At 38.1% G+C, this 127,974-nt stretch overlaps 6 protein-coding genes and 3 non-coding genes across 24 annotated transcripts; 7 read left to right on the top strand and 2 right to left on the bottom strand.

Moving 5' to 3' along the window:
- Positions 1-4,260: 4,260 nt before the first annotated feature.
- PHYE (phytochrome E) lies at positions 4,261-23,806 on the top strand. 3 transcript variants are annotated; one of them, XM_088211873.1, is made up of 4 exons: positions 4,261-7,216; positions 20,355-21,159; positions 21,639-21,935; positions 23,135-23,276. In XM_088211873.1, exons 1-4 carry the CDS (start codon positions 5,185-5,187, stop codon positions 23,235-23,237), a joined length of 3,237 nt encoding a protein of 1,078 aa, XP_088067999.1. In that variant the 5' UTR covers positions 4,261-5,184; the 3' UTR covers positions 23,238-23,276. The 3 variants fall into 3 exon arrangements, with proteins under 3 accessions (XP_088067999.1, XP_088067998.1, XP_021904830.2); XM_088211872.1 differs by lacking the exon at positions 23,135-23,276 and adding an exon at positions 23,307-23,806 and having other exon boundaries at positions 4,263-7,216; XM_022049138.2 differs by lacking the exon at positions 23,135-23,276 and adding an exon at positions 23,307-23,806 and having other exon boundaries at positions 4,263-7,216; positions 21,642-21,935.
- A 452-nt stretch (positions 23,807-24,258) lies between these two features.
- On the top strand, positions 24,259-30,898 carry LOC110819825 (protein MEI2-like 5). 12 transcript variants are annotated; one of them, XM_022049142.2, is made up of 14 exons: positions 24,275-24,396; positions 24,626-24,652; positions 24,903-24,988; positions 25,088-25,234; positions 25,330-25,793; positions 27,015-27,173; positions 27,266-27,382; positions 27,489-27,640; positions 28,224-28,315; positions 28,406-29,354; positions 29,442-29,526; positions 29,609-29,677; positions 29,843-30,022; positions 30,263-30,898. In XM_022049142.2, exons 3-14 carry the CDS (start codon positions 24,958-24,960, stop codon positions 30,377-30,379), a joined length of 2,562 nt encoding a protein of 853 aa, XP_021904834.1. In that variant the 5' UTR covers positions 24,275-24,396; positions 24,626-24,652; positions 24,903-24,957; the 3' UTR covers positions 30,380-30,898. The 12 variants fall into 12 exon arrangements, with proteins under 12 accessions (XP_021904831.1, XP_021904841.1, XP_021904834.1 ...); XM_088211877.1 differs by having other exon boundaries at positions 25,091-25,234; XM_022049146.2 differs by having other exon boundaries at positions 24,293-24,497; positions 25,091-25,234.
- A 454-nt stretch (positions 30,899-31,352) lies between these two features.
- On the bottom strand, positions 31,353-42,184 carry LOC110819823 (16S rRNA processing protein RimM family). 3 transcript variants are annotated; one of them, XM_088211881.1, is made up of 11 exons: positions 41,900-42,184; positions 40,574-40,710; positions 40,335-40,469; positions 38,617-38,727; positions 37,892-38,176; positions 37,507-37,706; positions 36,517-36,775; positions 36,194-36,304; positions 34,793-34,984; positions 33,911-33,990; positions 31,743-31,882 (listed from the first exon to the last, which is right to left on the bottom strand). In XM_088211881.1, exons 1-10 carry the CDS (start codon positions 42,096-42,098, stop codon positions 33,946-33,948), a joined length of 1,674 nt encoding a protein of 557 aa, XP_088068007.1. In that variant the 5' UTR covers positions 42,099-42,184; the 3' UTR covers positions 31,743-31,882; positions 33,911-33,945. The 3 variants fall into 3 exon arrangements, with proteins under 3 accessions (XP_021904828.1, XP_088068007.1, XP_088068006.1); XM_088211880.1 differs by having other exon boundaries at positions 33,911-33,993; XM_022049136.2 differs by lacking the exon at positions 33,911-33,990 and having other exon boundaries at positions 31,353-31,882.
- A 393-nt stretch (positions 42,185-42,577) lies between these two features.
- On the top strand, positions 42,578-45,648 carry LOC110819743 (Ribosomal protein L32e). Its single transcript, XM_022049052.2, has 4 exons — positions 42,578-42,718; positions 42,825-42,935; positions 44,971-45,152; positions 45,255-45,648. Exons 2-4 carry the CDS (start codon positions 42,846-42,848, stop codon positions 45,382-45,384), a joined length of 402 nt encoding a protein of 133 aa, XP_021904744.1. The 5' UTR covers positions 42,578-42,718; positions 42,825-42,845; the 3' UTR covers positions 45,385-45,648.
- On the top strand, positions 43,062-43,143 carry LOC148240276 (small nucleolar RNA U31b). Its single transcript, XR_015816639.1, has one exon. It is a non-coding gene; the product is annotated as a small nucleolar RNA U31b (small nucleolar RNA).
- LOC148240277 (small nucleolar RNA U31b) lies at positions 43,951-44,034 on the top strand. The gene has a single exon (XR_015816640.1). It is a non-coding gene; the product is annotated as a small nucleolar RNA U31b (small nucleolar RNA).
- LOC148240278 (small nucleolar RNA Z195/SNORD33/SNORD32 family) lies at positions 44,282-44,358 on the top strand. Its single transcript, XR_015816637.1, has one exon. It is a non-coding gene; the product is annotated as a small nucleolar RNA Z195/SNORD33/SNORD32 family (small nucleolar RNA).
- A 16,985-nt stretch (positions 45,649-62,633) lies between the features above and the next one.
- On the top strand, positions 62,634-66,500 carry EIF4E (eukaryotic translation initiation factor 4E). Its single transcript, XM_088211231.1, has 5 exons — positions 62,634-63,118; positions 64,726-64,891; positions 64,983-65,108; positions 66,055-66,120; positions 66,216-66,500. The coding sequence occupies exons 1-5, from the start codon at positions 62,817-62,819 to the stop codon at positions 66,264-66,266; spliced, it is 711 nt and encodes a 236-aa protein (XP_088067357.1). The 5' UTR covers positions 62,634-62,816; the 3' UTR covers positions 66,267-66,500.
- Positions 66,501-73,515: 7,015 nt separating this feature from the next.
- On the bottom strand, positions 73,516-77,331 carry LOC110819774 (protein SRG1-like). The gene is made up of 4 exons (XM_088211287.1): positions 77,039-77,331; positions 76,059-76,300; positions 74,901-75,225; positions 73,516-73,977 (listed from the first exon to the last, which is right to left on the bottom strand). The coding sequence occupies exons 1-4, from the start codon at positions 77,282-77,284 to the stop codon at positions 73,696-73,698; spliced, it is 1,095 nt and encodes a 364-aa protein (XP_088067413.1). The 5' UTR covers positions 77,285-77,331; the 3' UTR covers positions 73,516-73,695.
- Between the last annotated feature and the right edge of the window lie 50,643 nt (positions 77,332-127,974).

The following is a 127,974-nucleotide window of genomic DNA, read 5'->3' on the forward strand; positions in this document are numbered from 1 at the left end:
ATAGTTTAAATTATAGGATGACAACAATTCATTCGAGTACATGAGAAGTAAGTTCAAAATGAATTCACTTTCACATTTTTTTTCAAGCCAACTTTTGATTTCATTCATAATATCATTCCACTTGCACAAATTTTGCAAATACATAAATATTCATATCAGTCTAACATAATAAGTTCCAACCTACAATGTACGCAATTGCTAATATTATCTTCACTAACAATATCACAAGTACTATAATAATGACTCATGGTAGGAGTAACAATCCGAATATATTTACATTTTAAATGCTACGTCCAATTGATATAGTTGATTCTATTTTGGAGTAGTCCCTCATGTTGTGACATTCTCTATACCATTAGCTTCATTTAAATGTTGTTCTAATCGAATTTTTAGTCCAATTTCTAAAATTGTGATTCTTCTAAGAAGGTTAGATATGATATTAATGGATTTAGGAGTCATGTTATATAAAATATCAACGTTTACCTTTATAAGTGAATTTACGATACAAAAATTTTTGTCATGATTGTAATGAACGAATGAGATTGTAACCCCTAAATTTAATTTTAATGTAATTTAAAATTAATTTATAAATATAATTTTTTATTTTTTTAATTTTAATTTAGTGTAAAAATGAAGAAAATTTGATGGGGGATGAAATTGAAAATAATTTTGGCAAAAATGGGTGAAAATTTGGGTTTTAGAAGTATTTTTGAAAAAAAAAATAGAAAACTGGGGATCAAAATACAATTTAGAAAACTTATGCAATGTAGGATGCCTGGTCAGCAGTCCCGATAAACCAAAACGCGCTGCGTGGCAATGGATGCTGACGCGGTGCCACGCAGGCGATCCGCGTGCTCGTGATCAAACGGCCAAGATCCGTTCCCGCGTGTACGGACAGCCTGGATGCGCTCCCTCCCCAAACACGATCGGACGGCCAAATTTAAACGCGATCAACGGTTCAGATCTGTTTCTTATTTAAATGCGATCGGATGGTCCAGATTAGATCACAATGGACAGCCTATATTCACTTCTTACTTAATCACGATCAGACAGTTTATATCAAATGCGATAGACGGTCCAGATCAAAAGGGAATGAGTATAAATAACTCCCTTCACATCAAATCCTAACCCTAGTCGTCAGACCTCCCTCGCTGGATAAGAAGATCCAACCGCCGGAAAGGAGGCCGCCGCCACCGACTGCCACGTCGGAGCTCTTTCCGACCGCCAAAAGAGGTAAAAAAAATTCTCTTTGCTCAGAATTCAATTTTAAACACCTTCATGGCCAAATCGGAGCAAAAAGACCAGCGAATTGGCCGAAAACCGCGAGTAAAGCCCAGTGGCGTTGCCACATAGAATTTCACAAAGCCTCCGATGAGCCCCTTTCCGATTCTTGTTCTGCGTAATTATTCTACCATTGTGATCACCGTTTCCTTCTTTATAGGTTGACTGAAGTAAAACACCCAACCGCAACGTGAGCTGGAGGAGCCGTTTCACCGGAGAGCCTCGTCACCGGTGAGCTTCGATTTTTGTATTTTTTCAATCATTCGAGGCCCCTTAATGTATTTTCTTGCAGGGATTGATGTAAAATTGACCGAAAACAGCCTACCCGAGGCGGACTGCCGTTGCGGGTGGCGGCACCGTCGCCGGAGCACGGCATAGCAGCTTGCAGAAATTCTGAAATTAGCAAAAAATGGGTCCTAAGATTGATTTTGGGTTTTTGGAACATTTGTAGTTACTTATAACGCGTTTTAATCTCTGAAAAAAAATTCAGGGAACCCGGAGATGGCCAGTAGGCGTAGTAAGTAACTTAGCTTTTCAAGCATCAAATTAAGTAAGAATCTCTCACCCTATTATCTGTTATATAATTGAAGTCAAATTAATAATAATACAGTGTTTTGTACAGTTTAGGAAATATTTATAATTAATTACGGGTTACTAATGGAGGTAGAACTGAAAATTATTCTTTGTTGATTTCTGTCGATTTATTTTACAGTTTGAATGCATAATAATATTTGATTTATCAATTTTTATGATTTTGAATGCATGTATTGATGCCTTATGTGACTACTATTAAATTAATAAATTCGAGATATGATTGCATTCCCTTATAAATATTTGTTTGTTTATGTGATTACGGTTGAATTGAGGAACTGGAGATTAAAAGTAAATGGGAATTGTGTGATTAAGTGAATGCATGAAACAACAACTTTACTGAATATCTTGGGAGATGATGGAGAGACCGAGTACAATAGGGAGCTCTACCGTGAACGTTGTCTTATATCGGATAGGGTATTGAGACTTGGCAATTTGGCGCTCATATCGGACGAGGTATGGAGACAGCTTGTTTCACCTTTATACCAGACGGGATATTGAAGTTTAGTAATTTGACGCTCATATCGGATAATGTATAAGGATGACTCGTTAATTGAGAATGTTAAAGAAAATAGTTCACACGTAACGGAGACATCTCTATGAACTTCCATGAATACTAGTAGGTTGATGGAAAAGGAGTAGTTGTTGTTTGATTTATGGAATATGGATTTATAATTTGTGCATGTAACCGATTGCATATGAAATCATGATAAGTGCTATGTTGTTGTCTCTATAGAATGTTTTTATAAATCTCTCTGTGGTAAGTGGACGGTAAATAGTTTTATTACCAATAAATGTATTTGTTTGATTAAGTACTCAATTAGTTGTTTCGATTTTCTACCAATCTTCATTTCTGTATCGGTGTATAACGTGATATTTTTACTAGGTTAGTGTAGCTCATTTCTTATTTAACTATTTCAGATCAAGAGGACCAGGATCCAAATCCTGATCCACAAGAGAGTTGCGAGTAGAAAGCTAATTTTATTTATTTTTTGCTTATTTTCTTATTTTTTGTATTTTTTTTAAAATGATAATTCTCATAAAACTATTCGGTACTTTAAATTATTGTGTAAGAAATGTAAACCTTAACAATTTATTTCGCTTCCGCACTTAATCTATAATTTATTTCTTTTGTACATTCTATGATCGTTACAGAGGTCCTTAGTCAAGCTCGAAGTTTACAAAAATAAATATGATTTCCTTCTATTTTATACTATAGGAAAAAAAACAACTCAACAACGTAGTTTTAATAAAATATATAAAACTTTAAGAACTCATGTGTAACATTAACAAACGCTAAGGACTTCATTGTATCATTTATCTATAGTTCAAGACTAAATTAATATAATTTTTACTTCATCATCAGAATAAATATAAGAACTAAACTTGATTTTGCAGACACCTTAAAATCTTATAAACCAATCATAAAGTCAATCCCCCCTTAATATAAACTTACGCAAAACATAATATAATATTAAAAATCACAAAATTTTGACTAAGAAAAGGATGTTTCGGCTCTTCACAATCCCAAGTTCTCTTATTGATCTCTTTCTATTCCTACTTTTGTAAATTAAAAAAAAAAAAAAAAAGAAATTGCAAATTGCATTTGTAGACTTCCTAATTTTCTTTTAATTTTTTTTTTGGTTTTAGTTTTCTTCTTTGTTTCAATTTTTTTTTTCCATATATGAAACCATTATCTACCATGGAAAGTCCTAGTTTCTAAAAACTTTATTTATTTATTTATTTTTTCAATTTTCAGAAATTCTTCTTTGAATTTCTTTTTTTTTCCCCTCTTTTTAATTGCTTTAAAATTTAAAATTAGTGTAACTTAGTCAATCCTCCCTTTTGAATTATTTTTAAAGATGTATAAACATAGTCTTATATTTTTTAATTTTTTATTACTATTTAGATATAATTATATATTTAAAATATATAAATAATATCATAAACTAACTTATAAAAAAATTTAATTAAAACAGATAACAAATATAATAGATTAATTTAATAAAAAAAATAATAAATTACTAAATTAATTTTTAGAATTTAACATTTGATCGAACTTGATAATAAGTATTCTTTTTTTTTTTACAATTTATTCTACGATATTTTATATTTATTTTAAATTTTTAATTTCTTTTTAAGTCGTATTTAAATATTTAAAAAGTAATTTTAATAAATTAATAATATTATTAGATTTATTTCTATTGTTATCAATTATTTAATAAATTATTATTATTATTATTTTAAAAAATATATAATATAATTATTTAAATTTTATCTATTTAAAATATTAAATATTAAAAATTAAATTATAATAATAATTACTAATTTATTATTTTGTTCTTTAAAAAAATATTACTACTAATGCGGCACAAACTGTATTTTTGTTTCTGCCATCACTGACTTCCAAAACAAGGACCGTGCTCTCTTGTCTTGTCTTGTCTGGTCTGGTCTGGTCTTGTCTTGTCTTGTCTTGTCTCGGCCTCCGTCTCGGTGCTTTCTTGCTTTGCCGTCTGTAAATCTCTCGTGTCTGTATCTGTTTCTTTTTCGTTACAGATCACGCTTCATTTATGCGTAATGCGTCTGCAGATTTCTCACTCCTCGTGTCTACAAACCAGAACCTTGATTTATGTATGCAAATCTTTTTAGTGTTTATGGAGTCGAATGAAGCTCTGAACTAAAACCCTAAATCTCATTCTTCTGATTTTTCCTCACTCTAAAAAGAGCTTCTTCTCTGTTCAGGTGAGAGAAATTGTTTTTTTCTGTCGTCTTAAATCTTGTTTTCCTCTTCAATTACGCCAGGTTTGCCTTCTTTGTCTTCCTCAACTCGAGATGTTTCAACTCAATTTCTTCTGGTGAGTGAAATCTGCATTTAGTGATTTTTTTTTTTGTTTTTAATTATAGTGGTTCATTAGTAAAGAAGAATCAGGAGAGAATAGATGAGAAAGAGTATAATTCCTTGTCCGTGAATCGAAGGTCGTAATTAATTTTGGCATCACAGTGGTGACTTAATAAAATAAAAGTAGATGGTAAACAATGAGGGCAAAAGAAAGTTGTAATTCGTTTTTTTGCTTAAAGGAAATAGAGAATAAAAGATGAGGGAAAGGAGAAATGAGAGAGACTTGTGGTGGGGCTAGCAGTGAAAACATAAGGATAAATGGAAATCCCACATACTCACTGCAGATGAAAGCGACGGCAGAAACATGAACAAGAAAATTTGATGAACCACCAAGCAACAGTCTAGGCTACAAATACAACCATGATAAACAGCCTGCTGATTTTTCTTCTTCAATATCAATATCCTTCAACAAAATGGATCTTAACAGTAGAGGGCAACAGGCCTTACCACCACCTAACACTACATTCTCTTCCTCGGCTGCAAGTAACATGAGATCCATGGACAAAGGCAAAACCATTGCTCAGTACAATGCTGATGCTGGACTTTTGGCCGAGTTTGAGCAATCTACTGCTTCTGGTAAGTTGTTCAACTATTCAAGATCAGTTGTTTTTCCTCCTCAGAATATCCCTGATGAACAAATCAGTGCTTATCTTTCGAAAATCCAGAGGGGTGGTTTTGTTCAGCCTTTTGGTTGCTTGCTGGCTGTTCAGGAACCCACTTTTAGAATCATTGCGTATAGCGAGAATTGCTTTGAATTCCTGGGTTTGACTGTTACCAGTGGGTTTGATGGGAAAGGTTTGCTTGGAATTGATGCCAGAACCTTTTTTATGCCTTCCTCCAGTGGGTCCTTAGCAAAGGCTGCTGCTTCTAGGGAGATCTCATTGTTGAACCCAGTTTGGGTGTATTCTAGAACAACCGAGAAGCCGTTTTATGCTATACTGCACAGAATTGATGTGGGAATCGTGATCGATTTGGAGCCTGCTAGGTCAATTGATCCTGCTTTGTCACTTGCTGGAGCAGTGCAGTCACAGAAGCTAGCTGTCCGCGCCATTACTAGATTGCAGTCACTCCCTCGAGGTGATATTGGTGCATTGTGCGACACGGTTGTGGAGGATGTTCAAAAACTTACTGGGTATGACCGGGTTATGGTATATGAGTTCCAAGATGATGACCATGGTAAAGTTGTCTCTGAAATTAGGAGGTCTGATTTGGAACCATATTTGGGATTACATTATCCGGCAACTGATATTCCTCAAGCAGCTCGTTTCTTGTTCAAACAGAATCGTGTTCGAATGATTTGTGACTGTGATGCTAAGCCAGTTAGGGTCATTCAAAGTGAAGAACTTAAGCAGCCTCTTTGTTTGGTCAATTCAACATTAAGAGCACCCCACAGCTGCCACACACAGTACATGGCAAATATGGGCTCTATTTCCTCACTGGCAATGGCAGTCATCATTAAGGACAAGAATTCAACCAAGCTCTGGGGGCTGGTAGTGTGCCATCATACATCTTCACGCTATGTGCCTTTTCCCCTTCGCTATGCTTGTGAATTCCTCATGCAAGCATTTGGCCTGCAGCTATTCATGGAACTTCAATTGGCTGCACAGATGGTCGAGAAGAAGGTTCTTCGGACTCAAACCTTACTTTGTGACATGCTGCTCCGTGATGCTCCATTTGGCATTGTGACTCAATCTCCGGGCATTAAAGATCTCCTGAAGTGTGATGGAGCTGCATTATATTATGGTGGGAAATGTTGGTTACTAGGTGTGACTCCAACTGAATCACAGATAAAAGATATTGCAGAATGGCTGCTTGACAATTATGGTGATTCTACAGGGTTGAGCACTGATAGTTTGGCAGATGCCAGTTACCCTGGTGCTGCTGCACTAGGAGACGCAGTTTGTGGCATGGCTGCTGCCAGAATTACTTCAAAAGATTTCCTATTCTGGTTTAGGTCTCATACTGCAAATGAAGTCAAATGGGGAGGAGCTAAGCACCACCCGAAGGATAGAGATGATGATGGAAGAATGCATCCTAGATCATCATTTAAAGCTTTCCTTGAAGTGGCCAAGAGTAGAAGTGTGCCGTGGGATATGTCAGAAATTAATGCTATTCACTCTTTGCAGCTTATAATGAGAGATTATTTTCAGGATACAGAAGTTAGCAGTTCTAAGGCACAGGCTTCTGACCAGCAGAATGATCTCAAGATGCAGGATATGAATGAACTCAGTTCAGTGGCATGTGAAATGGTTAGATTGCTCGAGACAGCAACGGCACCGATTTTTGGAGTTGATTCAGCTGGTTTTATCAATGGTTGGAATGCAAAAATTGCTGAATTGACAGGATTACAAGGTAGTGAAGCCATGGGGAAATCTTTGGTTAATGAAGTTGCTCACGAGGATTCATGTAAAGCTCTTGAAAATCTTATATGCAGAGCTTTGCAAGGTAATACTTCTCTGATAAATATGACCTTGTCGTTTAATTCACCTGTGCCAATTTATAACTCAGCTCTATTTTTTTTGGATATAAAAGGAATTACTAGTAAGATAAAGGAAATTACAACAGTGGAGGTTAATGTAGCCTCCTGAGTTCCTAATGAAGGAGTGTCCCAAAACAAAAAACTTTTACATAATCAAGTGGGAATTTATATATCTACTCCTTAACATTCATCCAATTAGGATTTTGCTAACACGTGTATAAAATTGATTAAGAATATCTTTTAGTGTTTAAATCACAAGTTAGTTTTCATAGTTTGTAGAATCGTTAGCTACTAATTATTTTCAAATCTCATTGAATAAATACATTTTGATTCTAACATAAAATAACTAAATATTTCTCTGGGTTGGATGTTTTATTGGTATGAGTTGTTGTGCTTAACAAGTGGTTACAATGATGTTTGAGGCTGGGTTTGTGTTTGATAGTGGTACAATGTTAGGTTCCAATGATTCTCTTTGTGGGTAAGGAGGATAACTCTTAAATTGTATCTTGTCTCCTCTTTGCAAATGTTTCTTTTCTCTTATGTAAACCGAATAAAAGGGTTTTCCTCTTTGTTAGATGTTTGCTTTGTGTTTCCAAGTAATATCTTGGCTCAAAATCAACATAGAGGAATTTGAGTTGGTTCCTATTGGTGATAATGTGAGAGGAAACGATTATGCAAGAATTTTTAGGATGTTGTGTGGTTTCCTTCCCCATCATTTATTTGGGTCTCCCTTTGGGGGCCAAAAGCAAAGACAAGGGTATCTAGGACTCAACTATTGGGAGGAAGGTTAATGAGTTTGAATTTTAGATAACTATCTAAATGTGGGAGAATCATGTTGATCAACTCTAATCTCTCTAATTTTTGTAATTTGCCTATCTACTATATCCTTGTTTCCATGTCTAGCAACATAGTTATGAGATTGGAGCAAATTCAATCTCATAGCTTGTTGTCTTGATAGTTTCCCTAGGAAGCCTACTTGGAAATGCTACTATTCCCCCAATGTGACATTTTTTTTCAAGGAAAGTTGCCTTTAGATTATATCTGATATCTGTCTAGGGTAAGATAAGTTTCCTATGTTAATATTCTTATTTGGGATGACTGGATCAAAAATTAATACTATGGTAAAAAAAGACGATAGTATCATTTTCTTAGTTCATTAATGGTGGCCATTGTAGTGGTGGCGACAACGGTAACTATAGTGATAGTGGCATTGGTAGTGACAAAAACGGTGGTAGTGACAGCAGTAGTAGATGCAACAATGATGATGTAGTAGCAGGAATAACGGTAGCAATAGTCATAATGTTGATTGTGGTGGTAGTAGCAGTGGGTTAAAATGATGGTTGCAATGCCTAGTAATGATAGTGGCAGCGACCTAGTTACGGTACTGGCAACAATGACAAGGTGGTGGTGGTAGCGATAGTGATGGGGTTGGTGGTCATGATAGTTGGTAGCGATAATGGCACTAGTGGCTATGGTAAGGTGAAAATTGGGCTGTAATGGTGGTTGTTGGCAGCAAAAGTGCCAATGGCATTTTTGACAATGCTAGAGATAGCGATGACAAGAGTAAGGTGGTGGTAATAAGGTGATAGTGGTGGTGAGGCAACGACAGATAGGTGATGGTGTTGGTGGTAGTGCTGGTAGCATGCAATGACAGCAACGTCAAGAGTGAGAGTGATAGTGGGGGCGATGACACGGGAGCAGTGCTAGTATCAACGATGGTGAGAATTCTTTTCGAGGGTAGATGTGAAAAAAATATATATAAGGTCATCTTAATTTTGTTAAAGCACTATAACCTCGCATGGAGAATTCTTTTTAGAAGACTGAGTCATGTTTGATGTCCGAAGGTTTCTGGCCATCGAGAATAAGTCGTATGAGTTGGTTTGTATTGGGAGAAATATGGGTGATATGAGAATTAGTGAAAATGGTGCGGGGTTTAGGAGGTCGATTTTCCTGAATAAGGAGGAGTTCGAGTGGTTATTGGAATTATTAGAGGACTTTTGCTGGAATCGGCGAGGTGGAAAGTGGGCTAGGCATTTGGTGCACAACAGCTACGACTTATGGATATTCTACATAAGCAACAAAACATGGGTGTATGTTGTTTTGTCTGTGCAATGGAAGGAAAAGGTGAAAAGAATATTTTTTCTTCAGGGAGATCAAGGAAAAGGGTGGTGGAAACTGATGGTTGCAGCCTTTGAACTCGCTAATAGAAGGGTGCATGCACCAATGGCTTAGGCGAATGGTGGGGTGGAGGTGGTCGACACAGATTCTCATCACATCACTCCATGGAATGCGAGTGTTAAATGCCCCCATTGTGCTGGACCTATTCATTTCACCGGGACGTTTGGTGTTGCACAAACTTACACAGCGGCGGTGCAAAGGAAGATTGCAAAAGGGAATCGGGTAGGGCAGAAGAGTGCAGCAGGTATGGGGACCTGGTTTGGTAAAAAATGATCTGAAAAAACAAGGGCCCAATTTGCAAATTTCAGTCAGCATAATGACCCAAGGAAAGAGAAGGAAGAGTTTCCTTTGGGCCGAGCGTCAAATACAAAAGGTGGGCCATATGAGAAGAAAAGGTTCACATGGATGGAAAAAGAAAAATGGCTAGCTGGGCCAGGGTTGATGATTTAAACGGGTTGGATGGCTGGTCAAAAGGTAGAATTAATTTTAACCCGACTTGGGGCAAGTCTTCGGGATTAAAAGTTAAGGGACCCAGTTTGTCGAAAACAGAAGCGAAGAAAAATGTGTTTTCAAAGACTGAAACCCTAGATTCTCTATTGGTGGTAGATACGAAGGATGAGAAGGTGCTAACATCATAGCAATGCGATGCGAAATCGAGTGAAGATGAAGAAGAGAAGTTTGACGACGTGCTATCCCATGTAGAGGAGCCTGAAAGAGAAGAGGAGGTCGAAGGTCAAGGTTAGATGATGGTTTTGTATGAAAACAAAGAGCAAATCACAGAGTTTGACCCGTTGGTGGATCCTGAAGTTGAAGAAATTCGTGCTTTAAGCTTAGATGGAATTGAAATCGAGAACGAGATTGCAACGAGGTGTTCGCAGTGGGTATCTCAAAATATTCAGAAGTTCAGTAAAGCTATGGGGATCTCTATGGAAGGTATGGAAGCTCAAGCTTTTCTATTTTTTTCTGAGATAAAAAAGATGAGAAATGAAAAAAAGAAAATATACTGTCGAAAGGAAAGAAAAAATATGTTGAGGGTGCTCTAAGAGAATTAAAAAGACTTGAATCAACAGTAAACTATGAAGGGAAGAGGAAGGGGGCAAAGAGTCTGGGAGGGAAAAAAACCTATTGATTTTATTATTGGTAAAACAATTTCTTGGAATGTGAGGGGTGTTAATAATCGAGGCAAGAGGCTGATCGTTAGAGCTTGTTTGGCAAAATGGAAGTTGGATATTGTTTGCCTGCAGGAGTCAAAACTAGAACGGTGTTTGGATCAGACTATTCACAGCATGTGGAGGGTGAAAGAGGTTGGTTGGTGCTGTATCCTGGCAGTTGGTATGGCTGGGGGTTTTATCCTCATGTGGAATGAAGAAAATGTGAATTGTTTAGAGGTGATTAAAGGGGAAACTACTATATCATGTTTATTCAAGAATAATAATTCTAAGTGTGAGTGGACTTTCACTGGTGTGTACTGCCGGGGCAACATTGAGGAGAGGAAGAAGTTGAGGAAGGAACTTGAAGCTAATAGGAGGAAATGTGGTAACTTTTGGATTGTTGGGGGGGATTTCAACATGACACTAAGTGGAGAGGACAGAAACAGCAGTAACATGAGGATGGCTGATGCTGTCCAGTTTAGGGAGTTGGTGGATAAACTGGAATTAGTTGATCTCCCCCTTTTTGGTGGAAAATGGACATGGACAAATTTGAGAGTCCAACTTGTATGTTCCAGAATCGATAGATTCCTGGTTACCCCCGCTTTTTTGTCACAATTACCAGTAGTTATTCAGAAGACACTTCAAAGGCCCACGTCTGATCATTGTCTTATCTGCCTTCATATGGATGGGATCCAATGGGGGTCTATTCCTTTCTGTTTTGACAATAGATGGTTATCAGACATGAAATTTGTTTCGTTGATTGAAGAAGTTTGGAAGAAAACTGTTATTCATGGCAATGCAAGTTTTATATTGGTTAGAAAATTGAAGGAGGTTATGAATGTGATCAATGTGTGGACCAAGGAAGAAAAATTAAAGGAGGGGGAGTCATTCAATAGTATCATGCAGGAAATCAATTAGATTGATCTGATGGAGGGAGAAGGTGTGCTGGATGAGATTATGACTAGGAAGAGAAATAATCTGAAGTTAGACCTAGCAAACCTATGCAAAGCCAAGGAGATTTCTTGGAAACAAAAGTCTAGAGAGAGGTGGGTTAAAGAAGGAGACCGTAACACGAAGTACTTTCATATAATGGCCGGCAACAGGTGAAGAAGCAATTATATACCTGAAATCTGGGTTGATGGCAGCAGAATCACTGGAAATACAGAAATTAGAAAGGTTGCCAAAGATTATTTTGCCAAGCTGTATGAAGAAGAACATTTGAGAAGGCCTACTATGGATGGTATTAATTTTAAGAGATTATCTGAGACCAATTAAACAACGCTGGAAATGGAATTTTCTGAGGAGGAGATTAAGGAGAGCTTGAATTTGTGTTATGGGGATAAAACTCTGGGTCCAGATGGTTTTAATATGAAATTTATGCAGAAATTCTGGTATGTGATCGAGGATTATGTTATTGAGATGTTTAGGGAGCTGCACAAACTGGAAAATTTGTAAGGGTTCTTAATTCTACCTTTATTGCTCTTATTCCCAAAAAGAAGGAGGTTAAGGAGTTTGGTGATTTCAGGTCCATAAGTTTGGTAGGCTGTGTATAAAAAATTATTGTCAAAGTTTTGGCTAGAAGACTTTGTAAGGTGCTTGGGGAAATTATTAGTGACAACCAAAATGTGTTTGTGGAGGGAAGGCATATCCTTGATGATGTAATGGCTGTTAATAAGAGTTTTGATGATATTGCGATTAATAGAAAAGAAGAAATCATTTGTAAGCTTGATATGGAGAAGATATATGACTATGTTAAGTTGGATTTTTGTTGATTACATGCTTGAAAGGTTTGGTTTTGGGCCAAAATGGAGACTTTGGATGCGTACTTGCATGACAACAACGTCCTTTGCTGTTCTTATTGATGGGGGTCCATCAGAATTCTTGACGGCTTCTAGAGGTTTAAGGCAAGGGGATCCACTCTCTCTTTTGCTTTTTATCCTGGTTATGGAAGTGTTGGACAGGCTGTTGAATAAGGCTCGGGAACAGCAACTGTTTAAAGGTGTCTGTGTTGGGTGTGGCAGCAGCACCCTTGATGTGTCCGATCTCTTATTCGCTGATGACACTTTAATCTTTTGTCATCCTGATTTGAGAAACATCCTTCATTTGAGGTGTATTTTACTATGCTTTCAAGGGGTGTTGGGTTTGAAGATCAATCTTCAGAAGTTTGAATTGATTAAATTGTGTAATGAAGGGGATGGGAGAGTATTTGCGGCTGTTTTGGAGTGTAGAGAAGTCACGTTACCTATTAAATATCTTGGCTTGCTGTTGGGAGCCAAGCATAAAAGCAATGCTTCATGGGACCTTGTTTTGGAATTGTGTGAGAATAGGTTGGCTGGTTGGAAGAGAAAATTTCTTTCCAAAGGGGGGAGACTTATGTTAATAAAAAGCACCATGGCTAACTTACCAATCTATTATTTGTCTACAATTTCGGTCCCGGTGCATATTGCTAAAAAGCTGAAAAATATACAATGCAGATTTCTTTGGGGTGATGACGGTGAGAATCATAAATTTCATCTGGTTAAATGAGAGGAAATAAAAAAACTGATTAAGTGTGGAGGTTTGAGAATCAGGTCTATTGTTGATTTAAATGTGGCTTTGTAAGGGAAATGGTTGTGGCATTATTTATTTGAGGAAGACAGATTATGGAGACATATTATTTGGATCCGTTGGGGTGACCTTGTGTGGGACAACAGTAGGTTCACAAGGCTTAGAAGAGCCAATGGAACGAGTTTATGGAGGAAAGCCTTGATGCAGTGGCCTATTTTTTTGGAAAATCTGCTGTGGAAGGCTAGCAGGGGCAATAAAATTAGATTTTTGAATGATATTTGGGTAGATAATATTGTGTTTAATGAGGAGGTTTCCCAGAATTTTTTCCATTTCTCAGACAAAAAATATGCTGATTCAGGATGCTAACAAGATTAATAATGGTTTTGTTGAATGGCTGATCAATGTCTCGAGAAATTTGCAGGATTGGGAACTCAATGAGTTTGAAAATTTTTTACTTTTATTGGCTGCTCAACAGATGTCTGCTGGGGAGGACAAGGTGTTGTGGAAGTTGGATAAAAGTGGTGTTTTTTCAGTCAAATCTTATTATAAGCATTTAACAGACAAAAACAATGTGATAAGTTTTGATTTTCTCTCTAGGCAGATCTGGAAGGCAAAAGTTCCCCCTAGAGTTGCTTTTTTCGCATGGGAAATAAGTAGAGAATGCATCTTTACAATTGATAAACTTAAAACTAGGGGGTTGGCCATTCCAAACCAGTGCTATTTGTGTATGGCTAATGAGGAAAGCTATGTGCATGTTCTACTGCAGTGTCCTGTGGCTTTTGGGTTGTGGAATGCTATTTTTAGTATGATTGGTGTTAATTGAGTGATAGCTGGATCTATTAGGGAGGAATTGTGGGCTTGGGAAGGGATGCATATAGAGAGGAAGTTGAAAATTCTAATTCCTTTGTCTTTGTTTTGAATTCTATTGAAGGAGAGAAATTTTAGAGCTTTTGAGGGTAAAGCTAATGATTTGTATAGTTTGAGAAGTAGGTGGTTGCATTATTTTAGGTTTTTATTGTTAAGTCGTGACATGATTAGTGATGTAGATTTTGGGCATACCATTGATTCGCTAACAACATTATAAAGCTTTTGTATAGAGGCAGTACTCCCGATTGTTTGGTACCATATTAATAGAATTCCACACTTTTTATTTAAAAAAAAAAAACGTCGCATGGAGCGAATAATATTGCCCATCCTATGGTAGATACTATCCTGCCTTACTCATGAAAAAATTTATTGTAGAAAATTTATCCACCCCTTAGCTTACCTTATGTAATGTACCAATATAGCCTTAATATAGATGACTTGAGAAAAAGAGGTCTGTTCATCAAGTAATTGGTATCCAATCTTCCTTGAAGACAATGAATCGCCTTGCCGTCTTTTATGGTGTAAAAAAGGAAGAAGTTTTGCAGTTCAACAATCAATTTGTTCGGTATTATGTGCTTAGTGGCTCTATCTCCATTGAACTGAAAGCTTAAAGATGGAGGATTTTAGAAAACCATTATCAAACTCATTCTGCATTCCATTTTTTTGGACAATTTCGAGAGCAAAAATGGAAGACTTTTTGATGATTTCGTTCTTAATTCAAGGCTCCAGAGCCTAATGATTTCAACAAGGGTTTCCTAAAGAAGTTTCAAATTATGGTTAATGGTGATATAATTGACCTTAGAGATTTTCGTTTATCAGGTTCTTTTGTTGAGAGTTTGAACTCTACTTTTTTGGTACTCATTCAAAGGATTGAGGGAACTACTAATATAGAAGACCTCAGGCCAATAGTCTGGTGGGATGTGTTTATAAACTTATTGCATAAAATTCTAAAGAGAAGAATGACTAAGGTGGCAAGAAGGGTGGTTCGTGAATGTCAGTATGCGTTTGTTGGGGAAGACAAATTATGAATGCAGTTTTACTTGCCAACTTGGTGATGGATGATCTAGTATATAAAAGGAGAGATGAGGTTCTATGCAAACTTAACATGGAGAAGGCATATGATCATATAAATTGGGGTTTTCTGAGTTACATGTTGGATAGAATGGACTTTAGGGTTAAACAGTGCAAGTGAGTTTTGTCTTGTATTTCATTGACATCGTTTGTGGTTATAATAAATGGTGGCCTATGCTCTTTTTTCAAAGCCTCGAGAGGCCTCAGGCAAGAATACCTCTTATCTTTGTTGCTCTTATTGTTATGAAGGCTTTGAATAAGTATTAAAGAGGGCCACGGATCTTGAGTTGTTTAGGGGTTGGAAAGTGGGAGATTGTGAGCAAGCAAAAGATGTGAGACACCTTTTTGTAAATGACACACTATTATTTTGTGAACCAGATGTCAGGATTATTCTTAACATCAGGTGTGTTATTATGAGCTTTCAAGCAGTTTCTGGACTTAATATTAATCTAGCTGAGTCTAAATTAGTGAATATCAGATATGTTAGTGAGAATATAATTTTGGCTAGAATTTTGGAATTCAAGTTCAGTTCCCACTAAATAATTGGGGATGCCCATGGGGGCAAAGGACAGGGATGTTTCAACATAGGACCTTGCTTTTACAAAGTTTGGGTCTTGCTTATCTGGGGGCAAGAGAAATCTTTTATTGAAGGGGGAAAGACTTACTCTCATAAAAAAGACGGTGGTCAATATCCCAATTTGTTATATATCTTTGCTGCAAATACCTGTTATTGTTGCCAAGAAGGTACAGTTAATCCAATGCAGGTCCTTATGGGGTGATTATGAGGAGGACAGGGAATACCATCTCGTGGAATGAGATCTGGTTAAAAAACCGATTGAACTTGGTGGTTTGGTTTTGTAAACTTTGGTTGAGGTTAATGAGGCACTTCTAAGGAAATGGTTGTGGAGGTTTACACTTGTGCATGATAGTTTGTGAGGAGAATAATAAGTGCTGAATTTTGGCATAGAGGACATGGATTGGTATACAAGTATCGCTTCTAGGCCGTGTGATTTTGGTTTGTGGAGGAAGATATGCATGGGGCTAGAGGAGTTTCTGAAATGCATTTAATGGAGGTTATCAGTTAGTACTGAAATTTGGGCTTGGGATGGTGTATATGTAAAGGGCAATATCGCTAACTTAATTCTTTTGACTGTTTCCTGAACTATTTGGAAAGAAAGGAATTCTAGAGCTTTTGAAGGTGTTGGGAATAGTATGTACAAAATAAGGGATACGTGAATTCATCTTTTTGGGACTATTTTGTTAGATCATGACATTATTAGTGATGAAAATTTTGGGGACGTAATAGATACGCTAACACTTATGTAAATTGTCCATGGGTGATACCCCCTATTGTTTCTCACCAAATGTACTCCTAATGTACAAGGACCATCCTATACGGAGGTTTAACTCCACAGGGCTCTTTATTATTAAGACTTTTTACATGCATCTGGTGAGCAATAATGGAACTAGTATGGAGCTGCCTACAAAGCTGATCTGGAAGGTAAAGGCGTCTCCGCTAGTGAGTGTATGCTAACTTTTAGGAGAGGAAAAATTTTAGTTAATGGCTGCCACCTGTGCAAGAGTAGTACTGAATCGTGTAACTGTATCCTACTGTTGTGTCCATTTGTTTATGGTTTGTGGACGTTAGTATATGGTCTGTTGTGTATTAATTGAGTGATAGTTGGTGGAAAGAGGTTAAGTCTTATTCCCTTGAATACATACTGAGCCATCTAGAAGGAAAGAAATACGAAAGCTTTTGAGGGTACTTAATTGAAATTTGATAAATTCAGAGACATTTGGCTGTAGACCTTAGGTTTTTTAATTGAGGGTCATCCTCTTTAATCTTGTGAGGGGTCTTAGGGACCTTGTAGATATTTTTAACATGTAAATTTTGTCTATAGGTTGCACTTCTTTGATGTTTGTGAATAGATGATATTTTGAAAAAAAAACGAGAGAGATGGTACTGTTCCTAACTTCCCTACCATTAGACAACTTTTGGTCCAGGCCTTGTATTTTTTATTTAAAGATCTTCCTCTTTGCTGTAATTGATTTAGGGACCTTATTTATCTACTAATTGATTCTACCTCATAGTTGTTTCTTTTGTACATGCCCCGCACCCCTAGGTGCCTCTATTTATATTATTTCCTTTCTCCTCAAAAAAATAATTTTTACATTTTTCTTTTTTAAGAAATAAAAATATTAACGAAAAGAAAGTACTATATATTGAACCCATTGTCGAATTTCTTTTCCGTGTTTTTTGTTTTTCCACCTTGTGTATTGACTCCACTGATAAAATGATCTAAATTGGACCCTGCCAAAGACTACAAAGTAATCTCTGGGCTGCCTGACAATTTAAGAACAAATGGTTATTTCTCTTTGAACTCTGATAATATGTTCTACAATATCAGGAGAGGGAGCTCAATACAGTCAGTTGCATCTGCAGTAAATATTCACATTCTGTAAGTATCAGGAGAGGAAGCTCAATATGATCTGCATCTGCAATGATCATTAGTATTAGTCCTATCAATTACTGCAACTGAAGCAAAACATTAACCCCTGGGAAGACCTTAACCTCCTAAGAGTTATTAAAACCCACTGAGCTTGAAGTATTACTTACAAAAATTTAACAAATGCGAATTGAGTAACCAGAATTATCCGAAATCCAATGGTGATTATCAGTTCTAGATACTGGATGAAAGTTTTAAGCAATGGTAAGTAAAGCCGTAAATCTGTGGTCTCTCTATCATTATGGTTGCTAAAGAAATGAAAGTTCCAAAAGAATTGAGAATCTTGGTACATCATAAAGAAGATACATATTTTTTGAAATAAAAGAATAGAGAAGTATTTTTCACAAAGATAACAAGGAGATACTGCACGTATCCAAAAGTATTTACAAATCAATTAGGTGATCTATAATATTCCCAAAATCATCCAGTTTATTAATGTCATGATCCAAGAGCATAGAACTAACAACATAGAACCATTTATCTCTGATATTTTCCATTTCTTTCTCAACACCCTCAAGCTCTAGCATTTCTCTCATTCCAAACAACCCAAAAGATAGATAAAGGAATTAAAAGTAAATAAGATTTTTTTTACATAAGACCTTTCAACCACAAAACTCATCCCTGATCGATCCTGCTATAACTTAATTGATACCTAAAAGGTTATACACCATTGACCAAATATTATAAACCATAGGACACCAAAGAAGAATTTGGTTCCAAGATTCAGCCGGTATTTTACATAAGAAGCACCTGTTTGCCATGACTATACCCCTCTGCATCAGCTTATCAATTGTCAAGATATAATTCTTACACGCTTCCCAAGCAAAAAAAAAAAAAGACTCTAGGAGGGGTCTTTGTCTTCCAAATCTGTTTTGCCAGAAAATGACCTTCCTCATTTCCTTCCCCTCTTGTTAAGTGCCTATAGAAAGTTTTCATTGAGAAAATTCCTTTATTACTCAATTTCCACATCAATTGATTGTTGCAATTTTGTAAATGGATCTTTGATGTAGCAAATTTTTGTATTCATCAACCCCTTAATCATTCAAATTTCTAATGACATTCACAAATCACTCCCTCCTACCACTCACGCCCGGATAAGCCTCCTCCACCACCATGTTTCTTGAATTAGCAGTGGCAAATATGTTCAGGAATTGATCTTTTAACCTACCAACACCAACCCATTGATCCTTCCAAAACCGAATGCTATCACCCCTCCCAACTTCCATTTTGTGCACTCAAAGAATTTTTGGCTCACCACACTGATTTTTTTTCATAGGCTCATACCATGTGGTCTATTCACACTTCTGAATTCCCCCTCCACTTCCCCCTTACCCCACCTAGCCTTCACCACCTTTCCCACAATCTCCCCTCCTCTCTAGTAATTCTCCACAACCATTTTCCTTGAAGAGCTATGTTCATCTCAGCAATTGATCCCCCTCCTGCAATGATCAAAAGATAATCTATAAAGGCTAACAACACAGTATCGTAGCGGTTAAAACTCTTATGTTCTACTTGAAGGTCATGACCTCGTACCTCATTAAGAATATAGAATTTGCTATTTTATGGGTGTATTATAGGTTGGTAATAGTCCATCTATAATGTTTGATTTAATGATATCAATAACTTAGCTTATTAGTGTATTGATGTTGCTGCAATGACCAAGTTGTTTAATCTTAATGAATCTTTTATGTTTTTGGATGAAAAGAACATTTCAAGACGATCAGGTTTCCTTAACTAAGTAGCCACAACATATTCAAAACCTCATTGAACCTTTTTTTGAGTTAAAGATAGTGTATAAAGATGCAGGAACAAGGTAAATTATAGTGAGATTCCACCAACCAAGGATCCTTATGAATAGGAAAACATGATCCATCCCCCATCTTGTAAGAAGATAAGGACGAAAAGTGAATAAACCTGCAAGGAGAACTTCCACTATCTTTTTGTGAATCATGTTTAGGTCCATATTTGATAGCCAGTTCCTTTTAATGCTGGCTATACTTGCTCTTTACTACCCTATAAGTCAAAGGTTCCAAGAAAAAAAAATGCCTTTAGACCATCTGGCCACTAAAACAATATTTTTATATAGACCAGATTTCCGAGACCCAAACCCTCTTCCTTTATGTCTTATAGCACGTGTACCGTCTAACTGGATGATCTTTATCATCTCACCTAGCACCAGCCTAAAGAAAATACCTCATCATTTTCTTAATCTGTTTGCCACCTCTATCGGGATTCTTAACAAGGAAAAAAAAAATTAAGAATGTACTCAATAGATGAAAGAGCCTTCCTGATTTCCCTTCACTCCTTGCTTCACCCCACCCCAACCAAAAGAAACATATTTTTATGAGCATCCTATTTTCTTGTTTACCTCATGCATATACATATATAGATGTATATAAGTGATAGGTGCTGACCTTATTATAAGATATCATTAGAATCATGTGTTATTTTGGACCTTTGTCAAAATGAACCTTTTTTTTTAACTCTTTTCGGTTATGGAGATGTGGGACCAGAGCTAAAAGGTGGTTGTTAAGACTTAAAAGAATGCACAAGACAAATTTCATGTTATGGTAGTTAATTGTTATAGTGTAATAAGGCTAAAAATTTCAGGGCCAACTTAGAGTGCTCACATGTATTTTTGTTTATTCTGTTTCTCTGAATTTTGCTAATTTCTATCTCCATATTCAATGGGTATTCTAATTGTCATCTAACTAAAAAACATTCTCAAAGTTGACTTTTATCTCTTATCTCAAAAAAACAAAGTTGACTGTTATCTCATCCAGGTCAGGAAGATAGAGATGTTGAGCTAAAGCTGAGAAATTTTCAGCTTCACCAGTCAACCTCTGTCATCTACATTGTAGTCAATGCCTGCACAAGTAGGGATTACATGAAAAACATTGTTGGCGTGTGCTTTGTTGGCCAAGACATCACAAGCGAAAAACTCATGATGGATAAATTCGTCCGTCTGCAGGGAGATTACAAGGCTATAATTCAAAGTATTAACCCATTGATTCCTCCAATATTTGCATCAGATGAGAATGCATGTTGTTCAGAATGGAATGCGGCTATGGAGAAGCTGACTGGCTGGACAAGATATGAGGTTATTGGTAAAATGCTTCCTGGGGAAATTTTTGGAGATTTTTGTCGGTTGAAAGGTCAAGATATGCTGACTAAATTTATGATCCTGTTATATCGAGGAATTGCTGGTCAAGGAACAGAAAATTCCCCCTTTGGATTTTTTGATAGAAAGGGAAACTATGTGGAGGTGTTGTTAACAGCAAACAGGAAAACCAATGGCGATGGCAATATAACTGGATGTTTCTGCTTTTTGCAGACTGTTATGCTTGACATGCATAATGTCTCAGACGAAAGCAGTCAGGGCAGATTGTGTGTGTCAAAACTTAAGGAACTTTCTTACATACAACAAGAGATGAAAAATCCTCTCAATGGCATTCGGTTTACCCACAAACTTCTAGAAACTACAGTGACTTTGGAAAATCAGAAGCAGTTTCTTGAGACCAGTGATGCTTGTGAAAGACAAATCATGACGATAATTGACATTATGGACTTAGGAAGTCTTGAAGAAGGGTATGTCTTCTTGGTAGTTTTGCAATGTGCATCTTTTACACTTTTAGTACATTTTTGCAGTCCACAAGTTAGAGAATTTCAGTATTAATGAATTTTCCCAAATGAAGGAATCTGTTCTATTTTCGAAGGGACGCATGGCAATAATTTAATGCTCTAGTCCAGCTATCCATAAAGGACAGATATATTTTGTATAGTAATAACAAAGAAATGACTTATGGCTCCTTTTACTTTCTTCGATTTTTAATTGTGATGGGTAAGGACTTCCAGTTTACTCTTAACCTTGCAAATAATTTCTGGATAAAAAGGGTGGTGAAAGGAGATGCCAACAGATGAATTAACCATATCCATTCTTCACTCTTTTTTCTGAATAAGTATTACACTCATATAGGGTGCTTTCCTTATTAAATGTTAGTTATTTTATTTAACTTCTCTTCCATGTAGCAATATTTCAAATATCTAACGTGGTTTCCTGGTTGTAGCAGTGCCATGAAGCTGAACAATGCAGAATTTCTTATGGGAAATGTTTTGGATGCTGTTGTTAGCCAAGTCATGATCTTGTTGAGGGAAAAGAATCTACAACTTCTGCATGAGATTCCGGATGAAATCAAAACATTGTCACTATATGGTGATCAAAGCAGGCTTCAACTTGTCTTGTCTGATTTTTTGCTTAATGTGGTGCATCATGCTCCTTCTGAAGATGGCTGGGTAGAAATCAAGATTTCACCAGCTCTGCAGCTAATACAGGGCAGCAACGAATTCATCCATTTGCAGTTAAGGTACTGTAAGTAGAATGTCATTCGCTGGTTAAACATGGCTCATATTATTCAATAAAACTATTTCAAAACAAAATATTATTGAATAAAGCAAGATCTTATTCAGTGCAGTTGAAGTTAAGTTTGTATATACTTGTGTATCTTATTACCTGCCTGTGGTGTGCTTTTACGTGAATTTGGCATGTGTTTGGTTGAAGCGAACTATCGCAAGTATTTTGGGGTCTAATTTTGACAAAGAAAAGTTTCTATTGTCTGATAATGTTGAAACCCAATCATTATTATTTCCCTGAAAATATTGTTGAGTAGGCATCTTGAGAACCACTTCCTATTTATTTGTAGTTATCTCAGGTTTTTAGGTCCTCTGAGTATGGATGTTCAATGACATGGCAGGAACAGAAACAATCAGGCCCCATAAATCCATTAAATATTTGGGAAAATTTTAAATCTGTTGAGGCCATTTTGTGAGTTCTTAAGCTTTTTTCTAAAGATGCCTTTGAAGTGGAAGTGGCCACTCATGTATTCCCTTATCATGGGCTTGGAGGCAACTCCATTTAGCAATCTCCTTAGGAAAACCACAATCTCACGTCAGAGAAAATTGCCAGACTGTCTTATAGATGTCTCAGTAGCAGAAACTAATAAATCTGACTCCAGTATAACATTTGTTTAAGCTTTGTTCTTAACTTACAAATCCTTCTATTTGAGAACATATGTTGCTCACTGAGAAAACCACTGGTGAGGCTGGAGTCTCTTGTGCAACAATCAATCCACAATTCTTAAGAAACAAGTCTTGTAACTTCTTGTCCAGACTTGTATCCTGACCGGATCTATGTTAACCATTTATAAATGATGAATGACACTTTATAACTAAACATACTTGGAAAGTGAAACTGAATGATGTTTCAGTGCACTTTTTTTTTTTCTTGATCATAGGTGGCTAATGACACTGGTTAGAGTTAGTGTTCTTCCCTTGGATTGTTTCTGTTTTGTGCTTCAACCTTGTTACTAATGTCTACCTTGGTTGATGACCATGAACTACCTTGCTTTTTATGGTGAGAATACGTCACTTGCTTTAGCCTTCTTTATAATAATGTCTCTGCATTGTCAGCATGTTTTTCTGTGTACCGACTGTCTTACTGATTTCGCCATTCGCCAATCATGACAAGCTCCTTCTCTGACTCATGAGATTTGATTTTTTTCGACAGGCTAATGCTCTATTATCGAGATTATCTTGTCTTGGTTTTCAATATTTTGGCAATTTCTGGGTCAATGATGAGTGACATTCCTGAAATCATATTTCTGCAGTAACAATGCATGTCTTGTACCTTCAAATAGACTAGTTTTTCATCTAGTTCTTTTTTCCCGATGCGAATGCAGAATGACTCACCCCGGCAAAGGTCTTCCTTCTAGCCTTCTTCAAGATATGTTGGAAGGAGAAAACAAATGCACTACTCAAGAAGGCTTAGGGCTAAACCTTTCGCGGAAGCTGCTGAATCGAATGAATGGTGATGTCCATTATGTTCGAGAGCACAACAAATGCTATTTCCTTATTGACCTTGAACTTCGGACGAAAAAGGAAGATTGAACTGTGGCGAACTGGTAGAAGCAGATAGATCTAAATTCTTTTTGCATTACATATATACGGTCGGATGCGACTGTGCAAAGTGAAAGTCATTATGACTTTTGAGTTGTGTTTCTTGGTCTATGTATGTATTCTTAAAAGTCCATCCATTTCTGAGCGGGTTCTGCTATTTGAGTTTCTTGTATATTTTCTGTATTGATGTAAAGTTAATGTGCAGCATGTATATATATCTTGTAAAGGCATGGAATGAGTGGAGGAAGACATTCACAAACGCAGTTGTTTTGGTGTCTTGCAATTCACGTCCCTCATTAGCTTCTATAATATATATATATATATATAAGATTAGTAATAAACATTTATATAAAAAGATTTTTTAAAATAGAATATAATATTATATTAAATTTGATGGATAGTTATTGGAACAAAGCACAACGAAAAGTTAAATCATTACAAGTATATAAAAAGCATTAAACAAATATTTTAAAAATATTTCTAACAGATTATATCTATTTTAATTTAATTTATCAGCACGGTTATTATTACCGAATTTTAAAATAAAAATATTTAGATTATTTATAATAAATGTATAATTATTTGTCCGCACTGAAACAGGAAAGTAACGTGGCTCACCATTTTTAGCTGATCTCAGCTGACGTGGCTCGTCGTTATCCATCCACCTAATATTTTCGTCCACTTTTTTTTTTGTTTATTATATTTTTAGGAAACTAAATTATATTTATTTACTAACCGACAAAATAAGAAAGTATTTTCAGAATTCGATCTAAATTTCTCTCAATCATTTGCTACCTTTTCAATTCGCTGTCCAACCATCAATACTTTCTCCCCCTTCGGAAAGAGAAATTGGAGCAAGACGACACTGTAGCAGTAATCAACTCTCTCTCTCTCTCTCTCTCTCGCTCTCTCTCTCTCTCTCTCTCTCTCTCTCTCTCTCGCTTGCTGATTCAATCAACCGCTTGCTGAACTTGGTAATTGGTGTTGAAAGCTGTAAAGATTTGTGCATTATTGTTATTATTGTAATTATTTAACTAGATCATGAGAATGAGGGCATACCTGTGAAATTTAAAAGTCATGTTTCTTTTTTTTCTTTTTGCAGAAAGTATTAGAGGATTTTATATTGGCGGTAATTGTCTTTTGCTCTCTTCATTATGAAAAGAACTTCTGATTCTCTTTTCTATTATTTCATGTTGTCCTTTTGTTTCTTTAAGCTTCCTACTATCTCGTCGTGGTCCTGGGTTTTAAGAGTTTGTATTACATGGGTAGATGTTCTATGTTTTGTTTGTTTCCATTGATATTAGCACTTTTATCATCATTTGTCCTATTTCTTTTGATAATTACTGTTTCCTTCCATTCAAACTCGTCTCTGTGTGCAGTAGGTCAATATTGGTGCAAATTAGGATCTCTTATTTTGAGCAGATAGGTGATGTCATGACACAGTCTCCAAAAAATTCAAATTCAGGTATCTCTATATCTTTTTGTGTTTGCTAAAAAGGTCTTGTCGGGTTGATAGGAAAACAAAGAGCTTTTTGTTTGACATTTTGTCGTGAATCATGTGTAGTAGGGCTGACAGATATTTTGCCCGTAAATATACTGAAAGAAACTGGAAATGATGCTTGTGGGATTTCTTCTGGACTTGGCACTTACCATGCTTCAAATGATGCTACCTTTTTTTCTAGTTCGCTCCCTATTCTTCCACATGAAAAATGTATGTGGTAGCTCATAGTTTAAAAGCTTTTTTTCTTTTTCTGTTTTTTTTTTTAAAAAAATAATGGGAAATTACCTGCTTATTCCTACATGCAGCAAATGTTAATGTCGTAGGATCTCTATTTGGTGATGAGATAGTGTCTAGCTTAAGCGAACTCGATCAAGGTTTGGAGGGTATTGATTCACTTGAAGGGATCGAGAGAAATGCTGTTGGAAGTTTGCTTCCTGATGATGAAGATGAGCTTTTGGCTGGCATAATGGATGATTTTGACTTTAGTGGGTTGCCTAGTTCACTGGAGGATCTGGATGAGTATGATCTTTTTGGAAGTGGAGGAGGTTTGGAATTGGAGAGTAATCCACAGGATAAACTAAGTATGGATATGCCGAAGGTTAACTTATCTGATGCTATCTATGGGAATGGGGTGCCTCATTATGGTATTTCAAATAGTGCGGGAATGTTTGCTGGTGAACATCCTTATGGGGAGCATCCTTCAAGAACGTTATTTGTTCGGAACATCAACAGCAATATCGAGGACTCAGAATTACAAGCCCTCTTTGAGGTAATCCAGTTTTTGTATTAGGCAAAGCCCCTCACAGTAATTTCGTGGTAGTATACTGCTGTGAAAATCACTCACTTTGGCGGGATTAGTTTTTTGTTTTAAAGCAGTGACGTAAACATATTTTTTTAATTTATAAATGGAAAAGAACTATTAGGGACTAAACTAGATCCCAGCACATTGTCTTTGAGCATTGAATTAAAAATTCCAACTTTTTTGTTTGTTTTTATTTTTTTTTCCCCTTCAAATTTACTAGTTTACATATGTGTGTATAAGTTTCTTATGGTTAGGCTTAGATGACCATTCATGAAATGTATGAATCAAATCCTATTCAAAAATACCTAATAAAGTGAGACTATTTCTCATTAGCTTAAGCTGTTAAAGTAATTATTTGTGGCTAAATTACTTCACCTGTCAAATGAGGTAGAAGTTCATAAAACTTATGTTTTTACATATAAAAAAGCATTTTTATTTAAAAAAAATTAGTCAATACATTCTTAATTAAGTTTATATCATCTTTGCACTTGCATGCTTTCTAAAATAACAAAGTTATTTTACTTCTTGTATTGGTTTTTGCTTGATTGTATATATCGAACGAAATATTTGTTTGAAGGTGCTGCAAACATGTGGCAACATCAAACCCCATATGATATATCTCGATAAGGAAAAAAGGCAGGATATCATAACCATATGCCCTGCTTTCAGATTATTATAGTAACCAAAAAACTCTGCTGGAAGCAAAGGAAAATATCATTGGAAAATTTAGGCTCAGTTTGGCACTTGAAATTTTTTTTCTTATTTCATACATACATGTTTGCACATGAAAAATTAGTGTTACTGCGTCTATGTATGGTAGTTGAATATATAAAGAAACATATTTATAGAAAACGTTAAATGCAACTCTTTGTTATTTTCAAATTCATGCCATGTTTTTGCTTTTCTTTCTAAATATTTTACCTTTTTCTACTATCAGACTTGTAATAGACATAAAATGAGTAAACAAATTGAAAACTAGAAGCATTTTCATGTATTAAATATTGCCTTAGTAATTTGATTTCCGTACATTTTAAGACGAGACTGGTTTTCTATTTAACCTTAGCTTATCATTGTTTTTTTGTATAATGTAAGATACATGTTATTCATTATTTAGCTTTATGTTTATTGCAAATTTTCTTTCTCACTATTTATCTGTTTACACATTTACTGGATGTTACATTATGGCAGCAATTTGGTGATATTAGAACTCTGTACACTGCTTGTAAGCATAGGGGCTTTGTGATGATATCTTATTATGATATTCGTGCTGCACGAACAGCGATGCGTGCATTGCAGAACAAGCCTTTACACTGGAGGAAACTTGACATTCACTTCTCAATTCCTAAGGTTTAAATGCTCCCCTAGAGTTTCTTTCTTTGATCATCAATATCACTTTAATTCTCTGCTATGGTTATAATTTTTTTCCATGTTACAATCAGGATAATCCATCAGACAAGGATATCAATCAAGGAACTTTAGTAGTTTTTAATTTGGATCCATCAGTGTCAAACGAAGATCTCCGTCAAATATTTGGGGCTTATGGCGAGGTGAAAGAGGTGATATATTTCTCCATTTTATCTGTATTTTTCTGTCTTCTTGTGGTAGCGATCTGTTATTATATGCTTAATATCTGGCAATGCATCGCTTTCTGTGCAAAAGCAGATAAGGGAAACTCCTTACAAGAGGCACCACAAGTTCATTGAATTTTATGATGTCAGAGCTGCAGAAGCCGCTCTTAAGTCATTAAATAAGAGGGAAATTGCGGGTAAACGCATAAAGCTTGAACCTAGTCGCCCTGGTGGAGCTCGTCGAAAGTGCGTATATCTATATTGCTCATTCTTATGTTATACATTTTGTTATAATTTATCAAAATTAATGAAACTTAAATAATTTTTTCATGTTTTCTTCAAGGATTTTTATTGAATTTGGTTTCTTTTTGGCAAACTTACCTCCAATTGGAAAACATGTACCATCTCTTTGAATCCAAGTTGGCAGCATTGGCCTTTCAACTATATTATGCATGCTGAGACGGAAAAGCTCATCTAGAATTCTCTTTTTTTTTTTCTTTTTCTGATATTTCTTGACAATTTTTCCTTTAAAAGCATTGGACCTCTTTTTCTTTTTTGGTAGAAGTAAATAAATTGAGATGGAAGATTAAAAGATGTTGAGGACTAATTCAGCTGTTGAGAATAGAATTTTTGCACTTGTACTTCACTCCCTCCAGCAAACTATCATTTCCGTTTCCCTCTATAGAAATACCTGTCTTCAATGGTTACCTTTGACATTTTTAATTATGTTAATATCTAGAACGTTAATTTTTTTTCAATCAGTTTTTTGCTTTGTTATGTCTATTAAAAAGATCGTGATTCTGAACTAATCATCACTTCAACCTTTTAGCTTGATGTTGCAGTTGAATCAAGAACTTGAACAAGATGAATCGCGCATTTTCTGTCATCAAGTTAGTTCATCCGTTACAAACTCCCCACCAGGTAGGGACTCTTTGAGGTCGTTTGAGTTATTTACAAGCTTGTTTGTTTGATTTCTTTTACAAGTTAAGGTCAAATAAATATTTAAGGCAGGTAACTGGGTGCAGTTCAATAGCTTTATTGAACATAGTCCTCTGGAAAATATTAGTAGATCCCCTGCTTTAAGGACGGTAAGCCCAACAAACAGCAATAAGTTGCCTGGACTGGCTTCATTGTCGAATTCTGAAGGACTAAACCATGCAAAAGTTGCACCAATTTGTAATGACCAGAGAAGGCTTGGTCCCGTGGAGCATCATTTTCCCAATAGCAACTTAGGCCATGGAGTTGCCTTTCAACAATCCCATTCATTTCCGGAGATGAAGTTGGGTCAACAAAATAGAGCTGTTTCCACTTTCAGCCCTTCAAACTCCAACGGATCTAGCATTGAAACATTATCAGGGCCAGAGTTTCTGTGGGGAAGCCCAAGAACATATTTAAAACATACTAGTTCTTCAGCCTGGCCAATGTCATCTGTGGCACATTCGTTCTCATCAAATGGTAATGGTCATGCCTTCGGGTACTCAGATAAGCGAAGCTCCTTTCTTGGATCATCTGAGCACCATCATGTTGGATCTGCTCCATCTTGTGTTCCTACTGAAAGGCACTCTGGCTTTGTTCTAGAATGTCCAGAAACTTCTTTATTGCATCCTGTTGCTTTTGGAGCAAAAGAAATTGGTCAGGATGATGGAAATTTTATGGTCAATATGGCTGTTCATGGTGCTAAGAGTTCTGGTGTTAACCTTCCCAGAAATTTTTCTGGAAATTTTTCTTCAGGCTTCAGAATGTCCACACCAAGGTTCGGTCATGTGCTCTCAGGCAATGGTCCTCATCCGGGAGTAGTAACTAAAAACATGGAGGGCTTGACTGAGCGTGGGAGGAACAGGCGAGTTGAGAATATTGGGAACCAGGTAGACAGCAATAAACGGTTCCAGCTTGACTTGGATAAGATCCTTAGTGGAGAAGATACTCGGACGACATTGATGATAAAAAATATTCCAAATAAGTAAGAACGACCTATATGATTCATGTGACAGAAATATGAAATATTTGCAGCCCACTCTTAATGATTAGTAATTTCTTGTTGTCATAGATACACCTCCAAGATGTTGCTAGCTACTATTGATGAAAATCACCGGGGAACCTATGATTTTCTCTATTTGCCTATTGATTTTAAGGTAAATACAGTGAGCTTCAGAGTTTTGGGAGTCTTTCTCCTGTCAATTACAAGCACTGATTCTTCTTCTATTCTTGTTGCAGAATAAATGCAACGTGGGCTATGCATTTATTAACATGGTGTCTCCTTCACATGTTATTACATTTTATGAGGTTTTTTTGCTGCAGCTTCTTTTATTTATTTTTTACGCTGAGTTATTTTCAGTGTCATGCTTATATTGGACAGTGAAAGCATCTTGACATTTTCTAAACATGAAAAATAGAGTGCAAGGAGAATCTATCCTGTGAATGCAACCCTGATGAGTAATTTTGGTACAGGCATTTGATGGAAAGAAGTGGGAGAAGTTCAACAGTGAGAAAGTTGCTTCACTGGCCTATGCTCGGATTCAAGGGAAGACAGCTCTTGTGGCTCATTTCCAGAACTCAAGCTTGATGAATGAAGATAAGCGCTGCCGTCCAATTCTTTTTCATTCAGAAGATGCAGAGGCAGGTTGTCAGGTAATTAATTAACTATGCACTAGAAGATACTCTTACTGTAATCCACTTGGTAACCACATTTGGCAAGGAAATTATCGCAAGAAAATTTTTGATGCACTGGTCTCTCTGTTCTATGGTCCTATCAGTAATAGTAGACCCTCCGGAGTTAAGTTGTTTGACTATTAACTTGTGGCTAAAGAATACGGTATAGCCATTGCTCATATGATGCTCTTTATATATATATATATATATATCATCCAGGAACATCTTAACAGCAGTTTGCATGTCAAGATCCATCAGCTGAATTTGTCACAATCAGGGGATTCTCTGGGAATCCTTACGAAAGATGGTTCTGTTGAGAACCAAGAGAAGAGCTAACAGTTCAAAGGTAAATGCTGCAGCTCTAAAAATGGGGTTTGTGAATGCTGCTACTGGCGAACTTAATGGTAGATATCCTTAACATTACAAAAGGAGATAAACAACAGAAGTAGAACTCGGGGTTGTATTGTATTTTGTAATAGAACATCCAAAGCTGCAGCAAAAACATTTTGGTTTAAGTCGGTAACCTAGTTTGAAATTCGAGGCTGGGACACAATGACATCCAGGTGTGGCCAATTTTTATTCTATAGCATGCTAGTGGTAGGATGCCATAGTCACCTATCCAATTTTTCTTTGGAGTTCCTGTTCTCCTCAATTGGGTTCTTTTGGGGCCTTTTTGGTGTTAGGTTGGGATGATTCCGGTATATATATATATAATGTTATACGGATGCATTGTAAGGGTATAGATTTTTTGAGTTTGTCATCCTTACAAAATTGTATTGTAGATCAGATTGGAAACTCATGATTGTTCTCCTGAAATTTAGATGTGCAGAAAATGTAGTTTACATTTCGACCCTACGCTTCGTTCATCACTAGTTCTGCATGCTGTTTGGAGAATGGAGTAATACAGTATAATTGGTTTTGATCACTCGATACTTGGTATTTCTATCGTATCTCTTGTCTTGTGGTTCCTTACAAATTTTCTTCAGTTTTTCTTTCTTAATCCTCTTTCTCCTCTTATGTTTAAATTTTCTTACTTTCTTCATCTTTGCCTTTCAAATTTTCTCCTTTCTTTTAATTACCTTTGTTATGTACTGTTCCTTATTATTCTTTTTTCTTTTAAATTTTACTTATTTATATGCATGTTAAAGTTAATTGTAAAAGAACGACTATACTTCTTGGACTTCTTTCAAAAGCTAAGCAATATTTTTGTGTTAAAATAAAAACGAAACTTTTAAAATTTCTTCAAATAAGTTCTTACAAGAAATAACTGTTGAGTTTCTATTATAAATTATACTCCCTTATTTGATAATTAAGACCTAAAATGCTTCTATTATAAATTATAAAACTTACATGTTTTTGTATGTAAAAAACTGTATAAATGTGGCAAATAAAAATACAAAATATTTTCCTGAATGATTCAAAAGTAAGATTTACAAACACCAAAAAGAAAATGACACAATGAACTTAACGCCACACTCGGAGTAGCATATATTATTGCGTGATTTCCATTAAGCAAATCTTATCAGAAGGCCAGGAATTTAAGCAACTGTAAATGGAAGATCGAAGCTCATATGAGTTTGGAAAAGAAGGGACTACACTGATCCAATCCTTACCAGCTTTCTCAACATATGAATTCAACTTCGGGACGGGATAGAATCTAAGTTTATCGAGCTGCTTCGTCAGCTTCTTTAGTGTGTTCATGTGGAAAATCATGTTATAACTTTCCTCCATATCTTCTGCATCTTTGTAAATTTGGATGCCAATTTCCACCTCTTGCGAGTCAACAAACCCAAGCAGCACTGAATTGTTACCGACATATCTTGTGTTTGCGTTGAATATCTGCAAGGTTGTGATGAATCACGACAAATTATCAACAAAAATTCACATAATTGATGAGCATTGGTAACTTTTAACTATGGAAGACCACAAATTTTTGGCATGTGTAGAGGCATGAGAGAAAGAAGTAGATTTTCATTTAAGGCACTCTAAACCTATTCATCCTATTTCCAACGAAGAACAATGAAAGATAAGAAAGTAGACATCATGAGCACCACCAAATTGTCAACCAAAATGTTAAATGTCCTAGAGCAAGCAGGCTAAGCTTTCAAATTTAACTCGGTGCTGCTGTTCTGTTCCGTTTCTGTTTTATTTTTTAAGAGAAAAAATAATATCATAAATAATAAACCAAGAGACTGCCGTTCTTACACAAGGACTTTAAAGAATATGGAAAGAGAGTGCCACTCATGGTACAAGGTGGTCTAGATCATCTTCAAAGTTATGAGGTCCAAAATAAATGATCTATGGTCTAGTATCAATGTTCATCTCTTGGAGGTAAATCAACTCCTCCCCATCTTTAATCACTCTTCCCTTACTCCGGTCACTGAGGGCCCTCATAAGATGTGGTTTGAAAATAGCAAATGGTGCAGTATCTCATTCCTCTAGGCGACCTAATCTTCCATGGCTCGCTTGTCATAATTGAGAGAATACTCTCTCTTTGGCTATTACTTACCCTGCTAAAGTGATTATCAAGAGGGCAACTAAAGGATATTCTAATTCTCAACTTTTTTCTAGCTTCAACTGCTCTGAACAATTCAGAGGCTTTATCTTCAAACCCTTCAAAATCAACCCCAATTTATTTGTGGAATTTCATGATTTTTCCCTTACCCAATCAGAAGAATACCCATGATACATGTTAGCTCCTCTTCATCAAACAAAACATCAAGCGTCAGATAACCCCAGATAACTTATTCTCCCATCTTAATCACCAACAGAAGGTCACAAGCTCTGGCTCTTGACCTCCCACCACCCCTGACCTAGGAAGAAGAAGGACAAAGTTAGGAGAAAAAGCATAAAACTCACTCAGTTTGAAGGTAAGTTCTGAAATTGTATTCTTCACAAACCTCATCTCTATGTCATGCACCCAACTAGACTCCATAGTGTGGGCACAACAGGAGCACGTTTAGATGGGGTCCTACCTCTTCATCCAAACAACAATGATCTTCAAGCACATTTGCTTTCACTTCTAATAGCCTCAAGTTACACATTGAGCTCACTTAGAAAATTCTGCACCAGCCATTTACTTCAGTACCTTCTGGAATGCACAACCTTTATGATTCCCCTTCATTTTCTCCCTAAGCTCCAAGAGATGACCCCTGCTGTTTCCACCAGTCTGATGGAGATAGAGTAATCTGCACTCTTTTAAACTCTATACCAAGTTCTATGACCTCTTCTCCAAAAGAATTCACATAATAATTTAAACTAATCTAGTTTCTTAGTTGAAGAAAGAAAAAGAAAACCTTTGCTTAACCCCATTTTCAATGATTTTGAGAGTATCCTGAATCTCAGTTTCTAAAACCATATCAAAGATTTATTTTCAAACACCAAGAATTTCCTGGGAGAGAGAAAATGCATTGTAAAAAGATATGATCACCAACCATTATAATGGCCCAAAGCTCGAGGTATAGAGGATTTTTATCACCCAACTATTTCAAGTTATTCCACCAAAACGAGCTGTTCTATTACGTAATTAAAGTAAGTTATGATTTTTCACTTGCTACCTGCCGATCATTACAAATTAGATTGCATGACTTCATATAAACGAGATTGGAACAACATTTTTAAGTTGAAAACTAATATTGCTAGGAACTTAAGGCAAAAGCAATATCTGACAGTGGGAAAGTGCCAAAGTTTCCTAGACGATATGAGCCAACAGAGCATGCAGATAAGAAACTAAGCAAACCAATGAATCATGATGTAGTTCTACAAGTTTTTAAAAATAGAATCTTCACGCCATCTTTACATGCCCATCATAATACAAAATGGCAATGTGCTCCCTAAAATAATCATATTGGTTAAAACTAGGTATACCTTCTTGGGCATGTGTGCGTGAACACAATCCATCATCACCTTTTCTCCATGCTCATCATAATAAGAAATGACAGTCTACTCTGCTAAAGTAATCATATTGGTTAAGGTTAGGTATACCTGTGTTCATGGATGCTTGTATGTTTAATTTTAGCCAATCAGACCCCATTACTCCATGGGAGTTGAGTTTCAGAATCATTGAGAAAGACTAATATAAGAACTGATTCAGAAGCTGAATGCTACAGAAAACCCATTTCTTTCTTAACATGACAAAAAAAAACAATTCATGCCTTCTCTCTGATCTAATGCTTTTTTTTAGATTTAATCAACTGGGACTCATTAGTCCATGGAAGTTGAGTAGAATTACAAAACCCATATTTCTTTTTTCCCACAAAAAATTAGCAATTAAGCTCCAGTTAACCCGAGTTCGACAGGCTGACTACAATGGAACAAAATGTATCAAAGGAAGTTCAACATTGGAAACGAGTACAAGGAAGTTTTGGTAGCCTTTACTATCAAGAATGGTTAAGTATGTATTTTATTGAATATCACAAACCTATATATACAGATTTTTTAGAAAAAAACAAAGATACACAATTAATTACATAGGGCGTATTTCACCTTAATGTTCTTTAACCTAATTTACAAATAATACACTCTCTTTAACATTTACCAAATGTAGACACAAGCAAAAGGAACTCACCTTAAATCTTTAAGGTTTTATTTCTCTCTTTTTTTTGGACAGAACTTTAAGCTAAAAACTTTTAAGAGAACTTAGTTAAAAATGTTTGCCATATTTGTTTAAAGAAAAAGTTAAAATCGGAAAATAATAAATAAATAAGTAAATAAATATAATCACAAAACCATATAGGTGGTATGTCTAACCTGGATATACTCTACTCCCATTACAGCAAGATCCTCCAGAATGCCCTGTGATGAAAGCGAGCTAATTACCCCACCAGACCCAACAGGGGATTGCAGTATTTGCCAGCGTGATTCGAGTAAAATCTTGTGCTTTTTCTGCTCTTCAAGTGAATTACTAACAATGGGAAGTTTCTCTTCCTCCAAGAACCAGACCTGGCAGCTAAAAGGTTAGAAACAAAAAGATCATGTATTCCAAGATAAATGAGAAACAATTCTATAACCTAGTTAATTCTTTAGTCCTGTGCATTTATGCATTCACATATGACACACAATCATGAGTTAATGACTCCATCTCATGTATGCATTCACATTATTAAGCTGGACCATGCATGCTGTTGTCAGAAATTTGAAGGTCTAGATTTCAAAGTCTTGGAACAAATAAACTATCTTCATGAAATTTATATAGAGATTCATATTTTAACTTGACTCCAAAATGATAAAAACTAACATCCTAGAAAATCTTAAGTGGAACTGAGTTATTGTTTTAATTCCACACGAAATTCTCTCCGATGTCAATTTTCATCATTTTGGAAAAAACTTTCATCCTCTCGTTGCTTTTAAATTATGGTTCTCGAAATGAAGTTCATTAGTTCCAACCATAGCCTAAATAAACATACAAAATTTTGGCTCCGTAAGCTTGCATTGATTTAAATTTATTCTACTATCATCCTAACCTAAATCTTAATTATTTGACACGTAGATTTAGTTGTAACTTATATATTCAATTCCTATTTGAACCGACTTCATTTGTACTTTTAACTCCACAGTAATGGATTTGTATTTCCACTTGTCAAGGAAATAATCATAAAAACACCTAATTTAAATTAGACCTAAAATTGAATTAGAAATTAAATACTACTCTCATTCAAATCTTTATTCTATTTGCATTGTATTCTTATTACTATTTCATAGAATTAAAATTAAGATAAAACTCAACACACGAAAATTACAAAAATTTCCAAAATTATATCTTGACACATCAGATATATGTGCTCAACAAGGACAGAGAAAAGAGAATAAACATGCACAAAGATGAATTGTTAAATGTCTGAGAAGTCTCAATAACTTATGAGAATAACTCAATAGAATATCAGTTTTCTCATAACATAGCACCAGCAGCAGGCCCACACAAGTGCGTTAGGGAAGCTAGTTTTCTCTCCTTTTCTCTTTTGTTGCTTGTGTATCTCGAATAGTCCCTCCCCAAAACCCCCATCCTTTTGCTCACTTAATTTTAGTTTTCTTTCTGTATGAATTTAAATAACATGTCCAAAATAAATCAATCCGACCTCCCCAAAGTAGCTTTCCTTTACACCACTACTGTAAAACAATGTTACCTTAAAGTAGAAATATTTTTGTACTAACCTTCTGTGAGTTAAAGGCAAAGTGATCGTGATCTAAAAATAATTTCTGAAGAGGCTCAATTGCATGCGTTGGGCAAACCAAGACAAGTGGAACAGAATGACGGTCTTCTTTCTGTAAACAGAACACAGTGTCATTACAGCATTGACAGCATGGACACAAAATTCTGTAAAGGAGGCTATTGCCTAGGCAGTATATCTCATCCTCAAATGAATTATTTATTATAGTAACAAACAAATTAACTAATTGCAGTGATGAACACATGTAAATTTGCATTAAGGTATACTAGGAAGATCTAACAAGTGAAGAGTCAATTATGGTACCACCTTCCCAAACCTATGATCATCACATAGTAACTTCTGAAGGAGAGGCAATGATGAATTCTCTGTGCTTTTCTGTATATCATTTATGACTAAACAAAAGGCAAGTTTGCCTTTAGACAAAAAAAATAGCCCCCTCTGTTGCAAAATGCAATTCTCTTGCAGCATACATTCATTTGCAGAATGAATGAAGCAATCCTCTGATATCTTCAATGTATGTAGTAGCTTCGCTCTTGCCTCATTCATTTGCTCAGTTACATTCCATCTGATACAAGAGTAATGAAAAAAAGGCAAACTTAATAAAGCTGCAAATAAAGCAGACTATAGGGTTGACCCTTGGACTCACAATATGTTGCCGATAAACGTTCTCATATTGCAATATAAGTTAGCTGAATCAAAATACATGATCAATTTATGTTGAAAATCTATATTTAAGGATTATTTCTAAAGCAACAGGACTGTCAGAGACATTTTTCACTCACATATTCCATTGATAATTTGACTGTCAAAGAGCAAGATTGGACAGTCTCAAGGACCATGAAAACTATCACAGATTTAATGCCCCATGCAATGACCAGTTCTTGTCAAATAATGAAACCATTAACTTTCCACTAACACTTCAGCTAAATAGTTACTTCCAGTCACTTCTATAGAAGTAATACAGGCCCTAACCCATTCATGGTCCTAACTTTGTGATTGTCAATAAAGGATATATATATAATTGGAATCCCCCATTTTAGTTGGTTTTTTTTTTCATAAAAGATAAAGAAGAGATGACAACCCATTCTTTCACTAAGGTTTCAAGTAGCTGTGTCAAATCCAAGTTGATTGTGCAATGCCACTTACTTATTACTCCCTAGGGGCCCAGAAGATGGTGTTCAGGAAACTGAGTTTAATAACTTTTGGAGAGAATGAAATTAACAAACCGGATTCATCTTCTTCAAAACCCATTCAAAGCAAATGATGCAAACATAACATGATTACATTTCAATTTACCTTCTTGAAAATATCTCAATATTTTGTAATGCCTGTTGAAACAATTTGGTATTAATAACAATAATCTGCTCTGTAAGTGAACTCCTTTGGGATTTCTCTCCAGAAGCAAACCCATGAAATACATGTTGTTGGCCCAGTTCATAAAGTTTCCTTTTTGCTGCCACAAGGCGCTTTTGCAACTTCTTTCGTTCTTTCCACGCCTGAAAATAGTAAAAACAATAATTAATAGCATCACTAACAGAAACCTCATGTTTAATTTCTATGCAAAAAGAATATGCTTTTAGAATCACTAACCAATAAAGCAATAATGATGCATCTATTCACATATTATAAAGAAGAATGGTGAAAAAAAAACATTAACTAATAAAGCAAGTTGAGTACTCACAAGCTGCCGCCGTTCTTTTTTGGACCTCTCATCACATCGTAAGTTTAACTCAAGGAGTCCCTTTGGAGGTGTAATTTTCAACTCTCTTCTCCTTAAATCAACATCTGGAACAATTGCTTCAACAAATGGAACCCATACAAGGGAACCACTTTGACCGTTACTGGCAACCTCTGGTTTTGCACTGCCATTAGGCATATCAATAAATGAGACAAGCATAACTTGTAAAAGATCACTGGCCCCACTGTTGAAAACATTAACAACAGTTCCAACAAGCTCCCCAGTTTCCTGCAACAGAGAAGTAACTAAATCTCTGTAATTGGGTTACACCCCCTTGGGTACCCATTAATACAATTCTTTTTCTTTCTAAAGAAAATCATTCTCCATGGTCATTGAGTGAAAAAGAGAAATTAAATTCTATATCTAATTTAATAAAACTTACTGTTCATCCAAGAAAGAAATTTATAAAAGCCGCATAAAAATATGAGTGTAACTCATAATTTGATAATGGGATTATTAAGTTGAAGGTATATAATGACTTGTATTTATATTCCATGGTTTGTGTCACAAAAAAGACTAATATCCATTTCTAAACTATAAAAAGAGAAGGGGTATATGGAGACACAACTCTAACACAACCCACACAAAAATGAAATATAAAATAAATCTAAAGGAAGAAAAAATAGTTTTTGTCCATTTACAAATTTTCAGCACAGAAAAGTCCAGACCTTGAGAATAACTCTCATGCCAATAAGATCACGAGTGTAGAATTCTCCTTCTTCCAATTCTGGTCTGTCTTCTTCTGTAGCAAGTAGAGTTGAACCAACAAGCTGTTTGGCCTGCATGGGATTAGAAAACTTATACTTAAAAGGACGTCAACAAATGCTAATATAACAAAGTACTATCAACAGTCAAAATTGATTGCATCTTAAACAATGTAATAGGGAAATAAATTCATTGCTAAGTCAACATGTTTGTTAATCCTGAATATTCAGCAAACAATTTTCACTACAATCAGCTGAGAACCCTGAAAATGAAAGATCTGGAAAAAGTCATCGAAAATTTGTATCATTTATACTCGTTTAAAAGTTCTTTGTTTTTGTTGAATGGTCAAGGTTATCTTGAACTTTGTTTGAGAGTACATTCTCTCTCCAACGATCTTAAAGCTCACTCTCCCACACCGACCAAGTGCATTCAGGATTCTATTTCCAATGTGCTACTTATATGAATTAAACTAATGTAGGAAATATTTCCACAAATATCATAATCACTAGTAAAAAAAGTAACTGGCAGCAGCATCTAAGTAAAGTTTAAGGTAGAAAGAGATAAGGTTAAGAGGTGAAGAGGAGAAGAGAGAACAGAGAAAGTTAAAGGAAGAAGGGAGATGGAAAAGTCGAGGAAAGAAAAAGAAAGGGGGCTGAAGAAAGGGAGAAAAACGAAATTTAGAGAAAGAAATGCTTCAATTCTGTTCCACTAACAATTCACCCTCATTCTATCCAGTGTCTAAATAGGCAAAGAGGGGAGAGACGTTTCAAAAGAGCCCATTGCAGTCTTAGCAACTACAAAAGATGGCCACATGATATTGCCATCTTCTTTCGTCTAACGAGAGGTAGGACCTGTTGGCAACTTGTGGTTGCCACCTTCTTTGGCCAAAACATCTCTAGACCCATGAGACAGCACAAGTTCGCAACTCCAAAGCTGGAAATTTGTGATTGTCACCTCCTTTCACCACCATTTTTGAATCTTGGAGGGTGTTAGTTGGCAAGTTATGGTTGCCACCTCCTTTGGCCAACCAAATTCTAGCCCTAATGAACCACTAGTTAATAGGATGCTATATCATTTTACCACCAGTAACAAAGATATTATCTTATCATATTAATAAGAGCTAAGGTGCCCCCTGATCCTTCTAAAAAGAAAGAAAATAAAACAAAACAAAAAGGTAAAACCAAAATACAAATGGCATTCAACTTTTACTCTTGCAGCCATAAGTAAGTCTAAAATCTTTTAGTGCTTCCCATTATCCTCCGTTCACGAACTGATTTTCAAAGAAAATGATACATTTATTAATTGAATGAATCCCTAAGAATTAAAAAATAATAATAAAAAACCTAATATTTTTATTTTTCACAGCATTAACAATTAGGCAGTCATACTAAATAACTAAAAGACATTTAAATCAGTATGCAAGGTGTCAATTCCTCCGAATCCATCATAGCAAAAGAAATTCAATACTAGAAAATCCATCATAATCATAATCAACAATATTTAGAAAGCAACAAAATTCAACAACTTGCCATCATAGTACAGTATTTTCATGTTAGAAAAGATGCAAGCTCTCAGAATCCAGCCTCTTTTGTAGATAGAAACAAATGTATTCCAGAAAAATTTCTCAATCAAAGTCAAATTACTGCATATAAAACAACTAGAAATAAACTAATAACTTTACCTGCTCCACGGTATCAATTCCTTTGATCTTAAGTATCCAACTCTTCTTTCCAGGATGTTCCCTTCCCTCACCCAGCTCTACTTCTTGAATTGTTTCCCTTCCTGAAACTTGTTGCCTTAACCATCTTCTCCCAGGCTGGAAAGAATTGATTTAATAACCAAAAATAGAGTATTCAAGAAACTTAATGGTATAACATATTAAGTAACTCCTTAGATTTTTTTTTCCTTAATGCTGCTTACAGTGGAAAATCGTAACTCAGGAAAATCAGTGCTTGGTTTTACACAAACATCTCCCTGGAGTCCATGAACAGAGGACAAGAAGCCAATTTCAACATACCCAGATCCACTGTTGCTGGTTTCAACAATCTCTTGACTAGCTGAAGAGGCAGTAATGAAAAATACGCGAACCTATCAGATAAGTGACTATTGAAAGAATTCAAACTCATGTTAACTAAGCTTGAAACATTCTGGAACAGATTTCTATTTGGCAATTCTTTTTTGTGCAAAAAAAGAGGATAAATGCAGTTTGCATCATAGAAAACCTTATTGCCCAAATTGGCTCATATTAAGAGGATTACTCATTTTCAGAGGCAGTTCTTTATATAGCCAAGGTTCTGTTTGGCACTTTTTTGTTGCAGCAAAAGAGGATAAGCATGCAGTTTGCTTCAGAAAACATTATTGTTGAGTGGTGGCTCATATTCAGAGCATTTACTCATTTTCAGAGGCAGTTCTTGATATAGTCAAAAACCTCCCAGCTGGCTTTGTGGAGCAGGCACATTGCCGAACCTTATCAAAAAGTTATTTTCCTTCATTCACTATTGCTTTTAGTTTTACATGTGTGCATGACATGGGTGACTTCCAACAATTATGATAACCGAAATCCACATCACCTTGAACAGTTATTGGAAAAGAGAAAAATATCTACTGAATTAAAACTCACTAGGAGTTGAAGCAAACCAAATAATAAGAATTTCAAGCTAGAACTTAGATACTCGAGCAGAAGTAAAAAAAAAAAAAATTGAAAAGGCTCAATGCAAATTACAATTTCAACAGCTGAGCCTAAATAGTAAAACAGTTATGCTCATCTCTTACACTCATATAACTGTCTAATTTACTCTATTAATCCCAAAGATGAATAATGAAGATATTTGTCCACTTTATTTAACTTATTTTTCTAGAAAGAAATGAATAGGGAAAAGAAAAGTTTATGTTTCAACGAATCACACATAGAGATATTGATAAAAGCATCTCTTGTAAAATATGAGCAACACCAAATCCCTCTAGAGACCAAACCTCCAGAAATACTCACAAGAAATATGCATGCCTCTATTCAATGCTGTAACTCCGAAACATTGTGCCAACTTTTCCAATAAACCATAATTCATCTACTAAAATATTTACCAAATGATTCTTCTATAATCAATTTTTACCTAATTTTACAATATGACTCATTATTCATCTGTACACCTTTCAAAATTGCCGAAACAAAGAAATTAAATTACACGAACAGACTATCAAATCAACAAAAGATGATAATGAATAAGAACAGACTAACGAATAGATTACCAGTGCTGTGTAGATGACAGAGCGCGTTCCGGTAAGTTTGCGGGAAATTCAACGGCCACTGAACTCGCGAGGAAGATGAAACTGAAGCTAAGCCAGAAACTTCCCATCGAAATGGAGATATTAAACGATGGCGGATAAAGAGAGAAAGAGGACACTGAGAAATTGGATTTGAGGAATAAAGAAGCGGATTTCCGTGCATGGCTTCTTCCCTGTTCAGTTTAGTTAGTCTCTCTAGTAGACAGTGAACCAGAGCATCATGATAATTCACTGCGTTCCAGAAAAAAGAAAAAAGAAATAAATAAAATAGTTTAAAATAATTTAAACTATTAGATTAATTTTTTTTTAATTAAAAAAATATACTTATTTAAAACAATTATGATAATTGATTTATTATTTTATCTAAATTTTCATTATTTCAATATTTATTATTAACTTTAAAATATAATAAATTTATTTGTTTAATTTTACTACATATTATGCTTTTTTACTAATAAAATTAATTTTATATAACTTTATTGGGCCGGAATCAGATGTAGGTGGGCTCAGCCAGATCCTCATGGTGATCCAGTATGCGTATTTAGCCCAAAAGAGAATACTACCAAGGATCGCACGTGCGTCATCATCCACGAACAATCATCCTGAACCGTTGATTTTACTGACCAGCTCCCCAGGTCAAATTCCACCCCCCCGGCCCCGAACCAAATAGCGAAGACTCGTGAGTAAAAGAAAAACCCTAATCATAACTATACCTCTATATAAGCCGAAGCTGCACTGCACAACTCAAACCTCGGCGGCGTAGTGAGAAGTCGTATATCGGCTGTAATCTCTCTCTAGCTATATTGATCTCTGCCTGATTTCTATTGTTTATAAGCTGTTGATATGCATGTGTTATTGAGGATTGCTTTTGTCTGGGGATGTCTTGCAGAGGAGGAGGAGGTTAGTAGAAATGGCGGTTCCATTGCTGTCCAAGAAGATCGTGAAGAAGAGGGTTAAGAAGTTCAAGAGGCCGCAGAGCGATCGGAAGATCTCTGTCAAGGTATATACGATTTGAAGGTCGCTATCAATAGCTATACTGATTTCTTTGAAGTGTTTTCTCGCTCTGTTAGTTCTTTTGTTGCTTTGAGTTTTTTCATTTTGCTGTACTTTTGGTTCGGTTCATCAGGGAAATGATGATATAGTTTGTCGCCCCAGTCTTATTTGCATTTTTCAGATGCAAAATGGTGAACGACATCTTTGTCTGATTCTTAACTTTAAATGAATAGATACTTTGAAGCATATCTCTGCGTGGTGCTTTGTTTTTCCTTCTTTTGAATTTATTTTACTATTGTTTTTCAAGTTCAATATCTATTTATCATGGAAATTATGATTGCTTTTCACTCCAGTCTGGTCTGATGCATGTGTTTAGTAAAATACGGCAATTCAATGATTCAGTGTTTGATCCTTTAGGTCTACATGAGTAATTATATTATATTTAATTGTTCCTTTATGCTTGCTTATAATTTCTAATCCTGTTGGCCTAAAGTATCAATTTTTAGAGGGGTTTTGCATTAAATCTTTTTGTGAGACCCGTGATTTCTTGCGTTTATTTTGTTTGTTTTCCTGTTGATTTTACAATGAATTTGAAGTGGAATGGACGTGATGAGAGCTTTTGACACCCAGTCTCACTTGCTTCTCTGAAGGGGCAGTATGGTGAGAAAGCACAAAATTTCTGATCCTGTTGGCCTAAAGTTTCAATTTTAAAGGGGTTTTGCGATAAATCTTCTTGGGAGACCTGTGATCTCTTGTGTTTGTTCTTTTTTCTTTGTTTTCCTTTTTATTTTACAATGAATTTGAAGAGGAATCGACATGATGATAGCTTTTGACACCCAGTCTCACTTGCTTCTCTGAAGGGGCAGTATGGTGATAAAAGCATATGATATCTGATCCTGTTGGCCTAAAGTTTCAAATTTCTAAACGGGTTTTTGGTCAAATCTTCTTGTGACACCTGTGATTTCTTGTATTTCTTTTTTTCCTTTTTTTCATGTTGATTTTGCAATGAATTTGTAGTGGAACGAAATGATGATAGCTTTTGACACCCAGTCTCACTTGCATCTTTGAAGGGGCAATATGGTGAGAAAGCATTTAATGTCTGATCCACTCATCTTGTTTGCAAGAAGTGTCAATCTTGATTGTAGAGTCATTTTGCACTTTTAACTTCTTTAAGTTTAAGGATATAAGGAATGTGATGATCTTATTTTTTACACCCACTTTTACATTCATCATCTGATGGAAGATGGTGACAGATTTTGATATTTTATCGGACCCATGAAAAGCAAAATAGCAATAGATTTTGTCAGAATTTCCTTCTTCCCATAAGATTAAATGTCTAACTAGGTATGATAAAAGAGGCATGAGGATGCTTTTCCATCAGTTCTGCAATAGAATGATGAACATCAACATGCACTACCATCTGACCTCTTTTGCATACTTAAATTTGTCTATTTTTCTGAATCTCGACTGAGTTCTATATTTTTTTAAGCATTTTATAATTGATTATTTTAAAGTTATTTTAGTTAACCTATTTCATTCTGTGATGCAAATTCTTCTTTAGCTTATTAACTGAGTTCTAGTTTTATTTCTTTGGTGTTGTCTGAGTTAATTTCCTGTCTTTTTCCTCTCTCATGGTGGTGATGATGGGGAGTAATAATGTAGAAAAAGTTGTCCATGTTATCTGATGTCTTGGATTGTAAATGTAGCTGGCCATATGAAAGGCAGAAATAAAAAACTTGTCTAACAAAGATGGTGACTTTTGAATAATGAGTCTTCTGTTAATAAAATCCTGCTTGCAACTTACTAGTCGTATTAGCCAATTTTGTTCGTTAGTGTAATATTTGTGCTCTTGGTTGTAACTACACCAGCCTTTTTGTTTTTTATAGAAGGTGCTAACTAGATGCAAATTTAACGTGTTTTGTTTTACCTTGGGTTCACATTGTTTTAAGTTTTAGTCGTTTGCTGAATCATATGTCTAGTAGATACCATATAATTATCTGTCGTAGTGCATTTTCTAACTGTTTTTTTGTTGCATGGTACAGGAGAACTGGCGGAGGCCCAAGGGTATTGATTCCAGAGTACGTAGAAAGTTCAAGGGATGTACCCTGATGCCCAACATTGGATATGGCTCTGATAAGAAGACCCGCCACTATCTTCCTAATGGTTTCAAGAAATTTGTTGTGCACAATGCCAAAGAACTTGAGTTGTTGATGATGCACAACAGGTAATCTAAAGTTCTTTCTATATGCAAAAATAAACAAAACTAATTATCTTGCTGGTTCTTATTCTTATATGGTTTTCTCTGTTGGACAATTGTGGGGATCAGGACTCACTGTGCTGAAATTGCTCACGATGTATCCACAAAGAAACGGAAAGAGATTGTAGAACGAGCTGCTCAACTGGATATTGTTGTCACTAATAAGCTCGCCAGGTTGCGTAGCCAGGAAGACGAGTGAGAATACAGTAGGATTGGTTATGTTTACTAATCTTGGATGTCTAGTGTTGTCAATTTTGGATCTTTCTTTTTTCATTAGTATACTTGAATGATATTCTTCAGTTTCTGCTTGGAAAATCCTTTTTTATCATTAATATTTTGTTTATCTCAAGTCTCAGAGGCAATTATGAACTCTATAGCGTCGATGAGACTTATTTCGGTTTTAAATAGTTTTTTTTTTTGTGGGATTGATTGTTCTTTTAGAAATTTGAAGTTTTTTTTTTCAGTTTTGAATTGGTTCTTTTAAGAAATTAACTGCTTTAAAAAATTTCTAAAAGCTTTAATGATCATTAAAGTCAGGTTTTTTTGTTATTAGAATAAGGGATGAATTCTTATAAATCCGTCCTTTAAAGAAACTGGATATGATAATTTTTCATCATCCAGTTCGAGGAAGAAGGAAATATATTTAAAATATATATATATATATTAATGATTCTACTATGTAAAAAATAAAGAATTTCCATGATTAGTACGAGGTTATTTTTCTTTTTGTTAAAAGTTATTTCTTTTTTTGGTCGAAGTTATTCATCTTTTTGTCTGTAATTACATTTAAATTATTATATACAATAATTATAATAAATTTATATGTAGGTTTCTGATAATATCATGGGTAATCAGCTTTTTTTTTCTGATTTTGCATTAAATTAATTTTTATATTTTCAACACAGAGTTAGCAAGTTCTTTGTTAATGGCTAGAAATCACATGTTATTGTATTTTATTGGGTAACTTTTTAAATAAAATATTAAGTAATATTTTATATGAAAAAATTTTAAATTTAAACAGTATATATATCATAACAAAGATATTAAACTTAAACCGGTTTTAAAAAATAAGACTTACTTGAACCAATTTAAAAAAAATAATAAAATAATACTAATTTAGAAACTAGAACCCGAGATCTTAAATACACACAAATCTCCAAAGTTTTTTAATGTTCTTAATCTCGACACGATTCTATAATCAACTAAATAAATAAGAACAAAAAAAGATGAGTAAATAATCACCTCCAAAACTCCTCAATTGTAACGCCCAATAATTTTAGCATTTTTATTATTATTTTTATTAATTTTTATTTTTATTTATTTAGTTTAATTTATAATTTAAAAAATAATAATAATAACAATAATAAAAATAATAATAATTGTAAAATTGGGTAAAAATATTATTTGGATTTAATTGAAATTGATTTTGAGAAAAATGGGTGAAAATTTGGATTCTGGGAGTATTTTTGAAAAGAAAATCGGAAACCGGAGGTCAAAACGCAATTTAGAAAAATTGTGCCCCGTCAGCGCCACGTCAGCAGCCCTGGCCAACCAGGACCTGCCGCGTGGCAAGACCACGTCAACCCGGGAACGGGCCACCTGGGCGATCCGCGTGCGCGCGATCGGACGGCCAAGATGCGTCCCCGCGCACACGGACAACCCAGATTAAGCGTGCGCACGGACGGCCCAGATGCAAGCGCACGGACGGCCCAGATTCAATTGCACACGGACGGTCCAGATTTAATCAAAATGGACGGTTGTGATCAAAAGTCAAAAGGGTATAAATAGAACCCCCACACTTGACCACAAAAACCCTAGCCGCCTGCCCTCGCCGGAGAAGACGAACCAGACGCCGGAGAAGCCGGCCGCCGCCACCCGCCGCCGCACCGGGGAGTTTTCTGACCGTTGATCGAGGTAAATTTCATACCCTCGGCTCGTTTTTCAATGCTGAGTTTCCCTGTGGCCAAATCGGAGCCAAAATCCCGGCCAAACGGCCGGAAAATACGGCCGAAACCCAGCGGTGCCGCCGCGCCCCTCCTCGATTTTTGCCTTCGATGAGGCCCTTTCCGGCCTCCGTTTGATACAATTTTTATATTACCGTGATCACAATTCTTTTCTCTACAGGTTGATCGGAGCCAAATCACCAAAACACGAACCTCGCCGGAGAGCCGCCGCACCCGAGAGCACCGCCGCCGGTAAGCTTCGGTTTTTCGTAATTTTTTGGCCCCCTGAGGGCCCTAGAGTTGTTTTATCACAGGGACCGATGCAAGTGTGGCTGAATTCAGCCGAAAACGGCCAACCCGAGGCGAATCGCCGTCGCCGGAGCACGGCGGAGCCGCCGTGCCGAAATTGTGATATTGGCCGAAAGGGGCCCTGGGTCTAATTTGAGATTTTTTGGGAGACGTGCAGGTATCAGTAGTGCGTTTCAGTTCCCCGGAAAAAATTCAGAAAAAATTAGGGACAGCCTGTAGGCGCACTGTAGAGCCGTATTCGGACCCCGAAACAAGTGAGGACCCCTCACCCTATTTCCTATCACGGTATTAAAGTTCAATACATGATAAAACGGTATTTCATGAATCAACAGATGTGAGAAATTGTTTAAAGTCGCTAATGGAGCTCGAGTCTGGTGTGTTTGTTTGTTAGCTGTTGTTTGGCCTATTTTACGGTTTTAAATGCAGTATGAGGTCTTATGTTTTCATTTCATAGTTTCGTGTGCAGATATTACTGTTTTATTGATTATGGGTTGAATGACTGAGAACCCGATGTTGTATGTTGTCTTGTTTGGCATAAATTACTGGTTTGTTTGTTTGTGTGTGAATTGATGATACTGACTGAGCAAAAGGGGAATGAAAGGTTATGTAAATTGATAATTGTATAATGTGGTCAGCCTGACTAGATATCCTGGGAGATGGTGGACGGACCGGGTCCGTAGGGAACCCTACCGGGATTGTGGTCTCTCATACCGGACAGGGTATGGAGACCTTATGTGTTTTGGCGCCCATACCAGACAGGGTATGGGGACGGCCCGTTTCACCCTCATACCGGACGGGGTATTGAGGTTTATAGTTTTGGCGCCCATACCGGACGGGGTATGGGGACGGCCCTAGAATCTGATTACAAGTGTTAAGGGTTCACGGGTAGCAGGACCCCTATGGATCCCCATGGATACTAGTAGGCTGGTAAATAAGGAGAAATATATTGTGTAATGATTGAATTGCAAAGGTGTGGCAAGTATTATGTTATACAGCTCATATGATTTCATGATAATGATAATGTTACTGCTTTCGTATATTGTTTTATGAATTTCACCGAGGTAAGTGGATAGTAAAGGATTTTATTATTGATAAAAGAATTTGTTGTAAATTATGCTCCATTGGTCTTTTTGTGTTTTCTACCCACCTTTACCTCCGTGACGGTGAGATAGTGTGATGTCTTTACTGGGCTGGTGTAGCTCATTCCTTATTTAATCATTTCAGATCAGGAAGACATTGTTCCCGAGCCCGTTCCGCAGGACGACAGCGAAGGGGACGCCTGAAGACTCCGTAGTTATATTTATAGCTTTATTTTTTAGTTTCTCTTTTAGTTAGTTTGTTCTTTTATACTTTGAGCATGTTTTTTGTTTTAGTGTAAGGGATGTTAATCAAATTTTTATTACGCTTCCGCATTTGACCTTTTTAATACACATATTTCATTTCAAAATTCGGGGGCCTTTACATCAATAGTTTGGAACGTATACACAAACCGCCTAGAGTTATCCCTTGTGGCTTGTTTGGATTTGGCAAGAGAAATTATTGAACTAGAATGTCCATGGATGCTCGAGAGGATGCGGCTAGAATGACACGGTCGATGATCTCTTGGATTCGTCGTCGTCCTCCACAATTTCCCCTTCCTCTGGCTCCTCGTACTCCTCTTGGCCACGAGGCCTAGAATGAGGGTTTGTGGAATTGGGGTTGGTGTTTTTCTTCTGCAAAGGATGTCGATGATAGTTTGGGTATTCCTTTTACTACCATGGTGTCTATCCATTTCCTAGTTCTTCTGTAAATTTTCACCTTCTCTGTAGAGGATTTCTCAAAATTTTTTTTTTCTGAAAATAGACATAAATAGATCATTCTGCATAAATTTCTTTTATATATTTTTAGTTATATATCTTAAAAATAATGTAATTAATTTACTACAAATTATATAATAAATAATTTTAAAATATAATAATTTTAATTTTAATTTTAATTTTTGATTATCTATAAGTTTAATTTCTAAAAAAAATATTATAAAAAGGCAAGAAAAATTTACAAGAGCCTTTAAAAATCAAACTATTGAGGCTTGACCTAGTCCTCGATAATTGGTTGCAAGGAGCTTCATTAGAGGTTAGGATTTCGAGAACCTAAAAACTAGTGACTAAAGTTGTTGATTGGGCAATAAAGATGCGAGAAGAGCAAATAGAGGGTTTTAAAATAAAATAAGTTTGTTGAATAATAAGTTTGGATTGAGTTGGGCATCTAATAATAATGGAAGAGCTAGGGACGATAATAGAGGGCGTGAAAGAATAAATGGATTAAGAGGGGAAGGGAAGAATCTATTTGGTGTTTAATTGGACGTGTTTGTAAGGGGCCGAGAATGGTAAACATAGTTGAGCATTTTTAGGCTTCAGATGAAGTAAAAGGACAATTTTCAATGGGTTGGACTTTATACAAAGTAAAGATGAGAAGTGTAAAACGGTTCAAAAAGGTTAGCTGTAAAAGAAAGATATGATGAAAGTGTAATGATGACTGTAGTAGAGATGATAGATTGGTGGAAAGAGATTGGGTTTAACAATGGGTTAGGGATAGCTTGAGTGAGGTGTGTAGTAATAATGGGAAGAGTGTGAGTGGTTATTAGTAGCGAGGGTAAATAGAGCGATGAGGTTTATCTTCTTAAGTAAGGTGTTAAGGATATGAATTAAATTGATGTATCATTAATAAGTGAACAAGTAAGGTAATTAAAATATGTAAAAGAGTAATAGCACCAATTAAACATGTGAAATAAGAACGCGAAACAACTCATGGATGGCTACATCAAAAGAGATAAGATAGGCTTGCTGAAGGCATGCTCCTTCAATCCAAACATGTTGTGAAGGAGAATGGCGGTATACTTTGAGTTATGGACTAAAAGGCTTAAAGAATTTCCCTTAGGGGGAAATAACTGTAGTGGTTCTATGATATAACATGTGGAAATGTGTGAAATTGCAGTTCTAACAAAGCACATAGATCTATTCATATTATAAATGAATCTATAATTCATCACTAATAGCTAAAGTGAGAAACATACCAAGAATTAGTGCATTACTCAAGTTAAATTCAACTTTGATTTGAAGATAATTTGACCAATGACCAAAGACCCTAGTGATTTCTATATCCTGGATTAGACCAAGTAGCTATCTTATTTGGATGGCATTATAGATATACATCATACCTAAGGGTAGCCATTTAACATAAAATCACAAAAAAACCTAGTGAAAAAATCTATTATGTCTAATATTGTTTGGTGAAAATAAGGTTTTAAAATTAGGTGTTTGCCTCCAACGAGCTAAATGTTTCTATTGAACATGTTTTCTTTAAACACATGATGAGTAAATATAGATAGAAAAAGATTTGAGCTGAAGCCTCTAATTTTCATCATTTGACTAGATTTATAAATATTATGTAATATGTAACACCCAATTTATTATTTTTATTTTTATTTTTTCTTATTTATTTTAATATATATTAGAATTTCAGTTTAATTTTTTAATATTTAATTTATAAGATTTTAATTTAATTTAATTTAATCTAATGAAAATAAAAATAATAATAATGATAAAATAGGGTAAAATTATTTTTGGGATTTAATTGAAATTGATTTTGGGAAAAAAGGATAAAATTTTGGATTCTGATGGTGTTTTTGAAAAGAAAATCGGAAACCGGAGTTCAAAACGCAATTTAGAAAAGTTGTGCCACGTCAGCAGCCACGATAGCAGCCCAGTCAGCGGCCCCCAGCCAACCAGAACACGTTGCGTGGCAAGGAAGCTGACGCGGGAGACCACGCGGACGGAGCCACGTGAGCGATCTGCGTGCACGCGATCGAACGGTCTAGATCTCACGCGTGCGGACGCCCATATTGAATCACGCACGGACAGCCCAGATCGCATCGCGATGGACGGTCTAGATTTATTCCTATTTTAATCGTGATCGGACGGTCCAGATTAAATCGTGATGGACGGTTGAGATTAAAAGAAAAAGGTTATAAATAACCTCACCCACACCCGACCCCAAACCCTAGCCGCCAGTGCCCTCGCCGGAGAAGAAGAACCAGTCGCCAGAGGAGCCGGCCGCCGCCACCCGCCACCGCACCGGAGGGTTTTTCGACCGCCAAACGAGGTAAATTTTCTCCCATATACTCGTTTTTCGAAGCTGAATCTGCCTATGGCCAAATCGGAGCCAAACCACCGGCCAATCGGCCAGAAAACACCGCCGAAGTCCAGCGGCACCGCCGCGACTTCCTTCGATTTTTGCCTCCTATGAGGCCCTTTCCGGTTCCTGTTTGATGCAATTTTTACACCACTGTGATCACCGTCTTTTTCTTTACAGGTTGACCAGAGCAAAATATCAAACTGTGACTTACGCCGGAGAAGTTGCCGCACCCGAGAGCTCCGCCGCGGGTAAGTCTCAGTTTTTTGTGATTTTTTGGCCCGCCGCGGACGGGGGTGCCGTCGCCAGAGCACGGCGGAGCCGCCGTGTCGGAATTCTGATATTGGCCGAAAAGGGGCCTTGGCTCTTATTTGGGATTTTTAGAACACGTGCAGGTACCGGTAGTGCGTTTCAGTTTTCCGAAAAAAATTCAGGAAATTTAGGGACAGTCTGTAGGCGCACTATAGAGCCGATTTCAGACCCTGAAACAAGTAAGGATTTCTCACCCTATTTCCTATCACGGTATTAAAGCCCAATAAATAATAAAATCACATTTCATGAATTAATACATGTGTATAATTAATTAAGGTTTCTAATGGAGCCCGAATCTAATCGGTCAGTTGTTGTTTGATCTACTTTTCAGTTTTAAATGCAGTATGGTATTTGATGTATTTATTTTATGATTTCGTATGCATGAATCATAGTTTCTTTTATTATATTTTGAATTATGGTGAACCCGATGTTGTGTTGTTTTGTTTGATGTTCATTATTGATTTACGTGTTTGTGTATGATTGGAAAATTGAGACAAAGGAAAATGGAAAAAAGGTTATGTGAATTGATAAATGGATAATGTGAACAGCCTGACTAGATATCCTGGGAGATGGTGGACGGACCGGATCTGTAGGGAACCCTATCGGGAACGTGGTCTCTCATATCGGACGGGGTATGGAGATCTTATGTGTTTTGGCACCCATACCAGACAGAGTATGGGGACGGCCTGTTTCACCCTCATACCCGACGGTATTGAGGTTTATGGTTTTGGTACCCATACCGGACGTGGTATGGGGACAGCCCTAGAATCAAGTTATTAATGTTAATGGTTCACGTGTAGTGGGGACCCCCTATGGATCCCCATGGATAATAGTAGGCTGGTAAAGGAGGAAATTTGTTGTCTGATTATTGAAGTGCAAAGTATAACATATGTTATGTTACAAAGCGTATATGATTTTATGATGATTATAATGTTATTGTTTCCATATGATATTTTCATGAATTTCACCGAGGTAAGTGGACAGTAAAAGTTTTTATTGTTGATAAATGAGTTTGCTAATAATTATACTCTATTGGTCGTTTTTGTTTTCTACCAACCTTCACTTATGTGGCAGTGAGATAGTGTGATGTCTTTACTGGGTTAGTGTAGCTCATTCCTTACTTAACCATTTCAGATCAGGAAGACGTGGTTCCCAAGCCCATTCCACAGGAAGACAGCGAGTTAGACGTCTAGAGACTTTATAGTTCTATTCATAGTTTTTATTTCGAGTATTTCTTTTCATCAACCTATTCTTTCATACGTTAAATACATTTATGGTTATTGTGTAAGGGATGTGAATCAAAATTTTTATTTCGCTTCTGCATTTAAGATTTTTTATACATATATCTTCACTTAAATTTTCGGGGCCGTTACAGTTGGTATCAGAGCCGTGTTCCTCGGACTCATCCCTTACATAATAATGCTTAGAGAAATAACCACCGATAAATCGTTACTCAACTCTTCCGTGTGAAAAACAAGTGCAAAGAAATGAGGAGAGGAAGACCCCCACTAAACCGAGCAGCCCGGGATGATTCGTTTCGGAAAGATGTGGACAGAATATTTGAGATGCTAGAAAGGATCATGGCCGCCCAGCAAGGTCGAGAGGAGAGAAGGGAGTTACCCGGACCTCCCCCACTACCACGGGTTGAGCCACTGCTACAGCAAGCGGATCCCGAGCCACCCCGACACGAGCTTGCTCCACCACAGTACCACCCGGCACTACCGCCGCAGTATGAACCAGTGCCCCAGCCACCGTACTGCCCGGCACCGCCACAGTACAATCTGGTGCCCCCACCATATCAGCAGGTGCCACCACAGGGCCCCCCAATATATCCCCAGCCGGGCCCAGTCCCTCTTCCACGGGACCTAGCTCCTTCCTTGATGGACCCAAGCTACATAGAGAGGTACAGAAGACTGAACCCTTCCACTTTTGCAGGGGGATCCTTTTTTGAAGATGCCCAGTATTGGTTGGCGGAGACTGAGAGAGCTTTCAAGACCTAGAGAGTGGTTCTTGAGCAGAGAGCTGCCCTTGCTTCCTAGATGCTGGTAGGGGAAGCAGGTCGTTGGTGAGAGCTCAAGCAGGCCACCCTGCCTACACCAGCCACCTGGGAGCAGTTCTTAGTGGCCTTCCATGCGGAGTATCTCCCTGAGCGCATCCGACACCTGAAGGAGATGGAGTTTGTTCAGCTGGTTCATGGAAACATGACGGTATCGGAATATGCTAGTAAGTTCCTAGAGCTGGGACGATACTCCCCGGAGACATTGATGGATGAAGGCAGGAAGGCCAGGAGATTCCAATGGGACCTCCACCCAGAAATCAAGCAACACTTATTGGTACTGGAGCTCAAGATATACTCAGTCGTTCTAGCAAAGGCACAGATTGTGGAGAGGAGTTTCAACACCCGTCCTCAGTCAGTAGGGAGTCATCGACCCTCAGCTCCACCCCACATACCAGCACCCACTGCGCTGGTCCAACCAAATAAGAGGCTCAGACCAGTGATCCAGGCCCCTTCTCAGGCTCTAGGGGCAGCACGTGGAAAGATCTGCTAGCACTGTGGTAGGGATCACGGAGACCGACCATGCTACTGGCTCAACAACACCTGTCGCATATGTGGCAGTGCCCAGCACTATGCGAGAGAGTGCCCGAGGAACCAGAACCAAGGAATACCTCCTTTTTAGGGCAGAGTTTACAACTTTACCCAGCAAAATGTCGACGCTGACCCAGACGTGGTACAGGGTATGTACACTATATGTGACCATATTGCTCATGTTTTATTTGACACTGGTGCATCGCATTAATTTGTTTTACATGTTTTTGCTTCCAAACTTAATGTATCACCTGATAGACTTGATTCATTGTTATTTATATCTACTGCTGGGGGTGAAACACTATTAGGAGAAGTTATCTACAGGGCTTGTGCCATGGAGATAGCAAATAGGAAACTGAGTGTAGACCTGATAGGTTTAGACACGGGAGATTTTGATGTAATCTTAGGAATGGATTGGCTAGCGGCGTATCACGCCACCATAGATTGCTTTAACAAGAAGGTTGTATTTAATCCTCCCAATGAGGAGCCATTTACAAATTAATAAAATCATTTAGTACTTATTCCTTGATGGTAAGTTTTTTTAATTTTTTAGTACCTTAATCTTGCTATTTTCTCTAACTAGGCAAGCCCAAGAAGGAAATTTGTATCCAAGAGATTCCGATAGTCCGAGACTTTCCAGATGTGTTTATGGACGAACTACCCGGACTGCCAGTGGACAGGGAAGTCGAGTTTACTATAGACTTACAGCCAAGCACCCAGCCCATTTTAGTTGCTCCTTACCGCATGAGCCGTATTGAGATGGAAGAGCTGAGGAAACAGATCACTAAATTGCAAGACAGTGGTTTTATTAGATATAATGTGTCCCCTTGGGGTGCCAGAGTCACTTTTATAAGGAAGGGAGATGGAACGTTGAGACTGTGTATTGATTACAGATGATTGAACAAGGTTATGATCAAGAACAAATATCCCCTTCCCAGAATTGATGACCTCTTCGATCAGCTGCAGGGTGTACAGGTCTTCTCTAAAATAGACCTACAATCAGGCTACCATCAAGTGAAGCTAAGAACAGAAGACATCCCCAAGACGGCCTTTCGAATCAGGTACGAACACTATGAGTTCCTGGTCATGCCATTTGGGCTAACCAACGCCCCGATAATCTTTATGGATCTGATGAACATGGTCTTCAGAGAGTTCTTGGATCAATTTGTTATCGTGTTCATCGATGACATCTTAGTCTACTCAAAAAGTAGAGAAGAACATGCTCACCATCTCGCCCAAGTTTTGCAGGTCCTTAGAAACAAGAAGTTATATGCAAAGTTGAGTAAGTATGAATTCTGGCTTGAGCAGACCGCCTTCCTAGGACACATCATATCGAAGGAAGGAGTATCAGTGAATCCTGAAAAGGTTAAAGCGATACTTGGCTGGGAGAAGTTGACATCAGTTAAGGAAATCTAGAGTTTCCTAGGGATGACAGGTTATTACCGCAGGTTTGTTGAAGGATTCTCCAGCCTAGCAGCTCCTCTAACACGACTCACAAAGAAGAATGCCAAATTTGAGTGGAATAAGGACTACGAAAGAAGTTTTTTAAAATTAAAGAAGCGGCTGACTACTGCACCCGTACTGGCTTTACCGAGTGGATCATAGAGATATACAGTTTATAGTGATGCCTCCTATCTAGGTCTGGGTTGTGTCCTGATGCAGCATGGAAAGGTCATAGCATATGGGTCCAGGCAATTAAAGAATCATGAGAAGAATTATCCCACCCATGACTTGGAGCTTGCCGCAATCATATACGCCTTGAAGACCTGGCGCTTATACGGAGATACCTTTCAGATCTATACCGATCATAAGAGTTTGAAACACATATTCACTCAGAAGGATCTCAACATGCGTTAGAGAAGGTAGATGGAACTCCTTAAGGACTATGATTGTGATATCTTATACCATCCGGGTAAGGGCAACGTGGTAGCAGATGCTCTCAGCAGGAAAAGTGCAGGTATCTTAGCCCATTTGATGGTTTCAGAAAGCAGGCAAATTAGAACCACACAACAGGTTTGACTCCAGGACTTGAGGAGAGCCACATGTTTGGGCTGCCTGACAGTCCAGCCCGAGTTAATCCAGAGAATAAGGAAAGCCCAGTCAGTTGACCCCGCCCTGGTAGCCTGCAATAAGGATGCAAGATAGGGAGTGAGCTCAGAATTCTGAATCTCTGCTGATGGATTACTCCATTTCCAAGACAGAGTGTGTGTCCCAGATGACAGTGAGTTAAAAAGAGACATCATGACAGAGTCCCATAGCTCGAAGTTTGTTATGCATCTAGAAAGCACCAAAATGTACCAAAGCATGCGACTCCAGTTTTGGTGGAATGGGATGAAGAGAGACATAGCCGACTTTATATCTAAATGCTTGGTATGTCAGCATGTAACGCCCGGAAAATATGGAAAAAAAAATTGATTATTTTATTTTAAATATTTTAATTAGGTTTTAAAAAAAGCCACGTCAGCAGCCACGTCGGCAGACCCAGTCAGCAGTCCTGGCCAACCAGGACCTGCCACGTGGCAAAACCACGTCGACCGGGGACGGGCCACGTTGGCGATCTGTGTACGCTCGATCGGACGGCCCAGATCAAGCGTGCGCACGGACGGCCCAGATGCAATCGCACGGACGGCCCAGATTCAATCAAAAACAGACGGCCCAAATTAAATCAAAATGGATGGCTGAGATCAAAAGGCAAAAGGGTATAAATAGAACCCCTATACCTGACCACAAAAACCCTAGCCGCCTGCCCTCGCCGGAGAAGACGAACCAGACGTCGGAGACGCCGGCCGCCGCCACCCGCCACCGCACCGGGGAGATTTCCAACCGCCGATCGAGGTAAATTTCATACCCCCGACTCGTTTTTCCACGCTGATTTCTCCTGTGGCCAAATCGGAGCCAAAATCCTGGCCAAACGGCTGGAAAACACGGCCGAAACCCAGCTGCGCCGCCGCGCCCCTCCTCGGTTTTTGCCTCTGATGAGGCCCTTCCCGGCCTCCGTTTGATGTAATTTTTATATCACCGTGATCACCATTCTTTTCTCTACAGGTTGATCGGAGCCGAATCACCAAAACACGAACCTCACCGGAGAGCCGCCACACCCGAGAGCACCGCCACCGGTAAGCTTCGGTTTTCCGTAATGTTTTGGCCCCCCGAGGGTCCTAGGGTTGTTTTATCACAAGGACCGATGCAAGTGTGGCCGAAACGGCGAAACCGAGGTGAATCGCCGCCGCAAGCGGCGGCGCCGTCGCCGGAGCACGGCGGAGCCGCCATGCCGGAATTGCGATATTGGCCAAAAAGGGGCCCTGGGCCTAATTTGGGATTTTTTGGAACACGTGCAGGTACCAGTAGTGCGTTTCAGTTCCTCGGGAAAAATTCAGGAAAAATTTGGGACAGCCTGTAGGTGCACTGTGAAGCTGTGTTCGGACTCCGAAACGAGTAAGGACCCCGAAACCCTATTTCCTATCACGGTATTAAAGTTCAATAATGATAAAACGGTATTTCTTGAATCAACGAATGTGTGAAATTGCTTAAGGTCGCTAATGGAGCCCGAGTCTAGTGTGTTTGTCGGTTAACTGTTATTTGGCCTATTTTACAGTTTTAAAAGCAGGTCAAGGCAGAGCATCAACGCCCAGGTGGGCTACTTCAGCATTTACTGATCCCAGAGTGGAAGTGAGAATATATCACCATGGACTTCGTATCGGGGCTACCCAAGGCACGTTCAGTACATGATGCCATGTGGGTAATTGTTGACCGACTTACCAAGTCTTCCCACTTCTTAGCCATCAGAATGACCGATCCCTTGGACAAGTTGGCAAGAATGTACATCCAGGAAATAATCAAATTGCATGGAGTTCCAGTGACAGTAGTATCCAACAGGGACACCAGGTTCACTTCTCGGTTTTGGAGTAGCTTTCAGCAAGCTATGGGAACAAAGCTGTCTCTTAGTACTGCCTTCCATCCTCAGACTGATGGACAATCAGAAAGGACAATTCGTACACTTGAGGATATGCTCCGAGCTTGTGTTCTTGACTCTGGGGGCCATTGGGACGACCATCTACCCCTGATAGAGTTTGCCTACAACAACAGTTACCAAACGAGTATCAACATGGCTCTGTATGAGGCGTTATATAGGCGCCCATACAGATAACCGATTTGTTGGGAAGAAGTAGGCAATAGAAGATAGTTCGGCCCGGAGTTGGTAGAGGAGACCACGTCTAAAATAGTTAAAATCAGAAAGAACATTCAGACAACTCAGAGTAGGCAAAAGAGTTATGCAGATACCCGGAGGAGAGATCTAGCGTTTGAGAAAGGTGACTGGGTGTTTTTTAAGGTCACCCCTTTCAAGGGAATTAGTAGGTTCGGCAGGAGAAAAAAACTGAACTCCCGATTTATTGGGCCTTTTGAAATCTTAGACAGGATTGGTACTGTCGCCTACAGACTAACGCTGCCTCTAGAGCTCTCCAAAGTCCACAATGTGTTTCACGTATCCATACTATGTAAGTACAACCCGGACCCCTCTCATGTCTTGGCTCATAAACCGCTTCCACTCCAAGAGTACTTATCTTATGAAGAAGTACCAGTCGGTATCATGGACTGAAAGAGCAGGGTACTCCGCAACCGAGAAATATCATTTGTAAAGGTCGTGTGGCAGAACCACACGCCTAGGGAGGCTACCTGGGAGCTAGAATCATATTTTAGACCCCAGTATCCCCATTTGTTCGACAAAGAGTAAGAGGCAAATTTGGGGGACCAAATTTCTTTAAGGGGATGAGAGTTACAACACCCAATTTATTATTTTTATTTTTATTTTTTCTTATTTATTTTAATATTTATTAGAATTTTAGTTTAATTTTTTAATATTTAATTTATAAGGTTTTAATTTAATTTAATTTAATCTAATGAAAATAAAAAAAATAATAATGATAAAATATGGTAAAATTATTTTTAGAATTTAATTGAAATTGATTTTGAAAAAAATGGGTGAAATTTTGGATTATGGGGGTATTTTTGAAAAGAAAATCAGAAACCGATGGTCAAAACGCAATTTAGAAAAGTTGTGCCTCATCAACAGCCACGTTAGCAGCCCAGTCAGCGGCCCCTGGCCAACCAGAACACGCCGCGTGGCAAGGAAGCTGACGCAGGAGACCACGCGGACGGAGCCACGTGAGCGATCTGCGTACACGCGATCGAACGGTCCAGATCTCACGCGTGCGGACGACCCAGATCTCACTTGCACAGATGGCCCAGATCTCACGCGTGCGGACGGCCCATATTGAATCACGCACGGACGGTCCAGATCGCATCGCGATGGACGGTCCAGATTTATTCCCATTTTAATCGCGATCAGACGGTCCAGATTAAATCGTGATGGACGGCTGAGATTAAAAAGGAAAGGTTATAAATAACCTCACCCACACCTGACCGCAAACCCTAGCCGCCAGTGCCCTCGCCGGAGAAGAAGAACCAGTCGCCGGAGGAGCCGACTGCCGCCACCGCACCGGAGGGTTTTTCGACTGCCAAACGAGGTAAATTTTCTCCCATTGACTCGTTTTTTGAAGCTGAATCCGCCTATGGCCAAATCGGAGCCAAACCACCGGCCAATCGGCCGAAAGACACCGTCGAAGTCCAGTGGCGCCGCCGCGGCTTCCTTCGATTTTTGCCTCCGATGAGGCCCTTTCCGGTTCCCGTTTGATGCAATTTTTACACCACTTTGATCACCGTCTTTTTCTTTACAGGTTGACTAGAGTAAAATATCAAACTGCTACTCGCGTCGGAGAAGCCGCCACACCCGAGAGCTCTGCCGCGGGTAAGTCTCAATTTTTCGTGATTTTTTGGCCCACTGAGGGCCCTAGGGTTGTTTTATTGCATGAACCAATGCGAGTTTGGCCGAATTCAACCGAAAACGGCCAACCCAAGGTGGATCGCCGCCGCGGGCGGCGGTGTCGTCGCCGGAGCACGGCGGAGCCGCCGTGCCGGAATTCCGATATTGGCCAAAAAGGGGCCTTGGCTTTGATTTGGGGTTTTTGGAACATGTGCAGGTACAGGTAGTGCGTTTCAGTTTCCCGGAAAAAATTCAGAGAATTTATGGACAGCCTGTAGGTGCACTGTAAAGCCGATTTCAGACCCCGAAATAAGTAAGGATTTCTCACCCTATTTCCTATCACGGTATTAAAGCTCAATAAATAATAAAATGGCATTTCATGAATTAATACATGTGTATAATTAATTAAGGTTACTAATGGAGCCCGAATCTGATGTATTTTTTGGTCAGTTGTTGTTTGATCTATTTTTCAGTTTTAAATGCAGTATGATATTAGATGTATTTATTTTATGGTTTCATATGCATGAATCATGGTTTCTTTTATTATATTTTGAATTATGGTGAACCCGATGTTGTGTTGTTTTGTTTGGTATTTATTATTGGTTTAGGTATTTGTGTATGATTAGAAAATTGAGACAAAGAAAATGAGAAAAATGTTATGTGAATTGATAAATGGATAATGTGAACAGCCTGACTAGATATCCTGAGAGATGGTAGACAGACCGGATCCATAGGGAACCCTACGGGGAACGTGGTCTCTCATATCGGACGGAGTATGGAGACCTTATGTGTTTTGGTGCCCATACCGGACGGGGTATGGGGACAGCCAGTTTCACTCTCATACCGGACGGGGTATTGAGGTTTATGGTTTTGGCGCCCATACCGGACGGGGTATGGGGACGGCCCTGGAATCAGGTTATTAATGTTAATGGTTCATGTGTAGCGGGGACCCCCTATGGATCCCCATGGATACTAGTAGGCTGATAAAAGAGGAAATTTGTTGTCTGATTATTGAAGTGCAAAGTATAACATGTGTTATGTTACAAAGCGTATATGATTTTATGATGGTTATAATGTTATTGTTTCCATATGATATTTTCATGAATCTCACCGAGGTAAGTGGACAGTAAAAGTTTTTATTGTTGATAAATGAGTTTGTTAATAATTATGCTCCATTGTTCGTTTTTGTTTTCTACCAACCTTTACTTTTGTGGCAGTGAGATAGTGTGATGTCTTTACTGGGTTAGTGTAGCTCATTCCTTACTTAACCATTTCAGATCAGGAAGACGTGGTTCCCGAGCCCATTCCACAGGAAGACGGCGAGTTAGACGTCTAGAGACTTTATAGTTCTATTTATAATTTTTATTTCGAGTATTTCTTTTAATCAACCTATTCTTTCATACGTTAAATACATTTATGGTTATTGTGTAAGGAATATTAATCAAAAATTTTATTTTGCTTCCGCATTTAAGATTTTTTATACATACATTTTCACTTAAATTTCCGGGGCCGTTACATAATATGTGGGTGATACCGAGAGTAGATATGATGGTGGAAGAAATGATTTTTCCGATTAATGAATTAAGACTTTTCCCATTTGGCTTGAATAAGATCTAAGTTCATAATAAGTCCTACCTCTATACAAGCTAATTGATTGGCTTGATGAATTACTAAATCTAAATTTTTAGGAGAAAACATGAAGACAAAAGGAAATAATCATAATAAAGAGAGATGATCAGAGATAAGGAAATAGAAAACCAAATAAACAAAAAAATAATAAGACAAAACACATATAGAGATATATTGGACAAGTAAAAGAAGAAAACCTAAAAGTATATATAATAGAGAACTGGAAGGCTCTAAAGAGATAAAGTTCTATCGTGTTATAAGATACCGAGATTTTTTTTTTCATTTAAGACAACAAATTGAGGAAGAAAAACAATAACCCCGTACTGAAAATGACACTGCCTATAGAGAATATCACCACCCAAACACCTTTTGAAATTTTTTGTTTTTTTTATAAAATTCTTATCATTTATTTGTAATGAGAGGAAAAAATAATCCGAACTAGTCAAATATATTTTTTTACTAAAATTAAAATTTGAGAATATATTTAGTTATTATATATTAATTTTTTTATTAATTAAATTAAACAAATTTTTTATTTTTATTTAAAAATTTTTATTATATAATTTATAATCAATTAAAAATAAAACATTCTTTCTACATTTAGTATTATAAATATATAATTTTAATGTATATATATATATATTATTATATTAATTTTATTGTTATATAATTCTGAAAAAAAAAAGAACTTCTATTTAGCGAAGGGAGCCTTCGTCCCACTCCCGGTACATAACAGCAATTTTACCCAGAAGGTCCCCTTTCATGTCCATTTTTAGGAAAAAGGGGGAAGGAAATTCTTGAAGAAACCTCTTCAGAGCAGGTGAAAATACAGAGAAGAGAGTAGGAATCGGGAAGACGCCATGGTAGTAGAAGGAACCCCCAAACTATCATCCACATCCGTCGCGGAAGACAAACCCAATCCCAATACCGCGAACCCTAATTCTAGACCTCGTGGCGACGAGGAAGACGAGGGGCCGGAGGAAGGGGAGATTGTGGATGAGGATGAATCCAAGAGATCATCAGCCGTTTTGCTCCAGCCGCATCCTCTCGAGCATCCATGGACATTCTGGTTTGATAACTTCTCTGCCAAATCCAAGCAAGCCACATGGGGTAGCTCTATGCGATCCGTGTATACGTTCCGAACTGTTGAGGAGTTCTGGAGGTGATTCTTTATTAATCTTTTTTCGTTTTTCTTTACTCGGTTGATTATAGAACCGTGTCAAAATTAAGGAAATTGAAGAAATCTGGAGATTTGGTGTCGAGGTTTTTTTATAGTATGATCTTGTTTAGGTTAGATATTGGGCACTCATATTGTTTATTGGTAGATAGGTAGAGGAGATTTCATGCTTGTTTGATAGAAAATTGTGAGAGATGAAAGGCTAAGAGTGCTAAGCGGAAAGAAACTATGTTTTTTATGGTATTGTAATAAGGTGAAATGTTTGGCCCTGACTGTGTGGTTGTTATTAGTAATGTTAATGTTAGTATCATATTATTATTATTTGGTGAAGAAAATGCAAGAAATCATAGTTAAGAAATTTGGTTATTCCTGGGATTACCTTTCCATTCCTGAGGGCCTGCTGGGGATTTGGGAGTCTCATTTTCAACTTATAGAGAATATGTTGTTTGATGGCAGAAAAATATTTAAGGAACTGTTTAACACTCTACATTTAGGTTTTCTGTCAGTACTGATTGAATTTTAAAAAGCTGTGAGGAGATCTGGATTGTGCGTTAGGACTTGCTCCTTCTATGCTGAACATGAGTTACTTCGCCATACTCATTGCAAGTAGTAATTCATGTCATATTTGGCTGAAAATATACTGTTGTACTTCCCTTACTTCACGTTTATCAATTCTATTTAACTGTATGAAAGTTTCAAATTATCTGTTGTTTTCTCTTTTCTTAAATGCTTAATTCGAAGGTTAAGTTAGGTTGGTTGTTCTTCTGAGGGAAGGTTTACATTTCATGTTGAGGTGTATAATATATATTACATCTTGTTGCTTGCTTCATGAGTATACTCCTTTTTCGTGGATGGCTCCTGCTGGTGGTAAGTCATAAAAATTCTTATTTTGAAAGGACTAAAGATGAAATGAAAGATAAAGAGGTTGAGACATAACAATCTCCTGGTGGTTTTTGTCCTTTATCGATATATATTACCTTCTATACGTTTATTGCATTTTGGTTTCGGTTGTTGAGTTGAGCTTGGACCATGTATTGCAGTGAAATTTTTGAAAACTCTCAAAACAAAGCTCATACATGGTTCTCTCATTTCTAAGCCTCTAGTTGCTTTTTGTGCATTAATATTATATATTTGTTAACCTATAATCATCCATGCTAGACAATGAGACAAATGGTTTATTATTCATGGATTTTCTCAAAACGATTAAAGTTTGTGGATATGTCTTTGAAACTATTGCATTTGAGCATTGGTACTGCGTCTTTGGTATCCCATAAATGCTTGTGCTAATCCATCAAAAACTATGGTTCTGTTTATTAATTTCCTCAAAATCGTTAAGGATTTCAATATACACACACACACACACACACACACGGACATACACATGTATGTATGTATGTTGATTATCTAAGGATTAAGCCTGTGAGCACAAGATTTTGTTTTGTCAAGGTTTATACTTCAAAAGCTAGATCCAACATCCGGTGCTGTTGTCTATTGCTTTTCTGATGTTTCTCTACCACAGACTGTCAAATCTGCGTTTGTCAACATTTTCCTCAATGTTTAACAGTCTTGCTTTAAATTTTATTTCCATTCAGCCTTTACAATAATATACATCATCCAAGCAAGTTGGCTGTTGGAGCAGACTTTTATTGCTTCAAACATAAAATTGAACCAAAATGGGAGGACCCTGTTTGTGCTAATGGAGGAAAATGGACTATGAATTTCCAAAGAGGAAAATCTGATACCTGTTGGTTGTATACGGTATGCCTCACTATCTTTGGTATCTAGCTCCGTGTAGCATTCACTTTGTATATCATTTATGGACTCTGATTGCCGTGCATGCTGGTTCTAGTTGCTGGCAATGATTGGAGAACAGTTTGATCATGGAGATGAAATTTGCGGAGTTGTCGTGAATGTCAGAGGCAGGCAAGAGAAGATAGCCTTATGGACCAAAAATGCTGCAAACGAGGCTGCTCAGGTAAAATTGAATGACAAAGCTAACTGATGTTTATATCTCTGTTATAATGGTATTATATTTTGGGTGGTCTTAGTTATTTTAACGATTTGCTTAATTTAATTATTTAGTTCTCCTGGACTTGCTTTATGTTTTCCTTAGTTAATTGTGATCACTTTCCTATTCTAATAGTAGCATTATTTGTTCCTCATTGTATTGGTATAGATACCAGTACTTCGGGAAATTCCTATTCTAACTCTTTTTGGAAAAAGTTTCTTCAGACTCTATGAATACTCTTGTCATCTCATCTTTGAAATCATTTGAGTCGATATAGGTTACTCTGGGAATTTTCTTAATATCTTGGTTTGGTGATTCAATAGTGTAATGGTCAAGAAGCCTAGGTGTGGTAGCTAAGGCAGCCCAGATCCCTAAGTGGACTAAATAACCCAAATTCATCTTACATCAACTTGTATACTTTGAGAGAATTTCTTGCTCTTGGCTTCATTAGGCTTGACTATTTTATGCTAATAGACAGATTCGTTGTATTCCCATGATGATTTGCTTCTGTTTAATTTATTTTATCAAAGTGTTACCGGTGGAAAACTAAAAAGATAAGAAGTAATTATGGACTGTAAAATATTGATTCCTATAACATTAGTGGACCATGTGATGAACCATGTATATACGCCATTGCACAGAATCATTGAAATAGAATGGCATGTAAGTTTGTTGAAAGTGTAAGTTACTATTTTGATGAATGATTAGATGGCTTGCCTGCAACTTGCTATGACAAAATGAGATATTTGGAATGGGATGCACGTCATCTTCAAGATGAGTAGGCTTCTTGGTGTTGCCTACCCAACCATGGTGATAAGACAATTAATTTAAAATACAAACTCGTGAGGCATGAATAATTGCATACATTAGTCGAGGAGTTTGCATGTTTTCTTAAATAAATTTCTTGTTGCAGATGAGCATTGGGAAGCAGTGGAAGGAATTTCTTGATTACAATGACACCATGGGGTTCATATTTCACGTAAGAATTTTGTGTTCAAATTTAGGCACACAAATTTATATTTGTCCCTGGCTTATTGGTGGCAGCTCGAGTAACTTCTTGGTTTTTCTTTTCAGGAGGATGCAAAGAAGCTTGAGAGAGCTGCTAAGAATCGCTACTCGGTATGAAATTTGCTGGTTGTTCAGCATTCGCCACAGGAATTCTAAATGTTGGATTCATATCCGAACCTTAGAATGACTTGTACTTACCTTCTTTCCGTAATAGGATAGTTTTCTCAGGCTATTAGGATAGTTGGATAAAAGCAATGCTGCACCTTTTCTCTTCATATCCTAGTTTGGGAATTCATGCCACCAAAAATTGCCGCTTTATTCTGGTTTAATCAAAGATTAATGTTGTCAATAGTTTCTCGGTCGAAAGAGTTTTCTCTTCATATATCCTATTTGAATGGTTACTAAAATGTAATAACCTGGGTGCAAATCTGGATACTGGGATGTATGTTTTCTTTCTGCAGGTCACAGAGTACATAATTGCAAATTTTTCTGATTTATGCATTAAAAATGCTGCTTTCAGTTTCTCTGGGAACTTTTGTTTAATGGAAGCAGTGATGGTTTGAATTAAGTACACTCTGATACTCTTTCTTTTTTGAAGCCCATGTTGTTTAACTAAAGATTTTCAAGAAAAGGAAAAGATTTCTCATGGAGAAGAAATATTCTTTGGGTGAAGAGTGAGAGGGTGGTTGAGATTATTTGTCTAATGAATTTACTGAATAACTTATTTCACACTCACTTATAGTTGATAATATATGATAAACTATACAATACTGTAATAATTATATATCTGTATTAATATTTGTGTATGCATGTGTGTCTATAGCTGCAATACAGTAATATGTATAATATTGTCTTGTGATATGTATGATTAATCTCTAATATTTGTAATGTAATATGTATAATTAATCACTAAGTTTGAAACTACACGTTGAATCAACAATATATGTAAACATAAATTTTTCAAAAAAAATTTCGAAGAAAAAATGTTGTGTATGATTTTACTTGGATGATTTTTTAATATGTTAAGAGAGAGATATTTCGAGAAGAAATAGTCTCTCATTTAATATCTATAATAATTAGATTATGGATCTAGGTCGAAAAACCCGATTTGAATATTTTTTTGATCCGAATATTAAGATTTATAAGTTAATGGATATAAAAAGTTTAGAATGCTATTAAAGAATTTATAATCTCATATTATCTAAAAATTAGGCTAAATCAAGGACATTTTTAGTGGTTACATGAATATATAGTTCAATTTTAATTAACTATTGTTCTGAAAATATATATATATAGTTAATAAAAATACTTAACTATAAAGTCATATTTGTTGGGAAAAAATTTAAATTATGATGTATTTTTAGGTAATATTTTGTTGGAAATGGAAGGAAAATGACTGAGAGATTAATAAAAAACTCAATTTTTAAATTTATAGTTGCTTCTATAAATTTTTAAGTATATGAATATATATAAATACTAATACAACTATTAAAATTTTAAATACATAAGTTATAATTAATCTAATTTATAAATTATAATTAAATTTAATATATGAATTATTTAAAAAAAACTCAAAACATATATTTTAATTATAATACTCATAATTTTTATTTAATTTAATTTTTTAATAAAATAAAGAGTTTAAATATATTGAAATTTGCAAATTATTTTTTTCAAAATTTTTATATACGTTGAATCAACAATATATACCCACATAAATTTTTCAAAGAAAAAATTTGTGTATGTTTTTACTAGGATGTTTTTTAAATATGTTAAGAGAGAGATATTTTAAAGAGAAATTGTCTCTGGTTTACTATCTATAATAGTTAGATTATGCATCTAGGTCGAAAAACTCGACTTGAATATTTTTTTGACTCGAACATTAATATTTATACATTAACACATTCAAAAATTTTGAAACGTTATTAAAGAAATTATAATGTAGCGATCCCGAAAATTCAAAAGAAAATACATATAATAATTTGAGTGCGGAAGCGAAATAAAGATTAAGCTTAATATCCTTTACACAATAACTTAAAAGTACTAAATAATATCACGGAATAGTTCTCTAAAAGAAATATGAGAAATGGAAAAAATAAAGAAAACTATAAAGTATCTATCATCTACTCGCCGTCTTTTTGTGGATCGGACTCAGGAATCAGGTCCTCCTGACTTGAAATAGTTAAATAAGGAATGAGTTACACTACCCCAATAAGGACATCACACTATATCACCGTCACAGAAATAAAAGTTAGTAAAAAACCGAAAACAACCAATGGAGTACATGTAACGGCCCCGGAAAATATTAAAATGAAATGAGTATTTAAATATATCGAATGCGGAAGCGAGATCAAAATTTCATTTAACATCCCTTACACGAAAAACCAAACAAACGTACTTAAAATACAAAAGGTTAAACTAACTAAGAAAGAAAACTCGAAAATAAACTATGCGTATGACTACAGAGTCTCTAGGCATCCCCTTCGTCGTCCTCCTGCGGAACGGGCTCGGGAACCATGTCTTCCTGATCTGAAATGGTTAATTAAGGAGTGAGCTACACTAGCCCAGTAAGAACATCACGATATCTCACCGTCACGGAGATAAAGGTGGGTAGAAAACCACAAAAAGACCAATGGAGCATAATTTACAATAAACTCGTTTATTAACAACAAAACCTTTTATCAATAATAAAACTTTTACCATCCACTTACCTTGGTGGAATTTATGAAAAACAATATGAGAAAAACAATAACATTATCATAATCATTGAATAATCTAAGCTGTAAAACATAACACTTATCACGCCTCTTGTAATTCAATCATTGTACAACATATCTTTTTTCTCATTTACCAGCCTACTAGTATCCGTGGGGGTCCATAGGGGTTCCGCTACCCGTTAACCTTTAACATTCATAATCAGTTTCCAGGGCCGTCCCCATACCCCGTCCGGTATGGGCGCCAAAACCATGAACCTCAATACCCCGTCCGGTATGAGGGTGAAACGGGCCGTCCCCATACCCCGTCCGGTATGGGCGCCAAAACCATAAACCTCAATACCCCGTCCGGTATGAGGGTGAAACGGGCCGTCCCCATACCCCGTCCGGTATGGGCGCCAAAACCATAAGATCTCCATACCCCGTCCGGCATGTGAGACCACAATCCCGGTAGGGTTCCCTACGGACCCGGTCCGTCCACCATCTCCCAGGATATCTAGTCAGGCTGACCCCCATAATACAATTATCAGTTTACACAATCTTTCATTTTTCCTTTTCCTCAATCAGCATCATCAATTCACATTTAAACAAGCAAATCGTAATTCATACCAAACAGACAACATACAGTATCAGTTTTTCAGTCATTCAACCCATAATTAATAAAAACGTAGTACATGCACACAAATCTGTAAAATGAACACATCAAACCTCATTTTGCATTTAAAGCTGTAAACAGGCCAAATAACAGTAAATCATCAATCACACTAGACTCGGGCTCCATTAGCTACCTTAAGCAATTTCACACATGCATTAATTCAAGAAATACCGTTTTATCATTTTGAACTTTAATACCGTGATAGGAAATAAGGTGAGGGGTCCTTACCTGTTTTCGGGATCCGAATACGATTCACAGTGCGCCTGCAGGCTGTCCCTAATTTTCCCCTGAATTTTTCCCGGGGAACTGAAACACGCTCACAGTACCTGCACGGGTTCCAAAAAAAATCCAAATTAGGCCCAGGGCCTCTTTCGGCCCAAATCGCAACTCCGGCACGGCGGCTCCGCCGTGCTCCGGCGACGGCGCCGCCGCTGGCGGCGGCGAGTCGCCTCGGGTTGACTGTTTTCGGCCGTTTTTGGCCGAATTCGGCCACACTCGCATTGGTCCTTGTCAGAAAACAACCCTAGGGCCCTCGGGGGGCCAAAAAATCACGGAAAAACGGAGCTTACCGGCGGCGGCGCTCTCGGGTACGGCGACTCTCCGGCGAAGTTCGTGTTTTGGTGATTTGGCTTCGGTCAACCTGTAGAGAAAAGAATGGTGATCACGGTGATATAAAAATTGCATCGAACGGAGGCCGGGAAGGGCCTCGTCGGAGGCAAAAACCGAGAGGGGGCGCGGCGGTGCCGCTGGGCTTCGGCCGCGTATTCCGGCCGTTTGGCCGGGATTTCGGCTTCGATTTGGCCATAGGAGGAATCAGTGGGGAAAAACGAGTCGGGGGTATGAAATTTACCTCGATCGGCGGTCGGAAATTTCCCCGGTGCGGCGGCGAGTGGCGGCGGGTGGCGGCGGTCGGCCTCTGGTTCGTCTTCTCCGGCGAGCGGCTGGCGGCTAGGGTTTGTGGTCTGGTGTGGAGGTTCTATTTATAACCCCTTGCCTTTTGATCACAGCCGTTCATTTTGTTTTAATCTGGGCCGTTCGTTTTTGATTGAATCTGGGCCGTCCGTGCGATTGAATCTGGGCCGTCCGATCGCGTGATTGATCTGGGCCGTCGGATCGCACCCACGCGGATCGCCAACGTGGCTCCTTTTGGAGTGACGCGGTCTTGCCACGTGGCAGGCCCTGGTTGGCCGGGACTGCTGACCGGGCCTGCTGACGTGGCTGCTGACGTGGCCCCCCCTTTTTTTTTTTTTTTTTTTTTTTTTTTCTCCTCCTTTCCGGGTGCTACAGTACAAATTTTAAACCAATACAATTATTTAATATAAAATCACTTACCCTTTTTCTTACCCTTGAAGAACTGTGAAAACAACATATAAAAATAATAACATCATACAGATCACAATTTCATACATAATCAATAACATAAAACATATCATAAATCCGTATTCATTAACAATAACTGATTGTCACATTTTCTCGTTTTCACCAGCCTACTAATATCCATGGGGATCCATAGGGGTCCCCGCTACACATGAACAATTTCCTTTAAATAATCTTAATTACAAGTCCGTCCCCATACCCCATCTGGTATGAGCACCAAAATAATAAACTTCAATACCCCGTCCGGTATGAGGGTGAAGCGGACTGTCCTCATACCCCGTCCGGTATGAGCGCCAAATGACCAAGTCTCCATACTCCGTCAGGTATGAGACAACGTTCACGGTAGGGTTCCCTATGAACCCGGTCCGTCCACCATCTCCCAGGATATCTAGTGAGGCTGTCATCTTATCCATTTATCAAATCACATCCCATTCCTATTTGTCCTTAGTCTCCGTTACCAACTCAAACATAAATACATAAACAAGTAACGTACATCCAACAAAGCAAGCATATCTTAAATTCTCAAAATCAAACAGAAATCAAGTAAGCAGTGATATATGCATTTAAAACCATAGAATAGATAAAACAGATACCATAATGCATTTAAACTGTAAAATAAATCAAACAGGAATCGACAGATAATAATGTCCGGTTCGAGCTCCATTAGTAACCGTAATTAATTATGCATATCTATTTAATTTGCACAAAATACAGTATTATCATTTATTCAAACTTCAATTCCATGATAGGAAATATGGTGAAAGGTGCTTACTTGATTTGACGTTGAAAACTAAATTTTCACTGCGTCTACGGTTGGTCCCTGGGTTTCTTGAATTTTTCTTCGGGAACTGAAACGCGCTTACGGTACCTACACATGTCCCAAATAACCAAAAAAATCAGACCCAGAGCCTACTCAATCAATTTCGAAATTCCGGCACAGCGGCTCCACCGTGCTCCGGCGATGGTGCCGCCGCTCGCGGCGATGATCCGCCTCGTATTGGCTGTTTTCGGCCGAATTCAGCCAAACTTGCATCGGTTCCTATGAGAAAACACATTTAGGGCACTCGGTGGGCTGAAAAAATGTGAAAAATCGAAACTCACCGGCGGTGGGGCTCTCTGGTGCGGCAGCTCCTCCGGCTCACGTCGCGATTGGGTGTTTTACTTTGGTCAACCTGTAGAGGAGGAAACGGTGATCACAACGGTGGAAAAATCACATCGAACGGGAATCAGGAAGGGCCTCATCGGAGGCAAAAACTGAGACACCCCGCGGCGGCGCCGCTGAGCTTCAGCAGTATTTTTCGGTCAATTGGCCGGTACTTTCGCTCCGATTTGGGCATAGGTGGGTTTAGAATCAAATTCTGAGCAAAGGGTAGAATTTTTACCTCGTTTGACAGTCGAAAATTGCTCCGGTACGGCGGCGGGTGGCAGCGATCGGCTCCCTGGCGGCTAGGCTATCTTCTTTGGCGAGGGGCTCTGGCGGCTAGAGTTAGGGTTTGGGTGCGGATCTGCTTTTGATCTGAGCCATCCATCGCTTTTAATTTGGACCGTCCGATCGCGATTAAATAGGAAATGAATCTGAACCGTTCATCGCGATTCAATCTGTGCTGTCCGTGCACGATTCAATTTGAACCGTCCGTGTGCGATGCAATCTGGGCTGTCCGTGTGTGTTTTTGATATGTGCCATCTGTATGCGCAGAAACGGATCTCAGCCGTTCGATTGCGCGCAAGCGGATCGCCCACGTGGCCTCCCGCGTTAGCGTCTCTGCCACCTGGCATGCGTCTTGGTTGGCCGGGGCTGCTGATCGGGCAGCTGACGTAGCACAATTTTTTTAAATTGCGTTTTGACCTTCAGTTTCTGATTTTTTCTTTCAAAAATACTAACAGAACCTAAATTTTCACAACTTTTCCCTAAAATTGTTTTCAATTAAATTCCTAAATAAATTTTACATCTTTTTATTATTATTATTATTATTCTTTCTATTAAAATAAAATAAAATAAATTAAATTCTATTAATATTAAATTATATTTATTTAGAATAAATTAAAATAAAATAAATTAAAATAATATAATAATAATAAAAATGAAAAGAAATTTTTTATTTTTATTTTTTTCTGAGTGTTACATATAATCTCATATTATCTAAAGTTTTACTAAACCAAACACATTCTTAGTGGTTACATGAACATATAGTTTGATTTTACTTAACTATTCTTCTAAATATATATATATAGTTAATAAGAATACTTAATTATAAAGTCATATTTGTTGGAAAAATTTTAAAATATAAGAAAGTTTTAGGTAATATTTTGTTGAAATTTGGAGGAAGAAAACTGAGAGACTAATAGAAAATTTTAATTTTTAAGTTTGTGCCTGTTTTTATAAATCTTCAAGTATGAATATATATAAACACTAATACAACTATTAAAATTTTAAATATATAAATTATAATTAATTTAATTCATGAATCATAATTAAGTTTAATATATGAATTACTTGGAAAAATTCAAAAAATGCATATTAATTATACTACTTATAACTTTTATTTAATTTAATTTCTTAATAAGATAAAGAATTTAAATACATTGAAACTTGCAAATTATTATTTGCAATAATATTCTCATCAAAATAAACCCACCATACAAACACCATTGATCTTTACTTTTATTTATAATACACCATTGATCTCTAGTTTTAGTGAACTAAATAACACACCATATAATTGTAACATGAATATTGGCACACACACACACACATATATATGCACACATGTATATATACTTATACTAATAGGCAGTATGGTTAGGTTTCTTTTGAGGGTTCATCATCATCAGCAGTTTGAATCTTCATTTGCAGCAGAAATGATTTCCCATTGAGTTTATGAGAATAGAAATCTTGGAGGTATTGCTCCATCTTTAATCGTTTAAAGAGAGGAGGTTTTTGTTGACGATTTATAAGGCTCTTTATAGGTCCAATCTCTGCTTCAAATTTAGGGTTCATAAAAAAGGCCAAAGACATCCTTTCCTTTCTGTTATTTATTCTTACTCTGTGTTCAATACTGCTGTAAACTCCATTGCTGAGCATCTGCACATATAAAGATATTAATGTTAAATACACTATTAACTAATAGCTAGCTTGGCTAGTGTTAAGTTCAACCAAATAATGTTTATACAAATATAGATATAATGTTAATTCAAAATTGTTAAGAAAAAAATAATTTCGGATCTTGCACATAATCATACAAAGTAAAGAGTAAAAGAAGATACATAAGATTTACGTGGTTCGACAAATATGCATACGTTTACGGACAAGACATAGAAAATATTTTTCCATTACGATAAAAATCAAAGTTCATCCAATAACAAAGTTACAAACCCTAATATACGCAAAAATACTAGGTTTTCCTACAATAAAATAAACTGATTTTAATATAGTGAAATATCTAAAATATTTAATATGATGAAAATGCTTAGAATATTATTTGAAATCAAACTCGAGTTACATCAACAAAATTTAATAATATAATATTTCTGATCTCAATCTCATACTTTTTAAGAAGATAAATATCGAACGATAAATAAATCTCGTTATTATTTAACGTTATATACTAGTTATAAGTAGAACTCTTCATTATCATACTTTGCATGTATCTTATATCCTAACAATGTTAGTTTATTGCATTTATGAATACATATAGTGCATGTAATTTGATTAATGAAAAGATGATTGAATTTTTTTTTTTCATTCGCTTAGCTTTCAGTTACATTAATTCTTTTTCCTCAAATGATTTTAGAACCACATCAACCTGGTCCATTGCAGTATGCATGGTTCTAAAACAAGCTGTAGATTAAATTGTTTTATATGTCTTATATATAAATAATATATATGAAAGTTAGTCAAATATAGATAAACCCTTTGTTTGATATATTAATTATTAGTATTTATATAATTCAGTGCTGGGTTTGGAAAGAAATTATTAAGAGATGATAAGTTAATTATAAACAAACCTGTAGAATGTCTCCAACGTTGATAACAAGAGAATCTGGGAGGAAGCAGACAGGAAACCAGACTCCATTTTTTTTAATCTCAAGTCCGTCAACTCCGTTGACTTGGTGAAGAATGGTGATTCCAGTAGCATCTGAATGAGGTGTAATTCCCATCACCTTCTCTGGTTCTGGACATGGTGGATAGTATGTCATCCTCATCGACTGGATTCCATTTTCAAACAACTCCTCCATCTCTCCTTTGTCCACTTTCAGACCTTCTGCCATGAACCCTAGAAGCTTCATCCCAAGGTTCTGCACTTTCTCCAAGTACGACTCTAGTATATTTCTGCAAACACCTACATGTATATGTAAGTATTTATGTATTTGAAATTAAAATTAATATTTGAGCGGGTGTTTGGGATAACTACAGCTTGTATTGCGAATTTTCAAATTGTTGTTAAATGTTTTTTATGAAATATTTTTTAGTCTAAAAGTCTTTGGTATTTGGTAGAAATAACTGTAGAAAATGTTATCATTTTAAAAAAGTAATAGTTGTGTGTTTGATGAAAATAACTTTTAAGATTTTAAATACAAAATATTGTTTAAAAATAACGAAACTACAGTTTGTATCGTAAATTTTTAAAGTATTGTTGAACGTTTTTTGTACAAAAAGTTTTAGTCCAAAACTGTTTGGTATCTGATAGAAGTAAATGTAGAAAATATTATCACTTTGAAAAGTAATAGTTGGGTGCTTGGTGAAAATGATTTTTTAAAGTTTTAAATACAAATTTTCATTAAAAACGAAAAAATATTATTTAAAAATAACAAAACTAAAGTTTGTGTCGTGAATTTTCAAAATACTGTTGAATTTTTTCACTAAAAATTTTATAGTCCAAAATTGTTTGGTATTTGGCAAAAATAAATGTAGAAAATACTATTATTTTTTAAAAAAGTAAAAGTCGTGTATTTGGTGAAAATAATTTTGGAGATTTTAATTATAAATTTTTATTAAAAACAAAAAATACTTTCTATCGTGACAAAAGTATATTTTGTGTTAAAAATACTTTTTATTTTACCTGTTTATTCACATAAAATACTTTTGAAACGAACAATCAAAATCAAAAGTCGCCCCCATGGAAACATTAAATAGAGATAGAAAGAGAAAGAGAAAGAAAGGACCTTAAGGATGAAGGGAGCTCTGGGAAGAGGTATGGTTTTCGACTATGAATCGGGTTAGTTACGACAAAGAATCGATCAGCCCAATCGTGCTTTCCATCTCCTCGAACCACACTCCCAAACCCTTCATAATCACCTGGTCTACTCTTGTACTTGGCTTTCTCTTCAAATGGAAGCTTGAAATATTCTTCAATCTCATAGTTCACTTTTTCCACCAGAGAACTACTAGTTCCATGATTCACTAACTACACAAAAATATCATTATATATTATTATTATTATTATATTATTATTATTAGCACACAAACTTAACTATTTTATTTAGACTATATTCGTTGATTTTTATAAAAATTTTGAATGTTGTATATATATAATAACATAATGTTTTATTGTTTAGAAAAGAGATTTAATTTCCTTGAGAAAAATTATAAAAATATAACCAATTTAATAGAAATTTAGTACTTATTATATTTTTTTTTATCATATCGTTTTATATTTTATTTATTAAAAAAAATGTAAAATTATAAATTTTAGATATGAAAATAAGACGAGTTTAGAAAGAATTTCACCATCTTCCTACTTGAACGGGTAATAAAACCAAAAAAAAATATATTAGATAAGGTTCGAACTAATCAAATTAAGTGAATTCAGATAAAAATATATCTCATCGTATATTTATAATACTACTTACAATATTTATTAACTAATTTAAAGTACGTGATCTTTGCAATTGGATTACACGTTCAAAAGTTTAAACTATTATCTAATAATACGATAAGTGATATATATATATATATATATATGAAAATAACTTAGTATTACCATTTTTACTTTTTTTTTATTCTTCATTTAGAAACTTAACATATATTTCAGTATATTTCGCAGAAACTTAACATATACGTATAAAGAGGTCAAAAACTATAAGTGATATATGTAAAGAGAGAGAGAGAGACAGAGAGAGAGAGAGAAGTAATGAAGAGAAACCTGAAAGAAACCCCAATCTTTGCAGGTTATATGGAGGTTTTGAATCTCAGAAACCGAGACATGATGATCAGTAGAAAGCAGTTTTTTCAGGTCAATAATTGGTAAAAAAGTAGGTTGATGAGAGACTGGTTCTTGATGAACCCTAATATAATCTTGTGGGATTGTTATCATGGGACCTTTTACCAGTTCTTGAAGGCTAATAAAACCCTTATCTGCAGAGCTCTCTACCTCCGATATTGATGCCATATTTTTCTTTCACTAAGCTTATCTGCAGTTTAAGTGCACACCATGGATGAGAAGCTGCTTATTTATATAGGAGAAGAAAGCACATAAACACACACACACACACACACACACACACATATATATATAAAAAGCAAAATGAAAAGTAACCAATATTTTAAATATTTAAGTAATGAATATATAAAATATTTGTCAATAATAAATATATAGGTAAGAGTATTTTATAAACACTATGGAATATATATATATATATATGTAGGTCTAAATATCATTTTGTTATATGTGTTATTTTTGTTTATTCAATTTATTTTTTATATAATTTTTTTATTTTTTTGCATTTTTTCATTTTCAAAATTAATTTGATTTTTTTAATTATTTTTAATAAAAATTAGAAAATTAAAAACTAAAAAGAAACAAAACATAGTTTATTTTCTTTATTCTAATTTCAATTAATAAAATGATGGGTACTCCAGCATACAAATTTGTGTGTTAAAAAGTATATGCCTCTCTGTAAGTATATATATATATATATATATGTATAACTCTTTTATTCTAGGAAACTCCAATGAGCCGCAAAATTTTTTTTTGTAACGAACCCAGAAATTTAAAAGAAAATACTTATAATAATCTGAGTGCGGAAGTGAAATAAAAGATTATGTTTAACATCCCTTACACAATAACTTAAAAGTACTAAACATTATCATGAAATAAATTCTCTAAAGAAAATACGATAAATGAGAAAAATAAAGGAAATTATAAAGTATTTAGCATCTACTCGCCGTCTTCTTATGGATCGGGGTCGGGAACCAGGTCCTCCTGATCTGAAATTGTTAAATAAAGAATGAGTTACACTAACCCAATAAAGACATCAAACTAGTCACTGTCACAGAAGTAAAGGTTGGTAGAAAATTTAAAACAACTAATGGAGCAGTAGATTTAAACCAATACATTTAAAATAAAACCATTCACCCTTTTTCTTACCATCGGAGAATTTATGAAAATAAATTACAGAAGCAGTAATATCATACAGATCACAATTTCATGCATAATCAATAACATAAAACATATCATAAATCCGTATTCATTAACAATAACTGATTATCACCGTTTCTCGTTTTTACCAGTCTACTAGTATCCATGGGGATCCCCGCTACACGTGAACCATTTTTCTTAACAATCTTAATTTCAGGGCCGTCCCCATACCCCGTCTAGTATGAGCACCAAAACAATAAACCTCAATACCCCGTTCGGTATGAGCGCCAAATGACCAAGTCTCCATACCCTGTCCGGTCTGAGACAACGTTCACGGTAGGGTTCCCTATGAACCCGGTTCGTCCACCATCTCCCAGAATATCTAATGAAGCTGTCATCTTATCCATTTATCAAATCACATCCCATTCCTATTTGTCCTTAGTCGCCGTTACCAACTCAAACATAAATACATAAACAAGTAACGTGCATCTAACAAAGCAAGTATATCTTAGATTCCCAAAATTAAACAATAGTGAAGTAAGCAGTGATACATGCATTTAAAACCATAGAATAGATAAATCAGATATCATAATGCATTTAAACCGTAAAATAAATCAAACAGGAATCGACAGAGAATAATGTCCGGTTCGGGCTCCATTAGCAACCGTAATTAATTATGCATATTTATTTAATTTGTACAAAATACAGTATTATCATTTATTCAAACTTCAATTCCATGATAGGAAATAGGGTGAGGAGTTCTTATCTGATTCGACGCCAAAAACTAGATGGTTACTGCACCTACGGGCGGTCCTTGGGTTTCATGAATTTTTCTTCGGGAACTGAAACGCGCTTACAGTACCTACAAGTATCCCAAATAAACCTAAAAATCAGACCTAGGGCCCACTCAGCCAATTTCAGAATTCCAGCACAGCGGCTTCGCCGTGATCCAGTGGCGGAGCCGCCGCCCGCGGCGGCAATCCACCTCGTGTTAGCTGTTTTCGGTTGAATTCAGCCGAACTTGCATCGGTTCCTGCGAAAAAACACACTTAGGGCCATCGGTAGGCCGAAAAAATATAGAAAATTGAAATTCACTGGCAGTGGGGCTCTCTAGTGCGGCGACTCCTCTGGCTCACGTTCCGATTGGGTGTTTTGCTTCGGTCAACCTGTAGAGAAGGAAACGGTGGTCACAACGATGAAAAAATCATATCGAACGGGAATCAGAAAGGGTCTCATCGGAGGCGTTTTTCGAAACACCCTGCGACAGCGTTCTCCGGCCAATCGGCCGGTTCTTTCACTCCGATTTGGTCATGGGTATGTTTAAAATTGAATTTCGTGCAAGATGGGAGAATGTTTTACCTCGTTCGGCTGCCGAAAATATTTCTAGTACAGTGGCGGGTGGTGGCAGTTGGCTCCCCGGTAGCTGGGCTGTCTTCTCCGACGAGGGGCTCTGGCGGCTAGGGTTAAGGTTTGGGTGTGGATGAGGTTATTTATACTCATCCGCTTTTGATCTGAGCCGTCTATCGTTTTTAATTTGAACCGTCTGATCGCGATTAAATAGGGAATGAATCTGTTTCGTTCATCGTGATTCAATCTGGGTTGTCCGTGCGCGGTTCAATCTGGACCGTCCGTGCGCATTTTTGATCTGGGTCGTCCGTGCGCGCGAGAACGGATCTCAGCCGTTCAATCGCGCGCACGCAGATCGCCCACGTTGCTCCCTCCCGCGTGGCTTCCTGCGTCAGCGTCTCTGCCACCTGGCGCGTCCTGGTTGGCCAGGATTGCTGACCGGGCAGCTGATGTAGCACAATTTTTTTAAATTATATTTTGACCCCTAATTTCTGATTTTTTTTTCAAAAATACCCCCAGAACCCAAATTTTCACCATTTTTTTCCAAAATTATTTTCAATTAAATCCCTAAATTATTTTTACCCCTTATTATTATTATTATTATTATTATTATTTCTATTAAAATAAAATAAATTAAATTAAATTCTATTAATACTTATTTATATTTATATAGAATAAAATAAAATAAAATAAAATAATAATAATAATAATAAATAAAGAAATAGTTGGGTGTTACAACTCTCCCCCCCTTAAAAGAAATTTGGTCCCTCAAATTTGCCTCTTACTCTTAATCGAACAACTAGGGGTACTGTGCTCTAAAGTCTGATTCTAGTTCCCATGCGGCCTCCCTTGGTGTGTGGTTCTGTCATATAACCTTCACAAAGGATATCTCTCAGTTGTGAAGTAATCTGCTCATTCGATCCGCAATGCCGACTGTAGCACCCGGAAAGGAGGAAAAAAAAAAAAAAAGCCACGTCAGCAGGCCCGGTCAGCAGTCCCGGCCAACCAGGACCTGCCACGTGGCAATACCACGTCGTTCCAAAAAGGGCCACGTTGGCAATCCGCGTGGGCGCGATCGGACGGCCCAGATCAAGCGGACGATCGGACGGCCCAGATTTAATCGCACGGACGGTCCAGATTTAATCAAAAACGGACGGCCCAGATTAAATCAAAATGGACGGCTGAGATCAAAGGGCAATGGGTTATAAATAGAACCCCCACACCAGACCACAAACCCTAGCCGCCTGCCGCTCGCTGGAGAAGACGAACCAGAAGCCGGCCGCCGTACCGAAGGAACTTCCGACCGCCGATCGAGGTAAATTTCGTACCCCCGACTCGTTTTTCCACGCTGATTCCTCCTGTGGCCAAATCGGAGCCAAAATCCCAGCCAAACGGCCGGAATACACGGCCGAAGCCCAACGGCGCCGCCGCGCCCCTTCTCGATTTTTGCCTCCGATGAGGCCCTTCCCGGCCTCCGTTTGATGCAATTTTTATATCACCGTGGTCACCATTCTTTTCTCTACAGGTTGACCGGAGCCGAATCACCAAAACACGAACCTCGCCGGAGAGCCGCCGCACCCGAGAGCGCCGCCGCCGGTAAGCTCCGTTTTTCCGTGACTTTTTTGGCCCCCCGAGGGCCCTAGGGTTGTTTTCTCACAGGGACCGATGCGAGTGTGGCCGAATTCGGCCGAAAACGGCCGAAAACAGCCAACCCGAGGCGACTCGCCGCCGCCAGCGGCGGCGCCGTCGCCGGAGCACGGCGGAGCCGCCGTGCCGGAGTTGCGATTTGGGCCAAAAGGGGCCCTGGGCCTAATTTGGGATTTTTTTTGAAACACGTGCAGGTACCAGTAGTGCGTTTCAGTTCCCCGAGAAAAATTCAGGGAAAATTAGGGACAGCCTGTAGGCGCACTGTGAAGCCGTGTTCGGACCCCGAAACGAGTAAGGACCCCTCACCCTATTTCGTATCACGGTATTAAAGCTTAATAAATAATTAAACAGTATTTTGAGACTTTATAGATGTATAATTGATTGAGGTTGCCGATGGAGCCCGAGTCTGATACAATGTTGGTCTGTTATTGTTTGATCTAATTTTCAGTATTGAATGCAGTATGAGGTTTGATGTTTTCATTTTATAGTTTCGTGTGCATATTTTACTGTTTTATTGATATATTTAAATACTCATTTCATTTTAATATTTCCGGGGTCGTTACAGTTGGTATCAGAGCCGCATTTCCTCGGACCCACCCCTTACACTAATGTGCCTTAGAGAAATACTCACCGATATATTGTTACTCAATCATTCCTTGTGAATGCCGGTACACAGGAATGAGGAGAGGAAGGCCCCCACTAAACCGAGCGGCCCCAGATAATTCAATTCGGGAGGATTTAGATAGACTATTCGAGATGGTGGAGGCTCTCGCAGCTGCCCAGCGAAGGTAAGAGGAGTGAAGGGAGTTACCGGGACCTCCTCCGCTAGCGCAGGTTGAGCCCCCGCTACAGCAGGCTGATCCCGAGCCACCCCGGCAGGAGCCTGTTCCTCCACGATACCACCCGGCACCACAGCCGCGGTACGATCCGGTACCACAGCCACAGTACCAACAGGTGCCGCCACAGCACATTCCAGTGCCCCCACCATATCAGCAGGCGCCACCACAGGGTCCCCCAGTTCACCCTCAGCCGGCCCCAGTCCCTCTACCTCGGGACCCCGCTCCCTCCTTGATCGACCCCGGCTTCATAGAGAGGTACAGGAGACTGAACCCTTCTACTTTTTCAGGGGGATCCTCTTTCGAAGAGGCCCAATACTGGCTGGCAGAGACTGAGAGAGCCTTTGAGACTTTGGGGGTAATTCCTGAGCAGAGGACTGTCATTGCCTCCTACATGCTGGTAGGGGAAGCGGTACGCTGGTGGGAGCTCAAGCGGGCCACCCTGCCTGTACCAGTTACTTGGGAGCAGTTCCTAGCGGCTTTCCATGCGGAGTATCTCCCTAAACACATCCAACATTTAAAGGAAATGGAATTTGCTCAATTGGTCCAGGGTAATATGACAGTGTCGGAGTATGCCCGCAAGTTCCTGGAGCTGGGCTGACATGCCCCGGAGACATTGTTGGATGAGGGCCGAAAGGCCAGGAAATTCCAGTGGGGCCTCCGCCCGGCGATCAGACAGCACTTATTGGTGATGGAGCTCGAGACATATTCGGCAGTCCTGGCACAGGCGCAGATCATAGAAAGGAGCTTCGACACCCGCCCTCAGCTAATGGGAAGTTCCCGACCCTCAGCCCCACTCCGCAGGCCGGCGCCTACCATGCCTGTCCAACCCAGTAAGAGGCCCAGGCCTGCCGTTCAGGGCCCTCCTCAGGCTATGGGGACAGCATGTGGGAAGATCTGCCAGTACTGCGGCAGGGATCATGGGGACCGACCCTGCTACCGCCTCAACAACACCTGTCGCATATGCGGCAGTGCCCAGCACTACGCGAGGGAGTGCCCTAGGAACCAGAATCTAGGGAGGCCTCCAATCCAGGGCAGAGTTTACAACCTTACCCAGAAGGATGCCGACGCAGACCCGGACGTGGTACATGGTATGTATACTATCTCTAGCCACATTGCTCATATTTTGTTTGATACTGGTGCATCACATTCTTTTATTTCACATGTTCTTGTTTCCAAAATTTGTGTATCACCTTATAGACTTGATTCATTATTGTTTGTATCTACCGCTGGAGGGGAGACATTGCTAGGAGAGGTTGTCTACAGGGCATGTGCCGTGGAGATAGCAGATAGGAAATTGAGGGTATACCTGATAGGGTTAGACACAGGGGATTTTGATGTAATCTTAGGAATGGATTGGCTAGCGGCATATCACGCCACCATAGACTGCTTTAATAAAAAGATTGTATTTAATCCTCCCAACGAGGAGCCATTTACAAGTTAATAAAATTATTCGGTACTGATTTTTCCCTAATGACAAATTCTTTTCTTCTTAGTTCTCAGTGCCTTGATATTGTATTTTCCCTAACTAGGTAAACCCAAGAAGGAAGTTTGTATCCAAGAGATTCCAGTAGTCTGAGACTTTCTAGACGTATTTTCGGATGAACTGCCCGGTCTACCAGGGGACAGGGAGGTCGAGTTCACCATAGACTTACAGCCAGGAACCCAACCCATCTCGGTAGCTCCTTACCGAATGAGCCGCATCGAGATGGAAGAGCTAAGGAAACAAATCACTGAGCTACAAAACAGTGGCTTCATTAGACACAGCATTTCCCCATGGGGTGCCGGGGTTACTTTTGCAAAGAAAGGGGATGGAACGTTGAGACTGTGTATTGATTATAGAAGGATAAACAAGGTAACAATTAAAAACAAGTACCCTCTTCCCCTGATTGATGACCTTTTCGATCAGTTGCAGGGTGCACAGGTCTTTTCTAAAATAGATCTACGATCAGGTTACCATCAGGTAAAAGTGAGAGCAGAAGACATCCCCAAGACGGCATTCCGAACCAGGTACGGACACTATGAGTTCCTGGTTATGCCGTTTGGGCTAACCAACGCCCCGGCCATCTTTATGGATCTAATGAACAGAATCTTCAGAGAGTTTTTGGATAAATTTGTCATCGTGTTCATCGATGATATCTTAGTCTACTCAAAAAGTAGAGAAGAACATGCTCATCATCTTGCCCAAGTCCTCTAGGTACTCAGGGAAAAGAAGTTGTATGCAAAGTTGAGCAAGTGTGGATTTTGGCTCGAGCAAACCGCCTTCCTAGGACATGTTATATCGAAGGAAGGGGTGTCGGTGAACCCCGAAAAGGTTGAAGCGGTACTTGGTTGGGAAAGACTGACAACAGTTAAGGAAATTCGCAGTTTCCTAGGGATGGCGGGTTATTACCGCCAGTTTGTCGAAGGGTTCTCCAGTCTAGCGGCCCCTCTAACCCGACTCACAAAGAAGAATGCAAAGTTTGATTGGAATGAGAACTGCGGAAGGAGTTTTTCAGAATTGAAGAAGCGACTGACTACTGCACCCGTGCTGGCTCTACCGAGTGGATCAGGAGGGTATACAGTTTATAGTGATGCCTCCTATCTGGGCCTGGGTTGTGTCCTGATGCAGCATGGAAAGGTTATAGCATATGGGTCTAGACAGCTAAAGAATCATGAGAAGAACTATCCTACCCATGACTTGGAGCTTGCCGCAATCATACACGCTTTGAAAATCTGGCGCCATTATTTGTATGGAGAGACCTTTCAGATCTACACCGATCATAAGAGCTTGAAGCATATCTTCACTCAGAAGGATCTCAACATACGTCAGAGAAGGTGGATGGAACTCCTCAAGGACTATGATTATGACATCCTGTACCATCCAGATAAGGGCAATGTAGTAGCCGATGCCCTCAGCAGGAATAGTGCAGGCACCCTAGCCCATCTAATGGTTTCAGAATGCAGGTCCATTGGGGCTACGCAGCAGGTTCGACTGCGAGATCTGAAGAGGGCCACATGTTTGAGCCACCTAGCAGTCCAACCCGAGTTAATCCAAAGAATAAAGGAAGCCCAGTCAATCGACCCCGCCCTAGTAAACCGCAAGAAGGATGCAGAACAGGGAGTGAACTCAGAATTTCAGATCTCTGCCGACGGATTGATTCGTTTCAAGGACAGAATGTGTGTCCCAGACGACAGTGAATTAAAAAGAGACATCATGACAGAGTCCCATAGTTCAAGGTTCGTCATGCATCCAGGAAGTACAAAAATGTACCAAACTATGCGACCTCGATTCTGGTGGAATGGGATGAAGAGAGATATAGCCGACTTTGTATCTAAGTGCTTGGTATGTCAGCAGGTCAAAGCAGAACATCAACGCCCAGGGGGGTTGCTTCAGCCTTTACCGATTCCAGAGTGGAAGTGGGAACACATCACCATGGACTTCGTATCGGGACTACCCAAGGCACGATCGGGACATGATGCTATATGGATAATTGTTGACTGACTCACTAAGTCTTCCCACTTCCTGGCCATCAGAATGACTGATTCTTTGGACAAGTTGGCAAAAATGTATGTCCGGGAAATAGTCAGACTGCATGGAGCGCCAGTAACAGTGGTATCCGACAGGGATCCCAGATTCACTTCTCGGTTTTGGAATAGTTTCCAGCAAGCTATGGGAACAAAGCTGTCCCTTAGTACTGCCTTCCACCCCTAAACCGATGGGCAATCAGAGAGGACAATCCGTACGCTGGAGGATATGCTCCGAGCTTGTGTCCTTGACTCCGGGGGCCATTGGGATGACCATCTACCCCTGATAGAGTTTGCCTACAACAACAGTTACCAAGCAAGCATCGGCATGGCCCCATACGAGGCGCTATACGGGCGTCCGTGCAGGTCACCAATTTGTTGGGAGGAAGTGGGCGATAGAAGACTGTTTGGCCTGGATTTGGTGGAAGAAACCACGTCCAAGATAGTTAAGATCAAGAAGAACATCCAGACAGCTCAGAGTAGGCAGAAGAGTTATGCTGATACCCGGAGGAGAGACCTAGCCTTTGAAAAAGGTGACCGGGTGTTTCTTAAAGTCACCCCCTTCAAGGGAATTAGTAGGTTCGGCAGGAGGGAAAAATTAAACCCCAGATACATTGGACCCTTTGAAATCTTAGACAAGATTGGTACCACTGCCTACAGACTTGCACTGGCTCCTGAGCTCTCCCGGGTTCATAATGTGTTTCACGTGTCTATGCTACGTAAGTACAATCCGGACCCTTCTCATGTCTTGGCTCACGAACCGCTTCCACTCCGGGAGGACTTGTCTTATGAAGAAGTACCAGTCAGTATCACGGACCGAGAAAGCAGGATACTCCGCAACCGGGAAATATCATTTGTAAAAGTCATGTGGCAGAACCACACGCCCAGGGAGGCGACTTGGGAACTGGAATCAGAATTTAGGGCCAAATATCCTCATCTGTTTGATCAAGAGTAATAAGGCAAATTTGGGGACCAAATTTCTTTATGGGGGGGAGAGTTGTAGCACCCGGAAAGGAGGAAAACAAAAAAAAAAGCCACGTCAGCAGCCACGTCAGCAGGCCCAGTCAGCAGTCCCGGCCAACCAGGACCTGCCACGTGGCAATACCACGTCGTTCCAAAAAGGGCCACGTTGGCAATCCGCGTGGGCGCGATCGGACGGCCCAGATTTAATCGCACGGACGGTCCAGATTTAATCAAAAACAGACGGCCCAGATTAAATCAAAATGGACGGCTGAGATCAAAGGGCAAGGGGTTATAAATAGAACCCCCACACCAGACCACAAACCCTAGCCGCCTGCCGCTCGCCAGAGAAGACGAACCAGAAGCCGGCCGCCGTCACCTGCCGCCGTACCGGAGGAACTTCCGACCGCCAATCGAGGTAAATTTCGTACCCCCGACTTGTTTTTCCACGCTGATTCCTCCTGTGGCCAAATCGGAGCCAAAATCCCGACCAAACGGCCGGAATACACGGCCGAAGCCCAGCGGCGCCGCCGTGCCCCTTCTCAGTTTTTGCCTCCGATAAGGCCCTTCCCGGCCTCCATTTGATGCAATTTTTATATCACCGTGGTCACCATTCTTTTCTCTACAGGTTGACCGGAGCCGAATCACCAAAACACGAACCTCGCCGGAGAGCCGCCGCACCCGAGAGCGCCGCCGCCGGTAAGCTCCGTTTTTCTGTGACTTTTTTGGCCCCCCGAGGGCCCTAGGGTTGTTTTCTCACAGGGACCGATGCGAGTGTGGCCGAATTCGGCCGAAAACGGCCGAAAACAGCCAACCCGAGGCGACTCGCCGCCGTGCCGGAGTTGCGATTTGGGCCGAAAGGGGCCCTGGGCCTAATTTGGGATTTTTTTTTGAAACACGTGCTGGTACCAGTAGTGCGTTTCAGTTCCCCGAGAAAAATTCAGGGAAAATTAGGAACAGCCTGTAGGCGCACTGTGAAGCCGTGTTCGGACCCCGAAACGAGTAAGGACCCCTCACCCTATTTCCTATCACGGTATTAAAGCTTAATAAATAATTAAACAGTATTTTGAGACTTTATAGATGTATAATTGATTGAGGTTGCCGATGGAGCCCGAGTCTGATACAATGTTGGTCTGTTATTGTTTGATCTAATTTTCAGTATTGAATGCAGTATGAGGTTTGATGTTTTCATTTTATAGTTTCGTGTGCATATTTTACTGTTTTATTGATATATTTAAATACTCATTTCATTTTAATATTTCCGGGGCCGTTACACCTACTGGTACTTCCTCATAGGATAAATCCTCCCGGAGTGGAAGAGATTCGTGGGCCAAGACATGAGAGGGGTCCGGGTTGTACTTGCGTAACATGAACACATGAAACATATTGTGGACCTTAGAAAGTTCTGGAGGCAGTGCTAGTCTGTAGGCGGCAGTACCAATCCTGTCTAAGACTTCAAATAGTCCAATAAATCGGGGATTCAGTTTTTCCCTCTTGCCGAACCTACTGATTCACTTAAAAGGAGTGACCTTAAGGAACACCCGGTCGCATTCCTCAAACGCTAAATATCTCCTTTGGGTGTCCGCATAACTCTTCTGCCTGTTCTGAGCCATCTGAATGTTCTTCTTGATCTTAGATATTTTGGATGTAGTCTCCTCTACCAGCTCTGAGCCGAACAATTTTCTATCACCCACTTCTTCCCAACAAATCGACGATCTGCATGGGCACCTATCTAATGCCTCATACGGAGCCATGCCAATACTCACTTGGTAGCTGTTGTTGTAGGCGAACTCTATAAGGGATAGATGGTCGTCCCAATGGCCCCCATAATCAAGGACACAAGCTCGGAGCATATCCTTAAGTGTACGGATCGTCCTTTCTGACTGTCCATCAGTCTGAGGGTGGAAGGTAGTATTGAGGGACAGCTTTGTTTCCATGGCTTGCTGGAAGCTATTCTAAAACCGAGAAGTGAACCGGGGGTCCCTATCGGACACCACTGTCACTAGGATTCCATGCAATCTGACTATTTATCGGATATACATTATTGCTAACTTGTCTAGGGGATCGGTCATCCTGATGGCTAAGAAGTTGAAAGATTTAGTAAGTCGGTCAACAATTACCCAGATGGCATCATGTCCTGAGCGTGCCTTAGGTAACCCTATCTGAAGTCTATAGTGATATGTTCCCACTTCCATTCTGGGATCGGTAATGGCTGAAGTAACCTGCCTGTGCGCTGATGCTCTGCCTTGACCTACTAACATACCAAGCACTTAGACACAAAGTCGGCTATATCTCTTTTCATCCTGTTCCACCAAAATTGGGGTCGCATATTTTGGTATATTTTAGTGCTTCCGGGATGCATGGCAAACTTTGAGCTATGGACCTCTATCATGATGTCTCTCTTTAACTCACTATCACCTGAAACACACACCCTGTCTTGGAATCAGAGTAACCCATCGGTGGAGACTCAGAATTTTGAGCTAACCCCCTGTTCTACATCATTCTTGAGGGCTACTAAGGCGGGATCAGCTGACTGAGTTTCCCTTATTCTCTAGATTAACTCAGGCTGAACGGTCAGATGACCAAAACACGTGACTCTCCTCAAGTCCTGAAGCCGAACCTGTTATGTGGCCCCAATCTGTCTGCACTGAAACCATTAAATTGGCTAATATATTTGCACTTTTTCTACTGAGTGCATCGGCTACCACGTTGCCCTTACCCAGATGGTACAAGATGTCACAATCATAGTCCTTAAAAAGTTCTATCCATATTTTCTGACCCATGTTGAGATCCTTTTGAGTGAATATATATTTCAAACTCTTGTGATCGGTATAGATCTGAAAGGTCTCTCCATATAGATAATGGCACCAAGTCTTCAAGACGTGTATGATTGCGGCAAACTCTAAGTTATGGGTGGGATAATTTTCTCATTACTCTTTAACTGTTTGGACCCATAGACTATGACCTTCCCATGTTGTATTAGAACATAACCTAGGCCTAGATAGGAGGCATCACTGTAAACTGTATATCCCCCCGATCCACTCAGTAAGGCCAGTACAGGTGTAGTAGTCAGCCGCTTCTTTAGTTCTAAAAAACTTCTTTCACAGTCTTCATTCCACTCAAACTTAGCATTCTTCTTTGTGAGTCAGGTTAGGGGAACATCTAGACTAGAAAATCCTTCAACAAACCTGCGGTAATAGTTTGCCATTCCCAAGAACCTACGAATCTCTTTATTGATGTCAATTTCTCCCAGTCGAGCACCGCTTCAACATTTTCAGGGTTCACTGATACTCCATCCTTAAATATGATGTGTCCTAAGAAAGTGGTCTGCTCAAGTAAAAATCCCCACTTACTAAACTTTACATACAACTTATTTCTTCTGAGAACCTGTAAAACCTTAGTTAGATGGTGAGTTTGTTCCTCTCTACTTTTTGAATAAACCAGGATGTCATCGATGAATACGATAATAAATTAATTTAAGAATTATCTGAAGATCCTATTCATCAGATCCATGAAAATGGCTGAGGCGTTGGTTAGCCCAAATGGCATGACCAGGAACTCATAGTGTCCGTACATTATCCGAAAAGCTGTCTTGGGGATGTCTTCTGTCCTGATTTTCACTTGATGGTAACTTGAACGTAAGTCTATTTTAGAGAAGACCTGCGCACCCTGCAACTGATCGAAGAGGTCATCAATTCTGGGAAGGAGATATTTGTTCTTGATTGTGACTCTGTTCAATCCTCTGTAATTGATACATAGTCTCAATGTTCCATCTACCTTTCTGGCGAAAGTGACTCCGGCACCCCAAAGGGACACACTATGTTTGATAAAATCACTGTCCTGCAATTCAGTGATCTGTTTTCTCAGCTCCTCCATCTCAACAAGACTCATGCGGTAAGGAGCCACCGAAATAGACTGGGTGTCTGGTTATAGATCTATGGTGAACTCGATTTTCCTGTCCACTGACAACCTGGGTAGTTCGTCTGGAAACACATCTAGAAAGTCTTGGATTACCAGAATCTCTTGAATATAATTCTCTTTCTTGGGTTTGCCTAGTTAGAAAAACAGTAAGGTTAAGGTACTCGACGAATAAAAAAACTTGCCATCAATGAATAAGTACTAAATAATTTTATTAATTTGTAAATGGCTCCTCATTAGGAGGATTGAATACAACCTTCTTGTTAAAACAATCTGCGGTGGTGTGATACGCCGCTAGTGTTTAATTCTATTAGGTCCACACTCAATTTTCTATCTGCTATCTTTACGACACAAGCTATGTAGACAACTTCTCCCACTAGTGTCATACTCCCAGTAGTAGACACAAACAGCATAGAATCAAGTATATCATGTAATACATTAAATTTGGATGTAAAAAAAAGGTTAAACAAATGAATGTGATGCATTAGTGTCAATCAAAATATGAGCAAGATGGTTACAGATAATATACATACCCTGTACCATATTCGGGTTGACTTCGGTGTCCTACTGGGTGAGGTTGTTTGCCTTGGATAGGGGGTCTGCCCTAATTCTGGTTCCTTGGGCACTCGCTCGCATAGTGTTGGGCACTACCACATATGTGACAGGTGTTGTTGAGGTGGTAGCATGGTCGGTCCCCGTGATCCCTACCACAATGCTGACAGATCTTACCACGTCCTGCCACTGGAGCTTGAGGGGGGGGCCTGGATCACCGGTTTGGGCCTCTTATTCTATTGGACAGCCGTAGTAGGTGCTGGTCTGCGGGGTGGAGCTGAGGGTCTGTAGTTCCCTGCTGACAGAGGGAGGGTGTGGAGGCTCCTCTCCTTTAACTGTGTTTTGGCCAGAACGGCCGAATAAGTCCCGAGCTCCAGTACAAACAAATGCGGCTTGATCTCTGGGTAGAGGCCCCACTGGAACCTCTTAGCCTTCCTACCCTCATCCAACAACGTCTCAGGGGAGTATCAGCCCAACTCCAGGAACTTACGAGCATATTCTGACACAGTCATGTTCCCCTGGACCAACTGGACAAACTCCATCTCCTTCAGATGTCAGATGTGCTCTGGGAGGTTCTCTGCATGAAAGGCTGTTAGGAGCTGTTCCCAAGTAACTGGAACAGGCAGGGTGGTCTGCTTGAGTTCCACCAGTGATCTGCTTCTCCCACTAGCATGTAGGTAGCAAGGGTGACCCTCTGCTCGGAAGTCACCCTTAGGGTTTTGAAGGCCTTCTCCGTCTCCACCAACAAGTACTAGACATCTTCAAAAGAGGATTCCCCTACAAAAGTAGATGGGTTCAGTCTCCTGTACCTCTCTATGTAGTCTGGGTCAATCGTGGGAGGAACTGGGTCCCGTGGAAGAGGGGCTGGGCTAGGCTGAGGATATACTGGGGGGCCCTGTGGTGGTACTTGCTGATACGGTGGGGGCACTGGATTATACTATGGCGGTGCCGGGTAGTACTGTAGCTGGAGCACCAGATTATACTGCGGTGGTCTCGGGTGATACTGTAGAGGATTAGGGTCGTACTGGGGTGGCTCGGGATCCTCTTGCTGCAGTGGTGGCTCAACTTGTGATAGCGGGTGAAGGTCAGGTAGCTCCCTTCTCTCCTCTCGACCTTGCTGGGCAGCAATGAGTCTCTCCAGCATCTCAAATATCTTCTCAACGTCTTTCTGAAGCGAACCATCCCGGATTGCTCAGTTTAGTGGGGGTCTTCCTCTTCTCATCTCTCTAACATTTCACAAGGAAGGGTTGAGTGATGATTCATTTGTTTGGTATTTCTCTAAGTATTATTGTGTAAGAGACGGATCCGAGAAATGCGGCTCTGATACCAACTGTAACAGCCCTGGAAATTCAAAAGGGAATACATATAATAATATGAGTGCGGAAGCGAAATAAAAGATTATGGTTAACATCCCTTACACAATAACTTAAAAGTACTAAACATTATCACGGAATAAGTTCTCTAAAAGAAATACGAAAAATAAGAAAAATAAAGAAAACTATAAAGTATCTAGTATCTACTCACCGTCTTCTTGTAGATCGGGCTTGGGAACCATGTCCTCCTGATCTGAAATGGTTAAATAAGGAATGAGCTACACTAGCCAGTAAGGACATCACACTAATCACCGTCATAGAAGCAAAGGTTGGTAGAAAATTTAAAATAACTAATGGAACAGTAGATTTAAATCAATATATTTATTTAAAATAAAACTATTCACCCTTTTTCTTACCATCGGGGAATTTATGGAAACAAATTACAGAAACAGTAATATCATACATATCACAATTTCATGCATAATCAGTAACATAAAGCATATCATAAATCCGTATTCATTAACAATAACTGATTATCACTATTTCTCGTTTTTACTAGCCTACGAGTATCCATGAGGATCCATATGGGTCCTTGCTACACGTGAACCATTCCCCTTAACAATCTTAGTTCCAGGGCCATCCCCATACTCCGTCCGGTATGAGTGCCAAAATAATAAACCTCAATACCCAGTTCGATATAAGGGTGAAGCGGGCCGTCTCCATACCCCGTTCGGTATGAGCGCCAAATGACCAAGTCTCTATACCCCGTCCGGTATGAGACAACGTTCATGGTAGGATTCCCTATTAACCCGATCCGTCCACCATCTCCCATAATATCTAGTGAGGCTGTCATCTTATCCATTTATCAAATCACATCCCATTCCTATTTGTCCTTAGTCTCCATTACCAACTCAAACGTAAATACATAAACAAGTAACGTGCATCCAACAAAGCAAGTATATCTTAGATTCTCAAAATCAAACATTAGTGAAGTAAGCAGTGATACATGCATTTAAAATAATAGAATAGATAAACCAAATACCATAATGTATTTAAACTGTAAAATAAATCAAACAGGAATCGACAGAGAATAATGTCTGGTTCGGGCTCCATTAACAACCGTAATTAATTATGCATATTTATTTAATTTGTATAAAATACAGTATTATCATTTATTCAAACGTTAATTCCATGATAGGAAATAGAGTGAGGAGTTCTTACTTGATTCGACGTCGAAAAATAGATGGTTACTGCGCCTACGGGCAGTCCCTAGGTTTCCTGAATTTTCCTTCGGGAACTGAAACGTGTTTACAGTACCTACAAGTGTCCCAAATAAACCCAAAAATCAGACCCAGGGCCCACTCAGCCAATTTCAAAATTCTGGCACAACGGCTCTGCCATGCTTCGGTGGCGGAGCTGCCGTCCGCGGTGGCGATCCTCCTCGTGTTGGCTGTTTTTGGCCGAATTCAGCCGAACTTGCATCGGTTCCTGCGAGAAAACACATTTAGGGCCCTTGATGGGTCGAAAAATACAGAAAACCAAAACCAGTGGTGGGGCTCTCCGGTGCGATGGCTCCTCCAGCTCACGTTGCGGTTGGGTGTTTTGCTTCAGTTAACCTGTAGAGAAGGAAACGGTGGTCACAACGGTGGAAAAATCACATTGAACAGGAATCGGGAAGGGTCTCATCGGATGCATTTTCTGAAACACCCTGCGGCGGCGTTTTCTGGCCAAACGGCCAGTTCTTTCACTCCGATTTGGCCATGGGTGCGTTTAAAATTGAATTTCATGCAAGAGAGGAGAATTTTTTTACCTCGTTTGGCGGCCGGAAATTGCTCCGGTACGGCGGCGGGTGGCGGCGGTCGGCTCCCCGGCGGCTGGACTGTCTTCTCTGGCGAGGGGTTCTAGTGGCTAGGGCTAGGGTTTGGGTGCGAATGAGGTTATTTATACCCATCCACTTTTGATCTGAGCCGTCCATCGCTTTTAATCTGGACCGTCCGATCGCGATTAAATAAGGAATGAATATGGGTCGTTCATCGTGATTCAATCTGGGCCGTTCGTGCGCGATTCAATCTCAGCCATCTGTGCGCGATGCAATCTGGGCCGTTCGTGCGCGTGGCCTCCCGCATCAGCATCTCTGCCACCTGGTGCATCCTGGTTAGACAGGGGCTACTGACCGGGCAGCTAACGTGGCATAATTTTTGTAGCACCCGGGAAATTGAAGAACCAAAAAAAAAGAGGGGGGGGGGTCACGTCAGCAGCCACGTCAGCAGACCCAGTCAGCAGTCCCGGCCAACCGGGACCTGCCACGTGGCAAGACCACGTCGATCCGGGACGGGCCACGTTGGCGATCCGCGTATGCGCGATCGGACGGCCCAGATGCAATCGCACGGACGACCCAGATTCAATCAAAAACGGACGGCCCAGATTAAATCAAAATGGACGGCTGAGATCAAAAGGCAAAAAGGTATAAATAAGACCCCCACACCAGACCCCAAACCCTAGCCGCATGCCCTCGCCAGAGAAGACGAACCAGAAGCCGGCCGCCGCCACCCGCCGCCGCACCGGAGGGATTTCCAACCGCCGATCGAGGTAAATTTCATACTCCCGACTCGTTTTTCCATGCTGATTTCCCCTGTGGCCAAATCGGAACCAAAATCCCGGCCAAACGGCCAAAAAACACGACCGAAGCCCAGCGGCACCGCTGCGCCCCTCCTCGGTTTTTACCTCCGATGAGGCCCTTCCCGGCCTCCGTTTAATGCAATTTTTATATCACCGTGATCACCATTCTTTTCTCTACGGGTTGATCGGAGCTGAATCACCAAAACACGAATTTCACCGGAGAGCCGCCGCACCCGAGAGCACTGCTGCCGGTAAGCTTCAGTTTTTCGCAATTTTTTGGCCCCCCGAGGGCCCTAGAGTTGTTTAATCGCAAGGATCGATGCAAGTGTGGCCGAATCCGGCCGAAAACGGCCAAACCGAGGTGAATCGCCGCCGCGTCGCCAGAGCACGGCGGAGCCGCCGTGCCGGAAATGTGATATTGGCTGAAAGGGGCCCTGGGCCTAATTTGGGATTTTTTGGAACACGTGCAGGTACCAGTAGTGCGTTTTAGTTCCCCAGGAAAAATTCAGGGAAAATTAGGAACAGCCTGTAGGCGCACTGTGAAGCCGTGTTCGGACCCATAAACGTGTAAGGACCCCTCACCTTATTTCCTATCACGGTATTAAAGTTCAATAAATGATAAAATGGTATTTCATGAATCAACGAATGTGTGAAATTGCTTAAGGTCGCTAATGGAGCCCGAGTCTAGTGTGTTTGTCGGTTAACTGTTATTTGGCATGTTTTACAGTTTTAAATGCAGTATGAGGTTTGATGTTTTCATTTTATAGTTTCGTGTGCATATTGTACTGTTTTATTGATTATGGATTGAATGACTGGGATATTGATGCTGTATGTTGTCTGTTTGGCATAAATTTTGCTTGTTTGTATGTGGATTGATGATGCTGACTGAGGGAAAAGAGAATGATAGATTATGTAAATGGGTAATTGTATAATGTGGTCAGCCTGACTAGATATCCTGGGAGATGGTGGACGGACCGGGTCCGTAGGGAACCCTACCGGGATTGTGGTCTCCCATACCGGACGGGGTATGGAGATCTTATGTGTTTTGGCGCCCATACCGGACGGGGTATGGGGACGGCCCGTTTCACCCTCATACCGGACGGGGTAATGAGGTCTATAGTTTTGGCGCCCATACCGGACGGGGTATGGGGACGGCCCTGGAAAAAATGATTTCAAGTGTTAAGGGTTAACGGGTAGCGGGACCCCTATGGATCCCCATGGATACTAGTGGGCTGGTAAATAAGGAAAATATGTTGTGTAACGATTGAATTACGAAAGGCTTGATAAATATTATGCTATACAGTTTATATATGATTTTATGATGATGATGATGTTATTGCTTTCGTACACTGTTTTATGGATTCTATCGAGGTAAGTGAATGGTAAAGGTTTTATTATTAATAAAAGGATTTATTGTAAATTATGCTCTATTGGTCTTTTTGTGTTTTCTACCCACCTTTACCTCTGTGACGGTGAGATATCGTGATGTCTTTACTGGGCTAGTGTAGCTCATTCCTTATTTAATCATTTCTGATCAAGAGGACATCGTTCCCAAGCCGGTTCCGCAGGAGGACGACGAAGGGGACGCCTAAAGACTCCATAGTCATATTCGTAGCTTTTACTTTCAAGTTTCTCCTTTAACTAGTTTGATCTTTTATATTTTGTGAGCACATTTTTGGTTTTAGTGTAAGGGATGTTATTCAAATTTTGACTTCGCTTCCGCATTTGATATTTTTAATATACATTTCATTTTAAATTTTCAGGGCCGTTACAATTTTTTTAAATTACGTTCTGACCTCTAGTTTCTGATTTTTCTTTCAAAAATACCCACAGAACTCAAATTTTTATCAATTTTCTCCAAAATTGTTTTCAATTAAATCTCTAAATTATTTTTACCCCTTTTTATTATTATTATTATTATTATTATTATTATTTCTATTAAAATAAAATAAATTAAATTAAATTCTATTAATACTTATTTATATTTATATAAAATAAAATAAAATAATAATAATAATAATAATAATAAATAAAGAAATAGTTGGGTGTTACATTTTTTTCTGCAGCTTTTCATCATGCCTGCATGCACCTCGTTGCATTCTTCACCACAAGCAACAGTTGCAGGAAGAAGATATATATATATATATATCTATATATACCATTTATAAAAATTTTATAAATAATTTGGGAAGATAATAAGTAATAAATCTCACTTTATTAAAATTGTACATATATATATATATATATGATAATAAAAATAACTCAAAATAAAGAAAAATATGGGCAATATAAACATTTATCCTCTTCTTTCCAAAGTATCCACGTTTGTGGCTCGGGAATGGCCACGTTCCTTTCTTGTCTATTGTGCATAAAGTCAACCTCTTTGGTTAACCATTAAACTAAATTTCCACAAAAAAAAAAAAACATGATCTTTAAGAATGATATATATATATATATATAGGAATTTTAAAATAAAATTATATTTGAATATAAAATATATTCGTATCAAATTCTTGATATTAGATTTAAAAACAAAAACGTATATAAATTTATAGTAAAAAAAAATTTGCACATTCTATGTTAAATCTTACAAATCAACGTATGGTTCTTTACTTTTTGTTTGGATCATGATAAATAATAAAATTTTAATATTTAGTATTTCACGGGCGTGAGAAAATCGTGTTTGTTTCAACTTCTAATAGTAACAAATAGTATTTGACTGGTAAATTTTGGGATGAATTTTTAAACCACCAAATTAGTTGAATTTGACTGATATTCTATTTATTTTCTATTATACTCCAATCTAATTTAATTAATTTCGTATATGTCTTGATAATAAAAAACTCATTAAATTAATGTGATAATATAAATAATAATTATTTATTTTATTAAATATAAAATTTTAATTTCATTATATATAATAATTATTTATTTAAATATAAATATAATTATATTGATAAATAATTTATTTATTTATTTTTATATACTTCTTTTATACATTTTACTATTACATATAATATGTAAGGATAAATTATTAATTTAATTGAAAATACAACCATACAATCCTATCATGTAAAACAAAAAATGTCATTAACATGCATTAATATACCATCATCAGAACATAAAAAAAAAAATTTCATTACAATCATGTGTTATTGCCATTCATTTACTGTTCTTATTATACATTAATTAATCATCACTGAAAGTTATCCAAATAAACCTTTAGAGTTCTCAGTACTCTCTCTATTTCTGATAGATTTTATACTTATAACAAGATGTTGGTAAAAGAAACAAAATAAAATAAGATTATTTAAAAAATTAAAGAAAATCCATTAGACAATCAAAAAATCAAAAATATTTTTTAAAGGAAAATTCTTTTATTGATAATAAGAAGAGTCAAATAAAAAACCAAAATGACTCTTTAATAAGTTGAAAAAGAATATCATGGAAAATCTTGTGGAAGCCAATACCATGAAGAAGATAAGTACGACTAATAATGGTGGTTGACCCAAAGGACAATTCCTAAATCTTTCAATTTTTCAAGTAATAATTTTTTAAAGCCAAAAAAAAAATATATATATATATATATATATACTTATACAAAATAAATATATATAAAAATTTATAAACTATAAACGAGTATAAAATCGTGTATGAATTTAATTATTTATCTATCCTATACCCATCTCGTTTTTTTTTTTTTACTTTTATCTATATTTGTATTCAAAATTTTAGTTATAAATTTTAAATTAATTGAAATTATATATATATATATTATTTTAAATTAATAAAAATTTATTTAAAAAAAAAAATCATAAATAGCTAGAGTACACGTGTCTTGTTGTCAATCAATTCAAGACAAATATTTAATTTACATGAAATCAAGAAAAATATTGAATCATAATATAATAATTTACTAATTAAGCACGTGATGAAAATAGTCGTTTTCCTTTTGTCAAACAAAATCTTTTTTTTAAAAAAAAAAAAAAAGAAAAGTATATGAGTTTACGTAGTGGAAGTACTTTTGGTTTGTTCTTTAATTAATTGATTACATACTATCATTATTCTAAAATTAAGTATTAATTATGATTATTTATATATGTTCATAAAAACTATATTTAGAGACTATTTAAAAGCTTGCAATTATATTTAAATAATTAGATTTTTTAAAAAATAAAAATTCATAGGTAAACTAAATCATTTTAATAATTTTTGTTCGATAAACATTCACTCAAACGATTATATTATATAAAAGAGAGATATATATATCATAATCAAGTAATATTATAAATAATTTTGTTTTTCTCGTTTTATTTTTTATAAATATATATATATATATATATTTATAACTAATTAATTTCATGTCACGAGATGTTTGAACTACATGCGACCAAAAATGTTTTAATTGTTAAACGGGTCCATTTATTTTTGTATCATGACTTCTTTCATTTTCTTTTTATAGTATTACATCGTGCTCTTGTTATAATATAATCTATAACTGTTATAATATAACGTGTCGTAGTAAAACCCATTTTATTATTTTGCGAAACATCATTTGAGATCGATATAAATTTAGTTATTATATAATTTAATGTTTGTTGAGATGTCAAATTGAATTTCGACATAGCATTTATTGCATGGAGATTAAATTGTTACTTTCAAAATAACTAAATAAATTATAATTTCAACCTTTAAATAATTAATCATATCAAATGTTTTTTCGATTACAATTTAGTTTCAAGTTTCAATTTTCAATTTTAAGTAGAAAATATAATAAATTTGAAAAAAAAAAATTTATAAGTTCAACGACTAAATTTTATTGATTAAATTACAACATGGTTGATAATTCAAAGGATTAAATTTATAATTTATTCATGAAATACCACAATAATTATACCTTTAATTTTATATAATTTTCCTAGTCAATAGTGACTATTAGTTAGACTATTGATCGAAGAGTCGATTATCACTTCTCATTATATATATATATATATATATATATATATATATTATATATGTAACATATTTCTATTTAACATATAAAACACGTTTTTTTTCCCCAAGAGAAGAAAAGTCTAAAGAATAAGCTTCGACTGGACTTGTTCAAGAATTCTCTACTTTATAGTATTTGAAAACGTCACTGGTGATGTAAGCATGACAAACTTTCATCATTTACTTTTTCAAAGTATTTTTCTATTTAATATGATAATAAATAATAATTAATTATTTAAAATTTTTAGATATAAAAATAAAATTTAATTTTTAATTGACTATAAAGTATACCCTCAATAATTTAAAATATAAATATAAACTCAAAATGGGCCCACATTCGGCTTATTGGGCCCAAAGCGGTAGAGCCCAATAACAGAAATTGGGCCCATAGAGAGAGAAAGGCACCCATATTTAATAACATAATTTTGTTTCCATTGGATTACTCTATAAATATGGAGTATTATGTTTATTTTTGTAAAGAAATACATATTTAATAACATAATCGACTTATTTTTATATGTAAAAGAAAATTTGAATATCATTACGTGTCAATTTCTTACATTTTTTGAAGTAATATTACATTTAATCTAAGAGTATATATAATCTTTAACTATTTAAATTTGAAATAATATTACATTTATTTGTATCTATCAATTAATGTTTCGATATAGAAATGTTAGACAGATTACCATAATTTATTTTCATTACTAATGACATAAAAATTACTATGCGAAAATATTTATTTGAATTAAAATAACAGAGAAAACGAAAGCATAAATGCTAAATAAGTTCTAAGTCGTGTTTGCTATTTATAAACTAACTTATGTTTTTGCTAATTGAATGTGAAAAAAAAAAAACAAATACGCAATAAAAAAGAGGAAAAAAAAATTATCAAGTTCTTTTAAAAATATAATGGCGGGAAATATAATATGTGTTTCTCATGTGCTTGCGCAAGAAGAATTGATAAAGAAATATAAATGTGCATCAAGGATGAACGCTTATTGTGGTAACATGATTTTATCAGATTTATTTGGTATCGAAATGGTTACTAGTAACTGTTGTATACAATTATTAGAAATGGGCAAACACTGTCACAACGCTTTTGTACAAGATATTATTAATGAACGTCTCATCAAAGGAGATAGATCAAAATTTTTAGCTTATAGCGAGAAATTTTGGATGGATTGTTATGCTCGTGCTACTAAATATTCTCGTTAAGTATATCATATGTAAATGTAATTAATTATTAAAAATTAATAATAAAATAAATAAATATCATCACATTATTCTTAGATATTAGCACTAATGTTAATCAATCAAAAGATTTTTATTGCAATTTCTTCATGGGAATTTTTTTAATTTTCTTAATTTATGAGAAATTATTTACTAAAATGTCGTTAATGTTGTATAGTGCGAAATACTATCATTTTAATTAGTTTAGTAAAACAAAGTTGTTTAGCCCTAAAAGGGAGGTTGTGGATATGGAATGTGACCTAAAAGGGCTTCATTGTTGGGTTGATAGGTAGTTTTTAAAGTGTTGGACTCGAGGCTTAGTTTTGGGCCTTTGGGTTTTGAATTTTAAACAAAATTCCAAGTTTTATTTTATGAATTGAAATTAAGCCGAGTTTTTATCTTTTATTTTTTTTTCTCTTTTTTTTCTTTGTCTTTCCTTTTATTTTCCTTCATTGATTTTCTTTTCATTTTCCTTTCCTAGTTTTCTCCTTCTTTCTTCATTCCTTTGTTATTCATTCTATTCTTCTGTTTTCATTTCATCTTCAACAAAATAAAAGAAAATGAAAGAAAATATCCAATATTAAGGTTGGTGTCTATATAATAGATGCTTTTCAAGTGATTATATGATTTTTTTTTTCTTTTTCAAAAGATGTATATTACGTAAAACGCATATCTGTGATAAATATAGTTTCTCAATCTCATTCTTGTGTCGTGTAATATATTTGTGTAATACATAAAAAGTTCTCAACCTCATGTGTTGTTTAGCGTGCAATATATAATGCAACACTCAATATAACTTTTTAAACCAGAGTGGGCTTGAAATTCTTAAAATATTAGCTAGATTTTATTACGCTGTATTTAAAGTCAATAAAAATTATCATCTTAAATATTTATAATTAAGAATTATTTTCATTATAAATGTCAATAAGAATGTGCTTTTTTATGTGTTATTAATATTTAAGTAATTTTGATGTGTTTCCCTTACTTTTTCTATGTCAACAGACATTTCAAAATGTCTCCACTTTTTTAGAACATATTTGGGTAAGAAAGAAGACAAGTAAAATATTATTAAAGTTTTTTTTTTTTTTTTGTTTTATGAAAGAACTGTACTCTTTGAGTGTGTGAATCTATCTTTAACACAACGAATATTAATAAGAAGATGCAATTGTACACAACAAATGAGATAATCAATAGATGGATTTTTCTAGGGCATGAAAAAATAATAGGAAATTTTTTTCTTAAATTATAGAGTAATTTATTTATAAAATAAGATTTTTAATTATATAAAAATAACTAAAACTAAATTAATTTTTTTTACTATTTGACGAAAAATATTAATTTTAATAAATGGGAGGACTAAGAAGACAAACAGAACTAAAAAGAATTAAACGCTTAAATTTGCATTAATTATTTTCTTAAATATTTCTAATATTATAAATACAATTTTAAATTAGTTTTTTAAACAGAAATTCATAAAATATTACTTACATAAATTACTAACTGTACTCATTGATCTTTATATAATTTTTTGTTTAAAAAAGAACTCAACATGCGCATGTCATAGGAAATTTAACATGCGCACACTTCTATAGAAGAGGTAGTGTATATATAATTACAATATTAATTACTGACCCAATTCCAAGTAAGGTTGTCAGTCAACATCACAAGATGCTTGCGTGCCAATAAATGATTGTGATCATGTATAAAACGCACCATGGGGTGTAATTAACGAATTCCTCTCAATATTCTGTTGGATTTTAATTAAACGTGTGGACTTAATGATTTATTAAGATTAAATGGATATTGAGATTTAATGTTCAGACTAAAAATATTATTTTTAATTTTATAACGAGTCAAATTAAAAATATTAAAAATTTAATGATATAAATTGGTGATTGCGATTCCCAAATCACAGATAGATTTTTTTTTCTTATTTTGACATCTTATCATCAGAAAAGAGAGTGTGTGAAAATCGTAAAGGATCACTTGTTCATGTAGAATATCTATTATAGGAAGTGTAAATTTCTTCCACTGTAGATTCAGGTACGCTTCCGTTTAAGACATAATATATATGATTCATATGAGTATGTTGTATTATTTTATTTTTATATATAAAAGAAAATTTGAATATCATTAGGTGTCAATTTCTTAGATTTTTTGAAGTAATATTACATAATCTAAGAGTATATGTAATCTTTAACTATTTATATAGAAATGTTAGACAGATAACCATAATTTATTATCATTATTAATGATATAAAAACTACTACACTAAAATATTTATTTGAATTAAAATAATAGAGAAACCGAAAGCATAAATGCCAAATAAGTTACAAGTTGTATTTGCTATTTATAAACTAACTTTTGCTTTTTCTAATTAAATGTGAAGAAAAATAAATACGCAATAAAAAATAGGAGAAAAAAAGTATCAAGCTTTTTAAAAATATAATGGCGGGAAATAACTATGGCTTATTTTCTAAAATTTTCTTCGTTGCTGTTGTTCTAATCTCCTCTTCTCATGTGCTTGCACAAGAAGAATTGATAAAGAAATATAAATTTGCATCAAGGATGAACGCTTATTGTGGTAACATGATTTTGTCAGATTTATTTGGTATTGGAATGGTTACTACTAACTGTTGTATATAATTAGTAGAAATGGGCAAACAGTGTCATAATGCTTTTGTGCAGGACATTCTTAACAACCGTCTTATCAAAGGAGATAGGTCAAAATTTTTAGCTTATAGCGAGAAATTTTGGGCAGATTGTTATGCTCGTGCTACTAAATATTCTCGCTAAGTATACCATATGTAAACGTAATTAATGTTACAAATTAATGGAAAATATAATAAAAAAATAAATGTCATCACATTATTCTTAGATAATGGCGTTTGTAATGCCCGGAAAGAGGGAGAAAAAAAAAGAAAAAAAAAACGCGCGCCACGTCAGCAGACCCAGTCAGCAGTCCTGGCCAACCAGGACCTGCAACGTGGCAAAACCACGTCGACCGGGGACGGGCCACGTTGGCGACCCGCGTACGCGCGATCGGACGGCCCAGATCAATCGCGCGCACGGACGGCCCAGATGCAATCGCACGGACGGCCCAGATTCAATCAAAAAACGGATGGCCCAGATTAAAACAAAATAAACGGTTGATATCAAAAGGCAAAAGGGTATAAATAGAACCCCCACACCAGACCACAAAACCCTAGTCGCCTGCCCTCGCCGGAGAAGACGAACCAGAAGCCGGCCGCCGCCGCCGCACCGGGGAGATTTTCGACCGCCGATCGAGGTAAATTTTATACCTCCGACTCGTTTTTCCACGCTGATTTCCCCTGTGACCAAATCGGAGCCAAAATCCCGGCCAAACGGCCGAAAGCCAGCGGCGCCGCCGCGCCCCTCCTCGGTTTTCGCCTCCGATGAGGCCCTTCCCGGCCTCCGTTTGATGCAATTCATTTCTCTACAGGTTTACCGGAGCTGAATCACCAAAAGACGAACCTCGCCGGAGAGCCGCCGCACCCGAGAGCACCGCCGCCGGTAAGCTTCGGTTTTCCGTAATTTTTTGGCCCCCCGAGGGCCGTAGGTTTGTTTATTCACAGAAACCAATGCGAGTGTGGCCGAATTCGACCAGGAACGGCCAAAAACGGCCAACTCGAGGCGAATCACCGCCGCATGCGGCGCCGCCGTCGCCGGAGCACGGCGCAGCCGCCGTGCCGGAGTTGCGATATCGGCCGAAAGGGGCCCTGGACCTAATTTGGGATTTTTTGGAACACGTGCAGGTACCAGTAGTGCGTTTCAGTTCCCCGAAAAAAATTCAGGAAAAATTGGGGACAGCTTGTAGGCGCACTGTGAAGCCGTGTTCGGACCCCTAAACGAGTAAGGACCCTTCACCTTATTTCCTATCACGGTATTAAAGTTCAATAATGATAAAACGGTATTTCTTGAATGATCGAATGTGTGAAATTGCCTAAGGTCGCTAATGGAGCCCGAGTCTAGTGTGTTTGTCGGTTAACTGTGATTTGGCATGTTTTACAGTTTTAAATGCAGTATGAGGTTTGATGTAATTATATTATAGTCTCGTATGCATGAATTATGTTTTCCTATTATGATTCGTATTTTGGTGAACCGGTACTGTATGTTGTCTGTTTGGCATGAATTACTGTTTTGCTTATCTTAATGCGAATTGATGATGCTGATTGAGGAAAAGAAGAATGGAAGATTGTATAAATTGATAATTGTGTAATGTGGTCAGCCTAACTAGATATCCTGGGGGATGGTGGACGGACCGGGTCCGTAGGGGACCCCACCGGGATTGTGGTCTCCCATACCGGACGGGGTATGGAGATCTTATGTGTTTTGGCGCTCATACCAGACGGGGTATGGGGACGGCCCGTTTCACCCTCATACCGGATGGGGTATTGAGGTTTACAGTTTTGGCGCTCATACCGGACGGGGTATGGGGATGGCCTTGGAATCTGATTACAAATATTAAGGGTAATGGGTAGCGGGACCCTTATGGATCCCCATGGATACTAGTACGCTGGTGAATGAGGAAAAGTAATTGTGAAATTCTTGAATTGCAAGGGCGTGATAAGTATTATGTTACACAGTTTATATGATTTCATGATGATGATAACGTTATTGCTTTCGTATATTGTTTTATGAATTTCACTGAGGTAAGTGAATGGTAAAAGGTTTTATTACTGATAAATGAGTTTATTGTAAATTATGCTCCATTGGTCTTTTTGTGTTTTCTACCCACCTTTACCTCCGTGACGGTGAGATATCGTGATGTCCTTACTGGGCTAGTGTAGCTCATTCCTTATTTAATAATTTCAGATCAGGAAGACATTGTTCCCGAGCCCGTTCCACAAGAAGACGACGAAGGGGACGCCTAAAGACTCCAAAGTCATATTCATAGCTTTACTTTCGAATTTCTCTTTTAGTTAGTTTGATCTTTTATATTTTGAGCACGTTTTTCTGGTTTAAGTGTAAGGGATGTTAATCGAATTTTGACTTCGCTTCCGCATTTGATATTTTTAATATACATTCCATTTTAAATTTCTGGGGCCGTTACAGTTGGTATCAGAGCCGCATTTCCTCGGACCCATCCCTTACACAATAGTTCCTTAGAGAAATACTCACCGATTGGTCGTTACTCGACCATTCCTTGTGAATGCAGGTACACAGAAATGAGGAGAGGAAGGCCCCCACTAAACCGAACGGCTCAAGATAATTTGCTTCGGGAGGATTTAAACAGATTATATGAGATGGTGGAAGCTCTCGTAGCCGCCCAGCGAAGGCAAGAAGAGAGAAGGGAGTTACCCGGACCTCCTTCGCTAGCGCAGGTTGAGCCCCCGCTACAGCAGGCTGATCCCGAGCCACCCCGGCAGGAGCCTGTTCCTCCACAGTACCACCCAGCACCACAGCCGCGGTACGACCCGGTACCACAGCCACAGCACCAGCAGGTGCCGCCACAGCACATTCCAGTACCCCCACCACATCAGCAGGTGCCACCACAGGGTCCCCCAGTTCACCCTCAGCCGGTCCCAGTCCCTCTACCTCGGGACCCCGCTCCTTCATTGATCGACCTCGGCTTCATAGAGAGGTACAGAAGGCTGAACCCTTCTACTTTTGCAAGGGGATCCTCTTTTGAAGAGGCCCAATACTGGCTGGCAGAGACTGAGAGAGCTTTCGAGACCTTGGGAGTAGTTCCTGAGCAGAGGGCTGTCATTGCCTCCTACATGCTGGTAGGGGAAGCAGTGCGCTGGTGGGAGCTCAAGCGGACCACTCTGCCCACACCAGCTACTTGGGAGCAGTTCTTAGCGGTTTTCCACGCGGAGTATCTCCCCAAACACATCTAACACCTAAAGGAAATAGAGTTTGCTCAATTGGTCCAGGGAAACATGACAGTGTCGGAGTATGCCCGTAAGTTCCTGGAGCTGGGCCGACAAGCCCCGGAGACACTGACGGATGAGGGCCGAAAGGCCAGCAAATTCCAGTGGGGTCTCCGCTCGGAGATTAGACAGCACTTACTGGTGATGGAGCTCGAAACATATTCGGCAGTCCTGGCAAAGGCGCAGATTATAGAAAGGAGTTTCGACACCCACCCTCAGCTAGCGGGAAGTTCCCGACCCTCAGCCCCGCTCCGCAGGCCAGCACCTACCATGCCTGTCCAACCCAGTAAGAGGCCCAGACCCGCCATTCAGGCCCCTCCTCAGGCTACGGGGGTAGCACGCGGGAAGATCTGCCAACACTGCGGCAGGGATCACGGGGACCGACCCTGCTACCGCCTCAGCAACACCTGTCGCATATGCGGCAGTGCCCAACACTATGCAAGGGAATGCCCGAGGAACCAGAATCAGAGAAGGCCTCCAATCTAGGGCAGAGTTTACAACCTTACCCAGAAGGACGCCGACGCAGACCCGGACGTGGTACATGGTATGTATACTATCTCTGGCCACATTGCTCATGTTTTGTTTGATACTGGTGCATCACATTCTTTTATTTCACATGTTCTTGCTTCCAAAATTTGTGTATCACCTGATAGACTTGATTCATTATTGCTTGTAGCTACTGCTGGGGGGGATACATTGCTAGGAGAGGTTATCTACAGGGCATGTGCCGTGGAGATAGCAGATAGGGAACTGAGGGTAGACCTGATAGGGTTAGACACGGGGGATTTTGATGTAATCCTAGGAATGGATTGGCTAGCGGCGTATCACGCCACCATAGACTGCTTTAACAAAAAGATTGTATTTAACCATCCCAACGAGGAGCCATTTACAAGTTAATAAAATTATTCAGTACTGATTTTCCCCTAATGGCAGGTTGTCTTAATTCCCAGTGCCTTAATCTTGTATTTTCTCTAACTAGGTAAACCCAAGAAAGAAGTTTGTATTCAGGAGATTCCAGTAGTCCGAGACTTTCCAGACGTATTTCTGGATGAACTGCCCGGTCTACCCGCGGACAGAGAGGTTGAGTTCACCATAGACTTACAGCCAGGTACCCAGCCCATCTCGGTTGCTCCTTACCGAATGAGTCGCATCGAGATGGAAAAACTAAGGAAACAGATCACTGAGCTACAAGACAGTAGTTTCATTAGACACAGTGTTTCCCCATGGGGTGCCGGGGTTACTTTTGCAAGGAAGGGAGATGGAACGTTGAGACTGTGCATTGATTACAGAGGGATAAATAAGGTAACAATTAAGAACAAATATCCTCTTCCCCGGATTGATGACCTTTTCGATCAGTTGCAGGGTGCACGGATCTTTTCTAAAATAGATCTACGATCAGGTTACCATCAGGTAAAGGTAAGAACAGAAGACATCCCCAAGACGGCATTCCGAACCAGGTACGGACACTATGAGTTCCTGGTCATGCCGTTCGAGCTAACCAACGCCCCGACCATCTTTATGGATCTAATGAACAGGATCTTCAGAGAGTTCTTGGATCAATTTGTCATCATGTTCATTGATGATATCTTAGTCTACTCAAAAAGTAGAGAAGAACATGCTCATCATCTTGCCCAAGTCCTACAGGTACTCAGGGAAAAGAAGTTGTATGCAAAGTTGAGTAAGTGTGGATTTTGGCTCGAGCAAACCGCCTTCCTGGGACATGTTATATCGAAGGAAGGGGTATCAGTGAATCCCGAAAAGGTTGAAGTGGTACTTGGTTGGGAAAGGCTGACAACAGTTAAGGAAATTCGCAGCTTCCTGGGGATGGCAGGTTATTACCGCCGGTTTGTCGAAGGGTTCTCTAGTCTAGCAGCTCCTCTAACCCGACTCACAAAGAAGAATGCAAAGTTTGAGTGGAATGAGGACTGCGAAAGGAGTTTTTTAGAATTGAAGAAGCGGCTGACTACTGCACCCGTGCTGGCTCTACCGAGTGGATCAGGAGGGTATACAGTTTATAGTGATGCCTCCTACCTGGGTCTGGGTTGTGTCCTAATGCAGCATGGAAAGGTTATAGCATATGGGTCTAGACAGCTGAAAAGTCATGAGAAAAACTATCCTACTCATGACTTGGAGCTTGCCGCAATCATACACGCCCTGAAAACCTGACACCATTATTTGTATGGAGAGACCTTTCAGATCTACACAGATCATAAGAGTTTGAAGCACATCTTCACTCAGAAGGATCTCAACATGCGTCAGAGAAGGTGGATGGAACTCCTCAAGGACTATGATTGTGACATCCTATACCATCCAGGTAAGGGCAACGTAGTAGCCGATGCCCTCAACAGGAAAAGTGCAGGCACCCTAGCTCATTTGATGGTTTCAGAATGCAGGTCCATTGGGGCTACGCAGCAGGTTCGACTGCGAGATCTGAAGAGGGCCACATGTTTGGGCCACCTAGTAGTCCAACCCGAGTTAATCCAAAGAATAAAGGAAGCCCAGTCAGTTGACCCCGTCCTGGTAACCCGCAAGAAGGATGCAGAACAGGGAGTGAGTTCAGAATTCCAGCTCTCTGCCGACGGATTGATTCGTTTCAAGGACAGAGTGTGTGTCCCAGACGACAGTGAGTTAAGAAGAGACATCATGACAGAGTCCCATAGTTCAAGGTTTGCCATGCATCTAGGGAGTACAAAAATGTACCAAACCATGCAGCCTCGTTTCTGGTGGAGTGGGATGAAGAGAGATATAACCGACTTTGTATCTAAGTGCTTGGTGTATCAGCAGGTCAAAGCAGAACATCAACGCCCAGGTGGATTACTTCAGCCTTTACCGATTCCAGAGTGGAAGTGGGAACATATCGTCATGGACTTCGTATCGGGACTACCCAAGGCACGATCAGGACATGATGCTATATGGGTAATTGTTGACCGACTCACTAAGTCTTCCCACTTCCTAGCCATCAGAATGACTGATTCCTTGGACAAGTTGGCAAGAATGTATATCCGGGAGATAGTCAGACTGCATGGAGTCCCAGTGACAGTGGTGTCCGACAAGGACCCCAGATTTATTTCTTGGTTTTTGAATAGTTTCCAGCAAGCTATGGGAACAAAGCTGTCTCTTAGCACTGCATTCCATCCCCAAACTGATGGACAGTCAGAGAAGACAATTCGTACGCTTGAGGATATGCTCCGAGCTTGTGTCCTTGACTCCGGGGGCCACTGGGACGACCATCTACCCCTGGTAGAGTTTGCCTACAACAACAGCTACCAAGCAAGCATCGGCATGGCCCCATATGAGGCGCTATACGGGCGCCCGTGCAGGTCACCGATTTGTTGGGAGGAGGTAGGCGATAGAAGATTGTTCGGCCCGGAGTTGGTAGAGGAGACCACGTCCAAGATAGTTAAAATCAAGAAGAACATTCAGACAGGCGACCGGGGTGTTCCTTAAGGTCACTCCTTTCAAGGGGATTAGTAGGTTCGGCAGGAGAGAAAAATTAAACCCCAGATATATTGGACCCTTTGAAATCTTAGACAAGATTGGTACCGCTGCCTACAAACTTGCACTGCCACCTGAGCTTTCCCGGGTTCATAACGTGTTCCACATATTTATGCTACGTAAGTACAACCTGGACCCTTCTCATGTCTTGGCTCATGAACCGCTTCCACTCCAAGAGGACCTGTCTTATGAAGAAGTACCGGTTGGTATCACGGACCGAGATAGCAGAATACTCCGCAACCGGGAAATCTCATTTGTAAAGGTCGTGTGGTAGAACCACACGCCCAGGGAGGCTACTTGGGAACTTGAATCAGAATTTAGGGCCCAATATCCCCATCTGTTCGATCAAGAATGAGAGGCAAATTTGGGGACCAAATTTCTTTAAGGGGGGGAGAGTTGTAATGCCCGGAAAGAGGGGGGAAAAAAAAAAAAACGCGCGCCACGTCAGCAGTCCTGGCCAACAAGGACCTGCCACATGGCAAAACCACGTCGACCGGGGACGGGCCACGTTGGCGATCCGCGTGCGCGCGATCGGACGGCCCAGATCAATCGCGCGCACGGACGACCCAGATGCAATCGCACGGACGGCCCAGATTAAAAAAAAATGAACAGTTGAGATCAAAAGGCAAAAAGGTATAAATAGAACCCCCACACCAGACCACAAAACCCTAGCCGCCTGCCCTCGCCGGAGAAGACGAACCAGAAGCCGGCCGCCGCCGCCCGCCGCCGCACCGGAGAAATTTCTGACTGCCGATCGAGGTAAATTTCATACCCCCGACTCTTTTTTCCACGCTGATTTCCCCTGTGGCCAAATCAGAGCCAAAATCCCAGCCAAACGGCCGGAAAACACGGCCGAAAGCCAGCGGCGCCGCCGCGCCCCTCCTCAGTTTTCGCCTCTGATGAGGCCCTTCCCGGCCTCCGTTTGATGCAATTTTTATATCACCGTGATCACCATTCTTTTCTCTACAGGGTGACCGGAGCCGAATCACCAAAAGACGAACCTTGCCGGAGAGCCGTCGCACCCGAGAGCACCGCCGCCAGTAAGCTTCGGTTTTCTGTAATTTTTTGGCCCCCCGAGGGCAGTAGGTTTGTTTATTCACAGAAACTAATGCGAGTGTGGCCGAATTCGGCCGGGAACGGTCGAAAATGGCCAACCCGAGGCGAATCGCCGCCGCATGCGGCGGCGCCATCGCCGGAGCACGGCAGAGCCGCCGTGCCGGAGTCGCGATATCGGCCGAAAGGGGCCCTGGACCTAATTTGGGATTTTTTGGAACACGTGCAGGTACCAGTAGTGCGTTTCAGTTCCCCGAAAAAAATTCAGAAAAAATTGGGGACAGCTTGTAGGCGCACTGTGAAGCCGTGTTCGGACCCGTAAACGAGTAAGGTCCCCTCACCTTATTTCCTATCACGGTATTAAAGTTTAATAATGATAAAACGGTATTTCTTGAATGATCGAATGTGTGAAATTGCTTAAGGTCGCTAATGGAGCCCGAGTCTAGTGTGTTTGTCGGTTAACTGTGATTTGGCCTGTTTTACAGTTTTAAATGCAGTGTGAGGTTTGACGTAATTATATTATAGTCTCGTATGCATGAATTATATTTTCCTATTATGATTCGTATTTTGGTGAACCGGTACTGTATGTTGTCTGTTTGGCATGAATTATTGTTTTGCTTATCTTAATGCGAATTGATGATGCTGATTGAGGAAAAGAAGAATGGAAGATTGTATAAATTGATAATTGTGTAATGTGGTCAGCCTGACTAGATATCCTGGGAGATGGTGGACGGACCGGGTCCGTAGGGGACCCCACCGGGATTGTGGTCTCCCATACCGGACGGGGTATGGAGATCTTATGTATTTTGGCGCCCATACCGGACGGGGTATGGGGACGGCCCGTTTCACCCTCATACCGGACGGGGTATTGAGGTTTACAGTTTTGGCGCCCATACCGGACGGGGTATGGGGACGGCCCTGGAATCTAATTACAAGTATTAAGGGTAACGGGTAGCGGGACCCCTATGGATCCCCATGGATACTAGTACGCTGGTGAATGAGGAAAAGTAATTGTGAAATTCTTGAATTGTAAGGGCGTGATAAGTATTATGTTACACAGTTTATATGATTTCATGATGATGATAACGTTATTGCTTTCGTATATTGTTTTATGAATTTCACCGAGGTAAGTGAATGATAAAAGGTTTTATTACTGATAAATGAGTTTATTGTAAATTATGCTCCATTGGTCTTTTTGTGTTTTTTACCCACCTTTACCTCCGTGATGGTGAGATATCGTGATGTCCTTACTGGGCTAGTGTAGCTCATTCCTTATTTAATCATTTCAGATCAGGAAGACATTGTTCCCGAGCCCGTTCCACAAGAAGACGACGAAGGGGACGCCTAAAGACTCCAAAGTCATATTCATAGCTTTACTTTCAAATTTCTCTTTTAGTTAGTTTGATCTTTTATATTTTGAGCACGTTTTTCTGGTTTCAGTGTAAGGGATGTTAATCGAATTTTGACTTCGCTTCCGCATTTGATATTTTTAATATACATTCCATTTTAAATTTTCGGGGCCGTTACAGCGTTAATGCTAATCAATCAAAAGATTTTTGATGCAATTTCTCCATGAGAATTTTTTTATTTTCCATAATTTACGAGAAATTATTTGCTAAAACATCACTAATTTTATATAGTAAAATACTATCATTTTAGTTAGTTTAGTAAAACGAAGTTGTTTAGCCCTAAAGAGGGATTGTGGATATGGGATGTGACTTAAAAGTGTTTCATTGTTGGATTTATAGGTAATTCTTCAAGTGTTGGACTCTAGGCTTAGTTTTGGGCCTTTGGATTTTGAATTTTAAACAAAATTCGAAGTCTCATTTTATGAATTGAAATTAGGTTGAGTTTTTAACTTTACTTTTTTTTTTCTTTTTTTTTTCTTTTTTCCACATTTTTCCATTTCTTCTCTTTTTTTTTTCTTTTTCTTTCCTTCCATTTTCCTTCTTCGTTTTTCTTTTCATTTTCCTTTTCTAATTTTCTCCTTCTTTCTTCATTCCTTTATTATTCTTTCTATCCTCATGTTTTCATTTTATCTTCAATAAAATAAAAAACAATGAAAGAAAAGATGCAATATTAAGGCTAGTGTCCATATAATTGATGCTCTTCAAGTGATTTTGTGATTTTTTTCCTTTTTCGAAAGATGTATTATATTACGTAAAACACATGTAATACCCAAGCTTGAAATTTGGACTTAAAATAATTTTAACATTTTAAATATAAAAAAATATTTTTAAATTAATTTATTTTAATTTTTTATTGAATTATTGAAAAAAATAAGTTATGGATGAAATTAAAAATAATTTTTAAAAAAAGAGGTGAAAATTTAGGTTCAGGAGGTGCTTTTGAAAGAAAAATAAAAAATAGGAGGTCAAAGTACAAATAAAGAAAATTTTTTCGCGTAGAACCACCCAGTCAGAAACCCGAACGAACTGAAGCACACTGCGTGGCAAGGCGTGCTGATGCGGGATGCCATGTAGGCGATCTGCATGCCCCGCGATTGAACGACCCAGGATCGATCCCCTGCTGTGGACGGTCCAAATTTGTTACCCCTTTAAACGCGATCTAACGGTCGAGATCAAATTGCAATGAACGATCCAGATTCATTTTATCTTTAAACGTGATCAGATGATCAAGATCACATGTGATGAACGGTCTAGATTAACGCGAGATAGGTATAAGTATTTCATATTACACTAAACCAAAACTCTAGCCACCAGCCTCCCGCAAGAGAAGAAGAACCAGTCGCTGGAGAAGGGAGCCGACTGCCAATCGTCACCGCACCGGAGCCAAATCTGATTGCCAAAAAAGATAAAAATTCTCTTACCTACTCAAAATTTTATTTCGAGCACCACCATGGCCAAATCGGAGCAAAAGGGATGACAGTTGAGCCAAAAACCATAGGCGAAGCTCAGCGGCGCCGCTGCGAGCAAAACTGGCAACTTCATCCGATGAGCCCTTTTTCGTTTCCCGTTTTGTGCAATTTTTTACCGTTGTGTTCACTGTTTTATTTTCTATAGGTCGACCGAGGAAAAACTCTCAGCCGCGAAGGTGAGCCGGCGAAGCTGCCGTATTTAGAAAACCCCACTACTGGTAGGTTTCCATTATTTGATTTTTTTTTGGGCCAATCGAGGCCCCCTAAGGTGTTTTCTCATAGGGATGGGCCAAAATTAGCTAAACCTGACCAAAAATGGCCAGGTTAAGGCAAACCACCGCCGTGGGCGGTGGTGCTGTCGCAAGAACACGGTGGTGCTGCTGTGCTGAACTTCCGAAATTGGCTGAAGAAGATTTTTAACATCGATTTTGGATTGTTGGGGATATGTTTAGGTACGTGAAGTGTGTTTTAATCTCCATAGAAAAATTCAGAAAATCCAGGGACCACCAGTAGGCATAGTAGAAAGTTCGGTGTTTCGGACACTGATTCGGGTAAGAATCTCTCACCTTATTCTCTGTTATGGAATTAAAGCTTAATAATCAATAATATGGTATTTTGTATAATTTAAAAAGTTTTGAGAATAATTACTGGTTATTGATGGAGTCGGAATCGGTTAGTTATTTATTTGTCCTATTTAACTGATTCTTGAATTTACAACTTTAAATACATTATGATATACTGGAATGGTTGAATGATTCAGTTGCGCTTTCTTGATATATATATTGTCTGTCTTGCGTGATTTACGATTAATTTGTAAAGTTAGAAATTAAGATGCAAACGAAAAATTGTTTGGTCATGTGAATTAATGAATGGTAGTCTTATTGGATATCTTGGGAGATGGTGGACAGACCGGGTACATAGGGAACCCTACCGTAAATGTAGCATTATATCAGACAGAGTATCGAGAAATGGTATTTTTGGCGGATGGAATATGGAGACGGCCTGATTCACCCTCATACTGGACATAGTATTGAGGGATGATATTTTTGGCACTTATATCGGACGGAGTATGGCGACGGCAGGTTAGTTGACGATGTTGGATATTGGTTCACGCATAGTGAGACATCCTCATGGGCCCCAGGGATACCAATAGATAAATAAAAAAAGAAAGTGGTTGCTATTGCTTACTTAAAAATGAGATTAGAATATTATTTAAATTATTGTATCTTTAAAGGTTGATTTTAAAAATCTCGCAACAGTAAATATATGCAATAAATGATTTTTTCTTATGATAAATGAATTTATTTAAATCAGAAGCTCCATTGGTTGTTTTTATTATTTTTACCAACCTTCATTTTTTATATCGGTGAGTAGCGTGATATTCTTACTAGGCTAGTGTACCTCATCATTTCATTAACTATTTCAGATCAAGAGGACTAAAACCAAGATTCCGATCAACAAGAGGGTTGTGAATAGTTCACCACCCGAACTTCCTTCAAAAGCTAGTGATGGTCGTCCTAGAATGCTCAGCTTATTGCCTTTTATTTATTTTTTTGATTTTTGTTTGTTCTTTTAGAAGGCTCATTCTCGTAGTCCTATTGGTTATTCTAAATTATTGTGTAAGAAATATAAACCCTAAACTCTACTATTTCGTTTTCGTACTTAATTTATGACTTTTTTTCCTTTTAAGTTTCTGACCTCTACAGTTGGTATCAGAGCCGCGTTTCTTGGAACCATTCCTTATACGCAGACTTAAAAACACCATATACGAACTATCACCCAACCCTTCTTTGTGAAAAATAAGTACAAAGACACGAGGAGATGAATTCCCTTACTGAACAGGGCAGCCCGAGACGGATCACTTCGAGAGGATGTCAATTGGCTCTTCGAGATTTTAGAGAGACTCATCTCTACCCAGTAGGCCAGGGAAGAGATGAGGGAACTGTCTGACCCTGCACCACTTTTACACTATGAGCCACCCTATAACGAGAGGATCTAACGCCACCTTGATGCAACCCTACTCATCCGTCGTATCATCCAATACCATTACAATATAATTTGTAGCCCCCACCGTATCATTCAGCACTGTTACAGGGCCACACGGTCCCTCCCCAGCAATATCTGGCACCTCTTCCATGGGACTCGATTTCACCCATGATCGACCTGATAGAGATTGACACGAGGGACCATGATGTATTTTGAAGGATGAACTGGTTAGTGACGTATCACACCACCGTGGATTGTTTTCACGAGAAAAATTATATTTAAGCCTCCTAACGAAGAGTCATTTACAAGCTAATAAAAGTTTTGAATATTATTCCCTCATAGCAATTTCCTTATTACATAGTACTTTAACTCGGTTGTTTTCTCTAACTAGGCAAACTAAGAAAAAAATTTACATTCAAGAGATCTTGGTAGTCTGAGACTTCTCGAATGTGTTTCCTGATGAACTTTTCAAACTACTAGTGGACATGAAAGTTGAGTTCACCATAGACTTTCAGCCTAACACACAGCCTATTTTAGTTTTTTCTTACTGCATGAGTCATGTTGAGATGAAAGAGTTGATGAAATAGATTAAGAAACTATAAGACAGTGGGTTCATCCGACACAGTGTTTCTCCTTGGGGCACTGGAGTCGCATCTGTAAGGAAAGGGGATGAGACGTTAAGATTATGTATTGACTACAGGGGATTGAATAAGGTCACGATCAAGAACAAGTACTCCCTCCCTCGGATCGATGACCTTTTTTATCAGTTGTAGGGTACTCAAGTCTTCTCCAAAATAGACCTGTATTCAGGTTACCATCAAGTAAAGATCAAAGCATAAGACATTCTCAAAAAAAGCCTTTCGAACTAGATACAGACACTATGAGTTCTTGGCCATGCCATTTGGATTAAACAACGCACCAGCCATCTTTATGGATTTGATAAACAAGGTTTTTAGAAAATTTCTAGATCAGTTCGTTATTGTATTTATCGATGATATCCTGGTCTATTAAAAAAGTAGAGAGAAATACGCTCACCATCTAACTCAGATTTTGCAAGTTCTCAGAGAAAAGAAATTGTATGTAAAGTTGAGTAAGTGTGAGTACTGCCTAGAGTAGACTACCTTCTCAAGGCATATCATATCAAGGGATGGAGTGTCGATGAACCCTGAATAAGTTGATGCAGTGCTTGGTTGGGATAAATTGACATTGGTTAAGGAGATTTGTAGCTTTCTAGGGATGATAAGTTATTACCGTAGGTTTGTGGAAGGCTTTTCTAGCCTAATTACTCCTTTAACTTGGCTCACAAAGAAGAATGTTAAATTTGAGTGGAGTGAGAACTATGAAAGGAGCTTTTCAGAACTAAAGAAATGGTTGACTACTGCACCTGTGTTGGCCTTGCCGAGTGGGACAGATAGATACACAGTTTATAGTTATGCCTCATACTTAGGGTTGGGCCGTGTTTTGATGCAGTATGGGAAGGTCATAGCCTATGGGTCCAAGTAGTTAAAGAGTCATGAGAAAAACTACCTCACCCACGACTTGGAACTTGCCGCGATTATCCACGCCTTGAAGACTTGGCACCATTATTTGTATAGAGAGATTTTTCATACCTATACCGACCATAAGAGTTTGAAACACATATTTACTTAAAATGATCTTAACGTGCATTAGAGACGATGGATAGAACTCCTCAAGAACTACGATTGTAATAATTTGTATCACCCGAGCAAGGGCAACATGGTAGCTGACGCACTCAGTAGAAAAAGTGTAGGTATGTTAACTCATATAATGGTCTTAGAATGCTGGGTAATAAGGGTCCCACAACAAGTACGACTTCAGGACATGAAGAGAGTTACATGTTTGGTCTACTTAATTGTTCAACTTGAGTTAATCCAAAGAACAAAGGAAGCTCAATCTGTCAATTCCACCTTAGAAACCCTAAGGAAAGATGCAGAACGGGAAGTAAATTCAGAATTTCGAGTCTCTGTCGAGGAGTTGCTCAGATTTTAAGATAGGGTGTATGTTCTATATGACAATGAGCTGAAAAGGGACATCATGACAGAGGCTTATAACTTAAAATTTGTCATGCATCCCGGAAACACTAAGATGTATCAAAGTATGCGACCCCAATTTTGGTGGAACGGGATAAAAAGAGAGGTGGCCAACTTTGTTTACAAGTGTCTAGTGTGTCAACAGTTCAAGACAGAGCATCAACGCTCAGACTAATTGCTTCAACCATTATCGATTTCAAAGTAGAAGTGGGAACACATCACAATAGATTTCATGACAGGATTGCCTAAGGTACGCTCTGAACATGATGTCATTTGGGTAATTGTTGATCGACTCACCAAATCCTGTCACTTCTTGGCCATCAAGATGACCGACCCATTGGATAAGTTAGCAAGAATATATATCTGAAAAATAGTTAGGTTACATGGAGCGCCAGTAATAGTAGTATCCGACAGGGACCCTAGTTTCACTTCTCAGTTCTAGTCTAGTTTTCAGTAAGCCATGAGAACGAAACTATCTCTTAGTACCGCATTCCACCCTCAGACCGATAGACAATTAGAAAGGACGATTCGCACATAGGAGGATATACTCCGAGCTTTTTTTTTTAACTTCGGAGGCCATTAGGATGATCATTTACTCTTGATAGAGTTTGCCTACAATAACAGTTACCAAACAAGTATCGGCATAGCTCCGTATGAGGTGTTATATAGCCGCCCATGCAGATCGCCGATATGTTGGAAAAAGATGGATGATAAGAAATTGCTCGACCCAGATCTTGTGGAGGAGACTACAGCCAAAATAGTTAAGATTAGGAATAATATCCAGACGGCTCAGAGCAGATAGAAGAGTTATACGGACACCCGAATGAGGGATTTGGAATTTGAGAAAGGTGATCAAGTGTTACTCTAGTTCATCAATTTCAAAGGGAATCAGTAGGTTCTACAAGAGGGGGAAACTAAATCCCTAATTTATTGGACCATTTGAGATTTTAGACAGAATTGGTATTGCCGCCTACAGACTGACATTACCTCCAGAACTCTCCAAAGTCCGTAATGTGTTTCATGTGTCCATGTTACGCAAGTACAACTCGAACTCCTCTCACATCTTGGCCCACGAGTTCCTTTCACTCCAGGAGAATCTATCATATGAGAAGGTACTAGTGGGCATTGTAGGCCGAAGGAGTAGGGTACTCCGCAACTGAAAAATTTCATTCGTTAAGGTCATATGGCAAAATCCCATACCGAGAGAGGCCACATGGGAGCTAGAATCATACTTTAGAGTGAGAGGGAGACAAATTTGAGGGAGTAAGTTTCTTTTAAGGGGGGAGAGTTGTAATACCCAGTCCCGATATTTAGCATGAAAATAATTTTAACATTTTAAATATAAAAAAAATTATTTTTAAATTAATTAATTTTAATTTTTTGTTGAACTATTGGAAAAAATAGGTTATCGATGAAATTGGAAATAATTTTGGGAAAAATGAGTGAAAATTTGTGTATGAGTGGTGTTTTTGAAAGAAAAATCAGAAACTGATGGTCAGAGTGCAAATAAAAAAAGTTTTACCACATAGAACTACTCAGTCAGCAACCTCGATGAACTGGAGCATGCCGCATGGCAAGGCATGCTGATGCGGGATGCCACACGAGCGATCTTCATGCCTCTCAATCGAACAGTCCAAGATCAATCCCGCGTGCGTGGACAATCCGAATTTGTTCTCCCTTTAAACACGATCAGGTGGTTGAGATCAAATTGCGATGAACGGTTCAGATTTATTTTCTCTTTAAATGCGATCGGACGGTCGAGATTAGACGCGATGAACAATCCAGATTAACGCGAGATGGGTATAAATATTTTGCATCACACTGACCCCAAACCCTAGTCGCCAGCCTTCCGCCGGAGAAGAAGAACCAGTCGTCAAATATGGGAGTTGACCGCCGACCGCTGCCGTGTTCATTGTTCTATTTTTTACAGGTTGATCGAAGAAAAAATCTCAACCACGAAGGTGATCCAGCGGAGCCGCCGCACCCGAAAAATTTCACTGCGAGTAAGTTTTCGTTTTTTAACTTTTTTCGGCTAATCGATGCCGCCTAACGTGTTTTCTCGTAGGGATAGAAATAAAATCGACTGAAATTAGCCAAAACTGGTCAAAAACGGCCAGGCCGAGGCAAACCGTCGCCGCAGGCGGTGGTGCTGTCGCCGAAGCATGGGAGTGCTGCCATGAAATTTCAAAATTGGTTAGAAAAGGTTTTTAACACCGATTTTGGATTTTTTGGGGTATTTTTAGGTAGGTGAAGTGTGTTTTAATCTCCCATTGAAAATTCAGAAAACCTGGGAACCGCCAGTAGGTGCAGTAGAAAGTTCAGTGTTTCAGACAGTGATTTAGGTAAGAATCCATCACCTTATTCTCTGCTATGGAATTGAAGCTTAATAATCGATAATGTAGTATTTTGTATAATTTAGAAAACTTTGAGAATAATTATAAGTTACTAATGGAGCTGGAATCGGTTAGTTATTTATTTGTCCTATTTAACTGATTATTAATTTACATCTTTAAATACATGATGATATACTAAAATGGTTGAATGATTCAGTTGTACTTCCTTAATATATATGTTGTCTGTCTTGCATGATTTACAGTTGATTTGTGAAATTTAAATTAATATGTAAATGAAAAATTGTTTGATCATATGAATTAATGAATGGTAGCCTTACTGGATATCTTGAGAGATTATGGATGGATCGGGTACATAGGGAACCCTACCGTGACCGTAGCCTCATACCGGACGGGGTATTGAGAAATGATATTTTTGATGCTTATACCAAACGGGGTATGAGGATGACCCGATTCACCCTCATACCGGACGGGGTATTAAGGGGTGATATTTTTTGCGCTCATACTGGATGAAGTATGGGGATAGTCAGTTAGTTGATAATGTTTGATATTGGTTCACGTATAGTGAGAAATCCTTATGGGCCCCCAAGGATATCAGTAGATAAATAAAAAGGGAAAATAGTTGTTATTGCTCACTTAAAAATGAGATTGGAATGTTATTTAAATTATTGTATCTCTATAGGTTGATTTTGGAAATCTTGCAACAATAAGTATATACAATAAATAGTTTTTCCTTATGATAAATGAATTTACTTAAATTGAAAGCTCCATTGGTTGTTTTTATAATTTTTACCAACCCTTAATTTTCTATATCGATGAGTAGTGTGATATTTTTACTGAGCTAGTATAGCTCACTCTTTTATTAACTATTTCAGATCAAGAGGAGTAAGACCCAGATCTCGATCAATAAGAGGGTTGTGAATAGTTTACCACCTGGACTCCTTTCAAAAGATAGTAAAGGTCGTCCTAGAATGCTCAACATATTGACTTTTATTTATTTCTTTGATTTTTGTTTATTCTTTTAGAAAGGTCATTCTCGTAACCCTATTAGGTATTCTAAATTATTGTGTAAGGAATGTAAATCCTAAACTCTACCATTTCACTTCTACACTTAATTTATGACTTTATTTCCTTTTAAGTTCTGGGCATTTACAATACATACATGCGATAGACGTAGTTTCTCAACCTTATTATTGTGTCATGTGTAATAAATTTGTGCAATACATAGAAAGTTCTCAACCTCATGTGTTGTTTAGCGTGCAATATATAGTGCAACACTCAATATCACTTTTTAAACCAGGGCTTGAGATTCTTAAAATGTGAAGTGTGTTTTATTATGCTCTATTTAAAGTCAATAAAAATTATATCTTGAACGTTTACAACTAAGAATTGTTTTCATTATGAATGTCAATAAGAATTAGCTTTGTTATGTGTTATTACGTATAATGTTTAATATCTAAGTAATTTTGATGTTTTTCCCTTACTTTGTCCATGTCAACAGACATTTCAAAATGTCTCCACCTTTTTAGAACGTATTTAGGCAAGAAAGAAGACAAGTAAAATATTATTAATATTTTTTGTAACACTCAAATGAAAATAAATATTTTATTTATTTATTTATTTGGATTTTAATTTAATTTAATTCAATGAAAATAAAAATAATTATAATGATAAAATTGGGTAAAAATATTATTTGGATTTAATTGAAATTGATTTTGGGAAAAAGGGGTGAAAATTTAGATTCTGGGGGTATTTTTGAAAAGAAAATCGGGAACCGGGGGTCAAAACGTAATTTAAAAAAATTGTGCCACGTCAGCGGCTCGGTCAACAGCCCCGGCCAACCAGGACGCGCTGCGTGGCAAGGACGCGCTGCCCAGGGGACGGGCCACGGGGGCGATCCGCGTGCGCGCGATCGGACGGCCCAGATCCGTTCCCGTGCGCACGGACGGCCCAGATCAAACGTGCGCACGGACGGCCCAGATTCACGCGCACGGACGGCCCAGATTCACTTGAACGGATGGCCCAGATTCAATCAGGCACGGACGGCCCAGATTGCATCGCGATGAACGACCCAGATTTAATCCCAATTAAATCGCGATCGAACGGCCTAGATTCAATCTTGATGGACGATCAAGATTAAAAGGCAAAGGGTATAAATACCCCCACCCACACCTGACCAAAGAAACCCTAGCCGCCAGTGCTCGCCGGAGAAGAAGAACCAGACGCCGGAGGAGCCGGCCGCCGCCACCCGCCGCCGCACCGGGGAAGTTTCCGACCGCCGATCGAGGTTATTTTTCTCCTCCTTGCTCGTTTTTCAACGCTGAGTCTGTCTATGGCCAAACCGGAGCCAAACCACCGGCTGAACGGCCGAAAAACTCAGCCGAAACCCAGCAGTGCCGCCGCGCCCCTCCTCAATTTTTGCCTCCGATGAGGCCCTTCCCGGCCTCCGTTTGATGCAAATTTTATACCACTGTGATCACCGTTCTTTTCTCTACAGGTTGATCGGAGCCAAACATCAAAACGTGACTCAAGCCGGAGAAGCCGCCGTACCCGAGAGCACCGCCGCCGGTAAGTTTCGGTTTTTCGTGATTTTTCGGCCCACCGAGGGCCCTAGGGTTGTTCTATCGCAGGGACCGATGCAAGCGTGGCCAAATTCGATTGAAAACGGCCAAAAACGGCCAACCCGAGGCGAATCACCACCGCAAGCGTCGGCGCCGTCGCCGGAGCACGGCGGAGCCGCCGTGCCGGAATTGCGATATTGGCCGAAAGGGGCCCTAGGTCTAATTTTGGATTTTTTGGGACACGTGCATGTACTACTAGTGCGTTTCAACTCCTCGGAAAAAATTTAGAGAAAATTAGGGACAGCCTGTAGGCGCACTGTAGAGCCGTATTCAGACCCCGAAACAAGTAAGGACCCCTCACCCTATTTCCTATCACGGTATTAAAGCTAAATAAATAATTAAACTGTACTGTGTGACTTTATAAATGTATAATTGATTAAGGTTGCCAATGGAGTCCGAGTCTGATACAGTGTTGGTCTGTTACTGTTTGATCTAATTTGTAGTTTTACATGCAGTATGATGTTTGATGTTTTCATTTCATAGTTTCGTGTGCATATATCACTGTTTTATTGATTATGAGTTGAATGACTGAGAACCCGATGTTGTGTGTTTTCTTGTTTGGCATAAACTACTGGTTTGCATGTTTGTGTATGATTTGATGATGGTGACTAAGGAAGAAAGAATAAAAGGTTACGTGAATTGATAAATGGATAATGTGGACAGCCTGACTAGATATCCTGGGAGATGGTAGACGGACCGGGTCCGTAGGGAACCCTACCGGGAACGTGGTCTCTCATACCGGACGGGGTATAAAGACCTTCGGTGTTTTGGCGCCCATACCGGACGGGGTATGGGGACGGCCCGTTTCACCCTCATACCGGACGGGGTATTGAGGTTCATGATTTTGGTGCCCATACCGGACGGGGTATGGGGACGGCTCTGGAATGAGGTTATAAATGTTAAGGGTTCACGGGTAGCGGGACCCCTATGGATCCCCATGGATACTAGTAGGTTAGTGAATAAGGAAAATATGTTGTGTAATGATTGAAATGCAAAGGTGTGGTAAGTATTATGTTATACAGTTCATATGATTTCATGATGATGATAATGTTATTGCTTTCGTATGTTGTTTTATGGATCTCACCGAGGTAAGTGGACAGTAAAGGATTTTATTATTGATAAAAGAATTTGTTATAAATTATGCTCCATTGGTCTTTTTGTGTTTTCTACCCACCTTTACCTCCGTAGCGGTGAGATAGTGTGATGTCTTTACTGGGCTGGTGTAGCTCATTCCTTATTTAACCATTTCAGATCAGGAAGACATTGTTCCCGAGCCCGTTCTACAGGAAGACGGCGAAGGGGACGCCTAAAGACTCCGTAGTTATATTTATAGTTTTTATTTTCGAGTTTCTCTTTTAGTTAGTTTGTTCTTTTATACCTTGAGCACGCTTTTGGTTTTAGTGTAAGGGATGTTAATCAAAATTTTTATTACGCTTCCGCATCTAACATTTTTAATACACATATTTCATTCTAAATTTCCGGGGCCTTTACATTTTTTTTATGAAAGAACTTTCCTTTTTGAGTGTGTGAATCTATGTTTAACACATCGAGTGTTAATAAGAGGATGCAATTGTATACAACAAATGAGAGACTCAATAGATGGATTTTTCTAGGGCATGAAAAAATAAGAAATTTTTTTCTTAATTTATAGAGTAATTTATTTATAAAATAAGATTTTCAATTATATAAAAATAACTAAAACTAAATTAAATTTTTTTACTATTTCACGGCAAATATTAATTTTAACAAATGGGATTGTAAACGAGGAAAAATTTTCAAGATAAAAAGAGGACTAAGAAGACAAACATAAGTAAAAAGAATTAAACGCTTAAATTTGCATTAATTATTTTCTTAAATATTTGTAATATTATAAATACAATTTAAAATTACTTTTGTAGAAAGAAATTCATAAAATATTACTTACATAAATTACTAACTATACTCGTTTATCTTTATATAATTTTTTAAAAAAACAGAAAGAGAACTCAACACGCGCATGACATATGAAATTTAATACATGCACGCTTCTATGGAAGAGGTAGTGTGTATATATAATTACAACATTAATTATTTACCCAATTCCAAGTAAGGCTATCAGTTAGCATCACAAGATGCTTTCGTGCTAGTCAATGATTTTGACGTGTATAGAACGTGTGATGGGGTGTAATTAACAAATTCCTCTCAATATGTTGTTGGATTTTAATCAACTCTGTGGACCTAATGCATGGTTTATTGTGTATAAAAGATAATCAAGTTGATTAAACTCGTTTAAAAGTGATTTATTAAGGTTAAATGGATATTAAGATTTAATGCATCAAATTAAATTTGAGCATTTTTATGTGTTAAGACCAAACATATTGTTTTTAATTTTATAACAAGTCAAATTAGAAATAATAAAAACTTAATAATATAAATAGGTGATTGTGATTCCCAAATCACACATGAATTTTTTTTTTTATTTTGTCATCTCATCACCAAAAAAGAGAGTATGAAAATTGTAAAGTATAACGTGTTGATTTAGAATATCTGCTATAAAAAGTGTAGATTTCTTTTGCTATGGATTCATGTATGCTTCCGTTTAAGAAATAGTATATATGATTCAAATAAGTATGTTGTATTATTATTTTTTATATATATAAAAGAAAAATCGAATATCATTAGATGTCAATTTCTTAGATTTTTTGAAGTAATATTACATAATCTATGAGTATATATAATCTTTAACTATTTAAGTTGAAATGACATTATATTTGTTTGTATCTATCTATTAATGTTTCGATATAGAAATGTTAAACAGATTACCATCATTTATTATCATTACTAATGACATAAAAACTACTACACGAAAACATTTATTTGAATTAAAATAATAGAGAAACCGAAAGCATAAATGCTAAATAAGTTCCAAGTTGTATTTGCTATTTACAAACTAACTTTTGCTTTTGCTAATTGAATGTGAAGAAAAACAAATACACAATAAAAAAGAGGAGAAAAAAATTATCAAGCTTTTTAAAAATATAATGGCGAGAAATAACTATGGCTTGTTTTCTAAAATTTTGTTCATTGTTGTTGTTCTAATCTCAATTTCTCATGTGCTTGCGCAAGAAGAATTGATAAAGAAATATAAATGTACATCAAGGATGAATGCTTATTGTGGTAACATGATTTTGTCATATTTATTTGGTATCGGAATGGTTACTACTAACTGTTGTATACAATTAGTAGAAATGGGAAAACACTGTCACAACGCTTTTGTGCAAGACATTCTTAATGATCGTCTTATCAAAGGAGATAGGTCGAAATTTTTAGCTTATAGCGAGAAATTTTAGGTAGATTGTTATGCTCGTGCTACTAAATATTCTCATTAAGTATATCATATGTAAATGTAATTAATTATTACAAATTTTTGGAAAATATAATAAAAAAATAAATGTCAGCACATTATTCTTAGATATTGGCGCTAATGTTAATCAATCAAAAGGTTTTTGTTGCAATTTCTCCATGGGAATTTTTTTATTTTCCATAATTTATGAGAAATTATTTGCTAAAACATCACTAATGTTATATTGCGTGAAATACTATTGTTTTAGTTAGTTTAGTAAAACGAAGTTGTTTGGCCCTAAAGGGGGATTGTGGATATGGGATGGGACTTAAAAGGGATTCATTGTTGGGTTCATAGGTAGTTTTTGAAGTGTTGGACTCTAGGCTTAGTTTTGGGCCTTTGGGTCTTGAATTTTAAACAAAATTCCAAGTCTCATTTTATGAATTGAAATTAGGCCGAGTTTTTATCTTTTATTTTTTTTTTTTATCTTTTGTTTCTTTTTTCGTCATTTTTCGGTTTCTTCTCTTTTTTTTTCTTTTCTTTTTTTTTCCTTCTTCGATTTTCTTTTCAATTTCCTTTTCTAATTTTCTCCTTCTTTCTTCATTCATTTGTTATTCGCTCTATCCTCCTATTTTCATTTCATCTTCAACAAAAAAAAAATGAAATGAAAGATGCAATATTAAGGCTGGTGTCCATATAATAGACCCTTTTCAAGTGATTATGTGATTTTTTTTCTTTGTTTTGAAAGATGTATTATATTACGTAAAACACATATTTGCGATAAACGTAGTTTTTCAACCTTATTATTGTGTCATATGTGCAATATAAATAAGTTCTCAACCTTATGTGTCGTTTAGCATGCAATATATAATGCAACACTCAATATAACTTTTGAAACCAGAGTGGGCTTGAGATTCTTAAAATGTTAACTGGATTTTATTATGCTCTATTTAAAGTCAGGAAAAATTGTCATCTTGAACGTTTACTACTAAAATTTTTTTTCATTATGAATGTCAATAAGAATGAGCTTTTTTATGTGTTATTATTTATAATGTTTAATATTTAAGTAATTTTAATATTTTTACCTTAATTTGTCCATGTCAACAAACATTTCAAAATGTCTCCACTTTTTTAGAACATATTTGG

This window comes from Carica papaya, chromosome 9 (assembly GCF_054855325.1).
Source record: "Carica papaya isolate Zhongbai chromosome 9, ASM5485532v1, whole genome shotgun sequence".
Lineage (NCBI taxonomy): Eukaryota > Viridiplantae > Streptophyta > Magnoliopsida > Brassicales > Caricaceae > Carica > Carica papaya.

Bases quoted from the DNA above. Each gene is read 5' to 3' on its own strand.
- PHYE (XM_088211872.1), top strand. From the start codon at position 5,185: ATGGATCTTAACAGTAGAGGGCAACAGGCCTTACCACCACCTAACACT. The intron at 21,160-21,638 runs GTATGTCTTCTT...TCCTGGTTGTAG, and splicing joins TTAGGAAGTCTTGAAGAAGG to CAGTGCCATGAAGCTGAACA. The intron at 21,936-23,306 runs GTACTGTAAGTA...ATGCGAATGCAG, and splicing joins TTCATCCATTTGCAGTTAAG to AATGACTCACCCCGGCAAAG.
- LOC110819825 (XM_022049139.2), top strand. From the start codon at position 24,958: ATGACACAGTCTCCAAAAAATTCAAATTCAG. The intron at 25,235-25,329 runs GTATGTGGTAGC...TCCTACATGCAG, and splicing joins TATTCTTCCACATGAAAAAT to CAAATGTTAATGTCGTAGGA. The intron at 25,794-27,014 runs GTAATCCAGTTT...ACATTATGGCAG, and splicing joins AATTACAAGCCCTCTTTGAG to CAATTTGGTGATATTAGAAC.
- LOC110819823 (XM_022049136.2), bottom strand. From the start codon at position 42,098: ATGCACGGAAATCCGCTTCTTTATTCCTCAAATCCAATTTCTCAGTGT. The intron at 40,711-41,899 runs GTAATCTATTCG...CTGCCTCTTCAG, and splicing joins CTGTCATCTACACAGCACTG to CTAGTCAAGAGATTGTTGAA. The intron at 36,305-36,516 runs GTGGTACCATAA...TTCTGTTTACAG, and splicing joins ATGATCATAGGTTTGGGAAG to AAAGAAGACCGTCATTCTGT.
- LOC110819743 (XM_022049052.2), top strand. From the start codon at position 42,846: ATGGCGGTTCCATTGCTGTCCAAGAAGATCGTGAAGAAGAGGGTTAAG. The intron at 42,936-44,970 runs GTATATACGATT...TGCATGGTACAG, and splicing joins ATCGGAAGATCTCTGTCAAG to GAGAACTGGCGGAGGCCCAA. The intron at 45,153-45,254 runs GTAATCTAAAGT...TGTGGGGATCAG, and splicing joins TTGTTGATGATGCACAACAG to GACTCACTGTGCTGAAATTG.
- EIF4E (XM_088211231.1), top strand. From the start codon at position 62,817: ATGGTAGTAGAAGGAACCCCCAAACTATCATCCACATCCGTCGCGGAA. The intron at 63,119-64,725 runs GTGATTCTTTAT...ATTTCCATTCAG, and splicing joins ACTGTTGAGGAGTTCTGGAG to CCTTTACAATAATATACATC. The intron at 65,109-66,054 runs GTAAAATTGAAT...TTCTTGTTGCAG, and splicing joins CTGCAAACGAGGCTGCTCAG to ATGAGCATTGGGAAGCAGTG.
- LOC110819774 (XM_088211287.1), bottom strand. From the start codon at position 77,284: ATGGCATCAATATCGGAGGTAGAGAGCTCTGCAGATAAGGGTTTTATT. The intron at 76,301-77,038 runs GTTTCTCTTCAT...ATTTTTGTGTAG, and splicing joins AAGATTGGGGTTTCTTTCAG to TTAGTGAATCATGGAACTAG. The intron at 73,978-74,900 runs GTTTGTTTATAA...TTATATGTGCAG, and splicing joins ACGTTGGAGACATTCTACAG to ATGCTCAGCAATGGAGTTTA.